The 141,557-nt window shown below is 47.0% G+C and overlaps 10 protein-coding genes and 1 long non-coding RNA gene across 17 annotated transcripts; 6 read left to right on the top strand and 5 right to left on the bottom strand.

Annotated features, from left to right (window-relative positions):
• Positions 1-16,343: 16,343 nt before the first annotated feature.
• LOC120660419 lies at positions 16,344-17,461 on the bottom strand. Its single transcript, XM_039938951.1, has one exon. The coding sequence runs from the start codon at positions 17,411-17,413 to the stop codon at positions 16,742-16,744; it is 672 nt and encodes a 223-aa protein (XP_039794885.1). The 5' UTR covers positions 17,414-17,461; the 3' UTR covers positions 16,344-16,741.
• Positions 17,462-23,798: 6,337 nt separating this feature from the next.
• Positions 23,799-25,422, top strand: LOC120662599 (mitogen-activated protein kinase kinase 9-like). The gene is made up of 2 exons (XM_039941715.1): positions 23,799-24,104; positions 24,641-25,422. The coding sequence occupies exons 1-2, from the start codon at positions 23,830-23,832 to the stop codon at positions 25,257-25,259; spliced, it is 894 nt and encodes a 297-aa protein (XP_039797649.1). The 5' UTR covers positions 23,799-23,829; the 3' UTR covers positions 25,260-25,422.
• Positions 25,423-26,606: 1,184 nt separating this feature from the next.
• Positions 26,607-53,838, top strand: LOC120660418 (uncharacterized protein At1g32220, chloroplastic-like). The gene is made up of 10 exons (XM_039938950.1): positions 26,607-26,866; positions 27,860-27,995; positions 28,565-28,653; positions 30,149-30,204; positions 30,287-30,342; positions 33,553-33,646; positions 39,959-40,038; positions 51,724-51,766; positions 52,225-52,316; positions 53,473-53,838. Exons 1-10 carry the CDS (start codon positions 26,811-26,813, stop codon positions 53,644-53,646), a joined length of 876 nt encoding a protein of 291 aa, XP_039794884.1. The 5' UTR covers positions 26,607-26,810; the 3' UTR covers positions 53,647-53,838.
• A 2,315-nt stretch (positions 53,839-56,153) lies between these two features.
• On the top strand, positions 56,154-58,593 carry LOC120660417 (probable kinase CHARK). Its single transcript, XM_039938949.1, has 2 exons — positions 56,154-57,272; positions 57,543-58,593. The coding sequence occupies exons 1-2, from the start codon at positions 56,332-56,334 to the stop codon at positions 58,240-58,242; spliced, it is 1,641 nt and encodes a 546-aa protein (XP_039794883.1). The 5' UTR covers positions 56,154-56,331; the 3' UTR covers positions 58,243-58,593.
• A 4,684-nt stretch (positions 58,594-63,277) lies between these two features.
• On the top strand, positions 63,278-66,488 carry LOC120660416 (L-type lectin-domain containing receptor kinase IX.1-like). Of its 3 annotated transcripts, none has more exons than XM_039938948.1 (3): positions 63,278-63,643; positions 64,173-65,523; positions 65,660-66,488. In XM_039938948.1, the coding sequence occupies exons 2-3, from the start codon at positions 64,238-64,240 to the stop codon at positions 66,339-66,341; spliced, it is 1,968 nt and encodes a 655-aa protein (XP_039794882.1). In that variant the 5' UTR covers positions 63,278-63,643; positions 64,173-64,237; the 3' UTR covers positions 66,342-66,488. The 3 variants fall into 3 exon arrangements, with proteins under 3 accessions (XP_039794882.1, XP_039794881.1, XP_039794880.1); XM_039938947.1 differs by having other exon boundaries at positions 63,351-63,643; positions 64,159-65,523; XM_039938946.1 differs by lacking the exon at positions 63,278-63,643 and having other exon boundaries at positions 63,702-65,523.
• Positions 66,489-70,901: 4,413 nt separating this feature from the next.
• Positions 70,902-73,546, top strand: LOC120660415. 2 transcript variants are annotated; one of them, XR_005669588.1, is made up of 3 exons: positions 70,902-71,247; positions 72,024-72,306; positions 72,426-73,546. It is a non-coding gene; the product is annotated as an uncharacterized LOC120660415 (long non-coding RNA). The 2 variants fall into 2 exon arrangements; XR_005669589.1 differs by having other exon boundaries at positions 70,923-71,247; positions 72,006-72,306.
• A 1,055-nt stretch (positions 73,547-74,601) lies between these two features.
• LOC120660414 lies at positions 74,602-77,200 on the bottom strand. The gene is made up of 2 exons (XM_039938944.1): positions 76,788-77,200; positions 74,602-75,892 (listed from the first exon to the last, which is right to left on the bottom strand). The coding sequence occupies exon 2, from the start codon at positions 75,889-75,891 to the stop codon at positions 75,439-75,441; it is 453 nt and encodes a 150-aa protein (XP_039794878.1). The 5' UTR covers position 75,892; positions 76,788-77,200; the 3' UTR covers positions 74,602-75,438.
• A 1,149-nt stretch (positions 77,201-78,349) lies between these two features.
• LOC120660412 (cysteine desulfurase, mitochondrial-like) lies at positions 78,350-82,868 on the bottom strand. 4 transcript variants are annotated; one of them, XM_039938942.1, is made up of 3 exons: positions 81,304-82,868; positions 79,930-80,099; positions 79,152-79,464 (listed from the first exon to the last, which is right to left on the bottom strand). In XM_039938942.1, the coding sequence occupies exon 1, from the start codon at positions 82,717-82,719 to the stop codon at positions 81,367-81,369; it is 1,353 nt and encodes a 450-aa protein (XP_039794876.1). In that variant the 5' UTR covers positions 82,720-82,868; the 3' UTR covers positions 79,152-79,464; positions 79,930-80,099; positions 81,304-81,366. The 4 variants fall into 4 exon arrangements, with proteins under 4 accessions (XP_039794877.1, XP_039794875.1, XP_039794874.1 ...); XM_039938943.1 differs by lacking the exons at positions 79,152-79,464; positions 79,930-80,099 and adding an exon at positions 78,350-78,368; XM_039938941.1 differs by lacking the exon at positions 79,930-80,099 and having other exon boundaries at positions 78,725-79,464.
• An 8,153-nt stretch (positions 82,869-91,021) lies between these two features.
• LOC120660411 (delta(8)-fatty-acid desaturase 2-like) lies at positions 91,022-92,962 on the top strand. Its single transcript, XM_039938939.1, has one exon. It carries the CDS (start codon positions 91,143-91,145, stop codon positions 92,520-92,522), a length of 1,380 nt encoding a protein of 459 aa, XP_039794873.1. The 5' UTR covers positions 91,022-91,142; the 3' UTR covers positions 92,523-92,962.
• Positions 92,963-123,128: 30,166 nt separating this feature from the next.
• On the bottom strand, positions 123,129-125,395 carry LOC120662598 (L-type lectin-domain containing receptor kinase IX.1-like). Its single transcript, XM_039941714.1, has 2 exons — positions 123,972-125,395; positions 123,129-123,783 (listed from the first exon to the last, which is right to left on the bottom strand). Exons 1-2 carry the CDS (start codon positions 125,393-125,395, stop codon positions 123,129-123,131), a joined length of 2,079 nt encoding a protein of 692 aa, XP_039797648.1.
• Positions 125,396-128,198: 2,803 nt separating this feature from the next.
• Positions 128,199-128,831, bottom strand: LOC120662597 (mucin-7-like). The gene has a single exon (XM_039941713.1). The coding sequence runs from the start codon at positions 128,829-128,831 to the stop codon at positions 128,199-128,201; it is 633 nt and encodes a 210-aa protein (XP_039797647.1).
• Positions 128,832-141,557: the final 12,726 nt, after the last annotated feature.

Here is a 141,557-nt window from a genome sequence, read left to right as displayed (position 1 = left end):
CCTTACCCCTCACGCCGGACCCACGTGTCGGGGCGGAGGGGTGGGAGGAGGTGCAGATCTATAGAAATTGCATATTGGAAGATGTTTGTGCCAAACAGTAAACTTTTCCTCACCGATTGCGCGTACCCACCCCTGCCCATGGCCGCCGTTTCCTTCTCCCTCCCCATCTGTTCCGCCCGGCCTCGAGCCTTGCTGCCATCTGCCGAGCAACCTTGTGCGCGTGATGCCTCCACGGCAGCACGGCTGGCGGCCGCAACCTATCCAACCGCTTTCCGCCTCGCCCAGTGTCACACCCGATTTCAGAAAAGAAACCAGATGCATCTCATATGTGCGCCAGAATCAAGTTTAAAGGAGAGGAGAATGGAAGGCTAATGCTCTGGCGCAGCAAGCATCTGGCTGTGTAGTTGTGAAAAAGTATTTTCACATTCGGAAGTTGATATGAGCAAGTGCCGAGCTACTGGTGCTGGACCAACCGGTCTGACCAGTTGCCGCAACCGGTCTGACCGACCAGATCGGTCTGACCGGTCCTAAGACAGGTCTGACCGCAATGAATGCTGGAGACAGCAATTCGGCTAAAACCCTTGATCTAGAGATTAAGGCCGAAGCTGCAGATTGGAGGGTGCCTATTATGGCGTATTTAGGGATCCTGGTCGTGGTGCAGAAAGAAATATTCGGCGTTTGGTTTTCAAATATATATTAAACGACGATGAACTCTATCGTCAGACTGCCAAAGGTTTACTTCTCAAGTGTTTAGATTTGAATCAAGCACGTGTTGCTATGGGAGAAAATCATGAAGGCATCTGTGGGACTCATCAATCGGCTCCTAAGATGAAGTGGTTACTTAGGAGAACCGGTTTTTATTGGCCAAACATGATGACAGATTGTTTTAGATATTACAAAAAAAATGTGAAGAATGTCAGTGATTTGATGATATACAGTTACTGCATGCTGCATTAATACATCCTATCATCAAGCCATGACCATTCCGAGGTTTGCGGCTAGATTTCATTGGTCAGATTAATCCTCCTTGAAATGGGCATCGCTTCGTGTTGGTTGCAATGGATTATTTCATTAAATGGACCGAAACAGTTTCTTTGAAAAATATGACACATAGGGAGGTGATTAAGTTTTATTATAGAGTATATTATTCATAGATTCGGCATTCCACAAACTTTGACTGTAGATTAAGGTTCTTCATTTATATCAAAAGAGGTGTGTGCATTTACTGAATCTTATAAGGTTAAGTTGCTCAATTCTTCTCCATATTATGCTCAAGTCAATGGTCAGATCAAGTCAAGTAACAAGATCTTGATCAAATTTATCAAGAAAAAATAGAAGAAAATTCTAAGAGGTGGCATGAGGTATTGTCCGAAGCATTATGGGCTCATCGTATATCTCGATATGGTGCTACAAAAGTCACTCCTTTTGAGCTTGTGTACGGTTAGAAGGCCGTTTTGCCCATTGAGGTAAATCTAGATGCTTACAGATTGGCTAAACAAATGACCTCTCCGCTGTTGATTACCATGATTTGATGATGGACAATATATATTGTTGAGGTGAATGACAAACGATTAAAGGCTTTAAAGGAGATTGACAAACGCCAGAGCCTACAACAAGAAGGTGAAAGATAAATCTTTTCAGGTTGGAAATCTGGTTTGTAAGACAATTTTGCCTTTTGGAATGAAAATCAATAAGTTTGGTAAATGATCACCAAGTTGGGAGGGTCCGTACAGGATTATCAAAGTTATCTTCAGAAATTCATACATGATGGAGACGCTGCAAGGTGAACATCTACCGAGAGCTATCAATGGAAAATACCAGAAGAAATATTATCCCAGTGTTTGGCAAGACGCACAAAGATGGAGATGGCCGATAATATTTATCGCCCTTAGAACTAATAAATGGCTGATGTAATTTTAATCATCGTCGTTAGACAATTTTGATCTTGAAGATTATTTTTTGGCATGCAAGCATTGCCAAAAAAATGGGGAGGGGGCATGTGTTGACGACCAAAATTGGCACGAGTCAGGTTTGCTAGGCAAATTGGGCAAACTGGTCATAGCAGTAATGTAAACCGATCAGACCGGAGTGGAGGATATTGTCAAAGTGGACCGTCCGGTGTACATGGTGGACAGTCCGCGTGTTAGGATGATTGGATGTCCGAACATTTTGGCTTGGTCCTAGCAGAGTAATGTTCAGACGTTCATCTGCTTTCATAGGCGGACAGTCCGCCGGAAGGATGTTTGGACATCCGAACGTTCTGGCCTAGTCCCAGCAAAGTAACGTTCAGATCAAATCAATCTGTTATTTATTTTTATCTCAAACCCTAGCTTTTTCAACCCCTTGTTGTTCATTGCTCGTCTCAACGGCATTCAAGGGTATTCTGGGTGGCCTGCCAACTCCAGAACAATCTTAAATCTTCGACCTCCGACAAGGTCCCTCCTGAGCTTTAGGTTTTAGGTATTATGCGATCCTATCTGAAGAACCGGTCAGACCGGTCACGCCAGGCAGTCAAACCGGTTTGGCGCAGAGAGATCGTCGGCCCTAAACAGCGTCAACAGTTAGCAAGTGGATTATTTATTTTATGCTCTGAACTATGTATATGCTCGTTCCTAGTGTATTTGTGCGTTAGATTTTCTGACATGCGTTACGTAGTCATGAGTTAGAGTACCTTTCATGGTAGCTAGACACGTTCAATTGTGGTCATAGTTTAAAGATTTCTTTGGATGAGATGCAGGATGTGCTTGCTTGTTGGTTCGTACAGCAATAAACAGACGATCGACTCGAGTTACCTTAGGTTATATAGTCGCATATGTACCTCATGATTAGGATTAATCTATTAGGTTAAATAAAATCCTCGATAGCTCGCGTTACTCCACGGATTGATAGTGCCTTGAAAGAATATTCTAAGAGAAAAGCTACAACTGACCCATGAGCTTGAGGTTCACAATTGGTGTTATTAAGTGGCATCTTCACCTTGTAGCCAATATCATCATCCCAGCAGAACTGTCAAAAGTATATTAAGAAAAATCTATTCACGTTCCTAAATCTAGAATAATGCATGGATTGCAGCGAACCACATCGTGATGCATCTGCACAAACCGGTTGGTTTTAGAATGGTCAGACTCCTTTTCGTACCCTCACCACACAAAATCTTACTAACACTTATCATATTTGTAGTGAGGTGAGGTCTTGCCTCAAGTATAATTAAGTCGAATAGTATTACAAAAATATGACAAACTTTGACTTTCAACTTGAGTTATACAGGCCAATTTTTGCCTGGCTGAGTCATAACTACTCTCTCGCCTGAACTACAAGTCGGATGTTCTACGATATGCATTTTAGTGATTTGAAGAGAGCTGTGCAATAGTAAGGTTTCACTTACATTTTGATGAACGTCACCTAAACCAGCCTGATCGGTTTCAGAATAAGGCCATGCCAATTTTTGTCGCCAACAACATTTTACAAGTTGACATGACGAAGAGCATCCATGTTTATGATATTCATCCTGACCGGGCTCCATTCCCCCACTATAGTATGCAACAAAGCTAATATGCGCACTTTTGCTGGAAAACTATGCAAGCATTGCAAACTGATGTCGTATTTCCAGAACACACATCATTGCCCAAAATTACTTATATTTAGAACCAAAGAGAGTGCCAAAAATAGTTTGAAGATATAAAGAGTGGGTTGGTAAATTTCTTGAATGGATTGAGACTTCAGTTTAGTACCAACTAAATTCAGGCAATGCTATATTAAATTATTAATGACTAGCATAGCGCCAGTGTATTGCTACGGATAATATTTATTTTACCTAGATCTACACGTGACCACCAATTTTATGCTCTTTCACACCATGTACAAGCTATGCCGTGGCCGCACGAGGTATTGATTGTCCGAGTTTCGATTAGGATTTGGATTGAGTTGTTCGGATTCCAATTAAAATTCTCATTAATTTATCCATATCGAGAACCATGCCGACGCTGTTGTACCTCTTGCCAAGGACCAAGCCTCAGCTATTTCTATGGTCGCAGACAGTGAGGCAGGCGCCTACGGTAAAATAATCAATTTCCATACCAAGCTCTTCTTGTTAGTTGCAAAATTCAAAATTCCAAATATATCCTATCGAAAGAGAATCTTACATGTATGAAGTATTAAATCTAGACGAAATGAAAAATGAATTGCATAATTTGCTTGTAAATTGCGAGACGAATCTAATGAGCCTAATTAGGCTATGATTAGATACTAAATTACTACAGTAATTACTACAGTATTTATAGGGGTGGGTGAAGTTATCGTCCGTCCCTAAAAATGCATTTTTAGTTTAGGGGCGGATGATGGCATTGGCTGGCCCCTGCAAATGGTACCATGTAAAAAAATTATAACTTTTTCATATGATGTCCGGTGAAGTTAAAGTTTATATCAAAATTGTAGAGAATGATGAGATCTAAAACTTTGTAGTTGAAATTTTTTTCATTTAAGGTCATTTAATAACTCAAAAAAATATTATAAGTTCTCTAATAGCTATAGCTATACAATATCTCATATAACTCAAGTCAGGTTTTCCACGATCTTAACTTTTATATACACTGAAATATACTAGCCATATTTTTTATTTTTGTAGTTCACAATAACCGTAGTGTACAAGTTTCACTTTTCTTGATTTTTCTTATATATGTAAAGATTTAAATAAATTTTTGAATAAAATACAAAAAAAATTTAGAGGCGGTGACGGCGTCACCCATCCTACAAATCAACTTCAGATTTAATATAAAAGAATAGCATACCATGTAGTGTTGTTGTAAGGAAGGCACACGCGAGGTTTGAGATAGGCGGTTCGAATCCCATGTAATGCAAGTGTGCATATTTCATCAAAAAAATGCAGCTCGACATTACAGGGCTTGCGGTGATGGTTGGTTGCCTGGAATACTTTTTTGTTTTGCTATTATCAATTTTTTTGATTTTTTTTATTTTCTGAACATGGATTCGTAGGGGCAGGCATGGCATGTCCCGTCCCTAAAAATTGATTTCTAGGGGCGGGTCACGCTATGTTCTGCCTAAAATAGTATTTTTAGCTATTAAAACTAGATATGGGTACTGTATAGCCCCTAAAAATGCATTTTTACCCGCCTCTAAAAATAATTTATGTAGTATTGTATTTTGATCCGGTACTAAAATAGCTTCATAGGCTTTCAAATTTGGATCCCGTGCTATAACGGTTCCGTGCCAGTTTTAGTACCAGTCCAAATTGCAGGGACTAAAGATCGTTTTTCTTGTAGTGCATGCACTTATTACGTCAATTTGGTCTTGCAATGCTAATTTTGGCATGTGCATGAGATTCCTTTCTTTCCATTCCCCCATGCATTTTTATATATCTAATGTGTTTTTTCTTTAGGCATATCTAATGTTTTACATTATGGTACCTCTAAGCGTGGAGTCAACTTGCTACTCCCTCGGCTCCCAAAGATAATGTGCAGTCAAACATAGCACAGCATCCAAAGCTAAAATTTGATTCATAACTTCTCATCTACCACATTAATTATTTTGTAGTGAGAAATAAACTGCACTGTTTATTTGTTCTCAAGATTCTTAATAAATTCAAATATATTAGAATAAAAAATAGCATCTATTTAAGTATTTGATTGTGGCTCCATACCTTTCTCTACTTCTAGTTTCTTGGTACTTGATATTGCTTTAATTAGATAAACCTTATTACAATATAATTGAACAGTCTTTGGGGATAAATTTTAAAGACTAAATGAACAGTGTTTGTGAGACGGAGGGAGTAGTTAATAGTTGATTGATTGTGTACATATTGTTGTAGACGTCCGTTCACACAATAATTAACAGTTGTCCCTAAAAATCTACTCTTCATGAAGGATCTAAGTTTTCACTTTACTTGTGCCCTCTAGCTTTCTATAGCTAACTGAAATGTGCCACTACTATACATACGCTCTATGCTAGGACGGTAGGACCTTAGAGTTGCTACAAAAAATGCCCATATATAGGGCTCATGGGTGCGCACACAATCAACGAACGAATTGTGCACTCACCATAGTGGCACTACTCCACTGCCCCAATCACCGCTGGTTCAAAATAACTATCACTGCCGGTTTTGGTGGGTATTGGATTTAACCCGACGGGGATGGAGGGAGCCATCACCGCCCATTTTAGGAAAAAAAAAACAGGGTGCATGTGCCATGCTCCTTGTGCTGTCGTTGCCCTGCTCCGCTTGCTACGCTGGCTCCACGCCACTACATCCGCTCTACGCTGCACCACTCCCACTCCGCAGCCTCACCTCGCATTGCACCAGCTCCTCAGCCAAGTGCACTGCACCCCACCCCGCTGCTCCCGTGCCGAGGAAGGAGTGAGGAAAGGGGGCGGGGGGCGTGCGTCGGCTGCGCCCACCTTCTCTCGCTGCTCCCGTGCCAAGGAAGGAGGGAGGAGAGGGGCGGCAGGAGAAGTCCCCGTGCGCTGGCCGCCGCGGTCGTGGCCACCCCCGATGCCGTCGCACCGGCATGCGGTCAAGCTCTCATGACAGATCTCCTACACCACCCACGGTTGATCTCCCGCAGTGGATCTCCCGCGCCGCTGGCGTGGAATGAAGGGAGGGGTGGACAAAGGGGGCGGCAACGTGCGTATAGAGGGCGGGGGCGGTGGCAAGTGAGCCAGCAAGGAAGGGGGAGACGTGGGAAGAAAGTAGGGGAGAGGTGACAGGAAGGGAGGTGGCATCGGGGGAGAGGACGAGCTCAGAGGCGAACAGAGGAGAAAGACCGAGAGCGAAAAATCTAAGGGAGAGGAGTGAGAGAGGAAGAGGGGAAAAAATAGGTGGTCAAAACTCATCACTGTTAGTTCGTAATACGACCCGGCGGTGATGCAAATTACGAACCAGCGGTGATGGTGTGATGTGCACCATCACAACTGGTTTAATTTGAACTGGCAGTGATGAGGCGTTTGTGATGATGGATTCTTGCCACTTTAAGGCAAAATGTGATGCAACTACTGGTGATTGGATTTTTTTTCACCGGTACTGTCAGAGGTAGCTAGGCTCATCTCGGTGAGCACATGAGGCTAGTCTCAATGGGGTTACAAGGAGAGTCTTATGGCATTAAATTCTATGCTATATCATCAATTTTGCTAATATGATGAGGAGAGAGAAGGAGATGGAATTTCATGAGATGAGAGAGGAGTTGAATTTCATCCCTATGAAACTTAGCTTGCACAGTTACCTAATTCTTAGTCTTGGTAATTGTACCATGAAACTATACACTGAGACTAGCCTACACTTTCATTCCATTTAATTGCTCATAGCAAATCATTGGTGGCTCCCAACTTCCTGTTCATGTATAAGGAACGTGATGATCTAGCTGAACTTGTTAGTTATGATCTCCAATTGGTCAAGGGGCCGATTCCTCCGCCTCCTCATGTGCCCTTATCGGGCGCATGCCAGTCATCCATTGGTTGTGGCCCCCTCTCGCGTAGTGCTATATAAAGAACAAGGGGAGTGCAACTGGGCACGCGGTCCAAGGTTCGTCATCCCACACAAACCCTAGTTCTACCTGATCTGGGGAGGTGCTGAAGTGAGGGAAACCAGCCCGCAGTGCCTCCCTCATCCTCGCCGTCACTGCAACCTCTTCCCCAACTACGCCGCCAACTCGTCACCCCCTTAACGGTGACTTAATAGAAAGCGACAAAACCTACTGGCAAGGTATTTCTCCACGGTTAAGAACTTCACCCACGACAATGAACTATGTGAGAAATGTCCCCTGGTTCATGAGAATTCTAAATAGTTTTTGAAATTATGGAGAAAAGTTTATGCCATATTTCGAGGGGGAGGATTGTGAGATCCGTTAAGGAAGATACTCTCCACTCCCATATCTTTATAAAGCGAAAGCAATGGATAGTATGCATTGATTGCAAGAATGATCTATTAACAATGATTTATGACCGTTAGGGGAGTACAACAGTCATGATATCAATACCCCTATGCAAAGAAATAGCTAAATTCCTGAAACTTTTGTGGTTCCAATAGGAAGATAGCGTAGTTGGCTAGTATTAATGCTAGATGAGCCTCAACAAAATAGAGTAGTTGAAAGACGCAACCATACTCTTTAGAGTATGGTGAGAAGTATGATAAGTTACTCCATTTTAACGATAAGGTTTTGGACGGAGGCGGTTAAAAACCCTTATTCATATTCTTAAACGAGTACCAAGTAAGTCAGTGCCCAAAACACTGTATGGGTTGTGGACAGGAAGAGAACCCCCACTTAACAATTTACATGTGTGGGGTTGTCCAACTGAGACCAAAGTGTTTAACCTGTTGGAAAGCTGGATCCCAAGACTGTTAGTTGCAATTTTACTGGCTATCCAGATAAGTCGAAAGTTTATCATTTCTACTGTCCTCACAGACATACGAAGTTTGTTAAAATGAGACACACTACCTTCTTGGAGGACGAGATGGTCTGGGGGAGCATGGCAGCACGAGAAATTAATTTTGAGGAGAGTCGGGTAAATGTACCTACTCCGAATGATTCAGGAACAATTTTTTTCTCAACACCAGTTGTTGTTGTACCGACAGTGCAGGGCACTATGGTAATAGCACCTGTTGTTTGTTATATTGTGGCAACAACAATTGAGAACGAGGAACCTATCCTTCAGGAGCCAATAGAAATAGTTGTCACACATTAGGAAGAGCTGCAATAGCCCCATATGGAAGATGTGCCAAAAGTTGAGGCCCTAGAAGGTCACAAAGAGTTAGAAAATCAGCCATCCCTTATGACTATGAAGTATATATTAGTGAAGAAATTCAAATGGGCGTGATCCCACCACATTTGAAAAAACTATGAGAAGCACTCACTCATTGAAATGTCTTCAAGCCCTGCATGATGAAATGAGATCAATGAGTACCAAATATGTTTGGGACCTAGAAAAAATTCCTAAAGGAGCCAAGGTAGTAGGCTATAAATGGGTCTACAAAACAAAATATGGCTCCAAAAGGAATGTAGAAATACATAAAGCGCAACTTGTGGTGAAAGGCTTCAAGTAAAGAGAAAGAATAGATTATAATGAGACATTTTCTCCAATCTCATGCTAAAATTCTTTTAAAATCATATAATGGCGTTAGTAGCACATTACAATTTAGAGTTGCATCAGATAGATGAGAAGACAACATTCCTCAATGGGGATTTGCAAGAAAATGTTTACATGGCAGAACCCAAAGGTTATATCGTGGTAGGAAAAAAACATATGGGATGCCGCTAGAAGAAATCCATTCATGGACTGAAACAAGTCTCTAGATAATGGGGTCAACAGGTTTATGAAACGATAAAGAAGTTTGAGTCAATGAGATGAGGAGGACAATTGCGTTTATGCAAAGTTTAGGTATGGAAAATCCGTTATCCGTATCCTTTATGTAGATGACATTATACTCGCTAGTAGTGATGATGTTTATTTGCTATTGGAGACGAAAGAAGTTTCTTTCCTCAAGTTTTGATATGAATGATCTCAGTGAAGTGTCTTTTTGTTCTAGAAATTGAAGTTCATGGAGATAAAAAAAAGGGGGTATTAGGACCATCGCAAAAGGCATACTTGGGGAAAGATTCTAAAGAAGTATAGTATGTGTGCGAGTAAACCTATGACTGCTTCAATAGTCAGGGAATCGGTGCCTCAAGAACCAATATATGATCGGTCGAAAGAAATCAGTTCTATGTGCTTCAACTTTCAAAGCTTAAAGAGTACTTGAGTAAGATCTCACCTTGACATAGTTCATATATCTAGGATGTTTTGGCAACAGTTGAGTCCATATATAGATTACTGGAATGGAGTTGAGAATGTCTTGCAATTTTTGCAAAGTATTACAAGCCTCATGCTAAGTTAGAAAGAACAAGTACTCTCAAATAGTTGTGGGTAAAAAGATAGAACTTCTGCGACATGCGTAGAGAAATCCACAGTAGTTACTAACACTCGTAGTTGGAGTTTTATTGTGGAAAAGCTTCAAGAAAACAAACAGTTGTGGTAGCATCAGTGATGCATACCTTTAGTCTAGCATGATATGAGGCCACCAAGCATGCGCTTAAAGTTAATGAAGTCATATCCGGAATAAAGTGTTTTGCTCCTATGACAACAGGTCAACTGTGCTGCCAAATACATTGACACTAAGTGATACAATGTCAAGTAGAAAATCCAGAATCATATTAAAAGTATTGAGCGTATAAGTATCAAGCAAGTGCTTGCGGATCCGCTTACCAAAACTTTACCGCCTAAGTGTTCAGAAAACACTCAGTCAACATGGATTTATGATAGAGCCTATGATTATTTCTGGATTACAAAAGGGCCTAGTGTCTATTTTGAGGTGGAATGGTATATTGTAGTCTTTGCGTCAGATGGTGTGTAAGTGGCTATCATGGTGCAGCATGCTCTATACATCGGTTCATTGAGAAGTAGACATGAAGAATAAGTAGCAAGTGTGGAAGGTGGAGATCAAAGGGGAGGAGTGCGCGGATCGCGGGGGGGGGGGGGGGCGTAGCACAAGAAGTGCTGGTTCTCTCCTAAACCCTAGCTCTACTTGATCTAGAGAGGTGCTGAAGTGAGGGAAATCAGCCCGCAGCGCCACGCCCTCATCCTCGCTGTCACTGCGACCTCTTCCCCAACTACGCCACCAACTCGTCACCACCACAATGGCCGGCGGCGCAATAGCCTGGCAAGGTATTTCTCCACGGTTAAGAACTTCACCCACTCGATCTACTCCTAGAAGATCTAGAGTTTTCTATCAAAACTCAGCTACGTTCCCCCTTCCGAAATTTTTACATGTGTACCTCCTTGCTATAATTTGCATTCATGCTGAAGAAGGCAAAAGCGTGTTGAAAGCTCATGGAGGTCAAACACTTCGAGAAGCAGCATTTCTGAAAGTTTGTTAGCTTAACTGGATAAACGGAGCGGCTTTTCATTCATTTAGTTCAACAGACAAATTAAACGCGACACTTTATTCGTTTAATTAAACAGACAAACTAGCACGACGCTCTATTCGTTTAATCAAAGAGACAAACATGACATTCTGAAGGAGTAATACAGAGTTGGTTTCCTCAAAACTGAAGTACACATGCATACATCAACATGTAGATGTGCGTGCACAATAAGCAAGCATGGGTGTTCACCATCCATTGCTTTTCTTCACGCAGGTCTTGCTGCAGTCTTTGTTGCAAGAGGCATTGCACTGCTGGCTAACCGTGTCCTCGCAAGCCTGGCATGCTGTTTTGTTGAGCTTGCAGACGTCCATGCAGCGGACCGTGAGCAGGCCGTTGACGTCGCAGGGTGCGCAAGTTACGCAGTCGCCGAAGCATCCATTGTCGCAGCAGGATACGCTGCTGTTGATCGTGGCGTTGCTGCAGCAGGCCTCGTACCCATTGTAAACCCGATCTAGGCAGCTGTAGCACTCGGGTGGGCAGCCGCAGGCGCTGCTGCAGTTCGTGGCGGTTACGGTGCCGCACTGGGTGCTGCACTGCGATGCGCAGCTGCTGCATGGTTCACCCTGGTAATGGTTTGGGGTCAAACCGGATATTATGGTTTGGTTTTTCTTTTAGGTTAATTTGGTTTGGTGATAAATGGGCTGAGAGAGCTGATGGGCTGGTTTGGTTGGGGTTAATATTTAGAATGGATCGGTTCGGCTCGGTGTCACTCACCAAGCTGTCGAGGCGCCGCCAACGAGGGTCGTGCCTGGCTATTGCGTGCTTGGCACCAGCAATCTTCCTGAGCTCCGGCAGCATCGATAGTGCCTCGTCCTTAGTGCGTTGATCAAGCCTAGAAGGCTAGAAGAGGTAGGAGAGTCACAGTGCACATCACGATTTGGATCTGTTTTGGTTTTTGCTGTCGGGCAGTTTAGTTTGGTCTGGTTTTTTATGCAAGCGGATTGGTTTGGTGGGGTTTAATTGCTAAAGGGCAACTGGAATTAGTTCGGTGCAGTTTTGGTTTGGACTTCGAACCATTAACACCTTATGCATGGTGGCCCGTCCTCGGATCGCCCTGCGAGGACAGGACCAGCATGGCGAAAACAGCAACGAAGGCTGCCACCTTAAGAGCAGCGGCTGCACTTGATGATGAAGCCATTGCTGCTTTGGATGGACGAGAGAAAGATATATGCAGAGAAAGAGAGGATAACACAACGATGAGCTATACTAAGAGGAGCAAGGTTAGTGTATATGATAGAGCAGTGGTAGATGCTATTTATAGGCTCCCAATGCAGGGACGATGACATTACTAAATTGGTATACACGCAGTGATCTAGCGTCGATTGTTGCGCCACACATCATGTTGCAAGTTGACTTGATGGGGAGTAGAGTATAGGATTTATAATCATCCTGACCGGGCTCCATTATTCGCCTCATTCATCCATTTATGATTATGCAACGATGGGGATGGATCTCATATTCTCTAACTCACATTGACACTCTCATTATTAAACTTAGATATATGTGTTAAGTCTCACGTGAAATTGTGACCACACAATTAACGAAGCCACGTCGCGCTGTCAATAATTTTGAATGGCTTGAGAGTTGAGACTTTGACTTAGTATGAATGATGAACCAAATGAAGGAAATGAGAGGCGATCAAAATGTTAACGATGTATTATTCACAGAGTAATGAAGGCATAGGACGTTTTCGAAGTTCGAACTACTGTCTGATCGAGTCGATCACGAGTTCTTGTCCCCTCAGCTACAGTGAACCACAACTATAGTACCGTATGGATCGGACTTTGTTAGCATCTGAAATACCATTCCTATTCAATATATTGGTTGCCGTGCCCAATTTAGCAGGTTTTCTTGCTTACATGTCAGGGGTATAGAAATTAGAGCCGCTTATTAGCATAGCTGTTCTTTTTTCCGAGGATATAAGCAGAGCTGCTCACCGTAGAAAAAAAAAATGTATACTATTCAACTTGTCTGAGAACTCCAAATTATACAATTGATGATCTGCACCATCGACCATCCATTCACGATCCATGTGCTGTGACTTCGAAATTGAGAAAGTATCCGAATCCAAATCAGAATTTGAACTATTAACTAACTATTCAATTAATTATTTTCTAACAATATTCGTATTCAGATTTGAATTAAAATATGGTAAAGACTGCTATTCGAATTCAATTCAATGAATTCCATGCATATTCTGTGACATGCCAGCCCAACAAGAATAAATTTAAGCCCACCAGTGACCCAAGTGTAAGTATCATAACATATGTAGGGAGTTGTCCCACCTTGCTAGTAGAGGGTGAGGCTCACCAACATATAAACTCAACCGAATTAACCTTTTTACGCGAAGCAAAAACAAAAGCATAAGTGCGTGCAGACATAGTTGTCAGAGAATTGGCCTAACCGGGCGCACACCCGGAGGAAATCCTACTGCACCCCACAACCAATGTGTCCACCAGTGACCGGCTCCACACACGAGCACATACGGGCCTCGTACCCGCAGGTCCACCACTGACCGGCCCGACACACGAGCACACACGAGCCTCACGCCCACACAGTCCACTAGGGTTCGGACCTACACCACTGTGCGCGGGCAGAAGAGATTGCGGACCCAACCTCACACATTGGTGGCTCTTAGCACTGACCGAGCCCACACCACAGTCCACCAGTGACCAGCTCCACAAACAGGCCTCTCGCCCACACAGTCCACTGGGCTTCGGGCCTACACCACTCGAGTGTGCGCGGGCACAAGAGATTGAGGACCCAGCTTTGATACCAATTGTTGGAACCACCCAGTAACACGCATTCCAGCAGCCTCCTCTCCAACTCGCCCGCTCTAGCTCTCACACTCGCCGACGGATGGAGGTTGAAGATGAACAGTAGATTTTCCGGCGAAGAACGCCTGTATCTTGACCGGACGAACGCCTATATCTTGACCTGTTATTTCAGTGGACTTGGCAACAAACACATGGGAGCCCCTCCTAACTGACACCGATCGAGCCCACAGCAGCGCTCCTGCTGGCCCGTACTCGATCCAACACACCGGAACGCGACTGAATGCACACACACACGCCATGGCCGCAACGCAACTGCAGACCACGGCCATCCTGGTAACACACGCCACACATACTTGCACACGACGCACACAGCACACACACGCTCATGTCAAGCTTAGTTCCAACATTCACCCCCTAAGCTTGACATGGAAGTCCCTGCATCGTGCCTCCGCGACGCTGCGGCCTTCTTCTTCCTCTCCGGCGACACACGCCGCTGCTCCCCGGCCTGAACAACGCCCCGCCGCACCAAGACAGGACCGACGCACGATCCACTGTCTTGCCGCAGCGCCTCGCACGGACCGACACACGGCCCGACGGCCTTCAGAGCGCTGCCGCGTACAGGCCACCGTGGGCACTCCTCCGGGCCTCGCATCGCCACCGTCTTCGCGCTCCTTGCTGCTGAGCCGAGCCACCGCTGCCTTGCCGGCCGCGCACGCCGCTGGCCGGCACGCATGCCACACCCGTGCCGAGCATCACGCGCGCCATGCCATAGCCCTCCCAACCGCCTTGCGCCGCGCCTGTGCCTGCGCCCACGCGCCGCCATCGACGACCACGCAGCACGTCGCGCCCAGCCATGGAGCCGAGCCTCCACCTCCACCTCACCACCGCGCACCTCCACAAGCCGACACACGGCCCGGAGCTTCAACGCGTCGTAGCTGCCGGTGAACTTCGGCTTGCGCCAGCCGCCGCCATGAACGCCGCCTCGTGCCGGCCACCACCAGCAACAGCTCTGGCGAGGGGAACGGACCCCCCGATGACCTAACCTTGCTCTTGATACCAATTGTCAGCCCAAAACCAGGAGAATTGGCCCAACCGGGCGCACACCCGGAGGAAGTCCTGCTGCACCCCAAAAGCTAGCCCAAGAGGTGCACTTTTAAGTTGGTTCAACCCTCCCCCAACCAATGTGGGACTAATCCCAACAATAGTAACCTCAGTTGTCATTGGCAAGGAATCCAACAGGCACGAACAATGATAGCCACAGGGGCACATGTACAATGTCCCAAGCAACCCCTGCATTTTACCATTTTGGTTTGGAACAAAGAAAATCCCTCTCAACCAACCGTCCCACGTCAAGCATCTTACATGCTTGACAATATATATCCACATGTCAGCAATCTGCTCAGAAAAAAGGAAGCGCTCTGTTTCACAGCCACATTTATAATGAAAATTCGACTTATGTGACAAGAAATTCAGTATTATCCATCCCATCTTTTATAGATTAGTAAAATAAGAATCCACTACAAACATAACAAGAATGATCTGTAGTAGTACTTATTTATAGTCAAGATGGATTAACACACAAAACTGAATGTCGTTACATGCATGAGGTCTCAAAAATGCAGAGTGAACAAAACTAATACGTAAATAGGAGATGAAGCAGACTTTGTATGTATAAAATCGACAATTTTGTATTTCTTGTGCAAACTAGTGTGTTAACTAAAAGTTCAGAGTCAATAAACATAGATCTCTTTGTCATGCATGTTCTGAAAAAAAGCTAGAAACTAATAATACTACTGTGATGGCCTGTTTTGAAGTAAAGGCTCACTCAGATCTAGTGCAGAACATATGCCAGTAGTGAACATTGATCACCAGGCTGAATGAGCCTTAATTGTTATCATTATTCCAATCTTAGCCTATTTTCAGCAGGCTTGCAAGTTATAGGTTAAGTTAATTGGCTACCATCAGTATCTCCATGTTTGGATGTGGCACATTGATCTGACACATTCATCAGTCACAAGAGTCATAGGAAGCAATAATTGATTGATGTCCCACAACTAGAACTAAGTTAGATCCAAGATGCTAAAATGCAAAACCTTTGAAGCTGTTCCACTTCCACCTCCACGAGTTACTCCGGAATTTCGGATAATCTTTTATTTTATAAGAAAGCAACCTTTTCTTTTTATTGATCCACAATTTCACTTGATTTCAGCAAGGCTATCAAGCTCACAAATTGTATAACTTTGACCAAAAAGCTTATACAAGTTCCACTGGCATTTCTTCTAGTGCACACAACAATTTGGCAAAGATATTTGCTTGTCAGCAAGCAAACATCATTTCATCAAGTTCACCTCTTGTGGAACAGCATATATTGAGTTCATAAGCGACAGTAAACTGTAGATTCTATGACTCTTCATGAGTTCAGCAAAATTTTCAGGCACTTACCCTTCCATAACAAGAAATTTCAGAAGGCACAACAATTTTAAGTTTTGAAATTAAAAGTTCAATATTTCTATTCTTAACATTAGTCCAGTAAATCTCTTTTTGCTCAGAGATAACTAAGTTTTTCCTCTTAATGAAAAACATGCCCAGATACGGTCCCAAAAAAAAGAGATAACTAAGTTTATTTGACCAGAAAAAAAAAAGTACTACACACATAATATATTGTCATTGTGCACAAGAAAGTTCTTTCAGCCAAATTATTTTGATCTGTCACGGTCGTTGGATCAGTGGTTCCATCATCATTCCATTTCAATCACCTACTCACATCAGTGTGCAAAAATAAAACAGGAGCGTAATGACCAAGAAACATCAGTAAGGCACAAACCATTAGTAGTAACTATTAAGCCAGATGCCGCTAATGCTAGGCATTTCACAAGCTCTCGTCTATTACACTCAGACAAATAACAAGCAGCTAAAGATCTGACCGCAGCTAAAAGGAAATTCGCACCTTGGCCCAAGCTATGACGCCACGCTGAGTCCAGCGGTCACCAATCGAGCTGATCAGTCGAAATCTATCACCAAGATCGGCGTCCTCTCCGCCGCCTCCTCGCCCTCCTCTCCGCCGCCTTGTGCACGGCTCGGTTCACTGATCCCTTCCCGGACCCCCTTGACGCATCCATCCTCCTCCCCAAGCTTCTCGTCCCCGCGCCGCCCTTCCCCGACCACCACGACTCCATCCTGCTCTTCCCCGCGCCCGCCGACCACCACCGCGTCCTCGCATCCGCCTCCGCGCCCTCCACCGACGACCACGACCTCATCCGCGCCGCCTTCGCCCGTGACGCCGCCGGCTCCGACAAGGGCGTCGGCGTCGGGGACGGCCCCGCGGGCGGGTCCCTCGCCATCCACGCAGCCGCCTCCGCGCGGTGCCGGGATGCGGTACTCCTCGTCTTCCTCGTCGTCGGAGAGGGGGAAGCGAGCGAGGCGGGAGGAGACGGCCGCGGCGGCGAGGGAGAAGGCCTCGGCGATGGATTCCGGCGGGAGCGCGCAGTCCTCGAGCCCCGCATCCTCCAGCGGCGGGGGGCGGATGGGCACGCCCCCGTCGGCGAGGAGCACGTCGTCTTCACCCGACATTCGATTCGCCGCCCGGTGCCCAGGCCGAGGCTTCGAGAAGATGAGCGAAGGCTCGGAACTTGCCGGCTTGCCGCCGCCTCCGTCGTCGTGCTGCTTGGACATGGAGACGGAGATCTGTGGTTCCGGGAAGTGGAGAGGACCCCACGAGTCAGTGACAACGTGTTTGGTCTGGGCTGGGTTAGGACAGGACCTTGACTGGGTAGTTAGTCCAATAGTAGCTTTGTGTATTTCTGCCCCTCGAAGCCCATTGGGCTCAGGGGATAGCAACGGGATTTCTTTCCCAATTTCTATGTGTTTCTAGTATTTGTCAATTTTACAAAAATAAGCGTTGATTTATAAAAATATAAATTGGTGCTCTGTTGTGCCAAAAAAATAGGGGTTCCAAGAGCAGAAAAGATTGTCATAATTGTTTTTTTTTCAACCAAAAGCTTGTCATTAACAAGTCATCTAAATATCTGAAGAAAAAAGCGCTCTCCAAAGCAAATACTCCATCTGTTCTAAATTATTAGTCGTTTTGACTTCTTTAGATACATTGATTTTACTATACACCTGACATGATATATATGTAGATACATTGCAAAAATTGTGCATCTAAAAAAGCCAAAATAACTAATAATTTTGGATGAAGGGAGTACAAAGCAACATGTACTACATTGTGGTTCTGTTATTCAGATTTTTTTATCGTAGATGAAAATGGATACAGAGAATGGAAAATTCAGGCTTGCAGGTGTAAGTCAAACAATTGCAGGCTAAGTGCTCTTGAGCCGAGATAATTGAAGTACATGCAGATGTATTGTTTGCTCCTGGAATCACCTCATTATTTGCCTTGGAACTAGCTCATATCAGAATGAAGCAATAGATAATTGAACCAGTTTCACTTAATATTTACTAATATTCTTTTAATCTCATGGATTTCAATGATCAAACAATATGGGGAAAACTGATCCAAAAAATATTCATCAGGTACACGATCTTTTGTCGAAAGAAATCAGCTACACGATCCTACCCTGCTAATTGAGCCTCATAGTTCATTTGGAAGTTGACTGTTTCTCCAGACCCTCTGTGTCACAACTATCTTCAAGTAAAGAAAAGACAACAAGACATCAGACCCAACTCAATGAAGCCACAAACATATCTGTTTCACAGAAGAAATAGTAATTGTGCTGCAGAACAATCTGGCGCAAAATTCATCCGCCTTTTTTTGCTTTTTAGCCCTTCGCGCGAAAGAATTTCACAAATAGACCCTTGGCGAAACATTTTCTGGCAATGGACCCTAGGGTCGGCGCCATGGGCTGTGGCACCAAGCTCTAACGTCTCGGCGCCATGTCCTGTGGTGCCGAGCTATCTGCCAGCGTGTCGTCCGCGTCGACATGGCTTATGACGTCGACCTAGACCTCGGCGCCAAGGTCGGTGGCGCCGAGCGTAAATATTTATACACCCCTCCCTTTCTTCCCCCGAGATTCCATCCATTCTTTCACCATCTTCTCGGTTAGTTTCTCAACTCCCACTCGCCAAACCATCTGAATCGAGAAATTGGGCATTGGAAACTCCGATTGGAACCGCGTATTTGCAAGAGCAAGGTATCCTCTATCCCCTCCTATATTTTCACGCATCGATTTGGTATACGATAGGTGCATTATTGAAATCATTGTTCGTCATTTGGCGCACCACACTATAGCGCCAATGTCTTTGTCAGGATCAACCTACATTCCGTGGAGCAAGTGTGAAGCCACCGTATCCGAAGGAATTGATGTGACAATGTGCTTCTGCGGTTCGTTATGCAAGTTCATGCAATCTGAGATTTTAGGAGATGACTACAGCATGAGGTTTTTTATGTGTGAGAACTACGAATATGATCCACCTAAGCGATACGGCAAAGACCGGGCCAAAGTAGCAGGACAACAGACGCTATTTTTCTTTGTGACCTAACATTGAGTTATGATTCTAACTTTTGTTGGACAAAGTCTCCTCCGCCTCTTTGTGATTTAATGCAGTGATTCGACACCGTGCAGTCGCAGCAGGCAAAGGACTTTGTGGAACAACAAGCAAGGTGGGCTGTAGAATGTTGGCGCCGAATGAAGCACGAGGAACAGCGAGAGGAGAAGCGCAAGAAAGAGCAAGAAGAGATCCACAAGAGGATGGAGGAGGTGGATCGTAAGGCGGCGGCGGAACGTGAAGCTGACAGGGAGAGAAAGCGAGAGAGGGCACACCGTGCGAAGGAAGCCGGGCCCGAAGCAATTAGGAAGGGCAAATATCCTCGGTGCACTCAGTAGAGTAGTACCATGTAATCTCGGCATTTAACATTCCATAAGGCATGGTAGGTTTAGATGCAACAAGAAATTACCTTGTCGCGTGCACATGCCACTGCAATTAGTTATTTATGTTTTTAGTTCAGAGCTTGACTCTGTGTGTTGTAACTTTTACCATTAATTTGCAGTTCTAGCCGGAAATCTATGAAACCTTTGATCTTGTTCTTAATATTTTCGGAGCTTTTCATATCACTAGAATACTAAAAAGCACACATTTAATTAATATTACGCCAACCTCCCTTCCAGGACCAATGACATATATCCGAACAAGCCGCAAGAACCATCCCCAGTTGTCTTTATTCTCCCTTTCAACCAAGGCAAAATGCTAGAGGAACCAGCGCATTGTCCGCGTCACATGCAATGGCTACCAAGAGGGTGCCCATGTACTTACCCAAAAGAAATGTACCATCAATGGACAACACTGGACGACAATGCCTTAAGGCCTCGACGCTCTGGGGGAAGCACCAGAATGCACGCCAGAAAAATTGACGTCCGTCCTGCGACCATGCATTTGGTTTTGGGATGCACTCAAAATGCATGCCTGGATTTGCTGCTTTCATTGCATTCAACAAGGCAGGTAATTTCTCAAATCCCTCCTCCCAATCACCATATATCATCTTCCATGCCCTTTGCTTTGCCCGCCATGCCTTCCCATATTTTATCCTATATCCAAACATGTCCTGAACATAGTTTATAATCGTCCGAACCGACAAATTCGGCTGATCCTTCAATGTGTGGCACAACTTGTTGGCTATGAGGGTCGAGGTCAGCTATCGATGCTTAAGCTGCAATTCATTTTCCGCACATGTGTGTGGACCAACAATTTTGGTGATCTTGAACTTTTCTGTGAGTTTCTATTTCCGAGCACATACCTGCCAATTGCAATCAGCCTTCTCACAAACAACTGTGTAACGTCGGTTCACATAAGAATGCACAACTTTGAATGGCCTTTTACGTTTCACAGAGTACTCTTGTAACCATTTACGAATAGAAGCCAAGTCTTTGAATAGAAGACCCTTTGCAAGTTCCGAATGGTCCCCAGGCTCATGAGGCTCTAGCAACTCATCCTCTCTTCCTTCAGCAAATGCACCTTGGCAATGTCTGAGATCGCTGAATTCAGGCACTATTGGATCACGATCAGGACATAATCATCTGAGGAGCTCGCTTTCTTCTTCAGTCAATGGTGCTGTACCAACATAGTGGTCATCATCAGAATCAACAACTCTTGCCGTTTCATAAGGCTCCTCATCATCCTCAATTTGAACTTCCACACTGTTAGAAGCCCGGCCGGTACTGGTTGCTGGAGGAACAGGAGGAACAGCAATATTATATGCAATGTCTCCTGCATTGACGCCAGAAAGAAGTAGGGTATTGGCTAAGTGAGTTAAAAACATTCGGATCATAGTGGAAGCATCAATTGGAATGAACATTGCCAAAGAGCACTGCACTTACTTGGATGATTCTGGCTCAAAGGAATCTCCTGAGCGGTCGTTACATCATCATGATTATGACATTGTGCGGCAGAATCATGAGATATGCCATCGAAATTAGGGCCGGATTCTGCATCAGGGACCACAACCGTATGTTGCACATTTCCAGAACGGTTTGCTATTGGAGGATCGGGAGGTGCAGGAAACTCTTTTTCAGGCGATAACTCGCGAGGAGGTGAATAGCAATTATTCCCGGAAGGAGAATGCATATGAGGGCTTGAATCATGTGACAACTTGCTCACAAGCAAATCAATTAATGGAATTTCATTCTTCATGACACCATTTACGTAATTCTCCCAATCATCCTGGCATGCTATTGGGAGCAGACGTCTATGATAAGTTAAGCCTGATTTACCATAGTGAAGTACCCCCTCAACTTTGATTTCACCATCATTTGAATTGCAATGAATCAGATCACTAGCCCTTGCAAGCACCTCTGCAAACAACGGTCGCCCAACAAACAACATAGGGGTCCTTTGCATTCCAACAAATCTAATATTTCCAAAATCATCTTCCTCGACACTTCCCCCGTGATAAACGGTTACTACATTGTCCATCTAGTTGTATGCACAAGACGACAATAATTACGTGTGCAATGTAAAAAAATGAAATTGTTAAAGTTATGGAGACTTGCTAATTATCTCAAATTACAGAAGCTAGCAAATAAATTTGAAATTTATGTCAAACAAAATTCATTGGTGAATTCAATTCAAAAGTACCAACAACTCATTCCCACCTAAATAGTTGATGAATTCAATTCAAACAAAATTCATTGCCAAATTCAAACAAAAGTTGATCATCAATAGCAGTACTATTTAAGATCCTAAATGCTATAGTCCCTGAACCCAACATCAAAGCAGAAACTAGCATCTAAACTAGGGAATTTACTCTACCGAATTTACTTTACTACCGAATTTACTCTATTTGAAGCTAATTAATTACTTGCGAATTTGTAACATCTAAACTAAACTAGCATATTCGCTAAATAATTACTTGTGAGTTTGTAACACCTAAACTAAAGATGCATATTTAAATTGCCGTTGCCGTCTAACCTTGACGATCTGCGGATCGCGGGGCAGGGCAATGGAGAGTAGGCCGCCGCCGCCACGGCCGGCCCCCAAGCCGGCGAGCAGGGCCGGGCCTTAGGCGCCCCGCTCGGGCCGGCCTTGGCCGCCGCAGCAGGCGCGCAGGGGGCGGACCCGGCCTCGCGGGTGGGGGCGACGCGCCTGGGGCCTTGCGGATGGCGCTGCTGGCCGGGGACGGCGGCCGCGGATGGCCGGCCCCCACGCCGCCGAGCAAAGGCGGTCGTCCACCGCCCCGCGGATGGCCACCACACCGGCGAGCAGAGGCGGGCCTCCGCCGTGGCCGGCCCCCATGCGGCGGCGGGCGCGCAGGGCCGCGTAGGAGGGCGTCCCGCGGGCGGGGGGGGGGGGACGCCACGTGCGAGCCTCGGCTGGGCGGGCGCAGTGGACGCCGAGGGCGGGCGGCGGCTGAGGAGGCGCGGCAGGGGAGCGACGCGAGAGAGAGAAGAGAGATGGAGCGGCGCGGCTGAGGAAGGAACGACTGCCCTAGTATAGCGGACCTCGGCGCCAAGATCTATGGCGCCGAGGTCGGCCACGTCGGCTGCCAGCGCGGTGCTGGGGTGGATTTGGTGTGCTCACCTTGGCGCCATGGGCTGTGGCGCCGACCCCTTGGGTCCAGAAACGGAAAACGTTTCCCCAGGGGTCTATTTGTGAAATTCTTTCGCGCGAAGGGCCAAAAAGCAAAAAAGGCATTCATATTACTTTGAGCTAGAGTACTTAAGGCTACAATCTGTAGCAGCTGCAGTTACACTTTGGGGTAGCCTGAAGATTCAGAACTGAATACAGAGAATGGGAAATTCAGAGACAAACCGCGACCTTTACTACATTGTGGTTCTGTCATTCAGATTTTTATCCTAGATGAACATGTATACGGAGAATGGAAATTCAGGCTTGCAGGCGTAAGTAAAACTACTAGTAACTGAATGAGATGAAATGCAAAAAAAGAAAAACCAGTTTCAGGCTTTCAGCCAGCATGCTAGTCAAAAAAATAACTTCTGCGGGGGTTATACCGCCTCCACGGCATTGTATTAAGGAGGACTTCTCACACAGGTCAAGAAAATCTCCGAACCCCCATCCCCATCCTTACACAAGGGTCCGTTGTCTTGTGAGTTAGGCCGGTCCATCACTATGCTTTGGAAATAGGGCCAGGCGAGGAGATTTTTTTGGTGCCCGCCGGGGGTCGAACCCCCGAGCTCGTGCTGCCCGCCAGGGCCTTACACCAGCCGGGCTAAGCCCGAACTTTGTTCTAGTGCGCGTCGCGAAGGCCGAACGAGGAGCAGGAAGGTGAGTCGGAGCCACAGCGCCCAGCTGTACTGCGCGACGCTGAAAGGGAGACGCGCATCTGCTGGTATGGTGTCCGAGACTCCGAGTCCGACCATCGTTCTCCAGCTGTTCTCTGCTGCTCAATCGGACTCCCTTCCCGCCGTCCATTCCAGACTCCGCATCGAGTTCGATTTGGTTCGAACGAGACGTGTGTTCCAATCCATCCCGCGCCATAAAATCCCAGCACCTCCACTGCTTCCCTCCCATCTTGCGCGTCTGCAGCCCTCGCCCTCCCCCTGTCGCTTCTCGCATCTCGCCGCCGTCGCCTCCCAGGCTCCCACGATCCCACCCACCAGCACCGCGCCGCGCGTCCGATGGCTTGCTCCGTCATCCCGACCGCGCCCCACCGGGTCGGCTTCCTCCCGCACCAGATGATGATGAGGGTCCCGGCGGCTCCGCCACCAACGCCGGCGCCAGAGGAGCTGCGGCTGTCGGACCTCGACTCGGTCGGCGACCTCGGCGCGGGCGGCTTCGCCAGGGTCAGCAAGGCGCGCCACCGCCGCACCGGCGCCGTGTTCGCGCTCAAGATGTCGTACGACGCGGACCCCGACGTGGAGGAGGAGGCCGAGGTGCTCCGCCGCGCCGCCGGGTCGCCGCACGTCGCCCGCGTTTGCGCTCGAGTTCATGGACGCCGGCTCGCTCGGCCGCGTCCTGTGCAGGGTTTTCCTTACCATTAAGGAAAAAAAACTGGAGGTCAGCGAGAAACGCGTTTATCGGATTTCTCGAAAAATTATCGGATTTGTCATTTTGATTTCGGATGAAATTTAGAAAAAAATTCTCAATTTATGCAGGAAGTAACCTAGATTATTTCCAAACAATCTAATAGTATAAACAAGATACAACAATGCATATAAATATGACTTTCTTGCCACAATAAACAGTCTGTTTAATATGGTCATCGCTATCGCCATGGCTTCCTATGAAGTCGTGGAGGGACCGAGAGAGATGGGGAATGGAATATGAATAAGATTTAGTGTTAGGAGGCAGCGGGTGGCCTGATATTTGGCTGCACCAATTTGGTTTCGGCGGATATTCAAAAGGACCGAAAATTTCGGGCGATAAGTAAAAAAACCGGACCCCGCCGAGAAACAGGATTTTCGGTTTTCTCGGAAAATTCTCGCCGAGAAATTTTTCCTTGGTCCTGTGCCGGCGTCGGGGAGGAGTCCCCGAGCCGGCGCTCGCCGAGGCGGCCGCGCACTGCGTCGTGGGGCTGGCCCAGCTCCACTCGCGCGGCGTCGCGCACCTGGACGTCAAGCCGGACAACTTCCTCGCCAGCTCCCGCGGCGAGATCAAGATCAGCGACTTCAACACGTCGAGGATCCTCTACGGCGGCGCCGGCGAGCGCCTCCAGGTGCCCATCACCGCCGGCACCCGCGCCTACTTCAGCCCCGAGCGGTTCGCGCCGAGAGCCCGCGCCGGGCCGCACGGCGCCATGGCCGCCGACGTCTGGGGCCTCGGGGTCACCGTCCTGGAGCTCTTCCTCGGCCGCTTTGCCGTCGTGCCGGACGTGGACAAGGCCTCTGCGGCGGAGCTGGAGCTGGCCATCTGCCACGGGGAGCCCCTGCGCGTGCCGGAAGAAGCAGAGGCATCGCCGGAGCTGCGCGGGTTCGTGGCCGCGTGCCTGCAGTGGGAGCCGGCGCGGCGCGCCACGGTGCCGCAGCTGCTCGGGCACCCGTTCCTCACCCGCCGCGACGTCGAGGCGTCAAGGCGCGCGCTGCGGGACCTCATCGTCCAGACGCTGTAGCGGGCAGGAGATTACGTCGTCGTCGAGGAGTGGACGCGATCTGTGCAGATGGATTCTTCAGATTAAACTGTGTGTTTCTTTCGCTGATTAACCTATTGGATAGGTAACTTGTGTACTCGGTGATGTATGTGATAACTTATGTTTATCCAATTTGCATTGGATCTTCTGCGCAGCAGCAAAATTGTTTCTTTGATGCATGCTTGCCCCTTAGCTTTTTTGCGCATTTAGTTTTCTTACTTGCTTGTTACCCTCCTTGATGAGAATTTGGTACATGGTCATGGCACGATTGTTTCTCTTATTAAGTAATAATCACAAGGTGCATTCTGGTGTGATTTGAGTATTTCTGGTGCCGGTGTGCGCGAGCACTAGAGGCACCACAAGCTTTGGTGTGATCGGAAAAACCGTGCTAGGATTAGGGCACCCGATGCCTAGAAAAAATCGGACGCCCTGATCCAACTTGTTTTTATTGCGGTGGAAATTTTTGTTACGGTAGGCGTGCCTGGGAAACACACCTAAGACTTCTGAGTTTTTATTTTTCATGCAGATATATATTTGATGAAAACATATGATCCGGGTAGATTTCTGAGTTTTTATTTCAATATTTTTCATGCAGAAAAACTTATATTTAGCTAAAACAAATTTTATTCATACCAAACGAATGCTTTGTGTCAAAGAGCTTGTACTACTAAACTAATCCTGCAAGCTTGTGAAACAAAAGTTGATCTGTAACAAAACTTTATGGATATACAGCCTATGTTATTTTATATTAGTCAAAACTACTTACAATGTCACATATACAACAGTGGAACAAAAAAAAATTTATAGCATGAACAGCATAATAATGTTTTTCACAAATTGAATAATTAAAAAATAACATGAAACAAAAGAAAGCTAACATGCGAAAGAGCATGTAGGCTAGTGGATACAAGGGCTTTGGTAGTTTCTCAGGTCCTGAATTTGACTCCCCGTGAGAGTGAATATTCTAGAATTTAACGGCGTTGAGCCTTTAGTGGTTGTCGATGTTTCCATTAATAGTGAGACGTTTGCGGTCACTTTGTTAATCTCGAGAATTTTATCGATTTAGTCTTCAGAAGATGCTCATAGGGTAGGATTTGGGTACGGGTGTTCATGGAGACGTGTGGATGCGTTGTGAAATCGAAGTTGTACCGTGTAATTAGAAAAAGCTAACACTATTATATAACGATTCAAAAACCATCAAAATAATTGAATTGTATTAGTATTAGCAAAGAAATAAATTTTAACTAACCCGTTAAACCACCTTGAATCCCCCCAAACGCATGTGCGCTATCTAGCTGATTCGGCCGCTTTGGCACCAACGCTAGCCCCGGACGTGGCGCGCCCCCTGGCGGCGGCACTTGCCAACGCTTCCACAAGCGCCACGCCGCCATCAGATCCTGGAGGCTTTGAAGACTTGAACCCTTCCCCTCTCCTCTCCTCCCCTCCTCTCCCCCTCGCGCGGCCCGCACGCGATTCCCCCACCTCCTTCCCCGCTTTGCCCTCGCCAAGACCGTGAGTACAGGTGCCGCGCAGATGAGGTCGGCCGTGGCCCGTTTGATCCGCTCCTCCTCCTCCGCCTCCCGTCTCAGGTGAGCGATCCCCTCACGTCATGCGGTAATATTTAGCATTGCGGTCGATGGGTTCTCTTGGGTCATGCGGCAATTTTGTAGGCCAAGGGGATGGGCGAATTGATTGGAGAATGAGCCGCGGTTTGTTTGGTAGGCCTGGGGCGAAATAGAAAGAGGAAGGCCCTTATATTAGATATATGCATTTCCCCCTTGATTTTGCATTCTCCATTTATTACAAAATGTGCTGTGTAGACTGTGTTTCCAAAGTACAACTACGTATTGATATTACTCTAGTGTCAAGATTTTAGGACGTTTGCAGCTGATATATAGATTTACTTATGGATACTCACTCTGATACTCACTGAAATAATATCGTAAGTGTTCTTGTATAATAACACAATAAAACCGATTGCTTTCTTGTAGGCCTCTATATTCCCTATGCTATCTTAAGGTGTTTTAGTACATGGCTAGTTGTTTTACCTGATTTGAAGTGTAAATGGAGATATCAATATGTCCCAGATAGCAGAACCCTCGTGTGAGAATATGAGAGGATTTGGCCAAATGTATTGCCTTTTCAATCTCTTACGGCATTAGCTTTAATTGTTATCATTGCATATAGAACCCAAGAACCACCAAAATGCTTGTTGCAGAGTGAAAAAGCAAAAAAAAAGAGGAGAAATTAGTGAAAACACTGGTGAGTACATTGACCCTCAATTAATAGTCCTGGCCGCGTCGGTATGTCACCACCCAGGGAACAAACAGATGGCCACCTATCAGTGCTCCATGTCATTACTTGACCTCGAGCAGTAAGGGCGCTTTAGCTGCATTTATAGGCTTGCAAGACAGGGTTACTCCCAGACCATGGGGATCCTGAGTGATCGCCTTGTTTGCCCTGCCCCAGGGCTGGGCCTGTTTCCGGCATATTATTGATTGCTACATTGCTTCTGGGCAGTGGGGCTGCTATTTGCCTTTTTGTGACATTGCTAATTCTCCTGTGTGTTGGGGTTCTGACAGCTCATCGCCGGTTTTGCTGGAAACTGGGAAAGCATTCTCCAGCAATGCCACACCCAGTGATCCGAAGCACATCGAGGAGCCTTTTAAGGTGGAGGAGGCAGAAACTGTGAAGGTGAAACCACCTTCTCCAGAAAAGGTAATGTTGTTGTGGAAGATGAGATTAGTTTGCCTCTTGTGTAGTTGAAATGTATTTTCATGTAGCATCTGGATCTTGTTCGTGGAGATTATTTTGTTGAAGTCTGTAAAGCTTTCTACGTTTACACTGTTCCTATCCATGTGCTCCATGTTTCTATGTTTTATCTGTCCTATCTGTCAGTGAATCATGTTTTTGAACAATCGTTATGTAATGACCTTAATTGTGAATTTGGTGGTAAACCAATTATCCATGCTTGCCCATGAGAAAACAAAGGGTTTTTATTAGTGCTGGGGGTGACAATTTAGGTCAAGGTCACTTACCTGGACTCGTAGCCCAAATAGGTGCTCTGGTCATTTAAATAATTTGTGAGTGGCGTGCATGTAACTGATTTATATGGATCCTTATGACCCCTTATTTGTATTTTATTTTCTCTAATTAATGAAATGAAATGCAGCTCTCCTGTGTTTTGTAGGAAACAAAGATGTGCTTCCAGTCATTGTTTTCTTAATTTGTTGAAATTATAGTTTATGAAGATTACTGAGCTGCTTCTGACATCTGTGTTGGTATAGCTGCTAGTGCTAGGAGGAAGTGGTTTTGTTGGATCACATGTTTGCAAAGAGGCTTTGGACAAAGGATTTGTTGTCTCTAGTCTTAATCGGTAACTCCATAAGCTAGTTCTCTTATTTCATACTACACTATTTGTTCTGACTTTCTGTTTTATGAGGATAATAAGATATGCTAAGTTTTTCATGTAATGTGTGAAAACCATTACAAAATAGGCTAGAAACATCCAAATGATAATAAAATTTCTACTTGCCTAGGGTGTCAACTTAAAACATAACTCTGTTCGGATATCATACATGGAAAACTTCAACTGACAATAATCCTCAAATAAATGATAATTCGCTAAGTTTCTGTTGATTCCTTTTGTGGACTTAGCATTGATGATGATAATATCTTATTCTCCTGTCTTCAGTTGTGCTGTTCTAGCCATCAATTTACTGCTGTGAGGGCTGTTTGTTATATGGATCAGGCTAGAGAAATTCATGTCCATGACCTTTTTTCCAGCTTTCTGGTTAAAAGAGCAAAATTGGTGGTAAAAGTATGAAGTATGAACAGCAGCAGTCAGCTCAAAACCAGAGTCCAGAACTAGGATTATTTTTCTACTTGCCTAGTATAGAATTGGAAAGGAGAATCAGATTGATTCAACACAAACTAAAGATGTGTCAATTTAATATCATTAAAGAGATTTTCTTTGTACAAATTAAGAATGTATAAGCAGTTCCAAAATAAATTAGAGTCAATATCTATGGTAATGTAGTAGACTTGATTGGCCTACAGGTCAGTCACAGTACACAGTATCTCGTAGTTAACTCTGAGTACTTCTACATGCTTATACAAGGAAAAAAGGACTACCCTGAATGATCCACTTTGTTTGATTCCCTATAAAAGTATTAATTCGATTTATTGCCACAAATTATGCAAATTGGTTGTCATCCCCTGCTGAAATTTATCTTTTCTGTTTCTCCCCATAGTTGTATTCAGGTTCAAATTTTGTGAGATGACACATGAGTTGTATTTTATGCTCTTCTTCCTCTTTATGCAATGATGAGCAGCTGTCTGGTGTATTCGAGAAAAAAACACATCAGTACCTATGTTAGAAAAATACATTGATAATCCGGTGGTTATTTTTCTTGTGCTTTCATATCTTGATGGTTAAAGTAATATCAAATGTTCCCAACCAATGAAAATAATCTCAAAAAGATCTGAATCATTCTTGTCACATAAGGTATAGTGTCAGCTATCACCACACAAAATTTGAACCCAAGACACAACTTGTATGAGAAGGGAGTCAAGGGACAAAAAAAAAGCCATTTCATCGCAGGGTGATTTGATCCTGCTGTTGTGAGGTTAATGAAATGAGCAGAGTATCCAAAACTGTAGCTAGAGCAGCTATCTCTATAGCTGCCAGTAAAATGCCCATGCAAAGTCAATTTCTTCGATTAGGGGGGAGTAAATCGGGTCAGCGTTTGTTATGAGGTTTTAAATGAATAGTTAATGGTAGTAAAATGGACTTTTTCATACTTAAAATTCATCTTCTTAATGCGTTCTGTAGTTTCTTATTCTTACCAATGCTTTTTTTTTTGTCTTAGATCTGGAAAGCCATCTGTAAGTGAATCATGGGCTGACAAAGTTATATGGAACCAAGGTTGCTTGCTACTGAGCTTAACTTTGTTCTATCAATGGTAACGACGTAACGTATTTAATATCTACCTTCTTCTATCGGACAGGCAACCTCCTGGAACCAGCTTCATTGAAGGATGCTATGGATGATGTTTCTGCAGTGGTAAGCCTCCCATCCCCATCCCCAGAACCACTTCTTTTCTTATAGTTGATTTTGTTGTTATTTGCTTCGTTTTCGCATATCAATAGATGCAGAGTAGTTTATAGGGTGGCAATATAATACTAATAATCTCTGATGATGACAGTGTCTGCCCCTGCGCTGGCCTGCCCATGCATGGCCTTCTCCTGTCTCATCCTAGCTTGTCCCTGGCGCTGCCTCTGCTGTCCCTGCAAGCTGCCTCTCTGTACCTCCCTGTGCGTGGTGCGCTGTCTCTGCCGTCCCTGTGTCCCTTCTCATCGCCTTTGCCTTATGGTACCTGTGCCTAAGCTCTGCGTGACAGCATGGTCATCCTGCAACATCCATGCCCGAGCGACACGCCATGTGCACAGCAGCGTCATGCCTAAGCACCACACCTCCTGCCAGCCTGCTGTTACCAGAGCACCCACCCCCTGAAGCTCTCCTCCTGACTGCTTGCACCTGAGCCCAACCTTCTGCTCTTTTCCTTCCCGCAGCCGATGTGCCACCATCCGAGCTCCTTCTCCCGTCTGCTTGATGCGCCCCATGCTCCGTTGCTGCAGACGCGCTGCTGCCTACCGAGCAGATAGGAGGGAGGAGAGGATAAGTTTAGGGGCACATCAGGCAAGAGTTTAAGCTCATGGGTAGTTCTGTTTCCCCCTCCCTGTTCTTCCTTTCACTGGTTTTCTTCTTTTTTCCTACTAACGTTGTGTGAAAACAGGAGCAAATGGCAGACTCAGATTAAAAAATATGGGCAAACAAGCAAAGTTAAAAAAAAGAAGGGCAAATCAGTAGTTATTGTTCAAAGTGAGGGAGACCATACAATTAGCCCTGGGCATTCGGGAGGAACCAAACCTCGGTTCTCATAGAAGTTCGGTTCTTTTCATAATTAGGAACCGAGCAAATTCGGTTTCGGTTACTTCGGTTCGGCTTCGGTTCTCACCGAAGGAACCGAGTTTTATCCCCTCAACAGATTCACAAAATAATAAAAAAAAACGTCGTCGCCTACCGGCTCCCCATTGCCTGGGCGGGCGCCGCCACAGAGCCGCGGACGTGTTGGCCGCCGCCCGCTGGAGTGGTGGCCGCCGTCGTGCACGCGTTGGCCGCCAGTGTGGTCGAGCCGTGCACGTGCTAGCCGCCGGGTGGCCGCCGCGGCCCACACCCGCCGGATCCGCGCGGCAGAGGCAGACACGGAGCGACAGTGCACGCCAGGGAGGGGAGGGGAGGAGAGGATGGCGCTACCAGTGCCGAGGGCGGGGGGCGACAGCGCTCGGCAGGGTCCGATGAGTTTGTGGGCGCAGGCCGGGGGCGGGGGGCGGACTCCTGGAGGGCGCGGGCCGCTAGGGACGCCGACGGCGGCAGGGGCCGTGCCACCGTGGGGCACGGCCACGCGGGGCTAAGCCGCGTAGGTCGGGAACGCCGGTGGGGTCAAGGTGGCCTGGGGAGTGGGGTGGGTGGCGACCGGCGGGTGTGGGGGTGATTGGGAGTCTGGGTGAGGGGGTCACGAGTGGGAGCTGGGATAGGATAGCTAGGGTTTTAGTTGGGCCGTCTGGGCCTGCTGGGCCAAATTTGCTGTGTTCGATTCTTCGGTTAACCGAGGCTAAGAACTGAAAGAACAGAGTAAATTCGGTTCCTCAGAACTAGGAACCGATGTAGAACCGAATTTTCTCGGTTCCGGTTCTTTTGGTTCCGGTTCTCGGTTTTTTGTTTGGTTCTCTGTTATTTGCCCACGCTACATACAATTGCTTCTAGTTTGTTTTGGTCAATTGATAAAATCTAGACACAGGGCATGGATGCCGCAACTTTTTTGTAATCAATCTTGACAATGCCTTAATAACCGAGACAATGTCACAGTTATGAGTTGAGCATGGAAACTCATGGTACTGTACCATGGTACTGTACCAATACCAGCCATAATTTTTGCTTCTGTTCCGTCTACCATCAGTAGGTATGTTGGAAATGGAAAATCATAGGTTCATTGGAACTTGAAGCTGTTATGTTGGGCAGGACAAATTCAATGCCACAAGCAACTGCACAAGGATCACATGAAGTGGGCTGCTTAGTTGCTTGCCTGTTGCTTTTGCATTATGCTGAACCACTATATGAGATTGGCTTGTAAGGATAAGAGATTTGATTTGTTGCAGTGGGCCATACCATTGTAAGGAGAGGTAGCTGCTAGAGTTAAGCAGAAGTTAATATCCTCTCTCCTCTCCTCTCCTCTTCTCTCTTCCTCCTTCCTAGCGCCTTCCTGTTGCACTGTTCCTCCACCATGGCTCCATGGAGATGCAGCTACAAGCCTCGCCCTGCCATTGAGTGTCCCTGCAATCCCAGGAACAACCCACACTCCCGGCCATAACAGAAAGATCTTGGATAAAGTGATCTCATGTGCACAATCCTAAACCTTTGTTAATGTTTGTTTTGTTTATACCAACTCTTTTTTGTAAATCTTTCATAGCTACATAACTTATTTGGGTCATGCAGGTCTTAATATCAGACTTTCTAAAAAAAAATTAGTAGTTCCGAAACGTGATACCAGAGGTCCAGCGCTGTAGGACCTCAACAGTACACAAATTTTGAGCAACACTCAAATAGGCACCACTGGACGGTGCTTGCATGGATCTGACGATGTAGGTGATGCTGGCAGTGTTGGCCTGCCCTTTCATTTTTACATGACATTTGGTGCTGCAGCACCTGTTTATGCCCATTCTAATATAACCATGTACAAGTGCTACTTGGTTAGAACTTGCACCAAACAATTGGCACCAATACCCTCGAGGCCCAGACTTCTGATATTAACTTAGTGGCATAAAGCTGCTTGCCCTTGTTTAACTTGTATGACTAGGTTAATGGAATATTCATGGACTTTGCTAGTCATTTTTATTATTCCTATTGTATAGTAACAGTGATACAACCACTATTATCCCTGTTCTATGGATAGTATCTGAGGTTCCTTTTATTTCTACCCAATATGTAGCTGTAGATAAACTAGAGTTGTATTCACCATCAGTTCTGGTTCTAGGAATGCTAGAATAGTAAGAAGCGTGTATGACTTGATACCTGAATTCCTGACATATCAGGTACTTTTCAACTATGTACTGGGACTTGAATAAGTCATAACTCATAATGTAACTATTACATGAACTATCCAAGCATGCACTGGTTTGATGTACCACTAACAGATGAGAAAATTTATTGCAGATATCTTGTGTTGGAGGTTTTGGGTCAAGTTCATTCATGTACAAGATTAATGGGACTGCAAACATCAATGCCATTAGGGCTGCAGCTGAGAAAGGTATATTACTATTGATGTCATCATTGTGAAAAATTATGTCTTTTCACGGTTATGATTGCAGTTTCTGTGATCAAAACTCCTCTGTTTCCCTTGCTTCATTGCTTGGTTTACTGATTACTGTGTGTAATTATTTTTTAGTGAATTCTGTTAAGAATGGAAGAGGGGAAGGAGAGACTGAACTATCAGTTATATTGAGATATGCCCAAAGGGCTATATATACAAGAGGAGACCCCAAACCCTAGGTTAAGGATATAAGGGTATAACGGTAAATGTACTAGTAGTCTAGGGTTTGGGTGCCTCTTCTCTTGTATTCTATATATTGCCCAAAGGGCCTAACTCAATACATACCTACAGTTCAGTCTCTCATTCCCCTCTTCCATTCGTGACATGGTATCACAGCTCCAGGCTTGAGATCCGTCCGCCACCCTTCATCGTCGTCGCTGCGCTGCCCCTGGGAGCTTCGTCTTGCTCCCGGGGGCGGCATCTCCAAGCCCCAAACCCATTCTCTTTTGTAGATCGAGTCGCAGCAGCAGAGAGCAGCAGTAGTACCTTTTTTTCCCCTTCCGGTGCCTCGTCCTGGCCGTCGCGGTCCTCCTGACCTCCTCCGTCCGCCGGCCGCCGTCGCGGCCTCCTCAGATCCGCCCGTCGAGGATCCATCGTCGCTCCGCTGGCCTCCTCTCCCGCCGCCGTCACGGCGGGGCTGCTCTTTCCGCACTGCCGCCCGTCGTCGCGGCCGTCCTCGTCCTCGACCGCGCCAGATCCGCGGCGGGAGCGGCCCGCTGCCGCCCGACGTCGTCGATTCGCGGCCGCCCGTCATGGATCCGCCCGTTGCGGGTCCACCGGCCGCCTATCGTCGTCGCCGTCGCAGCTCTCCATCCGCGGCCCGTCGCTGCCGCTGTCTGCTCCTACCCGCCGCCGCCCGTCGTCGTCCATTTGCAGCGGCCCGCCGTCCCGTCGCCGCCCCGCCTGCTCCGCCGTCCCGTTGGCGCGGCCCGTCATCACCCCGCCGGCTCCTCTCCGTCCGTGCGGTGCGGCCTCCACCCGTCGGCCCGTCGCTGCCGCCGTCGATTCGTCCGCGGGAGGGGGAATCCGCCGCCGCCGCCGCGGGCCCTTGGCGCCACCCGTCGCGGAGCCGCTGTCCCCGCCCATCGCCTGCCGCCCGTGGCAGCACGTCCTCTGCAGCGCTCGCCCATCCGCCGCCCGTCGTGGACCCCCTGCGCGGCCTCTTCTCCAGCTGCTGCGCCTCGCTCCTCTGCTGCGGTTCCTCTGCTACTGCCAGTCCTGCTGTGGACGTGCTGCTGTTCTGCTGTTCCGGCCCGTCCGTCCGCCCGTGGTGGCACGTCCGTGAGAGTGCTCACTTTTCGTTCTCAGCCACATATGGGCCTGCATCTATATTTTGGGCTAGTAATCCTTGATGTGCGATCCCATTTCATGCTAGCCATATTTTGTCGCTGCTGTCTGTCTGCTTGCTAATATCTACTATATTGTGTCATTTTTTTTCCATCCGTGTCCATCCATATCATCTGCTAGTAGTTTTGCTTGCTGCTTAAATTGTTTTGCTGTTTCATATCCTAGCTGCATGCTTCTGCTAGCATCTCAGTCTATCACATTGCATTAGTGTCAATCCAAGTCCAATTACACATCTTCAGTTCGTCGATGCCATGCGTGTCCACATATTCAAGTTGTCAGTCAGCCATCTTCTTTTTACAGTTAGCTGAGTCCCGTCGATTTAGCTAATCTCATTATCATCATTGTGGTGCGGCAATGCCCTCTTGGTCCCTTTCGGAGCCGTTTTGCTCCACGTCATGATCAATGGCCGTCTATTTGTCGTCATCACCTTCCTGTCTCGCCACTTGCCGTCTTGCAGTGGTGCTTTCTATCTTTGGTTGGTTTGACACATCTCACTATTCTTGTCGAGTTCAAGTCTCCAAAGCAAGGCTCGTGTTTGAGGAGTCGACATACTGGTTTGTGAAGACTCGAGGTATTTGCTCAAGTACTGGTTTGTGAAGGCAATACCCTCTTGTGGAGGAGATTATCTACATCGACATGTTCAAGAATTGCACGCTTCGACGACATCTTTCATTTTGGACTTTGGATGTATCACTTTCTTTTTGTTGAGTCTAATGCTTAGTATCAACTCTCCTAATGCAACGTCATTGCATTCACGTTGCATTTGAGAGGGGGTGTTAAGGATATAAGGGTATAATAGTAAATGTACTAGTAGTCTAGGGTTTGGGTGCCTCTTCTCTTGTATTCTATATATTGCCCAAAGGGCCTAACTCAATACATACCTACAGTTCAGTCTCTCCTTGTCACGAATGGAAGAGGGGAAGGAGAGACTGAACTATCAGTTATATTGAGATATGCCCAAAGGGCTATATATACAAGAGGAGACCCCAAACCCTAGAATATGTGAAGTGACTAAACTACCCTTGACACATATATATACTCAACACCCCTTCTCAAATGCAACGTGAATACAATGTCGTTGCATTTGGAGAGTTGATACTAAGCACTAGACTCAACAAAAAGAAAATGATACATCCAAAGTCCAAAATGAAAAGATGTCATCAAAGCGTGCAACTCTTGAACTTGTCGACGTAGATAATCTCCTCCACAAGAGGGTACCGCCTTCACAACCATACTTCAGCAAATACCTCAAGTCTTCACAAACCAGTACTTCAACTCCTCAAACATGAGCCTTGCTTTGGAGACTTGAACTTGACAATATGTGTCAAACCAGCCAAACGGAGAGGAGAGAGTTCACTGCTGCAAGACGGCAGGCAGCGAGATGACATGATGATGACGACAAATAAATGGCCATTGGTCATGATGTGGAGCAAAACGGCTCCGAAAGGGACCAAGAGGGCATTGCCGCACCAACGATAATGATGTGATTAGCTAAATCGACGGGACTCAGCTAACCATAAAACAAAGAAGAAGAAATTGGCTGACTGACAATGAATTTGTGGACACGCACGGCTTGGACGAACTGAATATGAGCAATTGGACTTGGATTAACACCGATGCAATTGGCAATGACTGACAAATTGAATGAAATGGTGGACATGATGTGGATCGACGTTGATGCAAATGCAGCAAGGCAAATGACACTAATACTAGCAGCAGACTTGGATGGACTCAACAGAAACAACAAGCAAGGGTACTAGCAGCAGGCAGCAGCAATAGCAACAGGCAAAAGATGACAGTGGATAGGAGCAGCCCAAAGTATAGATGCAGGCTGATTTGCAAGGATGGCCAAGCAAGCTGAAATGGAAGGAAGGTCCAGCACCATGATGCACCAGCGAGCACTAGCAAAAGCAGAGGGCACATGCCCAAAAGGATATGTTTGCTTGCTGAAGATGCAGAGAACAGCTCAAGCTGGTGAAGCAACAGAGGGCGCTGGAGGCCGGACAGCAGCTGGAGTCGAGGACGTCGGCAAGCTGGAGCAGATCCGGCTGCGCGCCGGGACAGGGGAGGTGCCACTCGCGGGGATTGCAGCGGCGGCCTGCAGCGAGCCGCGCAGAGAAAGCGGAGCCCCGGCGCGGCGCGGACGGCGGACGGGCGCGCGGACGGGAGGTGGACGGCGGCGCTGGACGGCCTCCGCGACGGGCGGAGATGAGGACGGGCCGCCGCGCGCTTCGCAACGGGCGGATCCGCGACAGCAGAGGCCGCCGCGACGGCCGAACGGGCAGGTGGCCGCGGCAGCGTCCGCAACGCGCGGACGGCCGCGCAGACGACGCGAGGATGAAGACAGCCGGCGGAGGAGGCGGGGATGACCGGATCTGCGAGGCTGGATGGCAGCGGGATGGCGGGGACGGCCGGATCCTCGACGGGCGGACGGCGGCCGCGCGACGGCGCGGATGGATCCGCCGAGATGGGCGGCGGACAGAGGACGGCGGCGCCGGATCCATGAGGGGGAGGGGCTGCTGATCCCCTCCCGCAAGCGGATCGACGACGGCGGGGTAGAGCCGCGATGGCGGCACCCGACGGGGAAAGAAATTGGGTAAGTGCTGCTGCTGTGACTCAATAGCTAAGAGAAAAAAAAATGGGTTTGGGGATGAGGATGCTGCCCCCAGGAGCAAGATGAAGCTCCCAGGGGCAGCGCAGCGACGAGGATGAAGGGTGGCGGACGGATCTCACTGGAGCTGTGATACCATGTTAAGAATGGAAGAGGGGAAGGAGAGACTGAACTATCAGTTATATTGAGATATGCCCAAAGGGCTATATATACAAGAGGAGACCCTAAACCCTAGAATATGTGAAGTGACTAAACTACCCTTGACACATATATATACTCTAACAAATTCATCTTTTCTGTATGATTATAATGTTGTTTTTCTTGCTTATTTCTGTCATTAAAGAATTAAAGTGGTCCCTTGGTCTACAATGATGGTAGAAATAGCAGTTGGGTTTTTAGACAGCAGCTTGCTTACACTGAAATGATATTTGTATGCCTTCACCATCATTTCAATTTTTTTTCCTTTCTCTTTTTGATAAAATAGGGCACATGTTTCCCTTTTCAGTTTTTTCTCACAGGATGAGAACCAAACAATAGCTCACTTTTAGAGCATCTAGTTTAGGAGCCACCCAGGTTATTGCAGGTCTTGTGGCTTGTCAGTATGTTCATAAAGAGTTTAGTGCTCCCTTCTCTTCAGGCAAAGCCAGGGGGATGCTTCTCGCCATGGTTCAGTGTTTTGTACTCACAGGGTGGCTCTATGGGCTAAGCTACAAACAATTGGCTGATAGAAGTGTTCTGCTTTGTATGTATGTTTGCCTTTCTTGATTCAACTTTATCTGACTAGTTCCAAACCGTAGCTACTTGATACAATATCGAAGTCTTTTATCCCAAGAAAGTGGGGTAGGGTAGTCATCAACCCCTCCGAGAACCAAGAAAGAGGTAAAAAAAAATTATAAAATAGAAAATAATATCACGAAGAGTGTTATACCATAGTTCGTTAGCAGCATATTAGTAGTGGTGCTGTTGGCCTATGTGGCCCTATGGTGTCGTTGTAGTAGTGTGGTTAGGTGGGTGAGGGCCAGCTTATAATCCTTGTTCCAAATATAGGACCTCCTTGTTAACTCTTTTACATGAAGCGAGGATGACTATGCGAGCTGCTATGCATATACAGACCTTTTCCACTTGGGAGCTAGGTTATAAGCAGATTTTAGACCTGTGGTGTTACATATGAGCATGATCCCTCGCTGCATGTGCATGTTTGCTTGTCGCTAGGCATGTGGCACGGCCCGACGGCCGTGTACTGAGGGGTGGTTCTGGGCGCTAAAAGGGGTGGGGACTATGAAATACCCTGGCCTGTCAGCATCATGTTAGTAGCGGTGGTGTTGGTCCATGTGGGCACTGGTGCCTGTGGTGGTGTGCTCTACTGCCACCTTGGAAGTTTAGGTGGGTGGGAGCCTTCTTACTTTTCTCGAAGCTGAGGGTGGGAGCCTCTGCTTATAACCTGGTTATTCCTAACATATCACCTTTGGATCAACCCTTTTTCACGAAGCAATGATGAAAGTGTAAGATAGGGCGGTCCCATTCTATATGGGAGATGTGCCATAAGCTGATTTTAGACGTGGTATCTTACAAAGAGGATATGATTTGCAGATATTTTTTTTCTCGAACAATGCATGAGAGTTGCATATCATTTCACTAAATCAAAGGATTGCAAATATATGATGCTTTGTTGACACTTCATACTGTTACACCTGAGGCAGATATGGGGGTTTGGACGTGATAGATAAACAGATATTCGTTGAATATGATATATATGTAGTATGATGGAATTAGTTTAATAACACTAGACATACTTCAAGATAATAGGCATTGTGAACACACGATTTGGGGGAGAAAAATGAATAGAGGAAAGAGGGAGAAGGGTTAAGACAAAAGCATGTGGAGTCTGGTTCTGACACTTGTGTTCGTATTTGAATAACAAGTCTCGTGACCATATTTTTTTTGCTGAATATGACATGCCATGTTTGAGTTGGATTTTGACATGGAATTCTATGTCTAAACATTTTTCATGCCCAAAGTTTCTCTTCGCAATGAGCGAGCTGAAACCAATTTGAGTTTTGACACTTATCATTATCCAAAAAGTATTGGGCACAATCTATTACTTATGCTTGTAGATATGATTCGGTTAATATATTCGCATTAGGCTGGTCTACAACTGTTGAATTTGATTTAATTTTCCAATCTGTTCTTAAAATTCCATTGCTTGCTATTTTAGCAGACAAAAATGGCAACAGAATTTATTTGAGAAGCATCTTCTTTTGCTTTTTCATTTATTTGTTTTCCACCTGCAGGTGTAAAGAGATTTGTATATGTGTCGGCTGCAGACTTCGGTTTAGTGAATTACTTACTGAAAGGTTATTACGATGGCAAGGTAACTTCTCAATATATTGAAATGCCATGCATGTTTGGAAATTAACTTTTGCTCCATCTGATCCCAAAAATTAAGTCATTTATGCATCTCCAGGGTCTCCTATATGCCACTTGGCCTAGAAATTTGTTTGAAAATATGTTCATGCAGCTAAAGTTAATTATATAATATTGTTGGAGAGAATAATTGATATGTATTCCTCCAAACCCTAGAAGGGTGGGATATATAGTTCCTATACATGGGCCTCTAGACGGGCCTCTATACATAGGCTCAATATACACCAACACCCCCCCGCAGTCTGAACTACCGGCGCAGCGGTGTTCAAGACTGGACAACAAGAAAGCTAACACCCCCCGCAGTCTGAGCAACCGACACAGCGGTATTCAAGACTGGACAAGAAGGTACAAAGGGCAAATACCCTCCGCAGCCACAACTAGCCACCTGCTACATTGAGGCTGGAGCGAAACTCCGAGAAGGTCGAGGAGGGTAGTCCCTTAGTGAAGATGTCAGCAAACTGGGAGGTGGTCGGGACATGATGTACCCGAACATCACCGATTGCAACCCTGTCGCGCACGAAGTGCAAGTCAATCTCCACGTGCTTCGTCCGCTGATGCTGGACGGGGTTGGTGGAGAGATACACGGCGCTGACGTTGTCGTAGTAGACGAGCGTGCTCTTGGCGAGCGGGCTGTGGAGCTCCGCCAAGAGCTGTTGTAGCCAGGACGCCTCCGCCACGCCGTTAGCGACAGCACGGTACTCCGCCTCGGCACTGGAGCGGGAGACAACCGGCTGCCGCTTGGACGACCAGGAGACCAGGTTGCCGCCGAGGAAGACGGCGTAGCCGGAAGTGGATCGACGAGTGTCCGGATGGCCAGCCCAGTCAGCGTCGGTGTAGACAACCAGCTTAGCAGAGGACGAGCGGTGAAGAACCAGACCGAGGTCCACAGTGCCACGGACGTAGCGGAGGAGACGCTTCAGCGCAGCAAGGTGTGACTCCCGGGGATCATGCATATGGAGGCAGACCTGCTGAACCGCGTAGGTGAGGTCCGGCCTGGTGAAGGTGAGGTACTGCAAAGCGCTGGCCAGACTTCGGTAGGCAGTAGGATCAGCCACCGGATCATCCAGATCAGCAGACAGCTTAGCCTGAGTGTCGACAGGAGTGGAGCAGGGCTTGCAATCAGTCATCCCAGCCCGATCCAGAATATCGTGCGTATTGCCGCTGGTGAAGGAGAAGACCAGACGGGCGAGGCTCAACAGTGACGCCCAACAAGTGGTGGAGCTGACCCAGATCCTTCATAGCAAACTCCTGCTGCAGAGAGGAGATGACACTCTGAAGCAATCGCTGACTGGAGGCTGTGAGCACAATGTCATCGACATATAGCAGCAGATAGGCAGTCTCATCCCCACGGCGGTAGATGAAGAGAGACGTGTCAGACTTGGCCTCGGTGAACCCAATGTCAGCAAGAATGTGGCGAACCGAGGGTACCAAGCCCGAGGAGCATGCTTCAGACCATAGAGAGACTTGTTTAGCCGGCAGACCATATCCGGACGACTCGAGTCCACAAATCCCGCGGGCTGAGAGCAGTAGACTGTCTCTGACAGAGTGCCGTGAAGAAATGCATTTTCCACGTCCAGCTGATGCACAGGCCAAGAGCGCGAGAGCGCAAGCGAGAGGACCGTGCCCACCGTAGCGGGCTTCACGACTGGACTGAAGGTCTCGTCATAGTCCATCCCAGGCTGCTGTGTGAACCCCCGGAGAACCCAGCGAGCCTTGTATCGCTCCACTGTGGCATCAGCACGACGCTTATGCGTCCAGATCCACTTGACAGTCACCACATTGCAACCAGACAAACGCGGCACGAGGTCCCACGTCTGGTTGGCAAGAAGAGCTGCGTACTCTTCCATCGCACGACGCCAGTGAGGATCCGCCAAGGCGTCGCGGACAGAGGAGGGTACCGGAGAGACCCGCGGCTCGCCCTCTGTGGCGGAGAGAGTCGCGGCCTGAGACGCCATCCGCCGAGTCACCATGGGATGGATATGCCGAGAATCCCGATGGATGACTGGCGGGTGGTACACCGCCAGCTCAGCTCGAGAGGGAGCCGGTGGTGGCGGCGGCGGCTCCGGTGTAGGTGTCGCAGGAGCCTCCGGAGCTGGAGGCTGCGCCGGTGTCGGCGCCGAGTGACGCTGGTACACCTGCACCGGCTGAGCGTACCGCGCAGGTGCAGGGGGATGCACCGGGGCCGCGCGTGACGCAGCAGGGGACCCCGGGGCCGCGCACGGCACGACAGGTCCGGGGGCCGCGCGTGGCGCGACTGCAGGCATCGGGGCCGCGCGTGGCGCAGCAGGGGTCTCCGGAAGCGGTGCCGGTGCATCGGGAAAACCTGCAGGGAAAGGGCAGACAGGTAACGGTGGCTGAACCACCAGGTCGGTCGGAAACAGGGACAACAACTCGGGGTCAGTGTTAGCAGCTCAATTTTCACTCTCATTGAGCTGAGAGGATGACACTCAAGTTGGGGATGTTTTCTAGGTTTTTCTTCATTCACACTCACAATGCCATGCCATCCCAAGGGGGGGGCTGGGGATACATTTATATAAGGGGCTGCAAGGCAGCCAAGCTAGATGCTAAGGACACTAGTCCCAGATGCTAACTGCTAGTCCTAACTGCTGTCCTAGATGCCAACTGAAAGGTAGTCAAGATGATGTCCTTGCTGTCCTCTAGGGGCAGCAAAGCACAATGTGCTGCAGCAAGAGCATCTCCTCTTGTGCAGCCCCACAAAGACCAAGTACACAGACTTATCCATCATTCTCCCCCTAAGTCTTGTGCGTCGTCTTGTGGGAAGATTAAACCATCCCGGTCCTGGAGCAGAGTTCAAGGAACTTGATCCTCCCAAGGGGCTTGGTGAGCAGGTCCGCAAGCTGATCCTTGGTGTTGATGTAGCTCGCCTTGATGCTTCCTTCCTCCAAGCAGCCTCGGATGAAGTGATACCTCACCCGGATGTGCTTGCTCCGTTCGTGGAAAACGGGGTTCTTCGCCAAGGCCAGAGCGGACTTGCTGTCCACCCTGAGCTCCACTGCTCCAGTGTCTCTGCCGAGTAGATCACCAAGCAGTCGAGCGAGCCAGAGCGCCTGAGTCGACGCGGTGGAGGCCGCTATGTACTCGGCCTCGCAGCTGGACAAGGCCACCACCTGCTGCTTGACCGACTGCCAGCTAATGAGGCACTTGCCGAGGAAGAAGAGGATCCCGCTCGTGCTCTTGCTGGTGTCGATGTCGCCGGCGTGGTCGCTGTCGCTGTACCCGACGAAGTGTGCCGCTCCAGGGCACCTCGGGTAGTGGAGACCGTGGTCGAGAGTCCCCGCAACATAGCGGATGATCCTCTTCACGGCCTGCTGGTGCTCCGTCGTCGGTCGCTGCATGAACCGACTAATGTAGTCGACGGAGAACGCCAAGTCCGGCCGTGTGAGGGCGAGGTAGCGGAGGCTCCCCACAAGGCGCCGGTACTGAGTAGCGTCCACCTCCTCTGCTGTGCTGTCACGGCTCAGCTTCAGCCTCTCCTCCATCGGAGTGAGAGCTGGGTTGCAGTCGGTGAGCCCAGCGAGCTCGACGATGCGCTTGGCGTAGGCGGTCTGTCGAAGTGTGATCCCGGAGTCGTCCTGGTGCACGTCGATCCCCAGGTAGAAGGAGAGAGGCCCCAGGTCGCTCATCTGGAAGGTGGCCTTCATCTCCTCCTTGAACGCCACCACCTCCGCATCCTTGGTGCCGGTGATCACCAAGTCGTCGACGTAGACACCCACCAGCAGGGCATTTCCGCCATTGCCCCGCCGGTAGATGGCCGCCTCGTGCGGGCTTTGCTCGAAGCCCATCCCCTTGAGTGTGGAGTCCAGCTTGGCGTTCCACGGCCTCGGGGCCTGCCGCAAGCCATAGAGGGCCTTACGCAGGCGTAGCACCTTGCCCTCCTTGCCGGGGATCGCAAACCCCGGCGGCTGGTGCACGTAGACCTCCTCCCTCAAGTCGCCGTTGAGAAACGCCGCTTTGACGTCCATGTGATGGACGCGCCAGCCCTCCTGGGCAGCCTGCGCAAGGAGAAGTCGTACGGACTCCATCCGTGCCACGTGAGCGAAGGCATCGTCGAAGTCGACCCCCTCCTGCTGCACGAAACCTCGTGCCACCAGGCGAGCCTTGTGCTTGACGACGGTGCCGGCTTCATCCCTCTTCAGCTTGAACACCCACTTAAGGGTGATTGCGCGGTGACCACGAGGGTGGTCAGCAAGCTCCCAAGTGCGGTTCTTCTCAACCGCGTCCATCTCTGACTGCATCGCGGCACGCCATGCCGCGTCCCTCGGCCTCTTCGAAAGACCGAGGCTCGCCGTTGTCTCACGCGAGGTGCAACTGCGCCTCTAGGTCGTGAGGCACCAGTCCTGGCACCGGCTGATCACCGAGAAGGTCCTCCATCGTACGGTACCGCAACGGCTCGCCGTCGTGATACGCGTCGACGCGCTCCTCGTCGTGAGAGAGCGGAGTAGCGAACTCCACCGGACTGTGATCAGCACGAGCAGGTGTCGAAGTAGACGTGCCCGGAGGAGTGGCTATCGGTACTGGAGTGCGCGGTGTCGACGGCTGTGGTGGTGCAGCCGAGGAACTCGGCGCAGCCGGAGTCGTAGCTGAAGGGCGTGGTGCCGCCGGTGTGGCGGGCGCCGGAGTCGGTGGAGGCTCGGGGACCGGGGTAGGTACGCTCGGCGAAGAAGAGCTGCCTACTCCCCCAGCTACCTCGAAGTGGACGTACTCGACGGTGAAGTCGTCGTACGTCGGAGCCGAGCCGTCGTCCACCGCCTTGTCCCACGCCCATCCTCGCCCTTCGTCGAACACAACGTCGCGCGCCGCGCGCACACGCTGTGTCTCCGGGTCGAGAATGCGGTAGGCCTTCGAACCCTCCGCGTAGCCGATGAACACTCCCGGAGTGCTCCTGTCGTCGAGCTTGCCGATGTGGCCAAGCTCCTTGGCGAACGCGAGGCAGCCAAAGACCCGCAGGTGGGAGAACGCCGGCTTACGCCCATGCCAAGCCTCATATGGCGTCATGCCGTCGAGTGCCTTGGTGGGCGAGCGGTTGAGGATGTAGACGGCCGTCACCACCGCCTCTCCCCAGAAAACAGCCGGCATCCCCCTCTGCTTAAGGAGGGCCCGGGCCATCCCCACAACCGTCTGGTTGCGCCGCTCGACGACGCCGTTCTGTTGCGGGCTGTACGGCGCGGAGTAGTGGCGCTGGATGCCTTCATCCGCGCAGTACGCCGTGAACTCGGCCGCCATGAACTTGCCGCCGTTGTCGGTGCGCAGCACGCGCAACTTGCGGCCGCTCTCCGCCTCCGCAGCAGCCTGAGCACGCCTGATGGCGTCCGCAGCCTTTCCCTTGCTGCCGAGGATCATCACCCACATGAAGCGGGAGAGGTCGTCGACGAGCAGCAGGAAGTAGCGCCGTCCTCCTGGTGTGACCGGTGTCACCGGGCCACACAAGTCCCCGTGTACGAGCTCGAGCCGCTCCTTGGCTCGGAAGCTCGCCTGCTGGGGGAAGGAGTGCCGCTTCTGCTTCGTCAGCACGCAGACGTCGCAGAGCTGCTCCACGTGGTCGAGGCATGGGAGGCCTCGCACCATCTCCTTGGCGCCGAGCCGCTTCAGGGCCTCAAAGTGGAGGTGCCCAAAGCGCTCGTGCCACTGCCATGCCTCGTCGTCCCTGCGAGCTGCAAGACAAAGAGGCTGGGCCACCCCGACGTAGAGGATGTAGAGGCGGTTCTTCCCTCGAACCACACTGGCGAGAAGCTGGCGACGGTAGTCCCAGATGCGGAGGACCCCGCCGTCGATCACCATGCGGGAGCCACTCTCATCGAGCTGCCCAAGGCTGATGATAGAGTTCCGCAGCGCCGGGATGTAGTAGACTCCGGTGAGCATCCGGTGCTCTCCGGACTTGGCGGTGAAGATCACGGAGCCCACGCCCTTGATCTCCACGGCGGAGGAGTCCCCGAACGTGACGGAGCCACCAACGTCGACGTCCAGGTCGGAGAAGAACTCCCGCCGCCCGCTCATGTGGTGCGTGGCGCCGGAGTCGAGGTACCAGCCATCGACCCTGTCGTCGTCGGAGCCGTTGCCGCGGAGGACTCGGGCACGCGGTTCGTCGAGGTGGAGTAGGGCGGTGGCAGGCGGCGCCGCCGGATGCGGCTCCATGTCCCCGTGGAGTAAGAACAGAGCCAGCTCGTCATCTGGCTGGGCCTCCGCGATGTGGGCTTGGCCCCCACGCCTCCGCTGCGGGCAGTCCCTGGCCTAGTGGCCGGGCCTGCCACAGTTGTGGCAGGCGTCGTCTCGTGCCGCCTTGGGCCTATCGGCGGCGACGCCCTGAGCATCTCCGCGGGCGCCACCCTCGGCGCGCCCTCATGCCCTGGCTTGGGCACCTCCGCGCCCCTTTCGCGGCTTGCCGCGCTTGCGGCCACCAATCGAGGAAGAGGGCTCCACCTCCTCCTGTCACCGCGCCGGGCCTCCCACTGCTCCTGAGTAAGGTGGAGCTTCCCACCGATGGAGATGCCTCCCGAGGGAGGTTGTGGCTCGTCGCTGTCGACGACCTTGAGGAGACCTATCGCCTCCTCGATCGTCATGGTGGAGAGGTCCAACAGAGACTCGATCGAGCGAGCGGTCTGCCTGTACCTCTCGGGGACGCAGCGGAAGAGCTTCTCGACGGCTCTCTCCTCGTCGTAGGTGTCGTCGCCGAACTGCACCACCTTCTGCAACAGAGTGTTGAGACGGAGGGCGAAGTCATCAACATCCTCACCTGGCTTGAAGGCCAGGTTCTCCCACTCCTTGCGAAGTGCCTGGACAGTGGTCTTGCGGGCGCGGTCGCTGCCGATACGTGCCGCAGCGATGGAGTCCCAGGCCTCCTTGGCAGTTCAGTTCTTGGAAAGCGTGAACTGCATCTCGGGCGGGGCTGCTGCGATGAGAGCATCCAACGCCCGTCGATCCTCATCGTAGTCGACGTTGCCGTACCGGACTGCCTCTCACATATGCCGCACCTGGAGCTTCACCTCCATGACTGCGGCCCACTCGACGTAGTTGGTCTTGGTGAGGGTGGGCCACCCACCGCCGGGACCGACGTCCCTGACCACCGCCAAGAGGCCGTGGTAGCCGGGGGCGCCGCCACCGCCCTGCGCGCCGCCGCCAGGGGCGCGGCCTCCGCCGCCGGGTGCGCGGCCCCCTGGTCCGTCGCCGGGCGCGCTGCCCTCCAGGCCGCCGTCGGGTGCGCCGCCCTCCAGGCCACCGCCGGGCGCGCCGCCCGCCGCCGCCGGGGTGGGCTGCTGCCGACCGCGCGGTCCGCTCCCGCGCTCTCTCCCTCTCCAACTCCTCAAGTCCCCGTCGGCGGTGGTGTCGCCGGCGATGGAGCCGCTGAGGCTGCCGCGCAAGGTCTCAACCTCGACCTCCGCCGCACGCGCTGCATCCTCTGCCGCCTCTGCTTCCACATCCGCCCTGGCCGCCCTCGCCGCTGCTGCAGCGGCTTGTGCCGTCGCTCGCCTACGCTCCTCTGCCGCGGCGAGCTCGGCATCTCGCTGACGCCGTGCGCTCGAGGCGATCGAGCGCTGAGACGGTGCGTCGGACATGGCGCGCCTCCAAGGGGCTGCTGCGTGGAGAAGACGTCTGCTCGGGTGAGGAATGTGGAAGAGGGGCTGCTGCAGGTGCTGCTGCGCTAACTGCTGCTGCTGCTGCGCTAACTGCTGCTGCGCTAGCTGCTACTAGTGCTGCAGCTGCTACTGCTGCTTGGGAGGGAGAAGAACAGGAGATATCCAGTCTACAGGAAAGTACGGCTCTGATACCAGATGTTAGCAGCTCAATTTTCACTCTCATTGAGCTGAGAGTATGACACTCAAGTTGGGGAAGTTTTCTGGGTTTTTTCTTCATTCACACTCACAATGCCATGCCATCCCAAGGGGGGCTGGGGATACATTTATACAAGGGGCTGCAGGGCAGCCAAGCTAGATGCTAAGGACACTAGTCCAAGATGCTAACTGCTAGTCCTAACTGCTGTCCTAGATGCCAACTGAAAGGTAGTCAAGATGCTGTCCTTGCTGTCCTCTAGGGGCAGCAAAGCACAACGTGCTGCAGCAAGAGCATCTCCTCTTATGCAGCCCCACAAAGACCAAGTACACAGACTTATCCATCAGTCAGGAGAAGGTGTGGAGGAGGTGGAGTAGGGGAAATCCGACTCGTCAAAGACGACGTGTCGGGAGGTCAGGACGCGGCGAGAGGTGAGGTCAAAGCATCGGTACCCCTTGTGGTCAGGGGAGTACCCAAGGAACACAACGAGTCGAGCGAGGCGCCAGCTTGTGAGAAGCGGTGGCGGAGGTGTTAGGGTAACACGCACACCCAAAGATCCGAAGGTGGTCGTAGCGAGGAGGGGTACCGAAGAGGGCGTGGTGTGGAGTGGGAGCAGGAGAAGCAGTGGACGGAAGACGGTTAAGCAAGTAGGTGGCGGTGTGGAGGCTCTCAGCCCTAAGCGCGGGGGTAGAGGCATGGATCAGAAGGGTGCGCACGATGTCGTTCGTCGTGCGAATCATCCGCTCAGCCTTGCCGTTCTGAGGAGAGGTATACGGACAAGACATACGCAGCTGAACACCCCGAGAGAGGAAGAAAGAACGGGAGGTGGAGTTATCAAACTCACGACCATTGTCACACTGGACGGCCTTAATGGTGAGGCCGAACTGAGTGGACACCCAGGCAAAGAAGTGGAGGAGGGTGGGGAAGGTCTCAGACTTGGCGCGTAAAGGAAAAGTCCAAGAGTAGTGTGAGAAATCATCGGCCACCACCAGATAGTATTTGTAGCCAGAGAGGCTAAGAACAGGAGAAGTCCACAGGTCACAGTGAACAAGATCGAAGGCATGCGTCGCATGCGAAGAAGAAGAAGAAAGGAAGCCGAACATGACGACCGAGCTGGCACGCATGGCAGAGGTGCTCAGCAGGAGCCCTAGTACCAGGAACATCGGTACTACGACTGAGCTGAGCTAGAACGTCGCGGCTAGGGTGACCAAGACGGCGGTGCCAGGTGGTGGAAGACGGTGTCGCGGCAAAAGCGGCAGACCAAGACGGCCAGGGCGAAGAAGAAGGCGAGAGTGGTGCAACGGAAGAAGGAAGGCGAAGGGTGTAAAGGGGCCCCGTGCTGTCACACCGGAGTAGCGGATGCCGGGAGGCCAAATCCTTTACAGTGAGGCCAGAAGAATCAAACTCGATGGAACAAGAATTGTCAGCTGTAAACTGACGAATGGAAAGAAGGTTATGAACCATCTGAGGAGCAACAAGGACATTGGAAAGACGAAAGGAGCCAGGAGCAGAACCCATGGCGGTGACAGGAAGGCAAAACCCGTCACCAACCATGATGGAAGAAGGACAAGAGGGGTGTGGGGGTCAGACAGAAGAGAGGATACCGGCATGTGGGGTGGTGTGGAAGGAGACACCCGAGTCGGTGATCCACTCGGTGCTGACCGGCGGTGTCCGCCCCATGGCGCTGAAGGACTGCGTCAGTGCGGCCTGGTCCCACCCCCAGGCCAGGTCGGCTGCTGGCTGGGCTGAGCGGGCGGGTTCCAGAACAGCGCGAACAGGGGAGCAGCAGCGGCGAGCATGGCCGCCGGCTGGGGCTGAGGACGAGGGCCTCCCTTGATCCTGAAACGGCCACATCGGGATGCGTCCTGACCATGGGGCGCTAAAGGATGCTCAGGGCGAACCTCTTGGGGCAGGAGCAGGAGTGGGAGCCGGAGTCGGGTCCGGAGTGACCCGACGGCCTCCACCAACACAACCCGGAGCCGGAGTAGTGCCGTCAGCACCACTACCACGCCCCCCCCCCCCCCCCCCGCCGACGACGCCCGCGGCCTCCCCCACCCCCGGTCTGGCCGGTGAGAGGAGCACCGAGGAGGGGGTCGGGTGGGTCGATCCGGATTCCAGATCCAGAGGGCGGAGTCTGGTGGTAGGACGAAGCGCCGTGCTCGGGGAAGAGGACGACAGGTTGCTTGCCGGAGGAGACAAGGAGGTAGTGTTCCGCCTCGGCGACCCGACGAGTGAGAGCGTCGGCCGTGGAGCGCTCGCGCTCCCAAGCGAGGGCCGCCGCACGGACCCGCTCCTGAGCCGCCGAAAACTCGGACCTGGCGGCGAGGAGGGCCGAGGCGTCGGCGGCGGTGCCCTCGGCGCGTGAGGCGCGCGCGGCGCTCGCTCCTGGGCCGCCCGCGCCCCCGTCCAGGGCAGCGGCGGCGGCGGCAGCAGCCGCGCCCTGCACATCCTGGGTGGCTACGGCGGCAGCGTAGGGTTCGCGGCGGCCGGCGCACGCGGCCAAGGCCGGTAGCGGCACGCAGCCAGGCCGGCTGTAGGGCTCGTCCTGCCCCCTCCCAGGGCGACGGCGGCGCGCGGGGCCACCAGGAGGCAGCGCCAACGCTGCGCCGCGTGCAGGAGGGTGGAGGCTGCAGTGCTACGCGCGCAGGGGCACACGCGGGATAGGGGCGGCGAGGCTTGAGCAGCGGCGTACGGGGCCGCGCCCGTGCCTGGGCCGGCGGTGGCGGCAGCGGGGTTGGCCCCGCGCCTGGGGCGGCGCCGGCAGGGCGGGCGGCGGCGGCGGCCCAGCCGCCAAGATCCGCCTGCGCGGGAGCAGAGGAGGAGGGGAGGGGAGGGAAGGAAAAGAGAGGGGGGCGGCGCCGGTGGCCGGCCTGCCATGGCGGCACCGGCGGCGGTAGCGGCGGCGGCGGGTAGGGCCGCCGGCGGCTGCTAGAGGGAGGGAGGGGAGGGAAGAAGGCTGGATACTATGTTGGAGAGAATAATTGCCATGTATTACTCCAAACCCTAGAAGGGTGGGATATATAGTTCCTATACATGGGCCTTTATGCATGGGCTCAATATACACCAACAATTATGAAAGTATTTTCCATGAGAAATCTAGTGGTATCATTTTATATTTAAATCAGCATCTTTTTTTATATATTAATGATAAAAACATAAAAGTTTGATCAAGAAGTGTCCTGAAACAACTTACACTTTATACCAGGGGCAGTATATGATTCGTCTTAATAGTGTGCATTTTTTATTGTCACTAGTGTTTTTTTGAGAAAAAAGACATTGATATCGTCTTCTAAATGCTTGTATGATTCATTCATTTTATCATTTATATTTGTGCCAGTGCATACCTTAAATTAGATATCAGCATATCTTTAAAAATTGAATACTACTAAATAATTTTTCTAAATCTTCTTATATGTTTATTTTTCCAATAAATGTTTCTTTTCCTGTGAACAGATTAAACAATAGATATATGGAAAAAATATTTGTATTAGGTTTTGTGATGCATTCATGATTGCATTTATTTCTCGTGTTCTCTGTCTTATATAAGACGTTGCACCTTTTTCAAAAATTCCATAGTGCTTTTCTTCAGTATCCTTGGTACTTTTCCTTTTTCCATGAACAGTTAAGAAATAGGTATATACATATGCTCCACACCATCTTGTTAGGCCACCATTTCTGTTGCTTCATTGAAAGCTAATTTCCTAGTTATGTGTGAGCTAGTTAGAAGTTCTTAGTACTAGGAAGCTGAGGGAGTAAGCCTGACATCGTTGTTCCATTGCATTGCATTGCAGTTCTTAGTATTATTGGCACCTATTGACGTATATATGCATTTTTTTTTTTGGTTCAGAGAGCTGCAGAAGCTGAATTGCTGTCAAAATTCACATATGGAGGTAAGTTATATTTGATTGTTGGCCAATTTCATTTGGTTAATATAATGCCCCAGCATGTTAGTAGTGGTGTTGGCCCATGTGGTCTTATGGTGATGGTTTAGCGTCACCTTGGAAGTTTAGGTGGGTTGAGCCCTGTGTATAAGCCTCCATGTTCTAAGTTAACCTTTTTACATGAAGCAAGGATGAAAGCGCGGTACAATATGTATGGAGGCTAATTCCAGCTGATGAGTTGAGTGTTGGTTCGTAAGTAGATTTTGGATGCAGGGCAAAACCCTCGCTACATGTGTGTGCGTGCGTGCGGATAGGCCTGCAGCATGGCAGAGACCAAACTGCTGCCCCTCAGGCGGAGGCCAAACTGCTGCCCCTCTCTCTCATTTTGTAGTTACCATCCTCTTGAGTCTGACACTTGCTGACTTGCATGATGGTTTCATATTATTTTTGCTGTTTGTTTTCTTTAGGAGTGATACTGAGGCCTGGTTTTATTCATGGAACTCGTCGAGTGGGCAGTGTAAAGATACCTCTTAGTGTTGTTGGTGCCCCTATGGAAATGGTGAGGTTTCTCTTTCCTCACTTGTTTCAGTTCATGTAATGATAGGTGGAGCTCCATTATTGTGTGATGTGCATATTTGGCATTATCATATTTTTGTTTTCAGCTATCAGGAATAGACTAATTGGAAGTACTACTCTGCCCCCCAAAAAGGATGCAATTCTGGGTAAGCACCTGACAATTCTGGGTAAGCACCTGGACGTCACATTGTCCAGATACATAGCCAGAATTGCATTCTTTGTTGGGATGGAGCATGCTTCTAAAATTAGTTGTGTTAGGTTCTTTCCCATGGATTTGTGCTTGTAATTCATGTATAATCCTGTGGCAAATGAAACTGAATTGGAATACTTTCAGTGCCAAACTTGGATGGCACATCTTCAATTAGGGATCGGTGGTGGCAATAATGCCAAATTCGGATATGCACAATATGCGTAGAGCATCTGCCGACAGCAGCTAAATGCTATTTTAAAACTAGTTAGCACTGAACCTGCAAGTAAATGAAAAATATATTTTTGTAGAAGTTACCTTTTTGAGAAGCCACTGCATGCCTAATGGCAAATGCAGCCAGTGTAAGGTGGCTGAACAAACTAGATGTGTTTCTCTTTTGATAGGACAGCAAACTAAATGTTTCTACGACCTGTCCTTGTCCGCTCTTGGCAATGAAGGGTTTTATTTGGATTAGTTCCTGACAAATTCATTGACCCAAACCCCTCTCTTTCCATATTCCCAAAAGATTAAGGGTGGATTTTGTTGGAGATGAGGTTTTCCAAAGCAGTCAACGTACAGGATCTTTGATTTACTGATATACAGAAATGCATCTTTCATGCCTTGTACAGTAAAGAGAATTGGTGGCAACTGTTGTGCCTTTTTCTATTCCTTTGTCCGAACTATTATATATACCATTTATCGTGTATTAATGATGGCGTCGAACCCAACTACGGTCCTTGATTTACTGGCAGAAACTGTGGTGGTTATTATTTCGTAGTGCTCAATGCAAATTATTATTTGCCTAGTGATTTGCATGATTTATTTCATTATGAATTGCTTCGCATTGTGGCTTCACTAAATGTGAAAGTGCTAGTGATTTGCATGATTTATTTCATTATGAATTGCTTCGCATTGTGGCTTCACTAAATGTGAAAGTGATCTATCTCTGCAGGTGCTCCAAAACGCAAAGCCATTGACCAGACTACCAGTTGTTGGCCCGCTGTTGACACCTCCAGTGAGTGTTACCTCGGTGGCGAAGGTTGCGGTGAGAGCAGCGACAGATCCGGTGTTCCCCCCTGGCATCGTTGATGTCCATGGGATCATGCGATACAGCGAGCAAAAGTAAACAGTCGCATGTACAGGATGATGTATACATGTGCCCGTGCTTACCAGATCTACCTGGCGCTTGTATCTTCTCGAAATGAATAATTGGAAAGCCAACATGTGACCTTTTTACAGCCGTTTATTGGTTAGTTCTATACGTAGTGGTATCCCTTGTTTAACTGATATACTGAAGATGAAAAACTTCGGCATCGTATCTTGACTGCACCGTACAAAATAAAGAGGAAGTAGGACACTTAAAAAAAAGTGATTGGCTCTAAGATAACAATTTCTGAAACTGCTCTATGTTTATCAAGGTGTCAATCGCGAGTGTCAATCGCTCAACAGGCTCGCGACCTATAGTTCTATCTAAAGCCCAAACAATAATTGCTCTAGGAAAGCAAGTAGGCGAGCTAGGCCGACGAGCCTCGCGATGCCGAAGTCACCGAGCTAGGCGCGGCGCGCGCGAGGAGTCGAGCATCACGTTGCTCGGTGTGATGTCGCTGTGCACGGACGACGCACTGCTCGCACTCCGCGTGGAGGTCGAGTATCCCAAATCCAGCGCGATCAGAGTTGTCGTGGCGCACGGACGCCGAGGACAAATAGAAAGCACTTTTTTTTAACGTAACAAATAGAAAGCACTGGCGGCGATATATATCAGGATCCAGTCGCAGATCGGCGGGGGCCAGTTCATGTGACCAATGCACAATCTCCACACACCGCATCCACGGTAGAAAAGCAGGCCCGTTGAATGCGCGGTGCAAATGGAGGGACCGCACTGGTCCTCCAAAATTTAGGCCCCCCAAAAACTCACATGCAAAGGTCCTAGTTTTAGCTCTATACTCCCTCCGTATTGTAAAGAAAGTCGTTTCAGACATTGACACGGTCTCCAAAAATAACTTTGAACACTAACTTTTTACTAAAAAATTTTATAAAATATAGTCAACATATACTTTTATGAAATTACATTTCAAGATGAATCTACTTATATTGCTTTTATATTTTCAAACCCAACTCAAAAGAATTTATTAATTAAAGTTTGAAATGTTTGACTTAAGACAAACTCAAAACGACTTCATTTACAATATGGAGGGAGTACACGAATGCTTGTGCTTGACTATTAATTTTCTTTCAAATGCATGCAAGCACGTATAATCTTTCCTTTTTTTTCACATGTCCGCAAAATCTATGAATGCTTGCTTGCTTCTCTCTAGCTTCTTTCTTTTTTTTTCATCACGAATAAACTCCAGCATGCAATCTGCTGCTATTTCTAACTTCACTTTTTTTTTTAAGAAATAACTTCATTTTGATCTAGCTAGTTTCTGTTACTGTAAACTGAATTAAAGTTGAAATTCAGCCAAATAAATCACTTGATTACGTTATCAGCCTACCAGGTCATGTTTGAGCCATTAAAGTTGTCAAATTAAATTTTGCTACCAACAGCTAATCCAAAAAAACAAAGGCAACTAGTCCAATTTGCTGCCGTTTTCTTTCATGTATAATGATCTCCATTGTCCATACCACAAGATGGATGATTGCTTTTGATAGCCGTGGCTGCTTCTTCTCAAACAAAGCAAGGTGACTCCATGTCTTCATGAAATGGGTTTATTAATTTGGTTGTTTTTCCTCTAATAATATTAATCCTCCTTGTAGGTATTCTGCGATTGTTAATTTTTCTCTCCTGCACTTCCATATGTCCCGCCAATCAGGATAGCATGCACTCAATTATGGTGCATTATAAAATCAAATCAAAATATATTCCACCTACTTATATTTTCTAAATGTAGGGCTCCATTTTGTATTATCACACTGGGCCTCGGAATCTTAGGTACAGCTCTTGTAGAATGTTTGGCGGCCCGAGCTGGTACCCCCGGTTTACTAATTCCCGAGGGGCACTGGCGGAGGGTCGCTGGGGCCATAGAGGCCAGGGCCCTCCTGCCATGCGAAATTTCCATTAGTTAAACAGTAATTTTAACACTGTTTATTAGTTTAGCAGCTCAATTAACAGAGGCAGGCTCTGCCGAGGGGCAGGCAAGTACTCCCTCCGTCCCACAATGTTAGCATTTGTAGCATTCAAATGGAAGAAGTAGGAGAGTAGTAAAATTCGCATGTGGCCTTGAGTTAAAGTGATATGGTCTCGGCAACCGCACATGTATGTAGTACTAAAATATTATCTTCCAGCACATTCCAGCAGAAAAGTACACCCCCTCGATGGATCAGCTCAGCAGTTTTTTTTTACTCGATGGATCAGCTCGACCGGGAAACAGCCAGTGGAACCTATGTCTAGGAGTGCTTATATTGTGGCACAAATTTTGAACGCTACAAATGCTAATATTGTGGGACGGAGGGAGTAGCTCCCTCGAAAGACAACATGGAAAAACAACATGATGGCGAAATGGTGAGGGACTGAACCTTGACTGGGTTTTCAACTGACCGTTCCGATGCTTCTGCGTACCTTCGCCACTGACTTCTTGAGCAGGGGAGAAGTCCTTAATAGCACGGCGATAAACGTAGCCAGTACACTCTGTTGCCTTGGGAATTCCTTCAGCACGCCAAACTGATCCCTTCTTCTCCGCCCGTCGGCAGTTGCAGTTTCAGTGGCTCCGGCGTCGTCCTCAAGGTCAACACCACTGGTTCATTGCTGCTTCTGCTGTGGTCTCGCTTCCCGGCAAAGGCAACCAATCGGCGTGCGTGCCATCCGGCAAGCTCCATGGACGGGGATAGCATGATTCCTTGGCCACCGCTGCCGCTGGAGCCGGGGATCTACGGCGGCGGAGAGTTAGTTTCCTCTTACTCATTTGGTACAAACAAATCCCTTGATGCTGGTTTCTTTAGTTATGGAAGTAGCCTGATGCTCCCCAACATTCAAGAACCCCGTACCAACGACCATCCGGTGAGATCACATTTCTATCAGAGCTGGGCATATAACGATACTGGCGTATTCTTCAGAAGGGTGCATGACAATCACAGTTCCAGGAGGGAATCATTTCGTAGCCGTAGCAATAGGAGAACTCGGAGGCACAAAAGACCACACCGTGTCATCTTTCGTGGGCACAGAAAATTGCTGCGCGACCATGGAAGCTCTACGACGAAGCAAACCCCGGTTCGTCACCGTCGCCGACGGGTCCTGCTTGTCGTGGACGGAACGGCGGCCACGACAAGAATTGCGGTTGGTCTGGCTCTGTTTGGCCTGCTTTGCACGGTTGCAGGGCTCGTGCTCTGGTGCTTGCGTAAGAATTCGGAAGATGAGGAGGAGGCCATCATCCAGCAGACTGAACTCTGCCCCTCGTCGGGGCCTAGACGGTACAGCTACCGTGAGCTAGCCGCCGCGACGGGCAGGTTCGCGGAGGAGGAAAGGATTGGCAGAGGAGGGTTCGGGCCCGTGTACCGTGGCTTCCTGGCTGACCAGGACCGCCGCGTGGCCATCAAGGTGATGATGATGTCGCAGGGGTCGCCTGCGCAGGCGCAGGGGATGAGGGAGTTCCAGGCCGAGGTGACGGTCATGACGAGGCTGAGGCACCGGAACATTGTCCAGCTGCTCGGCTGGTGCGATGGTCCGAAAGCCCTCATGCTTGTCTACGAGTTCCTGCCCAACGGCAGCCTCGACAAGCACCTCCACGACCCAGAGAGCCTACTAACTTGGTCGGACAGGTACTGCTTCCTCTGTTCTTTATTTACACATCGTATTAAGTTTATCTTAAATCAAACTTGACTAGCTTTGATAGAACCTATAAAAAAATATAGCAACAATTATACTATCCAACATATGCACTGTCAGTGTATACTTCATGATGAATTTAATGAAATAAATTTTGTATTGTAAATATTATTATTTCTTTTCTATAAATTTAGTTAAAGTTTGCCAAGTTTGATATAAAATAAACCTAATAAATAAAAATGGAGTGACTACTCTGCTTACAGGTACAATATTGCTCTCGGTGTGGGCTCGGCCTTACTGTACCTCCACACGGAGTGCGAGCAGTGCGTCCTGCACGGGGACATCAAGCCCGCCTACATCTTGCTGGACGCTTCCCGCAACGCCAAGCTCGGGGACTTCGGCTTGGCGAGGCTCGTCGACCACGGAGCTGACTCGCGCACAACCCAGGTCGTCGCCGGAACGCCCGGCTACATTGATCCGGAGCTCGTCGGCAGTCAAAGGCCGTGCTTGCAGTCCGACATCTTCAGCTTCGGTGTCGTCCTTCTGGAGATCGCCTGCGGCCGGCGGCCGGCCACACGATCGAACGGAGCTCCTCCGCCGCTGCTGAATTGGGTCCGTCACATGCACAACAGGGATTCCATTCTCGCAGCGGCAGATCGGCGGCTGGATGGCGAGTTCGACGGCCAGCAGATGAGGCGAGTGCTCGTCGCGGGCCTCTGGTGCGCGCATCACGACCAGAGCCAGCGACCGTCGATCGCGCAGGCCATGGATCTCCTGCGACGTGAAGATGCCGAGCTACCGGTCCTTGATCCAGTGATGCATACTAGTCCGGAAGCAGTTCGCTGCCTGGAAGAAATAGCTTACGGTGACTTGTCATCAGCAGAGGACTCTGCTTTTCAGAATTCTTCTACTACTCACACTGCATACCACACTTCCACGGATTCCAGTTGTCTTCTAGAGTGAAAAATAAAAGAAGTTCATGCAGAGGGCAGAGGGATTAGGCAGGGTGTCTTCCCTTTAGCGGTATTGATGTGGTACTTTTGGCTCAGCAAATATACAGCCTTTGTGTTGTGCTGTATTGTACATACAGTAGTCGTTTAGCACACCAGTAATATTTTACTTCCTTCTCACACGAGTTACGCGCTTGTTCCAACTGTCCCCGCTCACTATCCCTTAGGCCAGTCTCAGTGGGAGTGTCATCGACACAGTTATCTAGACTGGAATCTTAAGAATTATGCCAGTGAAGTGTCATGGTGATGACACTCCTCTCACATTTCATGACACTCATATTTTCTCTCTCCTCATACTATTAGCACATGTTAGTAAATTTAATGTCTATGACACTCTTATGACACTCCCACTGAGATTGGCCTTAGTGGACGTGTTTCGGTAGTTGTACTTGTATATAAGGTTACAATTGTTGACTGTAAGGAATTTTTCTATTGCCTGTAAATACTATGGGAGTGAGCAGGCCATCCCCGTAGGTGTTTACTTAAGCCCTCTAATTTCGTATTCCATCTTTGAATAGAATTTTGCCCTCTTACTGGTTTATTCCAGACTTCCTGCACACGTTTATAGAAATCTTCACGAGCGAACCAGCTAAATTCCATTTTGAACTGCTTAGTGATTCCCGTGTATGAAGGTGCACCAGTTTCCAATAGTAATTGTGTCTGGTCTGAGACACCTCTGTCTAAGGCCTGCATCGACACTAATACCCTAAACTCCCACTCAGTCGACATTAGGACCCTGTCCAGTTTCTCATATTTAGGTTGAGGCAGCGAGTTGGTCTAGGTTAACTGTCCACCTGTTAAGTCAATTTCCTTAACATCAAAGCTGTTAATGACTGCATTAAATAGAAAAGGCCATCTATTGTTAAATATATTATTATTTTTTCACTTTATTATTCCTCATAATATTGAAGTCCCCACCTATAAAAGTAGGAAGCGGGTTCTGCCTACATACACAAACTAGTTCGGCCAGAAAAGGTGATTTGAAATCCTCTAATGGTGGACTATATACTGCCACTAAAATCGCTTTTATTGCAAAGATGAAATTTTATATAAAATTCCCCTTCCACAATTAGCGGTAAATCATACTCTCTTGCATTAACCACGAGCAGAATGCCACCGGACCGTCCTCTTCGAGGAAGAAAATGCCAAATAAAATATCCCCCCTCCCCCCGAGGCGGTTGAGATTTGTTCCAGACATAATCTTGTTTTTCAGTTTCCATGACAGCAACAAAATTAAGGGAATTTTGTTTTATGGCCTTCCAGATGTAATGATATTTAGCCAAGTCTGAAAGATCTATGCTATTCTAAAAGAAACCTTTCATAGAGTAACCATTTTTTTTATATACCTTCGCTCTTCCAATCTTTAGATTATTTAGAAGATGACTTGGATTTTTGACTGAATGCCCTAAGGTCAAAGATTCTCATGGCCAGGTCCAAGTTATCTAGATCAACTTCTGTCATCTCTCTCGTACTAAGTGAGTAAGAAGATTACTTTCATCTTCACTTTCCTCACTGTCACTAAGCACAAAAGGACATTTTTTTAAAAAAAAAATTATGCATGTGTATATATAGTACCAACTCAACTGATGGCTCGTACCATCGTGCAGAAACTTGGAACTGGCTGGGAGCACGTCGTCTGCATAGGCACATATATATGTATTATTTTTGCCAGTTGCAAGTCAACTGTAAGTTGAGTTTCATGCACCAACAGTACAGAATAATGAATAACCAACTGATGGCTCATAACACTGCAGAAAACTTGGAACGAGCTGGCCTCTGTTGTACTGGAGCATGTCTGCCTGGGCGCATATGCATTTGCTTCCCCCATGCATTGTGTGATTGTGTCCCCCGTTGGGTTGCAGAGTAATGCAATTGTTGATCTGTGTGCTCGGCCGTCGACCGCATGCATATTCTATTTCTACGGCTGGAGCGCTCTTCTGATCTTCCTCCGTTGTTGGCTGATGATATGATTAAGTTCATCAGTGCGCTTGCAAAGAATATTTTTTTCGTTATTACCATATTAAGGGTCAGTAATTGAAAACAATAATTGAATGCACTGTTGCTCCTGAAGATGGCCAATAATTCTCGAGGAAACGACAAAGAATTAATGGTTGGTTAATTGTCATTTCACACATCAGTGGGTAATGCACTGTTGCTCCTGAAGCGCTTGTCCATAATTTGTTAGAGCCCGTGGTCTGTTGGCTGCAGTCATTCGTCTATAAATAATCAATACAAGAACTATTCCTTAATTAAAAAATGCGTTGTTGCTGGGCGAGTTAACTGCTGCCTGGCCGTCACGACGTCACTGTGCGCGTATTGGACGGGTAGGGCAGGTTGATGCCTACAGGTTTCGGGGAAAAAAAGAAGGTTGATGTCTACAGTACTGCAGGACTTGACCGGGTGAAGTCGCCGGTCTTCTACAAGGACGTCCCTACGCGTTGATTGCGCCTAATTCCAACTTTGTACGTCAAGGAAGAAGCACTTTTACATGGACATGGGCAGAGTTTATCGGCCGTCAGCCAATCCCTTGCTGGACGGGGAGCGTGGAAGAAGAATGCAAGCGCACAACGTAATCCTAGCATTAGCCCTATCTATATCTCTCATCTATCTTTTTTTTGAAACACAGTATAGACGCAGACGCTCCCAAACACGCACACGCACACTCATCTCTATGAATACACGTAAGCAATCCTACACCTATGAGCACCTTAAAGAGACTAAGCTAGCAAATTCTCGAGATTGACTAAGTCACCACAGGTGCTTCACTGTCGATGGAAGCATCTCCTACCACTGAAAGCACAAATGCTGTTAAATCCTAAAAAATTCGCTCCCCACAAGGAGTCGAACCCAAGACCTCAGATGCTACTGAGGCTCTTGTAACCACTAGGCTACAAGCTCTTTCACATATCTCTCATCGGAAAGAGTCCTTTTTAGTTCCCTTAACTTTAGGGCGAGTTTGCGTTACCTCCCTAGAGTCAAAAACCGGATACGTTTGTACCCTGGACTACGAATACCAGGCATGACACCTCCCACAGGCCATTTTTGGGCGGATTTGTCTGACGTGGAGCCAGGTCGACAGGTCAATGTGTCCCACGCCTTGACGACGTGGCTTCGGGCCCACCTACCATTGAGCCAGGCTGTGGGGCGGGTTAAGAGGAGGTGCCGCTGTCCTCCTCTCTCAATCGCCATCCATTCCCCCGATCCCTAACCCTAGCCCGCTCCGACCGAGTGAGCGGCGGTGGCGGGCCCAAAACCTAGCGAGCTCGTGGCCTGCTTGAGTGGGTGAGATGTCGAGTTCGCTGAGCTCAAGCAATGCTCGTGTCCCGTGGAACAGCGATGGCTGGCGGCAGACCTCACCCATCCCGTACTGCAGAGGCCCTTTCGACTATGAGCCAGCCGTTCTGCGACACTGCGGCACGAAGGTGGCACTATGGATCTCCTGGAGTGATGACAATCCTGGACGGAGGTACTTCAAGTGCTATAATGCTCGGATAAGTCCATAGAGCTTAGTGGATTTAGTGTGCATGGTATAATGTTGGTTTAAATTCGATGGATTGGTACACATTGCAGCATGGAGGGCGCGAGCTCGCTATGGTTGGGCCTGCCGCCGCCGCCGCTACCGCTCACTCGGCTGGAGCAGGCTAGGGTTAGGGATGGAGGGAATGGATGGGGATTGGGAGAGGAGGACGGCGGCACGTCCACTTAACCCGCCTTGCAGCCTGGCTAAATAACAGGGGGGCCGAAGCCATGTCGTCAAGGCGCGGGACACATCGGCCTGTCGACCTGGCTCCATGTCGGAGAAAACTGCCCAGAAATGGCCTCCGGGAGGTGTCGTGTCTGGTATTCGTAGTCCAAGGTGCAAACGTATCTGGTTTTCGACTCTAGAGAGGTAACGCAAGCTCGATCTAAAGTTCAGGGAGGTAATAATAAAACTTTTTTAGATAAGAGATAAGCGAAAGAGACTGTAGCCTAGTGGTTTCCTCTCGGAAAAAGTCTTTTTTGCCTTCCTGAACTTTGGACCGAGTCTGTTTTTCCTCCTTGAACTTTAAAACCGGACGACCAACCTCCTCGGACTCCCAAAACCGGTTGCAGGACCTCCTTGAGTGGGTTTGATGGTGATTTTACTATTTTTCTTTTATGTTTATTTTAACTGAATCTTTAAAAAATCATAGTAAATCACAAAAAAAATCATAAAATAGAAAATCTAATTTTGTTGGACTCCACATGAGTAGATATACGCAATGAACATATTATATGGCATACTTTAGTACAATTTTTTTATATCTTTAGATATATAATTTTCTGTAATTAATTTATAGCTATAGTTTTTGTCGTCCAACTATAGTGAAATTTTTATGGCAGACTAATCATTATATAATTGAGATGTTGTAAAAAATTTATAATTATTGGATAATGTTTGATCGATCTATAGATTTATCTATATAAACTAGATAAATCTATAAAAAAATCTAGACGAATCTATAGATAAACCTAGATAAATCTATAACTTAGTTATACATGATTCAATAATCATAAACTTTTTACTACAATTCAATCATATAATAATTAGCCCACCATAAAAATTTCACAATAATTGAATGACGAAAACTGTAGCTATAAATTAATTACAGAAAAGTATATATCTAAAGATTAACAAAAAATGTGTACTATAGTACACCATATAATATGTTCACTGCGTATATCTATTCATGTGGAGTCCAACAAAATTGGATTTTCTATTTTATGGTTTTTTTGTAATTTATTATGATTTTTTAAAGATTCACTCAAAATAAACATAAAAGAAAAATAGTAAAACCGTCCTCAAACCCGCTCAAGGAGATTCTGTGACCGGTTTCGAGAGTCCGAGGTGGCTGGTCGTCCGGTTTCAAAATTCAGGAAGGAAAAGTGGACTCGGCCCAACGTTAGGAGGCAAAAAGAATTTTTTTTCTTTCCTCTCTCGTTTGTGTCACCACCTGCTGCTCCCCACCAGACGGCCCACACACGGACCATTGGCCTCGGACCAGCCGAGCGTTCCGGCTCCCCACGAGGCCACGACCCACCGATCCCCTTGTCCTTCCGATTCAGGCAGGAACCCTAGGCGGCGGCGTCCCGCAGCCCGGCGAGGCAGCGACGGCCGACGAGCGCTAGCCGCTAGACGCCCGGGCCGGCCGCCTCCCGCGGCTCGCGCGCCGCGCAGGGGCTCCGCAGCGGCACTGCGGCAGACGCGTGGCTCCGCCATGCGCCGGCGCAAGCGCTGGCAGCGCGGCAGCGGGCTCGGCTGGCTGCGGCACCGGCATCCGAGCAGCAAGACAGCAAGCAATCGCCAATCGAGCCAGTGATATTGAACATCCAAGGTGAGGATTAAGGAATTTCTCCATGTTTTGTCAGATGATACACTAAAACAGCTTTAGGCTGTTAAAAAAAAGTTACCTTTAAAATTTTTGAATATCCATATCATAAACCCTGGGCCTGCCCTTGCAACCAACCCGCAAGACACGGGTCGACTGAAGAATACAAACACCGGAGACTTTGACTTAGGGTGAACCTGTCAAGCACTCAAGCGACAACATCTGGCCCATCTAGTTTTTCTTTTTAGATAAAGATATAATTTTTTTAGAAGAAAGGTTCACCAAGCTTTATAGATAGAAAGCATACGAGAGTATCACATCTGGCCCATATAGTTCAGAGTAGGTAGCTACACTTGCGTCGCCATGCCAATATAATTGATCTTGTCCTCCTTCCCCATTAAGCATTCTTTGCTAGCTCCAACAATGGCTGCCACAACCTCTGGCCTCCTGGCTTTCCTCTGCCTCTACTGCTTTTTCGTGCTTTGCATTCACGCACCTTGTGCCTCCTCAACTTCCTTCAGCTTCAACTTTTCAGATACCAGCAAGGACCCCTTCGCCAACGGTCTCAAGCACGCGGGGGACGCAAAGTTCACTGGCTCCATGATCGATCTAACAAGAAACGACCGTGCTCTTCCAAGCAACAGCAGCCTTGGTCGGGTGTGGTACGGGAACCCAGTGCTGCTCTGGGACGCCGCCACCGGTGAGCTAGCAAGCTTCAACACCGTCTTCTCCTTTATGATCTTTCAGGATACTCAATATAAGAAGAATCCGGATGGGACTTTCAACGCTGGCGATGGGATGGCCTTCTTCCTCGCGAGCTACTCGGACAGCAGCGTCCTGGGCAACAGCGGCGGCGGGGGTGGGAACCTCGGCCTCTTCAATGACACCAACCACTTCAACGCCACCGGTGACAGTCGGGTCGTTGCCGTCGAGTTCGATACGTTCCTTAATCCGCAATGGGATAATAGCTCTCAGCACGTTGGCATCGACATCAACTCCATCATGTCGGTGGCGTCCGAATACACGGATCCCTATGATTCGCCCGGACACAAGAACCTCACGTCAGATCTCTGGCTGACCGCCACGGTCAAATACGATAACAAGACGAAGCTGTTAACCGTCGATCTGGATATCGAAGGTTACCTATACCACGTCAACCATACCGCTGACCTGAAGTTGTTCTTGCCGGAGCAGGTGGCTGTCGGCTTCTCTGCGGCAACCGGCGCATCAGGCGAGCTGCACCGGGTACAGGCATGGTCGTTCAATTCCACACTTGAAAAGAAGGTCACTCCGATAGGTAGTACTAGTATGTCACCTGCACCTTCATCCCGACCACTTGTAGCACCAGAAATTACATCGGAGCCGTCGCCAAAGTTGGTACTCAAGGTGCTGGTTCCTGTACTTGCTGTCTCAGTCTGTGGAATTATGGGTCTTCTCCTGTGGCAGAAGCGCAGAAGAAACGAAGCCACCAGCGACAGCTGCGAGTCCGACGAGCAGCACGGCGAGGCTGACTTCGAGAGAGGGGTAGCTGGACCGAGACGGTACCACTACCGTGAACTCGCTGCGGCCACAGGCGACTTCGCAGAGGAGAATATGCTCGGGCGAGGAGGTTTTGGTAGGGTGTACAAGGGGTGCCTTCCAAGTGACGTCGATGACAGCGGCCGGACGGTGGCCATCAAGAAGTTCTGCTCGGAATCATCGCAGAGTAGGAAGGAATTCGAGGCAGAGGTGAAGATCATAGGCCGGCTAAGGCATCGCAACCTTGTGCAGCTGTTAGGTTGGTGCGACAGCCCCAAGGGTCTCTTGCTTGTCTACGAGCTCATGCCAGAAGGCAGCCTTGATAGACACATCTACAACACCGAGAGTGTGTTAACTTGGGCCCAGAGGTATGGCTGCTAACAAAGTCTGATTTAAATTTCAACAATTCTCACTTGCGGCTGTAGTTTGCGTTCATTACTAGTACGACAATTGTCTCATGATTTTTACGGTGGCATGCTAATTTTGTGTACCCAAATTTGATAGGTACAACATCATTGTGGGATTAGGATCAGCACTGCGCTACCTACACCGAGACTGGGAGCAATGCGTAGTGCACGGTGACATCAAGCCAAGCAACATAATGCTCGACGCATCCTACAACTGTAAGCTTGGAGACTTCGGGCTCGCCCGCCTCGGTGACCATGGGGCGGGCCCCAAGACCACGGTGGTCAAAGGCACCAGGGGGTACATAGATCCAGAGTTCGTCAACACAAGCCGGCGGTGCACCCAGTCGGATGTCTACAGCTTCGGCATCGTCCTGCTTGAGATTGCCTCCGGCCGACCACCCTTGGACAGGTGGGATCCGTCCTTCATGCTGATGAAGTGGGTTTGGAGTCTGTATATCGAGGGCAACATCCTTGATGCGGCGGACGCGCGGCTGAGGACGGGCGACGAGGCCGTGGAGCGGCATATGGAGCGTGCTCTGGTCGTGGGGCTCTGGTGCACGCTCCGCGAGCCAGAGCACCGGCCATCGGTTGCGGACGCCTTGCACATCCTGCAGTCCGAGGACAAGCTGCCAGACCTTCCCCTGCAGATGTACAAGATGGCAGCAGCGCCGAGCTTTGCTGTGGGCGAGCGCGGAGTCTCTGGCAGCTCCTACTCCAGCGGCGGCCGCTCTTCGGCTACCACCGGCGCGACTGGATCTTCCGAATCGTCTGCCAATTGATTGGATTTACCCCCCATTCCATGGTTATCGTTGTGCCTGGTGACCATGGTTTTTTACTGTGTACGTTAGAATATCACTGTAATTTGTGATGACTTTAAGCTAAACGGAGTTAATGCCTTATTCCCATATCCACTGAATCTCTATTTACATCAACCGACTAGAGGATTATGGATTAACAAATGACAACTAATATACTCCCTCTTTCCCAAAATATAAGCATTTCTAGATTTGGTCAAATCATATTTGTTCAACTTTGACCATCAATATTCTTATGAATGATTTTTAAATATAAACACTTATATATTATGATAATTGCTTTAGTAATATTATTTTTATCTTATAGATCTTTATAAATTATTTATTATTTATAGTCGAAATTGAACAAATTTAACTTTGATCAAACCTAGAAATGTTTATTTTCCAGGATGGAAGGAGTACAAGACTATGTTCCGATCCTACTTTATTTGGAAACAGCAGAATGCGGGGGCATTTATTTGACTACTTCGGTCATTTAGTTGATAGTGATCTTACTGCGTCTATGGTTTACATGGAATGGTATTATTCCGTTCAAAAGAAAAGGAGAGTAGCAGGGCCTATTATAGGACCCTGCCAGTGATGGCTTAGGTAGTTATCCGTGACATCTGCCCTGAGCAATTTATCTTCCATGGAATGGGAAACACTGGTATCGCACAGAGCCCACCACGGCTGCCAAGAGGATCGCAGCAGCAGTGCTGTATCGCCTTGCGTACAAGACTAGGGAAGCTAGGCAAAGGCAACTGCTACAATTTGCATGTCGCGTGGTGGCACACTGGCAGGCAAGTTTCTCTTCTTTTTGTTTTTCTCTTCTAGCTGTGTCGATAATTGGTCGTTTCTACTAAACTACTATAGTAAATATTTTAACATACTAGTTTCAACATTTATTCAAACTAAGTACAACATTTTTAATAAATTAGTTCACTTTTTTGTATTAAAAATGTTAAAATCGTACGTATTCATCCAGATGTTGCAAGTGTATATTTTAAATGTTGTCATTTTTCAAAAAGAAACATGCATGTGAGATCTTGTTTTGCTGCATAAATTCTAAATAGCGCTATAGTTCAAATGAAATTCAAAATGTATTTACGTTTTGGATGTAAAATGAGATGAAAGTTTTGAACCTAATCTTCTCTATATACGATTTGTGCACCAAAAGAGAGCAAATCAGCGTGGCCACGTCATTGGTAATTTCCGACTGTCGGATCGGCCGGGCGTACGGCTTAGATTGTACGTTTTCTGTTCATTTTTGTAAAAACACACATGGACTTTAGATAAATCAATTTGCGGTCCGACCTCCCCTCTCAAAATTTTTGCAAAAAAAGCTCTCATTTTTTCTCGAAATCAACCCGTAGTCCAATAATCCATGTTCAAAAAAATTTGCAAAAAAAACCTTATGTTCTTATAAAATTTAGGAAAAATTGCAAAGAAAATCTTAAGTTCTTATAAAATTAACCTACCATCAGCGGTCCTCAAACTTGACACCCTGATTTTAATTAAAGAGTTAAATACATCAGCGGTCCTCAAACCTGTTCCCATGTGCCACTTAGATCCACGAACTCGCAAAATCAAAATCTGACACCCTAAACTTTATAAATTGTGTCACTTAGGTCCATAACTCTTCAAGTGGTATGAATATATGCAAAATTCCTTGAGTTTTATCATCTTCTGTATCTACATCCTCCTCGTCTCTTTCACCTCTCTCACTGCCGGCAGCCACTCCGGCCTCGCATCCACAGCTGCCCGCCTAGGAGGTCGCCGACGCGCACCTCCACCATGCTTCAGGAATAGCCGGCGGCAAGTAGTGCACGACGTGGGGTGAGGTGCAGCGCCGACCAGGAACGGCGCCCCGATCCGCCCTGTTGTGTCAGCGTCGCCGCGTCCGCTGCCCGGCCATTGCCATAGAGCCGAGGCGCGAGGTCGAGCTCCCCGCCGGGCTCGAGGTCGAGGCCCAAGATCCCTCCACCACCATGCCCCTGTAAAATAAACAAGCCAAAACTTAGATCCGCGAGGGAGGGAGTGAGGGCGGAGGGGCAGAGGAGCAGTGGCCGGCGTGGGAGGAGTAGTGGCCCTCTTCTTCCCCGGTGACTACGTGGCGGCCGCGGCTGCCTACGCCTCCTCATGCTCGCCCATGGCCATATCCTCCTCATCCGGCTCCTCGGGCGGCTTGGCCTGCTTGGGCGGCGGCTTCTCCCGAGCCGGCCATGGATGTGTCGCCGCCACCATCTCTTCTCGCTATGCCGATGGGGGTAGGGCCCCTGCTTCGCCGTGCCGCCGGCTCGAGATCGAGTGGAGGGAGCGGTGAGCCAGGGGCGGCGTGCCGCGGAGGCTGCGAACTCTAGGGGCGGTGATGAGCGCGGAGTCCGCGAGCTCCAGGGGCAGCGGCGGCCACAAGCTCCAGTGGAAGGTGAGGAGGCAGGGGGCGGCGGCGAGCTCCACTCACTAGCGGAGGCAGGGGAGCCGTGGGGAGAGTGAAAGAGAGAGAATGGGAGGGAGGGGGTGAAGGTAGAAGATAGCAGCTTTGAGATTTTTTTTTCATATATTCATGCCACGTGGTGCCATATCAAGGGGTATGGACTTCAGTTGCACAACTTAACAAGTTCAGGGTGCCAGATTTTGATTTTGCGAGCTTGTGGATCTAAGTGGCATCTGGAGATAAATTTAAGGGCCGCTAGTGTATTTAACTCTTAATTAAATCAAACCACAACCTGTTCCATCCATTACTTCTACACGATCAACATTATACATACAATTTGAGTACCAAAACGCGTTGGAATCAAAAGTTGCTCAACATATAATTTATTCAAGAAATCAAAAACTACAATTTATTATAGAGTACATTTTAAAATTCAAAATACTTTCGCAATCCGTTTGAGCAAAGGCTTGCATGCAATCCGTCGTACCTACAATTTGGACACCAAACATCTTCAAATCAAAACATGATGAACACAAAAGTTGCCTAAAATTTCAAAATCTACAACTTTACTATATAGCAAAGTTTTGTAAATTCAAATCATTTTCGTAATTTGTTCAACATAACATCTTATTTTTGCTAAACATAAAATATCGTATCGCCGTTCTTCATGCTACCATCACAATAATGTATCATATTTTAAAATAACCATTATTTCCTTTGAAATAATACAACTATTAACTGCAGCATGATTTTGCTAATACATTAATTTTTTGACTAATTATGCTCCACCCTCACCAATAAATTATTTTACCCCTTCTTTCACCACAATAAATACAACGACAAATGTCATAGCTCCATTTTGATACCCAAATTAATATACTACCTAAACAATAGCGCATAGTAATATAATGCTCAAAATATATACCAAGTACAACGGTGGGCTGCAGATCATGACACATATGCTAAAATAACGAACGGATGGATGTATCTTAACTACGTTGCTTAAAAAAACTACTACATGCATCAACTAATAAAGGTTCGCATCAACAACGATACTATGACGCATGATGGGGCCCACGCCGCAACGTCGCGAGCCTTTCTAGTATCTATATCTATCCATGCCCAGCAGCCACCCACGTGGTGAGAACTGTGCCTGCTCTACTCCAAAGCCGTGCATGCGCTGAGCACTGGTCTCCACCCCAGGGTTTAACTTCCCGTCGGGAAGTAATTTCCCGGTGAAGTCCGGGAACGGGAAACCGGGCGGTTTCCGGCGTTTCTGACCAGTTTCCGGCGTTTCCCGATCGGTCTCTCGTTTTTGAGTCGGGACGAGAAACGGGAACCGCGGAAACCGCGACGGCTCCCGTCCGGGAAGTTGAACCCTGCTCCACCCGCTCAGGTCTCGTCCGTTGTATATAGTCTGCAGGAATCTCAAACAGTCAAACAGTGAAAGATAAGTTCGATAATTTCCCGTGGAAGATGCAAATCCCAGTGAGTAATGCATGTAGCCGATGTCATGTGAAGTGGAAACCATTGGGGGCGGATGGGCTGGGTAGCGTACCCGTACATGCTAACCAGAAGGATAAATGTGATTGTCACGACGAGTCGATGTGTTTGTGATATCTCCAAATGGTTGACAACAATCCATTGCTAAAAAAAATACTCAACTGATCATGGATCATGATCTTAACACAGAAATCGAATGGATGGAAGAACGTTACCTTTAACAGTGACAAAACGATGGGGGACGCCGGTGGTCACCAAATCGACGGGCGCTGGTGGCCAGAACAAAAACGGGCGCCGGTGGCCTAGCCGGCCTCGATGCCGGTGGACAGGGGGCGCCGGTGGAGAGGCCTGAACGCCGATGTATAGGGGCGCAGTAGGCCGTCAGTTTTGGCCTCCTCCGAAATCTCGATTATAACTAAGGCTGTTTGTAGCGGTAGACTCTAAAATTCACCCTCTAAAACAATATTTAAAGGCTCGTTTAAAAAATTTCACCCTCCAAATAACATTCTAGTACAACAAAATTCCACCCTCCAAATAACATTCTACTACAACAATGACCTCTAAATTTCCACACCAAAAAGAATATTCCACTCCTCCCACCCATCCCCGCGGCCGCACCCTGAAATTTTCCATCCCGTGCCGCCGCCGCCCGGGCCCTCGCACTGCACCTGCGCTCGCCCACGTCCTCGGCTCGTCGCCGTGCACCTCCGCTCCCCCTGCACTGCAACACGCGCCGGTTGCCCCGCCGAGCCGCCTCCGTCATCGACGCGCCGGGCCGCCGCCGCCACATCGCCGAGCGCCGGAAGCCTGTCGGCCCCTCCTCCCCCACGCCGGCGCGCGCGGTGGAAGACGAAGCAGTTGGAGAAGGACTACGACGCGCTCCGCCGCCAGCTCGATGCCGCCCGCACCGAGAACGACGCCCTCCTCGCCCACAACAAGAAGCTCCACGCCGAGGTAAGAAGAGACGCCTGCAGCCGCCAGGCGCCATTGCCAATTTGCCATGCCCATGCGGCGGCACAAGTCTAGTAAATCATCTGACACACACAATTAAGCACCGGGATCTACATCTACTACAGTACTACTAGTAGCCATTATTGTTGATATAGTTCTGAATCATATATCTTCTTCTTGCTAGCTCATCTTGGATCTTGATCAGCAGCTAGCAGTCATGATTCATTAAGTTTAAGCTTGGCCTACTGATTGTTTAAACTAATCAGTTGGCTACAATTTTCATCTTGCTCTTTCTATATGGAGACAAACAGTAGCATAAATCAATTTCTGTACCACTAATTTAAGCTTGGTTTTAGCTGAAGGTTACATAGCGAATATGAACTCTGAAATATAAGATTTGGAATGGATAGAAATAAACATTCAGCTGACATCTTTTGAACTCTGAAATATAAGATTTGGAATGGATAGGAATAAACATTCAGTTGACATCTTGTCTGGCCTCTAATATCCTCATGGTTCAATCAGACACAGTTACTCTCAAACAATGTCAGATCACACATGTGAAAAACGGTGGTCAGTTAGATTTCTTCCTATCTGAATTCTGAAACCAGTTGATATCTCATCTCCCAATATGCTTGACCCTGAAGTGAATGTGTAATATATAATATCATTCTATCTACCTCAAGTATTTTTTGCCTTTACCTTTCATTTTAAACTATTCTTTGCTTCTAGCCAATATAGTCTCCATATATTTATTGCAGATTTATTTTAAATTGCAGAAGCTGAACTGAGCATGATGAATCTATATAGCCAAACAATGGAGGATGAAGATTGTACCCTTGTTCGTTACTTGATTGCTGAGGATAACCCAAATTATGAGTTTCTCGATGATGACGACGACATACACACTCTGGTGTCAGCCATCGATGCAGAGAGCTCCTACCACGGTTCAATACATGTGAGACGACTTGTCCCCAGAGAACATGTTGATGGAGAGGCAAGGATCATACGCCAATACTTTGCTGCCAATCCTATTTACACCCCCGAAAAGTTTCGTGAAGGGTATAGAACATGGCATGTCAAATTATTGTTTTTTCTCTCAATATGTGCATGTTGCTTATATTTTCTTTCTTGCAAGTTCCGTATGAAGCGTCACGTGTTCATCCGCATTCTTAATGCAGTTCAGTCTGTGGACAGCTACTTCCAACAACGCGAGGATTGTACTGGGCTTTTAGGATTGAGTACTTTGCAGAAGGTGGTAGCCGCAATGCGCATACTGGCGTATGGTTTGCCGTTAGATGCCGTTGATGAGTATGTGCAAATTGGCACGTCAACCGCTCGTGAGACTCTTAACCATTTCTGCAGTGCTGTTATAGCTGCCTTTGGGGAGGAATACCTGCGTTCTCCAACCCCTGTCGATGTGGCTCGTCTACTGCAAGAGGGTGAGAGACAAGGTTTCCCAGGTATGCTTGGTAGAATAGATTGTATGTACTACGAATGGCGGAACTGCCCTACTGCTTGGAAGGGCATGTTCACTGGACGCGGGAAGCACCCATCCATGATCTTGGAGGCTGTAGCATCTTATGACCTTTGGATATGGCATGCCTACTTTGGCCTTCCAGGCAGCTGCAATGATATCAATGTACTGCAGAGGTCGCCTATTTTCTCAACATATATTTGAGGAGTCACCTCCTGTTCACTTCACTGTCAACGGACGGACATATGACATGGGGTACTACCTTGCAGATGGTATATACCCTGATTGGCCAGCATTTGTCAAGAGCGTTTGCCATACTATGGAGAGGAAGACACAACGTTTTGCTGCTGTGTAAGAGGGTGCGCGCAAGGATATTGAGAGAGCTTTTGGAGTTCTTCAAGCTAGGTGGGCAGTAATCCGTGGGCCGGCTTATGGATGGGACAGGGAGCAGCTTTCTGATATTATGACCGCTTGTATTATCATGCATAACATGATTGTCGAGGATGAGAAGTCTGAGGCCATCAATACCAACTTCGACAACATTGGCAGACAAGTCAATCCTTCAGGTGGAAATGTAGTGGAACGGGAAGCATTTGTAGCAGCACATCACAAGTTGCGTGACCAAGCTTGCCATATCCAACTTCAGAAGGATCTCATCGAGCACAACTGGATGCAATATGGTTCAACCTAGTTTTTTTTTTTGTAATGTGTTTACTGTATGAATGTAATTAATTTATCTGAATTCTGGAATGATTTTCTTAATGATTGTTAACTCTGAAATTTGCTTGTGACATGCCATGTAATCTTGCTGGTATCTTGTTGACATGATCTTGCTGTGAAAATAATCTCTGTGCATATGCAGTACTTTACTGTGCTAGGGTGTGGAGTTCAGACTTCAGAGGGCTCCCATTCAGACAAAAGATTCCTTATATCATCCCTCCATTCAGAGCAATGCAGATAGTTTAACCAACAATTATAGTTTTGCCTAGCTTCTACTAGTTTATAGCTGTCGGCTAATGTTGAGAAAAAATTTCTGCTAATATGTCTCTCTCTTGTATGGGGTTAACTATAGCTACTCACTGGATCATGCCAGACTTGTATGGGGCATGTTTCAGTCTTTCAGAGAAGGTGTGGTTGCCAGGTATATACACTTGTTGAATCTTATTACTGTACCAGTATAGATGTGACACTTGATTGCCGACATCCAACACAGAGCGAGTCCAGTGGCAACATATGGCAAATAAAGTTTGCTTGCAGGAAAGAACCATGCTAGTGACATGAACCTTCCACCCAATGCTTCCATTCAAGATGAATTATTTTACAGGTTTCAGCATCTCTCCCCCTGCCCTCTTGCCGAGCAAGTGATGTTCCTTTTTTTTCCTTGGGTGGAAAATAGAGAACGTGTAACATTACCACGAGGCAGTCAGGCAGCTAGCTTAAATTAAAATAAAAGGAAGTCCAAGACGCAATTAGCAACTTGCCGTATAGAATCAAGTGCCATCATGTGTGTGTGTATTCCTTTCAGATTCAACGTACGACTACTGAATCTCAGGGCTTTGCCCAATGGCCGTCGATTGCTTTGTCAACCACGCGCAGCTGCCGCCTGAAAAGTTCAAGATTCCTATGCTCGAACAAGGTTCGTTCAAGAACATCAAGAGTTCAGAAATGCAAATGAAGAAAAAAAGTGGCCAAGAAAGAGAACAACTGCTGCCAGGAAAGGACAAGAACATCAAGAGTTCAGAAATGCATTCTGATAGCAGCATGATTCAGGTATGATTCAGCATGATTCAACGCTGAATTATTCAGAAATGCATGATTCAGCATTTCAGTGGCAAAGCATGATTCAGAAATATATATAATGAGAAATGCTCCTATAATCTTATACACTGCATATACAGAATGCAACATTTGTGAAGTTTGGCCCAAAAGCATATAAGTTGATAAAAATACAGTTGATCACAGAAATTATAATTCCATCATCTGAACCAGTCCAATATATAGTTCCAGATATTGTCATCAAATACAACCAACATTTCAGTTTCTTGTTCAAGCCTGAAGATACAAATCTTATTACACTGCATATACTATTCAATTTTATTTAGAAGATCCCATATTCACAGCACACCAACATGATTTCCCACCAACTTCCTCACTGAGTTGGTCCACGACGTTGAGACATCAACTTCTGAATGATTTCTTGTAGCGCTTGATAGTACATGCGTTGCATCGGTAGACATTGATCAAGGTTAATGACCAAAATGCGCTCGTCCTCTTTCTTCTCTTTCTTTTCAGCCTCCTTGTGAAACCTTTGCTTATCCAGAGCCAACCTTTCCCTCTCTATGTCCAGCATCTTCTTGCGGTACTCGCGAGCTTTCTCTACCTTCACTTTCTCTAGAGTAACAATTTCATCGAGCCGGGCCTTGCGCTCACCCTCTGTTTCCTTGAATAACTCAATCTTCTGAACAGATAGGTCATGCATCTTGGACACGCACTCAGAGGACGCTGAAGCAGCTTTCTTCTTAGCCTGTTTTGATGTGTCCCTCCCCATGGGACGTTTTCTTGATGTGCTAGTTGATGAGGACTTTTCGGGGTGAAGATCGAAAATGTCTCGCTGCACACTGGGGGGGGGGGGGGATGTTTTCCCTGGAACCACTATTTTGAGGGGTGTCCACTTTCCTTTTGAGCTCCATCCATTTGGGCTCATCCTTCAGGATTTTTCAGCAGTGCATGAGAGTGAAATTGTGCTTCTCCACACTAGCAAAATCAGCAGCAGCAGCCACTGATTTATCTGCATCTGACATGCCACTAGGATTGGAACGGATCATCTCAGCCATGTATCCAGAGAACTTGCTTACTTCAGCCTTGATGTGATCCCAACGACTCATAATGGATTTTTGGGTCCTCGTCGGATAGCTGCCGCATTTGGAATTGTATCTATTGAGCACACGAATCCAAAAGGCTTCCTTCCTCTGGCCGGTGTTTACAACAAGATCACAGCTAATTTCCAGCCACGATTTGCAGAGCATGTTGTCTTCATACGCCGAGAAGTTGGTCTGCTTGTTCCTTGTTGCCCCCACCTTGGAAGCAGAACCACTCATGGAAGATTCAGAAACTTCTCCAACACCAACACCCTGTGCTTCATTGTTGAGATCGATAAAGAAATCATCCATCCTACATTGTTCAAAGAAAATTGCAGTCAACATATATAGTAATTTTCTTAATGGTTTGAAATACTATGGGGCAATCAAACAAAATGTGCTGGTAGGGTTCAAGGAAACCAAATGTGCTGGCAGGTTCAGACATTGGACAAAAAACCAAATGTGTATATCAGCATGTAGTAATGGAGTACTTGAATATTCAGATGTCTTGGATATACAAATTAGTTCACTACAACAAGCATATGAATGCAGCAAGCATATTTACCAGGTTCTATCAAGCATGTAGTCAGAGGATCATGATAAGAGACAAATTCAGTCAAGTATATTCCATGAACCTTGAAGAAAGGTGTCTGGGTCTGGGTTCAGGTGGTCCATGAACTGGGCAATTAGCTACTGAAAAAAGCTCCCAATTCATAACCATCAGTGTGCTACGGCAATAACAAGAATTTCTAGGAACTGGGCAACTGGCTACTGAAAAAAAAAACTCCCAACTCATCATAAGCAATCAGCATACAAATGATGTAATATTTCAATCCATGACTGAAACCTGAGACTTGCCAAAACTATGCACAGAGGCAGAGTTCCAGTGGGCAAATGGTGTAACCAAGATTTTTCAGTTCCAGACTTTCAGCATACATTTACTGAAAAATAGAACACTAAAGAAAACAGATTCACATTGAACCAACAAATTCAACTGGGGAGGCATCACTCTGCTGCCATAGTGCCATCTACAATTGAACTGGGGATACAGTACACACCATGAACCAACAAATTCCTAGCAAGTTTCACAATGGCAGCACCAAAACCTAGATCAACACAGAGGCAAGTTCAACACAGGCAGCACCATTCCACGCAGGATTCAATTCAAGTTCAACACAGGCAAGTTCAAGGCGAGGAAAAATACTCACTTCGGAGGCGATTGGGTCGATCCGTTGCTCTCCAGGGACGCCGCCGTGGTGGGTGCTGCGTCGTTGCCGGGGACGGGCGCGGCGGACGGTGTTGCTGGGCCGTGGATGGAGCGGATCGACGCGGGGCGTTGCTGGGCCGGCGCGGGTGGAGGACTTGGGGAGGCGGCGACGGCGAGAGGGAAGTGGAGAGGAGGGGGAGGCGGCGACGGCGAGAGGGAAGTGGAGAGGAGGGGGAGGCGGCGACGGCACGAGGGAGGTGGCGAGGAGGGGGAGGCGACGGCGAAGGGCAATTTGGGGGACGCGGCTCGCGCCTGGAGATTTGGGGGAGCCGGCGCCGGCCCTGGACAACCGAGGACGGGATCCAGGGTACCACTGCAGCTGGTTTTTTGGGAGACAACCAGAATAATACAGGTTCAGGGCGGTTTACAGGACCCCTTGCAAATAGCCTAACACCGCCGCTGCCGCCGACCCATCATCGCTGACGCCTACTCGACGAGTCATCCATCTCCAATGACGAAGACCAGCGTGCCCACGGCTCCGGCGGTGCGGCGCCGTCGGATACTCCTGCTGGCGAAGCACCACTGCTAGCTGGTGGGCTCAGTCGCGGCGAGCCTGCTGTCCTGGTTTTACTTCGCGCACGGCGGGCAGAAACGGTGGGTTGCCACGCTGGTGCAGTCGGCGGGATTCCAAATTCATTCCAGACAAAAGATAGAACGTGTGCGATGTTTCCTAGCTCTGCAAGGCAGGCAATCACGTATCAATGAAGCCAAGCAAACAAAAGGAAACAAGCACCGCACAAAAAGAAACAAGCACCGCACGCCTGGCCGCACGCACAGACTAACATTGGAAAGTAATACGCGCCAGTAAGTTAATTAATTCCTTGCAAATAGCACATGTAACATTGGAAAGTAATGTGCGGTGGATCAATTTCCTCCCATCAAACGTGCGTGATGGCGTGTTAAAATGGTGGGTACACCGGGTGGGTATGTAGAAGGCTTTGATGAAAAAAGTTAGAGTTTTTCGGTAGAAATATCACAACTGACTTTCGTCAGACCTTCAGACGTGACAAGTAAAGCCTTCACTAGAAACATAGGCACGGCATTGCCGCGCCCACCCATGCTATCTCGTGATGAAGTTAGCCATTTCGCAATCAATGTTGACAACATGTTGGTAAATTTACATTTCATTTTGTGTTTATAATTTATTTTTCGGTAGAAATATCACAACTGTCTTTCGTCAAACCTTCAGACGTAACAAGTAGAGCCTTCATGAAGGGTATGGAGGACTTAAACTTGGTAACAAAGGATTTCAATTATTTTAAAATTTTGAAAAAAATTGGATCTATACCACTAAAAAATTCCAAAATTAGATATGTATATCATCGTGACCCACGTATCATTGATTCATGTGAGCCAATATACATAGATAACTAAAGTGCGCCAAAAATATTTGCACCGGCGGGGGTGGGAGGTGAGGGGGGCTGCTAATTCAGACCAAGGTCCAGCCCATATCATACGGATGACCTCCGGCCATCATGGGGCAAGGCAGTCTTGTTTCCTACTTAGCAGTCCACGCTCCTTTCTATCAAAGAAAAAACATCGCATGATTTAATAATATTAGGATAAATTTGAAAGCTTTTCTATTCTATCAGTGTTAGCTGATGCATCAAAGTCAAATCGTTGATCTGCTCAACTAAGGGTGGTGATTTTGACAAGAATCAAGGATAAAATCTAAAAATAGCTATATTCTGAGTTACAGGTAGTATCATATTAATGTGAAGCACGTGTGTGGCCCAGGTTACTAGTATTTCTAGCACACACGAGCCACCTTGCTAGTATTTCGGGGAAAAAGGCAATATTTTCTTGGTCCATCAATCGGAATTCTAATTGGAGTTCTAAAAATCAATCTGAATCCTGATCGGAACCTGAACAAATCAATTTGAAATGCAATTGGAACATGAACTGTCAATGTCTCGCACAATCACGGTGAATAAATACAAAGTTGATGGTATTACATAGGTCTATTATTGCCTGTAGCACCGCACGAGCACTATGCTAGTAACATCAATTTATTTAATCAGCACCAAGAGATATTCACAGCACTGCCACTGCTAGCTACTTTAAACTTTTATTCCAGATGATACATTATCGAGTATTTGAAGTATCTTTATTTAGTGTCAAGATACTCTACCATAAAAAGCATAGCTAATCCTCCAGAATACATCTTAGCGTCCCATCCAAGAGCCGAACAATGGGAAGTTCCAGTATAAGATGATGTGAATCATGTTGTAATCTGACTATTTGAGTATCGAAATCATTCCACCCAATGGAATGTCTTCACAGTACCAGACACGAAGCCTGAAAGAGTTCCAAAATGAGGTACCAATTTTGAATAGAGATTACTCCTGGTACTAAAAAAATGTACTGACATCAATATCCATGATACAAGATGATCCATAACAACTACGAATTGGCCAAATCAAGATTTATAAATTGGGAATCTTGCCTTTCCTTCATAATTTTGTAGATTATTATGGTACGAACTAGGAGAATATAGCTAATGACTTCATATGGTCTTTCAGAGAACAATAGTCACCAAGAAGCTCTCAGACGCAGAATAAGAACAGACCCCGAAAGGATTATGTAGAGTGGCACACAAAGATAGCCACAAAGAGACGCTGCCAAATAAATGTTGTAAGCTAAATTCTGGTTGTGGCAGAAATATCCCAAATGAAACTACAAACATAATCCCTACAAAACAAATCTTTGACTTGTCCTGCCAACACTTAATACCAGTATCTTTGAATGATTAGATTAGACATGTGAAAATGATGTGGGGTAAAGCCCTCCAACCCAGTGCTATCCAGATGAGGACACAGATGACAAACAACAGACTGATCAAACACAACAAACTAACTTTTTATTGCAATAAATTAATACAGTTCCTATCCCTTGATATTTCCAAAAGGGAAAAAAACCTGGCCATATGGAACATATGAAATGTTTAAGTTTAGCCAACCGGTTAACAGTTGGGTCCAATACCAGGTAGGCTCTATGTTCAACACTACAACTTCAGAGAAGCAGACAGTGCCAAGATCTGGCCACATGGCTAGACATTGCAATTTTAATCCATGAATCCATACCTGGGCTGCATGTTTAACCTGTCCTCTTGTTTAGCAGAGTCCACCAGCTCCCACAAACACTCACTGAATCCCACTAAAGGAATTCTAAGGCAGCCAGTAGCAAAGATCTTAGACGGAGCAAACATGGTCTACCGTATCCGATTTCATCTTGCTCTGAATTTTTCTTGTCACTTAATGGAACAATACTCAATTAGGTTCAGTACTCTAGATGGTCTCTAAATTGATCATTAGTAGCAATTTCATCAGAAAAAAAATATTACATGAACATTTGCTCAGATGAGATAACTAATTGAATATTGCAAATATTACCATATGTTCAAAAATGTCACTGCCTCACTGGAAATATAAACTCGATTAGGACATCGGGTTCAGCTAATATGGTATATCCATATATGTGGGTAAGGTCATGCAATTCAGTGTTATTTAGATGACAACAGATTAATCAGGAAGTCATGCAATTCAGTGTTATTTAGATGACAACAGACTAATCAGAGAACCAATTACATCGCAAAAGGCTAATATAGTTCCTCACTCTTGACCCCTCATGAAAGCAATAACAAAATGTAACATATGAAATGTTTAAGTAACCCAGTGGTAAACAATTGGATCAGATATCAACTAGAACTACTTAAACACTGCAATTTCAGTGAGCAGCAAACAAAAAGGTCAGATCTCTTGTCAGTGCCTTGTCTATTGTCTTTAGTGTTATATCCTGAAACCAAGACAGTATCTTGTCTATTTTTTTGATGTGCATAGGCACGTGCGAAGTCACATCTATATATAATAGAAGTATTTCGTGGATCTTAGATTGAGCAAACATGTTAAGGTGCACTTCCTCTTGTTCTAAAGGCCTGTTTGTTTGTGCTTTCTGGCAGCTTCTCAGTGTGAAAAGCCAGAAGCTCAAACAAACAGCAAACTTCTCATGAAGCTTTTGGAAAGCTAGAAGCCCGGTAAAGCTAAGTTTATATGGAAAGCTGGAAAACTCAGTTTTATGAGCTTTTCCTAGCTTCTTGGGCTCAAAAAGCTAAACACATCTTCTAAAAGCTAGTGTTGGATTTTCAGAACTTAAAAGCCAGCAGCAGCTTTTCAGAAAAGCTCAAAAGCTGCAGCTCAACAAACAGGCCCTAAATATTGCATTAGTAGGAAAAAAATATCATCTTAATAGGTTGATTCAGCACCCAAGAAGATATTACAGGTTACAGGGGGGAATGTATGCTCAAAATAAATCACCAAGAAAATACTGCACATATTGTCACGCAGTCAAAATGTTATCAAGGATATACTGAACAGGTGCAAGATTACTTTATCACACAACATCTTCCCTTATGAAAGAAACAGGATATATCAAAGAGTAAGCAGCTAAGAGCAATATACCTAATTAAGCGATCCGTGTACATCAAAAGCACTTTCAAGTGACGGATTGTCATGAAAGTCACCTCAGTGTTGCGACCACTCAATGCTCTTGAGGTCAATACCAGCCTTGGCCATCTCGTAGAGTGGGCTCATGTCACGGAGCTTCTTCACCTGATGCACAGTGAGCTCAATTGCTCTGTCAACCTCTTCCTCGGTGGTAAAGCGGCCAATACCAAAGCGAATAGAGGTGTGCGCCATGTCCTCCTCCACCCCGAGCGCCCGCAGCACATATGAGGGCTCCAAGCTGGCACTAGTGCAAGCACTACCACTCGATACAGCCACCTCCTTCAGCCCCATCAGCAAGCTCTCCCCCTCCACATATGCAAATGACAAGTTAAGGTTGCCTGGGTAACGATGCTCCATGCTTCCATTGATGACAACCTCATCAACCTGCGCTCGGATGCCATCGAGCAGCCTTTGCTGCAGGGCACTGACACGCCTATGGTCATAATCCATCTCCTGAGCCGCAATCTCACAGGCAGCACCAAATCCAACGACGAGCGGTGTGGGTACCGTGCCACTGCGGATGCCACGCTCCTGCCCACCACCGCTCATCTGCGGCTCCACCCTGATACGCGGCCGCCTGCGAAGGTAGAGCGCCCCCACGCCCTTGGGGCCATAAATCTTGTGCCCGGAGAGGGACATGAGCCCGATCCCCATCCTGTTCACATCAATCGGGATCTTCCCCAGCGCCTGCGCGGCATCAGTGTGGAACGGCACGCCTTTCTCCTTGCAGATACGCCCAATCTCCTCGAGCGGCTGCACGACGCCGATCTCGTTGTTGACGGCCATGACGGAGACGAGCCCGGTGTCTGGGCGGATGGCGTCCTCGAGCTGCGCGAGGTCGACCAGGCCGTCGCCGCGCACGGGGAGGTAGGTGACCTCGAATCCTTCCTGCTGCAGGTAGCGGCAGGAGTCGAGGACGCACTTGTGCTCGGTCTGCGTGGTGACGACGTGGCGGCGGCGGTCGCGGTAGAAGCGCATGACGCCCTTAACGGCGATGTTGTTGCACTCGGTGGCGCCGGATGTGAAGAAGATCTCGCGCGGGTCGGCGCCGACGAGGGCGGCGACGCGGGCGCGCGCGGCCTCGACGGCGGCGTCGGACTCCCAGCCGTAGAGGTGGGTGCGGGAGTGCGGGTTCCCGTAGCGGGAGAGGTAGAAGGGGAGCATGGCGTCGAGGACGCGCGGGTCCACGGGGGTCGTGGCCTGCATGTCCATGTAGAGCGGGCGGCCCGAGATGCGGACGCCCTTGACGGTGACGGACTGCTCGTCCTCCCCCTCCGAGGCGGACGCCGCCGCGGCAGCCGTGGAGAGGTGCGCGCGGGCGCCGGCGCCGCGGCGGAGGAAGAGCGGGAGGAGGCGGCGGGAGAGGGCCATGGCGTGGGGAGCGTTCAGGGAGGGGGGGGGGGGGGCGCCGCCGCGGAGGAGCAGCTCCCGTTTCGGCGGAGGGGCGATCTGGGAATTGCTGGGGAGACGGAGGTGTGGTTTGCGGCGGGAGGAGCGAGGAGGATAGGCACCGCACGACGCGGCGCTGGCGCAGCGGTGGAAATGGAATTGGATTAAGGAAAGGGAAGTGGGCCACGCAACGGCGACTCGCATTTGGGCCGAGCCTACGGGCTACGTACGGGTTGTTTGAGAGCGGCAGTTCGGCCCAGTCGGGAAGGGAAGGTGGTGGCGTGCACTACAGCTCTTTGCTATGTGGATCACTCACTCGATTTTTAGTTTCTCCAATTCAATTGATGATGTTACTTTCTCTGGTTCTTCTCTTCTTCCATTTTTTTTAGTATTTTTTCGGAGCCATTGGTCCTTTCCGGATCGAGAGGGCTTTCTGGTTAGGCTAAAACGAGAGCCCCCTCATTTTAAATTTTCCAATATAGCTGTAGTGACCGAAGATTACCTATTTTCCAATATGATTTTAGTAACTAAGGATTACCTACGCGGGATTCGTCATTTAGTCGATTTCCGGGCTTAGGAGGAGGGACGACGCAAGGAGCAAACCAGTTAGCAGAGCAAGCGGCCACTGGTGAGTGGCACAGCAAGTGAGATATTGTTTTTTTTTTGAAGTTAACAAGTGAGATATTGTTGGTCGCATATGTAGAGAAGATAGTTAATTACCAGCAAAAAAAGAGAGAAGATAATTAAATAGCCACAAACTATTTCGTACATAGGCCATGATCAAAATAAACATGGTAAGTTCATATCATGTTGCGATAGTGCAACGATGTGTCCAACCTTCTTCTTCGTTCATAGGAACTAATTGACTTTTCTAGAATGTTCATTACATTTTTTATGTGCGTGCACAATATGGATATGGGCAAATGCAGGGGCGGATTCAGCGGCGGGTATGGAGGGGCTCGAGTCCCTTCTACGGCTGGAAATTCCATGAAGCCCCTCTTAAACCCCTCCTACAAATTTGTGGAAGAAGAACGAGGGAAAAAGAGGTTGGAGAAGAAAGAAGAGGAGGAGAGCCCCTGGTGAACTCAATCCTACCTCAGCCCCTGGGCATATGGCTGCAATGTCCGAGTCATATCACATGAAATTTCTCACAGTTGGCTTTATGACGTCTATTTCTCGTTAATATTGTTTCTAGCAATATTATATTATTATATGCTTCTTCGGCCTATATAATCATGGTGTGGCAAAAAAAAATTACACGTATAGCCAGGCCCTCGTCTGGCTTTATTTCCATGTTGTTTTCGTCTCGTGAGCGTATCCAAAAGTATCACATAAAGCTTTGAAAGACCATGTAACAGATGAGAGGGTGTGACACCAAAATTGGCAGGTGCCAGGACCGATCGGTCCACCGGTCAGACCGATCTTGTTAGTTGTAATTCGAGTAGGTTTAGATTTGTTTTGGAAATACTCATGTAAACTGACTTGGAAGGGGTATGTCTTCCCCAAACTATATATATGAAGGCTAAAACCGATTGAGGGTAATCCCAATCGATTCAATACAATTTACATCTACTTTTTGTCTCTCAAATTCTAGCTCTTTTCCAACCCTAATTTGTTGTTCTTCTTGTGTACCAGCAGCGTTTGAAAGTGTTCTAAGTGGTCTGACCGATCTCAGAGAAACTCTAGTTCCTTGAGCTCCCACGGGGTCTCTCCCGAGCTCGACGTGGTAGGTCAACGCGAGGTTCTGCATAACCGGTCTGACTGGTTGGCACAGGATCCTGCTGGTGTTGATCGTTTTGATAATCTTTCGTATGTTCTAGTTCATCCGAGTATGTTTGGCCAAATTTCGTGTTAATAGAGTGGAGAGAGAAGGTGGTGGTGGTGGATCTTGACATAAGGTGACATGCAAGTTAAGCCCCCACCTTTTATATATGTTCAATAGAGACACATGTATCTTATATTTGCCAACATACTTTTTGTAATGTTGCACAGGTCCCTAGTTGAAATTTGAAAAAATATAACCAAACACATTCAATGTATGATTATAAAAATGAAACTTTGCATTTTCCCTCAAAAACAAGAAAGTTTGCATTATAGTTAGCTTTCATTTTTTTTCACTTACAAAACTATCTTTATTATTGTATATGCAATGTGCATTCGAGGTTCCACAATAAAACAGATCATACCATATACAAAGTTATAGGAAAAACCCAATAGAAATGCACAAGCTCTCTTTGTTCTTGATATGTAGACAATTTATGTATGTACCACACATGTAGGCATCATGTAGAATACTAAAAATTTCCCATGAGACACATAAGTTGAAGTACATATCTTATACATTAATAAAATAACAAATATAAATTCTAGGTGTAAAATATTATTCTACACTCACCATCTATTACTAGCAAACATAATCATCAAAATACTGAACTCAATTTTCCAAATTACTAAACAATGTTTAGTAATAGCTCGTCGATTACTAAACTACTGAAAACTTGTTCAGTAATTCTACTCATTTTAGCTATTGTTGTATAATAAACTGATATAGCAAAAGTGTACAATAGCGAATGGGTATATACATATACATTTATTTAGATAAAGAAATATCTCAGCCTCAATCCCTCACATGTGAGAGTCTATAGCCAAAAAATCACAAAGTGCAGTACACATACTGCTTAGCACATAGCTTAATGAAATGAAAACTCGAACCACATCAAACCATCTATCGATTATAGCAGTTACCCCTGCAACCTTTGCATTGAAGTCCAGCATCACACATTCAAGAAGCTGGCAGTTCTTCTTTATAAGTTTATGCGCTTCCTCTTCAAATAGCATTGACCAATGTCATGCCCAGAATGTCCCTCTGAAGATAACTTGCAAGTACAAGTTAGGCAAAGTTCGGCTAAATACCATATCTTTTCTTGTAAGCCAAATGGCCCAACACAAAGCTACAACACCAACTAACATTGGTTTTCTAAGCTTAAGAGAGAAACCCGCCAGCCAGGAACCCAATATATTTGTGACACTAACTGGTGGTTGGATCCCAAAGGTAAAAAACATTGCAGACCAAACAAATTTGGCCACATGGCAATCAAAGAAAAGATGTTGAATAGTTTCTGCAGAGTTACAAAAACAACATCTACTGTCACTCTTCCAATTTCTTTTCAACAGATTGTCCTTAGTAAGAGTCACCTATTTTGAGATACCACAAGAAGACTTTAATCTTCAGTGGCAATCTCAACTTCCAAATAGGATAGACTATAGGTAAATTTTCAGCTATCATCATATCATTGTACACCCCCTTGACAGAAAAGCTAAGTTTATACCTAGCTTCCAGTCCCATTTATCTTCAGCATCTGACATATTCACATTGACTAGCAAAGTCACTAGTTCTAACTACATTCTTAGTTTATCCCCTACCAATGCTCTTCTAAAGGAAATGTTTAGTGGGATGGTGCTTAACACACTTGACATAGTCTGATTTTTCTTTCTAACTATGTTAAACAAAGGTGGAAATTGTTTCATCAACGGTTCATTGCCCAGCCACCAATTCTCCCAAAACCATATTTGCTCCCCATTATTCACCCTGGATTCCCCTCGAGGGAGGAAATATTCTTTGGCCTCCATTAGCCCTGACAAAAAATGGGAATCACCTGGCTTCTTAACTACCTGGGCTAAAGTTGTGTTTGTTAAGTACTTTCTCCTAAGCAACTAATGCCAAATGCGATCCTCATTAAGGAGTTTGAACAGCCACCTTCTTAGGAGGCAAACATTCTGAGTATCCAAGTTTGTAATTCTTAGACCTCCAACACTCTTGGGAGTGCACAAAATACTCCATTTCGCCAACCTATATTTCATTTTGTGTCCACCACTTTGCCAAAAAAAAATCTAGACCTGTAATAGTCTAATTTCTTAAGAACCCTTTTAGGGATTCTAAAGAAAAATAACATAAACATTGGCAAACTGGTCAAAATGGAATTAATCAACACTAGCCTCCCACTCACAGACAACAACTTTCCTTTCCAACTACTCGACTATTTTGAAATCTTTCCTCAATTTGGCCCCAGTCTTTATTGGTAATTTTCTGTTGGTTGATTGGTATTCCCAAGTACATGAAAGGAAATGATTCCTCTTTACATCCAAAAATTTGTCTATAGCAATCAACTCTTGAACTAACGTCTCCCAAGCAAAAGATCTCACTCTTACGAAAATTTATCTTTAATCCTGAGAGTTTTTCAAACACACACAAGATCAGCTTCAGATTCTTGGCCTGTTCAACATCATCTTCTATGAACAAAATGGTGTCATTTACATATTGCAGAATAGACAACCAATCGTCCAACAAATGTGGCACCAATCCACTGATCATATTATTGTTTCTGGCCCTTGACACAAGTATGGCTAGCATGTCACCCACTACATTGAAAAGAATAGGGGACAGAGGATCCCCTGTCTTAACCTTTTCTTGGTTTGAAAAACCTACCCATATCACTGTTTACCTTGACCCCGACACTTCCTCCACACATGATACACTCGATCCACTTGCACCATTGGGGTGAGAAACCTCTCATCCTTAGAACTTGCTGAAGGAAACTCCAACTCACTTTATCATAAGCCTTCTTAAAATCCAATTTCAAAATGACTCCTTTTTGTTTTGTCTTCTTAATTTCATGGATTGTTTCAAGTAGCACCACTACACCTTCTAGAATATACCTTCTGGGTAAGAAAGAAGATTGTGAAGGCCTAGTAATCCTATTAGAAACTGAGGTGAATCTATTAGCCAAGATTTTTGTAAAAATCTTGAAACTAACATTCAACATGCAAATCGGTCTATATTGTTGGATTTGGTTAGCCTCTTGTAGCTTAAGAAGTAATGGTATTACTCCAAAATTTAAGCAAAATAAAGGCAAATGCCCTTTATGAAAGTACTCAAACATAGCCATTAAGTCTTCCTTGATCAAACTCCAAAAAACTTGATAAAAAGCCATCAGGTCCAGGAGCTTTATTGTGTTTCATCTGAAAATGGCTTCACTAACTTCCTGTTCACTGAACTTACCTATCAAAATCTCATTTTCCTCAGCAGTCACTTGAATTAAGTCTTCTGTCTTTGATTCATCCAGTGACAAGCTACCAGCTTCAACTTTGCCAAATAGTTGTACTTCTTTAAATTTTCCTCCCCCTATATTATTCCTTCTTCCTGTTCTAGTTTGTGAATTCTTGTCTTTCTTCTTTTTTCATTGGCCACCATCTAAAAATATTTTGTGTTATCGTCACCCTCAAGCAATTCCTTAGTCTCGACCCTCTGGAACTATTTGACTTCTTCTTCTTAGCAACTAGGCCAATCTCTCCTTAACACTTTGTTTGAGATCTAGTTCTTGCTGAGAGGGCAGCTTTGTTTCAGTCCGTTTATCAAACTCATCCTCTTCTCTCAAAAGTTCCCGTTTTTCTTTCTTATAAGCTTCATTCACATTTACTGCCCACCCTCTTAAAAATTGCCTTAACCTTCTTATCTTATTTTGCCACCTCTACATAGAATTTCTCTCTCTTTTTTCTTTCAGCCAGACCTCTGAAACTACCTAAAAAACCATATATTAGTAACCAACCCAGTTCAAACTTGAACATTTGCTGCTTATTAGCAGATCCACTGTCCCTTGTGTCTAGCAGCAAAGGAGTGTGATCAGAAATTTCTCTGCTCAAAGATGTTACAATAGCTAGAGGAAAGTGTTGTTCCCGGTCTGTACTGACCAAAACTCTATCCAGCCTTTCATAAGTTGGCTTAGGTAAGGAATTGGCCCAAGTAAACCTTCTTCCTGGTAGGTCCAACTCTCTTAGGTCTAGACTATCTATTATAGCATTAAACAGGAAGGGCCACCTTGTCTCAAACTTATCATTGCTCTTTTCGCTTGGATTTTTATAATGTTAAAATACCCCCCAATTAAAATTGGCAAGTGTTCTTTGCCGCACCTTGTCTCAAACAATTGGTCTGCATGGGGTCAGGGTTGGGACGGTGAGGTGCGTTGTGATGTGGGGAACTCATTCAAGAGGTTGGTGGAGGCAACGTTTGGCCGGAGGAGGAGCTCGACATGGAGGGTGGAGGTCACGGCAATGGAGGTGGGTAGGGGAGGCTCAGCGCGAGCAGCCTGGGTGAAGGAAGCCCGCAACATTAGGCGGCCGGCAGGATAGGCGCGCGCCGGTCGTAGTGTCGTCGCGATGTACTGGTGGGTAAGGTTGAAAACGGATGGAAACGGGCGGGAAAACCCCTCACCCATTTCTGTTGCCGTATTTTTTCACCGGAAACGGGATCGGGATGGGAACAGCGGGAAACGGGATGGGAACCGGAATAAACGGGTATACAGAAACGAACAAATATGGACGGGGATACAACGGAAACAAATGGAAACCAAAAACTTACACCGGGATAACACATTACAACTTATGCCTACTCCGTTACACATTCGAAGCGCAAACTTGTGTCCTACTCGAAGCACAAAGTGCTGACGAAGATGCTGGCGCGCAAGGAGGGAGCAAAGTAGGCAAGCAGCGACTCATGAGCGGCGGTGGCCGCGCATGGAGGCTGGAGGCAGCATCGCAGGCTCACAGCGAGTGAGCAGCGGCCACCAGGGATTCATGGGCGAAGGGATGAGTCGTGAGGGCTGAGGGGGTAGGAGTTTGGGTTGAATGGACATGTAGTATAACGTGGATGAAACTTGGGCCTGCTGGAGTGATGGGCTGGCTAGTAGGCAAAGTTATTTGGCCCATCCCGTATAAATAGAAAACAGGATGAATACGAGTTTATCCTGGTCAAAAAGGGATCCCGGCAATACGGGCGGGATAGACCCTCTCTCGTATCCCGTCCCATTCCCGATTACCTCTGTCCCGTTTTCCGTCCCATTTCCGAAACTTGCCATCCCGTTTCTGTTTAACTATAAATATAGAACAAATGTAGAAATACGGATGGACGGAAGCGGGATTTTTTCCGTCCGTTTTCATCCTTGCTAGTGGGAATGGGAGGCCGTGTGGTGGCAGTGCAATGGGTGAGCGGGATCGTGGCCAGGGCAAGGGAAGAACACGCGCAACGAAGTTGGACAAGCGGCTGCTGCAGCCTGCAGCTGCCTTGCGGGGAGGGCGCTGCTAGTATTGGAGCCAAGCAATCCATGCTGCGACCATCTATAGGGTATGCGCGGGCCAGGTGAGGAAGAAATTACTTATATATATAATATAAAAATAAAAAAGGTTTGGTGAGAAAGAAATTACTTATATGTATAATATAAAGATAAAAATTAATTGAAAATATTTCTCACCCAAATCGGATCCACCTTACTCCTCACACTCGACATGCTTGTCAAAGTCAAAGGAGGTGGGACAAATGGTAGACCTATAGAAATCACATATTTACTTAAGGCGAAGATAGACCCATAGAAATTGTATGTGCGACCCTAACAAGCAGGTCCTGCACGAGCCAAGCAATCGACGAGGCGATTTGTGTGCAGGCCCCAGAGCCGCACGGCCCGACACCAGGCCGAGATAGGTTGGGCTAGCCAAACTGGACCATTAGAAGTTTATAACCCAATAGTTGCAGCTATAAAAATTCGTTAGAAACATTAAAAACTTTTTACTTATCAAGGCTGTCTTCAACTATAGTCGAAGTTCGTTCGGATAGCTCTCCGTAACTATTATTTGGTTCATTTTACCCCCACCCCCACCTATGTTTTTTGGTTTAAATTACACCCTAATACAATTTATCCTTTTATTTCATCATGCATAAGTGGAGTTTTAAGTAGAAATTTTACAAGATGATATACACATCATAACACATGTTAAAAAAACTATACCATAATTATTTATCATTATTTTGATAGGTTAGAATATTTAATAATATATTAATCATTGGAGTTCAAAATTATATGAAAAATTATAATAAATATTTTTAAATTATGCATTTGATGTCCACTACTACCCTTCAAATTTTGAAATTAAAATTCAACTTATTTATGTAAAAACAAAAATATTAATTATATTATAAGATAAAATAAACTTAATGGCATAGTTTAGAGGATAAATTAAAACAAATTATAGTTTAGAGGATTATTTAGACTTGGCTATACTTAAAGGAGAAATTAAAGTTTTTCTTATCAAAACAGCAAGAAATTCAGAGTATTTTTTTTGATAAAAGAAATTCAGAGTAGACATCGAGAAGACAGACCTTCACCGCTTCACGCGCACGCACGGATATTCCCTTTTCTTTTTCTTGGACCTTGGCACGCCACCTCGTCCTCACCTTAAGAGGGAGGGGAAGGGAAGATCCGATCTCCCATTCTCCCCCCTCCGCGTTTCTCCCCGCCTCTCCTCCTCCTCCCCCCAAATCCACACCACCGCCGGCCCATCCGGGCCACGTCCGCCCAATGCCGCTCTCCGCCGACGCAATGCCGCCCCCCGGGGACGCCGCCGGCGTGCGCATGATCTCCTCCAAGGAGCTCCGCGCGCACGCGTCCCCCGACGACCTCTGGATCTCCATCTCCGGCGACGTCTACGACGTCACGCCATGGCTGCCCCACCACCCCGGCGGGGACCTCCCGCTCATCACCCTCGCGGGGCAGGACGCCACCGACGCCTTCGCCGCCTACCACCCGCCCTCCGCGCGCCCACTCCTACGCCGCTTCCTCGTCGGCCGCCTCTCCGACTACACCGTCTCCCCGGCATCCGCCGACTACCGCCGCCTCCTCGCGCAGTTCTCCTCCGCGGGCCTCTTCGAACGCGTCGGCCCCACACCCAAGGTCCTGCTCGCCATCATGGTCACGCTCTTCAGCGCCGCGCTCTACCTCATCCTCGCCTGCGCCACCGCCTCCGCGCACCTCCTCGCCGGCGGCCTCATCGGCTTCATCTGGATCCAGTCCGGCTGGATGGGCCACGACTCGGGCCACCACCGCATCACGGGCTACCCGCTCCTCAACCGCGTCCTCCAGATCCTCTCCGGCAACTGCCTCACCGGCCTCAGCATCGCCTGGTGGAAATGCAACCACAACACGCACCACATCGCCTGCAACAGCCTCGACCACGACCCGGACCTCCAGCACATGCCGCTCTTCGCCGTCTCCCCCAAGCTCTTTGCCAACATCTGGTCCTACTTCTACCGCCGCACCATGGCCTTCGATGCCGCCTCCAAATTCCTCATCAGCTACCAGCACTGGACCTTCTACCCCGTCATGTGCGTCGCCAGGATAAATCTTCTCACCCAGTCCGCCCTCTTCGTCCTCACCGAGAAGAGGGTGCCGCAGCGGTTTCTTGAGATCGCCGGGGTTGCCGCATTCTGGGCCTGGTACCCGTTGCTGGTGTCCTGCCTGCCCAATTGGTGGGAGAGGGTAGCGTTCGTGCTTTCCAGCTTCACAATCTGCGGGATTCAGCACGTCCAATTCTGCCTGAACCATTTCTCGTCGGAGGTGTATGTCGGGCCGCCAAAGGGGAATGACTGGTTCGAGAAGCAGACGGCGGGCACGCTCGACATCTTGTGCTCCCCGTGGATGGATTGGTTCCATGGCGGCCTGCAATTTCAGATTGAGCACCATCTCTTCCCCCGTCTACCTCGGTGCCACCTTCGGAAGGTCGCGCCCTACGTGCGTGATCTTTGCAAGAAGCATGGGCTGCCATATTCTGCAGCCTCATTCTGGGATGCAAATGTGCTTACATGGAAGACACTGAGGGCTGCTGCATTGCAGGCTAGGAATGCCACAAGTGGTGCGGCGCCGAAGAATTTGGTCTGGGAGGCTGTGAACACCCATGGATAAGTGGGAGAAGGATTGAAGTTTCAGGCAACTGGTGGTGTTGACCCTTGTATGCATGCAAGTATCTGATTATTTCTCAGTTGTTTCGAGAGATTGATCATTACCCGCTGGAGTCGGGTTCGAATTTTTCGTGTTGGCCAGTGACTGTCTATGCAGTGGAAGGGTGAGTTCATCCTTCAATTGTCTGGTTGTTCACCAGTTGTTCTGCTCTCCCTATCATGGTAACTATATTATATTCCTTGCATTAGATTATGATGCTCTTTTTAAGATCATGCCCATTTGATTTTGCTTGCACTGTCAAGATTGTGGGTGTTTGATGTTCGTGAATCTGTAAGCTTATTGAATGGCGGGTAAAATTGTGTGGTACTCCTGTATTTTCTCGGTTGCTATGGCAGCTTGAAACTAGTATGTATATGGAAAAAATCGATTCATCCATATTCCTACAGGCTACAGCATTCCTATGTACTACTGTATTTGCATATGATTTTGCCTATAGGATGGTAGTCTGAAGTAACTGGTAGTAATAATACCACTTTCTGTATTTTTTTTAACGTTACACTTTCTGTAAATTTGTTGGGCGCTTCTTGCCAGAATCAGTTTCTCAGATCAATGAACGCACAATCTTTCTATATGCATAAACAAGACACTATATAAGATTGTTGATCAGAGTATACTCAAGTAACCACTCAAATCTTTCTATATGCATAAACAAGCCACTATAGTTTCAGCATTTCCAGCCACTTCTATGGTGGCTACCATTACACTTAGACATAATCATAACCTGGACATGAACTACAGATCTACCATTGCCTGGCAACCTGCATTTGCTTCTTAACCATGCACCTGTCCTGTGTCCGGACCAGCTTGCAGTGCATTGCTCTGTGTTGTTTTGTCTGGTTCCCAGGATAGGCACCCTGGGCTTCTGGGTCTTGGACAATCCCCCGTCTGTCCTTTTGATTCTTCAATTCTCAATTGTGGTTCAGGGCTGCGGCACATGTGAGATGTCCTGGCGTGCTCGCGGCCCCTGTCTTTTTGCGTAACAGAAATAGCTGTCTGACATGTACGTCGGGGGGTCCATGTCTGGCTGTCAAAGCTAAAATTAGTCCTTTGCCAGACAGGCATACGATATGTATGAGACATCTTTCAGAATTGCGCCGACAACGTGCCCTAACAGGCGAGCTAAGAAATGGAAGATCTTTCTTTTCAAAAAAGAAAAAAAAAGAAATGGAAGATCTTCTTGGACTGAATGGTAGTGGCCAATGCTTAACCTGGTGAGGAATCATTGCTCAGGGTTCCATCAAACATGAGTAGGGGAATGCATGATTATGTTCATCAGTGATGATATGATAGATATGCCACACTCTATGTTGTTGCACGTCGCAATCCGCAAATCTGCATTCCTTTTTTGTTACACACATAACAAAATGGTTTGTTAGCATACATCATGATATGGTACACACATTTTGAACACAAGTCATTAGAATACTGTTAGTGTGAACAGGTCTCTGCTTTTTTTTTTTGCCTCTATACCATGGATCACCAGCAGCAAGTTGAAGCCAGGAACCATCGGGTTGATTCGTGCAGATGCCAAGACCAAGAGCATCCGCACAATCGTTTGTCGAAGGCCTCTGCGCATGAAGTTTGCGGCTGCGAAGAGGAATCCATTCCTAGCATTATTCTGATGCGCCCGGATGCCCAAAATATCTTGTCGCCGGAGACGGGGAGGATGCCACGAGCTTGAGAACCAATCTTGGGACGATCACGTCCACTAACTTGCTCCCTCTCCTATTCTTTGCGAGAATCTTTCGTCCTTTTCCTCGTGCCCTTGCAGTAGTAGGCATCCTATCCGGCCCCCAACGAGCTAGTGGCTGGACTTGCAAGATTCCCTGGTGACTCAAGCTCCGCTCGTGATGTACTACTACTGAATTTCTAATTCTGGTTTCCCAAATTGTGATATGATCTGATCTGATCAACCAGCATCTTTTCTCGTCCCCTTGTTGACCATAGTCTTCTTGTGTATAAAAATTATAAGAAAGAAGTCCAGATTAACTCCCTCATCTCTTGTTAGGGTCTTAAATACAACTCACATCTACAAACCCGTCTAAATAATCCCCCTTATCTCTAGAAACCAGACACGCCACCCCCCGTGCCCACTGTGGTTTTTAGCCATGCTAGCAGCCACGTGGAACTGACGCCCCCAGCCATATTGTTTTTAGCCCACCTTCAGCTAAATTGAAAAGTAGGCATTACCCATTCATTATCATAACATTTTACATTGCTGGAAATATTTTGGATAATACAGACAGCATGCTGAACCAAGCTACATTTGCCACTAGACCTACCACTTAATCATCATGCCAAGAACAAGACAACCACAACCAACTAATGCTGATAGAATAGTCTTTCTTTCTCAAATTTCTTGACTTTTTATCACTAAGTGAAACGACTTGGTCCTCTTTCTCTGCTAGTGTTCTCCTCCAATCACTTTCCTCTAATCTCGGAACAAGCATCTGCTCCAAATGAGCTCTCTGGGCAAGCTGTTGGCCAATTTGTACCCTCGCCTCAGAAAATGAACGTGATGCCTCAGAAATTCTAAGAGAGCAAGTTAGGGGCGTCAGTTCCACGCTAGTGTCTAGTTTCTAGAGATCAGGAGGGTCATTTAGACCAGTTTGTAGATGGGGGGTTGTATTTTAGTCCGCGGCAAGAGATGAGGGGGTAACCGTCCAAATTCTAAAATCCTTTGGTAAATGAAAAAGACGAAGCAAAGCAGATAAAATGCCGTACTCCTTTGATAGTTTGGACTAGGTATGCCTCGAAAAGAAGGGCCGTACCATAGGTGTGCCGCTCAGTTTCAACCGGTCTGTACTCTCCCCACGTGAAGACACCAACCAACAGTGAACCGTGAGTACATAAGAAGAGCCCAAAAAACTACAAATACCATCTTTCATTTTGCGAGACCCTGAAGTGAAGGAAATGAGGCCTCCGGTTTTTGCACATCACACGTTCCGCTGGGCTTTTGTCGGGTCCTGGCAGGATTCTATATAATCTAGTTCCATATTTTGTAAAGAATAATATTATAAAAATATATCATCCTGGCTGCCTGCATGACATCGGTATGCTGCTCTACTAAAGCACTTTCGAAAGTTTGTAAATCAAGTTGCATCGGACAAACATTTTAACAACTACACCGTCCTAGTATATTAATGGACTAGTTTTATTTTTGAGGGCTACAGTAATGGGCTATGGCATAGGCCTTAGTGGTGGGCGGAAGCGAGGTATCTCTCCGGCCCGTCACCTGAAAGCGGCCCAAAACAGCTAAAGGATGGTGGGTGGAAATGGCCCAGTACAGCAGCCCAGCATAGTTGAGTAGAGAGGTAGAGCAGCCCACGGAGCAAGAGCACACGAGCGGACTTTTTTCTTTTTTATATTTAAAAAAAATTAAAATTTTAAAAATATATGTCTGTTTTGAAATATTTCAAAAATACCCCCGGTCGCCCTATAGGGGGCGACATGGGTCCTGTCGCCCAAGCCACGGGCGACAGGACCCTAATGTAATTTTTTTTGATTTTGCAAAGAGGTCCCTGGCCCGAGGAGGGGGCCTGTCGCCCCCCAGAGGCGACAGGGTTCTCCAGCCCTATATAAGCCCTGGCCGCCATTCCCTTCTCAACTGAGCCTAAAAATTCAAAAAAAAAGGGGTGAGAAGAAGAAAAGCGGCGAAGCTCCGCCGAATTCCGCACTTGTGATCTACCGGTAACTTCCGTATGAATCCGTTGATATTGTATAACAATTTAATTTAATTAGCGGATTAGCTGAATTGGATTTGGTGCTTTAGAACACTCGTTTAGTATTACAATTTGAGTACTATTACAGACATGTTTTTAAATTAATTATGAATTAGAATAGAATTATGACAGTACCTTATTGATATTGCAGCATAAGACAATAGAATTATGATAGTACCTATATTTTCACGCATCGATTTGGTATACGCTATGTGCATTATTGAAATCATTATTCGTCATTTGGCGCACCACACTATAGCGCCAATGTCTTCGTCAGGATCAACCTACATTCCGTGGAGCAAGTGTGAAGCCACCGTACCTAAAGGAATTGATGTGCCAATGTGCTTCTGCGGTTCGTTATGCAAGTTCATGCAATCTGAGGTTTTAGGAGATGACTATGGCATGATGTTCTTTATGTGTGAGAACTACGAATATGATCCACCTAAACGATACGGCAAAGACCGGGCCAAGGTAGCAGGACAACAGACGCTATTTTTCTTTGTGACCTAACATTGAGTTATGATTCTAACTTTTGTTGGACAAAGTCTCCTCCGCCTCTTTGTGATTTTATGCAGTGGTTCGACACCGTGCAGTCGCAGCAGGCAAAGGATTTTGTGGAACAACAAGCAAGGTGGGCTGCAGAACGTTGGCGCCGAATGAAGCACGAGGAACAGCAAGAGGAGAAGCGCAAGAAAGAGCAAGAAGAGATCCGCAAGAGGATGGAGGAGGTGGATCGTAAGGCGGCGGCCGAACGTGAAGCTGACAGGGAGAGAAAGCGAGAGAGGGCACGCCGTGCGAAGGAAGCCGGGCCCGAAGCAATTAGGAAGGGCAAATATCCTCGGTGCACTCAGTAGAGTAGTACCATGTAATCCTGGCATTTTACATTCCATAAGGCATCGTAGGTCTAGATGCAACAAGAAATTACCTTGTTGCGTGCACATGCCACTGCAATTAGTTGTTTATGTTTTCAGTTGAGAGCTTGACTCTGTGTGTTGTAACTTTTACCATTAATTTGCAGTTGTAGCCGAGAATCTATGAAATCTTTGAACTTGTCCTTAATATTTTCGGAGCTTTTCATGTCACTAGAATACTAAAAAGCACACATTTAATTAATATAACGATAAAAAATAAGAACTAAGAAATGCATTACATAATGTGAACCATCAAGTTTACATCATAATACAACGGTAATGAAACACACATCACACATGCAGTGGCATGGCAGAACCCGTTGCAAACTACGATAAACAGATTCTGGACTAACCTAATATGCCTTAGGTAATTTAAAAAAAAACACAACAAACACAACGATGCAGCATGTCACTAGCACTAGGGTAGTTCTAGTAGCCGTACCCCCACGTAGCAAACTGCGTTGAGCCTTCTCCGTAGTATCCATCCATTGCAGGTGGTGCAGGCGGTGGTGCAGGAGGCGCAAGGCCCTCCTTCTTGTGACAAGGGCAGTTGCAGTAAGGAATAGTGCATGGTTTATCCTGTGAACCGGCAGCATTGCTGGTATCATCATCTTCGTCGTCTTTATTACCCTCGCTCACTTCCTCATAATGGTTCACCTTGCATTCCAGATTAAAGATCTTTATCTGGAGGTACTCGATGAACTCCTGAACAGAATCAATTGGTGCAGGATCGACCCACCAAGTAAAACCACAGTTTTCTGAAGCATTGGAAGACTGCAAAACAAATTTCATGTAAGGTGTCTCATTGAAGATAAAGAAATGAAACAACCGAGTATTACCCATGCGTTTTCTGGAGCATCTGAGGACACTTCTTGTAGTTGTAACCCAATGCTCCACATTGGCTACAACGCTTTTGTGCCTTGCTTGCTTCGGACTCGTCCATACCATTCCGAATACGACGTGTCTAACGGCGGCCTTTGCCTTTCTTAGTGGCTGGATCAGGAATAAACATCTTATTCTCATTATCTTGAATGAAAGGCCCCACTATTCCAATCCCGTATACCTCATGCCCCCAGGTGGATACAACTTCTTCCTTGCTGAAGTAAGGTGAAACAAGTACTCCTGGCTGCAACCCAGACTCTGCACATGTCGCAATGAGATGCGAGCATGGCAAATGCAATAACTTAGACTTCATGCAGGAGCAGAAGGCTTTGCCATCTACTGTAATCAAACTCTCATATACCACCCTATCTCTACGGATACCATGACCAGTTCTATCCTTGCATAGAACCTCAAATCTATGCTCCATTGTACTTGTCGATATGACGCGGTGCAGTTTGGCCTTTTCAATTTTCTCTTGCATATATTGTGTCACTCTTGTGCAAAACTGAATTTTGGAGTTGCTGATGTTTATGCTTGCAGCCATGTAATGCTCTCTGAAATACTTCATGCACCCATACATGATTAACTCAACAATTCCCACAAGAGTAAAGGCACGACAAAGACGCATAACCATATTGAAACACTCTGCATGGTTCGTTGTCTGAATACCATACCGTATTCCGTTGGTATCATAAAGGAATGACCATTTCTCCTTAGGTGCACCTCGAATCCAGTGTGAAAATGGCTTCTCAATTGAATCCCTAGCCTCTGCAGCCTGACTCGTGCCTGTTCCTGATGCCCTTACCTTCACTAGCTCTGCAGTCAACTGATCAAGCATCTGCCATAATGCATTGAATTTTCTCGGTTGATTTTGGGTGCACAACCTCTTAAACATGTTCTTAAGATCCTTGTTCTTGAAGTGGTCATAGAAGTTTGCAGACATATGCCTAATGCACCACCTGTTTTGGACATCGAGCCACAATGGAGGCGTTGTCGCAGTTCCACGTTGCAATTTCAGTATTGATTGCAGTAGACCTGCATGCCTATCACTAATAAGGCACACATCTGGACGTGCAGCAACAACATAAACCTTCACTCGTTCAAGGAATCAATACCAACTGTCTAAGTTCTCATTCTCAATAAATGCAAATGCGAGCGGAACTATTTGGTTGTTGCAATCTACCCCGATTGCGGTGAGTATCTGACCTTTATACCTTCCAGTCAGAAATGTGCCATCAATGCAGATCACCGAAAGACAACACTGAAATGCTCTAACACAAGCACCTATGCAAAAGAAGGCTCTTTGCAGAATTCTTTGCCCCCTAGTCACGGCTGGTACGAGGTATGCATCATAAAAGCTTCCAGGATTTCTAGCAGTAACCTGGGATAACATACGAGGTAGGTTATCATATGATGCCTCGTATGTGCCGAACCGCATCTCAAACACCCTTTGTTTAGCCCGCCATGCCTTCAAATAACTAATGGTGTACTGGTAAGTCTGCTCAATGTGTCGTACAATCATTTTTGGCTCATAATTTAGGTTGTCCATAATCAACCCATATATTTGCTTTGCAATAAAGTCGCATGATATATTGCGATGCGAGGGAAGAACTTCTGACAGCAAACAAGTGTGCTCTGTCACAATGGAACATTTCCAGTTCGACTTCCATTTTCCCTTGAATGCATGTACTCGCCATGGACATCCATCATTCACACACTTCACCTCATATTCTTTACTGCCAGACTTTACGACTCTAAATTCTCGTTTCAATGATATTGCCCATAGTCTCACAACATCTTTTACGGCTTTGTTATCGCCATAAATTAATAGGGTTAATTAATGGGCCGCGAGTGAGTTGGGCTTAATGAAGAGATTGAAGAAGGCTTACGAATCGGCTCCTGCGTGAGCATTTGGGCCCTGTGGGCCATGTATCTTTAGATTCAGTTTAGATTGAGTTAGAGATAGAGTCCGATATGGACACATTAGTTTAGATTATTTCCCAAGTCTCCGGACTATAAATATGTACCCTATGATATTCGTAAAGAAGAGAACGTCATCACGTTTTGCAACAACACCTTGGCGCAACACCGCCCCTAATTCTAGGGTTTCATCCAAATAAGCGCCATGCTGCCCTGATCGTCTTCTTGCGATCAGGGCATCATTGTTCTTGCCTTTACCTTGGTATTACTCGTACTGAAGCGTTTTTGTTGGCGAGTAGTGCTAGATATCTTGATGTTCGTAGCATGTCTATTAGTAGATCTATCATGCTCTTATTGTTTACCATCTACGAATATCATGTTTTCTCTATGTGTTCATGCTTGATCTTAAGCTAGTTCTCATCGTAGAGGATTAGTTGCATAGAGTTAACACCTTGCTTCTTTTTTATCTAGTAGATCCAATCTATTACGGTTTGTTCTTATTTTATAAGAATTAGCTCAATATCTGCTAGGTTAGGCCCTGCAAACGGATTGGATGTTCCGGCGATGTAATAGATGTTTTATCTTAGCCTTCATAGGGATTATTCCGGGAATCGGTTCTTGCTAGTTTTTGGGCCTCTGTTTTTTTGTTATGGTTTAGTTATCTATTGTGTTTGCTAGGCCTAGTTACGTGTAGGATGTTCCGATCTAGCGGTGAAGCTTTTACTGTCGTGGATCGGATTAGCTAGGTTTAATTGAAGCAAGTTTTCCATAATTATTCCCTTTATTCATCGATATTCGGATAAATGCAGATCCAATCTGACACCGGGACTCGATCGACTCTTTGAAAGCCGATGCAAGAGTCGTCCCGGGGAGCCGACCATGGCTCGGACTAATGTTTACACGTGTTTGTGCATGCAGGCAAATCGTTTAAAGCACGTTCGCACCTTCCTAATCGGGTATAGGTCAGGTGGCACGCCTTACATTCTCAGGAATCTTCGGCGTGTACCGGATTGCGGGCCGTTGTCCAAGGAAGCAGTGCCTGCCAGCGCCCTAGCGACCTCTCAGCTCTTCGTGTTGCCTGTCGCTACTCGCCGGTGGGTTTTGACCGACAACACATTCTGGCACGCCCGGTGGGACCTTCATCAACAACAACGCCCGTCACAGAGATGACTGGACCTCAAGACCAAGTTCCTGTTCCGCCGGTCACCAAACCTGTCACGTATGAAGAGCTTACTCCAGAACATAAACAAAAATACGATGAGGTCAAAGCTTAGTTCGAAGCCGATCTCATCGGCTCTTTTGAGAGGACCCGCACCCACGGCATCAGGTGGAAGGGGTTCTCACCAGAGGGCGCTCTCGACAACGTTGATCTGTCCGTGCCGTCAGAGGAGCGAACCAAGGCCCTACGCTAGGAGATGAACTATATGGTGGCTCATACGCTCCATCGGCACTCAAAAAGCCTGGTGAACGAGCTTGAGCGCGTGGCACATCGCGTTGTCCAGGAGGTGATCAAGAACCAGTACTCCCCATCGGAACCAGTCCTGGGGAGTCACAGGGGGGAAGCTGCATTGCCATCTAGGCCGCCGGTGTCCTACTCGCTCGCGGCAGCAGGACAGCAGAGTTCGCCGATCTATGTCGTCCACAAGATCGGCTGTGACCCCGGGGAAGGATAGTTCCTGAGCGAACAGCCCAAGTGTAGGGTCGAGATGGCGGACTAGAGGGGGGGGGGGTTGAATAGTCCTTTCTAAAACTAATTGCGCTGGCTAACCAAAACTTATGCGGAATTGAAACTATTCGCTTAGCCAAGATTTCACCCCTCTAACTATGACTCTAAGGCACCTCCAAAAAGGTCCTACACAAAGCAAATGGAGTGCCAAGCTAGTAAGAGCTCTCCTAACAATTCTAATGCCAAGTCATACAAGCCTAAGCACTAGTACTTCACAAACCGGGGGAGCTCCTACACAATTCTAATGAGCAAAAGCACAAAGCCAAACCTAAGCTCACTAGATGCTCAAGGACAAGGATACACAATCCAAATCCAAGAGCTCAACTTGCTTAGCTAAACAATCTAAGCAAGAGCAACTAATTAAGCTATACAAGCTAACTAGTTACACTAGGAGCAACTACACAAACACAAGATATAGATGAATGTAAACACAATACTTGTGATTTGGAGAATGCAAACCACCGAGAAGAGTAGACAAGATTGACACGGTGATTTTTATCCCGAGGTTCACTTGGTTGCCACCAAGCTAATCCCCGTTGAGACAAGCTCCAAGGTTGCCGCCGATCCTCTTGCTAGTGGTGACTCTCAAGTCACACTCTCCCACGTGGAGTGCTCACACCGAGCTCTAGCACATGATCGGCCGAACCACTTGTTGCTCTTCACATCTCGCTCAACTAGAGTTGCTCTTCGCGGCTCCCGCGGGGTGAGCACAATACCCCTCACAATCTCTTCTCCGGAGCACCGCACAATCTTCTTGCAGGCTTCAACGGAGTCTCTTGCCACCAAGCCGTCTAGGAGGTGGCAACCTCCAAGAGTAACAAGCACACCGGCTTGCAATACGATCACCTAGTGCCACTCGATGCAATCTCTCAAAGCAATCGCACTAAAATCGCTCTCTCACTCGATCGGATGATTACTATCAAGTTAGAGAGAGTAGAGGGCCCTCAAGCACTCTCACACATGGACACCAAGTCCCCAAGGTGCTCAGCCACCTCAAATGGCCGGCCACACCCTCTATTTATAGAGGGAGGCCCCAAACTAGCCGTTACACTCAAAACCCGTGAAAACAGAGTTTTCGCGGACTGTCCGCCTCACAAAAACCGGACTGTCCGCCATTCAAAACCAACGGTTAGAACTGCAATGATTATGTGTCAGAGTCGACCGTTAGAGCCCCGGGCGGACTGTCCGCACCCCTGGGGCGGACTGTCCGCGGTTCAAAACTTCGAACCAACCGATTTGCAAACGTCTCTGACTAAATCTGGAAGTGACCGGCAGACTGTCCGCTCCCCAGGGGCGGACTGTCCGCTGTTCAAAATGTGAGCACACACAAAAACCGCAGTGTTTCTATCCCAGAATTTTTAGTAGGAGGCGGACCGTCCGCCCCCAAGGACCGGACGGTCCGCAGTTCATTTTGGACCCCCAAGACAGAACTACCAAGTTTCTGCGCCCGTTTCAGCTTTTAAAGGCGGACCGTCCGCCCCCATGGACCGGACGGTCCGCAGTTCATTTTGGACCACCAACAGAGCCAAAAACGGTTCTGTTCGAGCTCATCCGAGATAACGGCGGACCGTCCGCCCCCCTTGAGCGGACCGTCCGCAGGTATATTTCCAGCAGAAATGTACCTCGGTAAAACGGCCATAACTCTTAGCTCCGATGTCCAAATTAGGTGATCTTGGACTCTATGGAAAGCTAATTCAGAGGGCTACACAACCCAACTAAATACTTGATCCAAAACACAATGGATCAAAGCAGCCACTCCAAGAGACCACCTAATTTCCGGAGAAAACCGAAAAAACCTTTCTTGCTTCCCAAAGTTGATCAACATCAACTCCAACTCTTTCTCCTTTGCAAATGTGCCAACACCACCACGTGAACAACACCATGTGCATGTGTGTTAGCATTTCACAATCATTTTCAAAGGATTTTCACTTGATCTCACCACGCCACTCGATCCTAGCAACATCGCAATGTTAGATCGCTCAAGTGGCACTAGATGACCGATATGCAAACAAGTTTGCCCCTCTTGATAGTACGGCCATCTATCCTAAATCCGATCATGCACTTCTCTACAAAACCTTTGACCGGTGAAATGAAATGCCCTACAAGTCATACCTTTGTCTTGCACATTTCATTTCATCTTCCCAAATGTTGATGCCACACAAGCACCAAACTCCATCAAGCCTTTTGATCATCGTGAGTCAATACTTGGCTTGATCTTTCTTAAATGATATGATCCACTCCATATCATCACATGACTTCTTTGGTCCATCGATCTTGACCATGCTCGCTCTTCACCGTTGCCTCGGTCCATCGGCGCCAAATCTTGCCCAAGCTTCACCGCCTCGCGGTCCCTCGCTTCAAAGCCTTGACTTTCCCTTCTCCATTGCAACCGGTCCATCAAGCAAAGCCTTGTCTTGATCTTCTCCACTTTGGTCACATAACTCCATGTCATGTCTCATATGCAATGAGCTCCTCGATCACACTATATGAGCATAGCATCAACACTTAGCCATTTCTTCTCCATGGCACATGTTGCTCATACTAGTGTATTTGTGTGGACTAATCTCCTGTGTATCTCAACATAAACACTTATTAGTCCATATAAGTTGTCACTCAATTACCAAAACCAAACAAGGGCCTTTCACCAAGGAGATCCCACACGGCTACACGTGCGTGTACATGCCCGACAATATCAGTGCAACGCGCGCGGGATAGCTGGTGGGTGCTGGAGCCTCAGGAGCAGATGCAGAGAAACATGCATGGCTGGCAAAGTACGCTACCGGGCCGAGTGCTGAGCCCTCGGCCACAGGAGTTCTTAGTGTGGAGCAGGTCAGTGCAATACTAAGGGACCAGTTTGGCATCCTGCCCAAGAGAAAGGCGATCGGCTATTCCAAGCCGTATCCAAGTGATTACGATTTGATCCCGTTGCCACCCAATTATCGGCTTCCGGAGTTCACCAAATTCAGTGGATCAGAAGGGGCCAGCTCCATTGAGCACGTGAGCCGATACCTAACGCAGCTTGGGATGATCTCAGTATCGGATCCTCTGAGGGTCCGTTTCTTCTCCCAGTCTCTCACGGGTTCAGCTTTTGGATGGTACACATCACTGCCTCCAGATTCGATCCGGACTTGGAGGCAGCTGGAAGATCAGTTTCACACGCAGTATCATTCAAAGGCTGCTGAAGCTGGGATTGCCGACCTCGCTCAAGTCAGGCAGAAGTGAGGGGAAAGTGTTTCAGAGTACGTGCAGCGCTTCCGAGAGGTCAAGAACCGATGCTACATGTCGCGCATAACAGAAAAGGAAGTGGTTGATTTGGCAGTTCTGGGACTCGCTAAGCCGATCAAGGATCTGGCTTTTTAGTTGGAATTCACCTCTCTGGCACACATGGTGCAGAAGCTTACAACATATGAACACTACCACCCTGATCTGTACCAAGAAAAGTTCAAGCGCCATGTCAATATGGCCCAAGCTGGTGATTCCAATGACTCTGGCGTGGAACAAGAAGTGGCTGTAGCAGAGTGGACCCGGGGGGAAACCTCATCCCGTGCAAATGGGTCAAACAGAAGGGGCTTGTGAAGGGCTTTGACTTTGATGTGGCCAAGGCAGAGCAGATATTCGATCTACTGCTCAAGGAAAAGCAGTTGAAGCTCCCAGAGAGTCACAAGCTACCAACGGCACAAGAGCTGCAGGGGAGACTGTACTGCAAGTGGCACCACTTGTTCACCCATGCCACAAACGACTGCAAGGAGCTGCGTCGGCAAATCCAATCGGCTATCGAGCAGGGCTGATTAATTCTGGCCCAGCACACGATGAAAGTGGACAGTCAACCGTTCTCACAAGCTAACGTGGTGGAGCTATCAGATTTCGGATCCGAGGGCCAGAATTTGGCATTCCAAATCAACATGGCGGGACCCATGCGCCGCCGTGACGAGTAGAGGAGAGAGGCCGCTTCTGGCAAATGGCCCTAGGATGAAGACAAGCCATAGCAGCAACATGTCACTGAAGAACAAGTACGTCACATCCGCAACCAGCTCCCTGCTTCCAATCGGCTTTTGGAAAAATACCAGTACCAGTACAAGTTGCGCTGCCGATATGAATCGGAGGAGGAGTACGAGCACCGCACAGGGAGGACACTGGGGAGGCGCCAGGCTATACGCGATCACTGGCATTGCCCATTCTTCAGGTAATGTTGGAACTCCGGCATGAGCCGATTGCCTACTATAGATGATTGCTTGGAGTGCGGGCCTCGGGAACGCCAGCAAGGCGAGACATCGGTGTTCCAGCGCTTGGGGCCCAGAACACGTCGCGATGACCATGTGAGGTGGCCATCCAGGGATGATCTCGAGCTAGAAGAAGAAGATAAGTATCATCATCCACGATGGTGTCCTGACGGGCTCAGCCAATCACAGAAGCGCAGAGTGCAGCGCCTGCGCAATCTCGAAGAGGCGGAGGCAAGGTACCTCGACGTGCTGAGGAAAGCGCGTCCGGATCTCGCGGAGCAAGTCAGCCGACCATGAAGGGAGGAGAGGCGTCCTCCGAGGAGGGAGTGGCGCCCCAAGCAGCCAAGAGCCGATGAGAAGCCATCGGCTGATGTGAACATGGTGTTCGTGCTCCCGTCGGAGTTTCGGGCACCCCAACCGGAAGAATTGGCCATCGCGCAGCTGGATCTCGGCCCACAGCCGATCATCTTGGAAAAGCCCAAGGAGAAAAGCTACAAGCACCTGAAGGGATTGTATCTCAAGGGCTTCATAGATGGCAAACCTGTGAACAGAATGTTGGTTGACACTGGCACCGCGGTCAACCTGATGCCGTACTCAGTGCTGCGCTGGCTGGGTCGTTCCACTGCTGATCTTATCAAGACCAATGTGATGCTCAATGATTTTAACGGTCAGCCATCGGAGGCACAGGGTGTCCTAAATGTGGAGTTGACAGTCGGCCGCAAGACTGTTCCAACATCATTTTTCATCGTCAACAGTAAGAGTACATACACAGTGCTGCTTGGGAGGGATTGGATTCACGCGAATTGTTGTGTTCCTTCCACGATGCACCAGTGTTTGGTCCAGTGGGACGGCGATGAAGTGGAGGTTGTCCGTGCAGATGATTCCAGCGAGGTTTCGCTTGCAGACATGAATGCCTGGGATGCGGAGGGGCAAGAGCCGATCTCAGGGATCGCGCTAGAGGACTGTGATCGGATTGAAGAGACAAAAAATGGACTGAGGCTAGTCTTATCCACTGGCCTCACAGAGTAGACACATCCTGGCAAGCTACGGAATCCAGCAAGGTTAGAGAGGCCAGTTCCCAGCGACCGGCCCCAAAAAATGAGTAATATGTACTTGGGGTCTCAATTGTTACATTATGTACAAACAATGGCATTTGCTGAGCATTCAATTCTGAATAATAACGGAGATATGGGAATGGCCAGCCCGTGCGGTTGGCCGAAATTTTTTTCTTGTTATCTCCCTGTGTTTGCTGTCGATGTCGATCTTTCAGACGGCGGCAAGTTAGGGTGCGAGTTTACGTCTGCTGACGATTTGGAGGAAGTCGATATCGGTCCCGGGGATAAGCCGCGACCGACATTTATCAGCAAAAAGTTAGACCCGATTCTTGCGTGAACAAATGATAGCACTGTTGAAGGAGTACCGGGACTGCTTTGCATAGGATTATACTGAGATGCCCGGCCTGGATAGAAACATCGTTGAGCATCGACTCCCACTTAAGAAAGGGTATCGGCCGTTTCAGCAACCAGCACGGCAGATGAAGGCCGAAGTCCTAGAGGAGGTTAAGAAAGAGGTGCAAAAGATGATGGATGCAGGGTTTATCAGGCCATGTCGGTATGCGGAGTGGATCTCCAGCGTGGTCCCTGTACAAAAGAAAGATGGCCGATGGCGAGTCTGCGTGGATTTCAGAGACCTCAATAGAGCAACGCCAAAAGATGAATATCCAATGCCTGTTGCAGAAACATTGATCAACGCAGCAGCTAGTCATAAGATGATGAGTTTTATGGATGGTAATGCCGGCTACAATCAGATTTTTATGGCCCCAGAGGATGTACACAAGACCACGTTCAGAGTACCAGGTGCGGTCGGGTTGTTCGAGTACTTGGCCATGACCTTTGGATTGAAAAATGCCGGTGCAACGTATCAACGTGCCATGAATTACATTTTTCATGATCTCATCGGCAAGTTGGTGGAAATCTACATTGATGATGTCGTGGTCAAGTCCACATCGGCTGGGGGACACCTGGAAGATTTACGTTAGGTCCTGGAGCGGACTCGGAAGTTTGGGCTCAAAATGAACCCAAAGAAATGTGCCTTTGGTGTATCAGCCGGTCAGTTCTTAGGATTCCTGGTGCACGAGAGGGGAATCAAGATCGGCTTGAAAAGTCAAGAAGCCGTAAGGACGATGAGACCGCCTACTACGAAGAAGGAGTTACAAAAGCTCATCGGCAAAATCAACTTTGTCAGACGATTTATCTCCAATCTGTTTGGGCGCATCGAGCCGTTCATGGGTCTGGTGAAAATCAAGTCCGATGCTAAGTTTCGCTGGGGGCAGAGCAACAGAAAGCTTTTGATGAAATCAGGGAATATCTATCGAAGCCTCCAGTGTTGGTTCCACCCCAGCAAGATAGGCCTTTCTACGTGTACCTGTCCGTGGGTGACACTTCCATTGCTTCAGTATTGGTTCAGAAGCACGATGGCTAGGAGAGGGTGGGTTTTCTACCTCAGAAGGTGCATGTTAGACGCCGAGACCAGGTACCTTGAGATCGAGAAGCTTTGCCTCTGTTTATTCTTTACATGTACAAAGCTTCGTCATATTTTGCTCTCGGTGGAAACGATTGTCATCTGCAAATCGAACGTCATAAAGTATATGCTGTCGGCTCCAGTTCTGAAAGGCCGGCTCGGGAAGTGGATGTTTGCATTATCAGAGTTCGATATCCGATATCAGCCTGCGAAGGCAGTCAAAGGACAGGCACTGGCGGATCTTGTGGCAGACAGGGTCAGCACCGATATAGCTGCACTGTTTATACGTGCCTGGGCCATGTTTTTTACGGATCGGCATGTGATGATGGATGCGGCGTGGGAATTCTGTTGGTATTACCGCAAGGGTGAATTATTCTTTTTCCATCAGAATGACTGCTCCATGCACCAATAATTTAGTAGAATATGAAGCTGTGCGCAGAGGGATGGAATTACTCTTGGAAGCTGGTGCAGAGGCAGTGGAAATATTTGGGGATTCGAAATTGGTGATTTCTCAGCTCATGGAAGAATATAAATGTGAGAGCGAGGCTCTTTTCCCAATATGGATGCAATGCTGTGAGTTGATGTCACAATTCAGGTACATTAATTTCCACTGGATATGTAGAACTCTGAACAATGAAGCCAATGATTTGGCACAGATGGCTTCTGGTTACAAGGAAACAGCCGATGGAGTCGATGTAGAGGTTCAGTTTCTAGAACCCGGAGACTGGAGAGCCGATATCTTCAATTATTTGAAGGATTCGGCTCGGGGGGCACCCAGAAGGATAAGACTCAAGTCCATGAAGTATGTTCTGATTGGGGATGACATGTTCTACAGGACTTTGGAAGGGCTGCTGCTTAAATGTCTGGGACCTGCAGAGTCGAATCGGCTTTTGCATGAGATTCATGAAGGAGTCTGTGGCACTCATCAATCAGCTCATAAGATGAAATGGCTGATTAGGCGATCGGGATATTACTGGCCTACCATGCTTGAAGATTGCTTCAAATATTACAAGGGATGTTAGGCATGTCAGAGATTCGGCAAGATTCAGATAGTGCCGGCGTCAGTAATGAATCCTATTATTAAGCTGTGTCCGTTCAGGGGTTGGGCCATGGATATGATTGGCCAGATTAACCCGCCGTCTAGCAAAGGTCACCAATGGGTTTTAGCTGTCACGGATTATTTCACAAAATGGGTGGAAGCGGTACCCATGAGATCGGTAGCATCAAAAGATGTGATCAGTTTCGTCAAAGAGCACATTATTCATAGGTTTGGGATCCCTCAGACCATCACGACCGATGGAGGATCAGTCTTTATATCGGAGGAATTTAGGAAATTCGCTGATGATATGGGGATTAAGCTGATCAGATCATCTCCATATTATGCCCAGGCTAATGGACATGCTGAAGCATCCAACCAAAGCCTTATCAAGCTGATCAAGAGAAAGATCAATGAATATCCTAGGCGCTGGCATGAGGTGTTGTCAGAAGCTTTGTGGGCATATCGTATCTCATGTCATGGATCCATCAAGACGTCACCGTACCACTTGGTCTACGGCCAAGATGCTCTGTTACCATGGGAGATTACGGCCGGATCAAGGCGTGTTCAGTTTCAGAATGATCTATCGGCTGAAGAGTATGCAGCCTTGATGAGCGACAACATCGAAGATCTTACAGAGCTGAGCCTTTGGTCACTGGAGAAGATTAAGGAAAGCAAGGCTAAATTTGCTCGTGCATACAACAAAAAGGTCAGGCCGAAAGAATTCCAGGTTGGAGACCTAGTCTGGGAGGCAGTGTTACCATTGGGAAGCAAAGATAGAAAATATGGCAAGTGGTCTCCAACTTGGCACGGGCCGTACAAGGTTGATCAGGTTTTGCCTGAAAATGCCTACATGCTTGAGGAGTTGGATGGTGTCAAGTTTCCTATGGCTGTCAATGGTCAACACCTTAAGAAATATTGCCCGAGCATGTGGGAGGGCGAATGACAAAAGCCGATGAAATCCATCCGGTTGTATCATGAGAGGCCAACATGTTGAGTTGGCCAGTAAAAAAAAAGAGAAAAGGCCAACACGTTGAGTTGGCCAGTAAAAATAAAATAAAATCATGAGAGGCCAACACGTTGAGTTGGCCAGTAAAAAAGAAAAGAGATAATATATGAGGAGCGAGACAACCGATGTGTGACCATCGACTTAAGATGTTTTAAACAGTTACAAGTTCCTGGTTAACAGGCAATACTAAATGTTTCTTGAGCCTATGTATTAGTTCAGGAATTCTTCAATGACATGGATGGCTTATGTACGGATGGCGTCTGCTCGTGCTATGATTGCTTCGTCATCCTTGTCATCGCCTGTTACTATCTGCTGACTCAAGGTGCTTATCTCTGCAAACTCTGCTTGTATCTGCTCGACTATTTCCTGGGTTTCTTGTTTGGAGTTTGCAATAGAAGCTTCCTCGGCCTAGATGAGCTTCTTGGTGGTGCGGACCTTTTCTTCGAGTTCTGCCAATTCTTTCTTCAGGAGGTCGAGTCGGTTCATGTTGGCAGACACGTCAGCTTTGACAACTAGAGTTGCCTTTTTCTGGTTGAGGGCCTTGCATTTTTGAGCAATGTCAACTTTCAGAGAAGCTTGAGAATGATGTGCTTCTATTCTTTGTTGTGCTCTATTCACTTCTATCCGGAAGAATGGAAGATTGCTGGCTGGCCAGAGCTTGATTTGTAATGGCTCCGGGAGTTGGGATTCTATTTGCTCGAAGATGTTCTTTATTTCACTGGAATCACCGACTAGAGCAGTAATTGGAGCAGAGAGCAGACGCTTGATATTCTAAAGCTGATTTGTAATTGTAATCGGCTGCTGTGGTGACTGCACCTCTGCATTCGGTGCATTCAGTCCCATTGATGCGGGGTGAAAGGAGAGCATGTCTGAAATATTGAAGCCCTGCCGATATGATAAAGATTAGTTGAGCAAAGTACATTAATGGAGTGATCAGCTGATTTAAATCGGCTCGTAGAGTTACCTGTTCTGAACAAGGAGTGATGATCGGTTCAAGTGTGGCCGATCCAGTTGGATTAGAGGTGACAACATGGGCTTCGATTATGTCAGCCTGTTCATCATGCACATCCGTCAGAGCATTGGGAGTTTCAGTTGCTCCAGTATCAGCTTCGTGAATGATGGCTTCGTGTTGTACTGAGCTACTAGTATTAAGGTTGTCTTCAGTTGCGTTCTGGAAATAAAATTACAATCAACCAGAGTATATATGTATGCAATAAGGGAGAGGTTTTGGTAAGATGGATTACCTGGTTGGTGTTAGACTCTGATGGACTCGGGGAAGCTTGTGTTGATTTCTTGATGACTCGCCTCGTGATCATCTTCCTTTTCTTAGTTGGCACCGGGGGGCAGCACTTACCGAAGTTTGTCTTCGTTTAGAAGCCGACTGGAGTAAGTCTGGCTGAACAGCCATTATTACTTTCTTCATTGATGGTGATCCCTTGCAAAAGAGGACATCAGGAGCAGTTGGAAGAAAGTGGAATGGTTCCCCGTTACTGGTCACAGGTGCTGGACCATCTTGTTGCTGTAAGAGAGGTGAGCAAGGATTAGACAAGTAAAAGGATAGAGGACTCAGAAGGGATAAAGTGCATAGATTCAGTACCTCTTCCTTGGGGGCTACATACTCAGGATCAATTTGCTGCAGTCGAGGACCTAAAGCTTTTATGAAGATATGAGTTTTCCACATTCCCCACCATGTGCAGAAGTCGATTGATGAGGAAGTGAAGGACAGATCGGCTGGTATCAGAATGTGAAGGTTGTCAAACAAGCTGTAGCATCTTGAACTGGTGAGGCCGTCAGGCAGATCGGCTCTACTCTCCACCAAGTGGTGAATATGGAAGTGGGGAGAGACTTGTCCTAAGCCAAATTGCCGAGCTGCTACGACTGGTTGATAGGTTTCATAGTCTGGTTTGATAATTCTATTGGAAGTACTCATACCAACAGGAAGGAAGCCAGGTCGAATCATCAGGGAGTATAGATGCCGAGTGCTGTTGTCATCGGCAAAACTATCCAGTCTGAAGGCAGTTGGGTTCTCAAAAGCTTCAGATTCAGTGAATGGGAAATAAAGGGGATTCTCTAAGCCTTTATAGAAAACTCTGAACCAGTTTGCTGCGTCTGTTGGATTCAGTTTGCTGCCAGGAAGGCTGAATAAGGCTTGGCCATAGCTAGTGCATCTAATTGGCTTGCCGTTTTCGACGGGAAAGGAGTTCTTGGTTAGGCTTTGAAGGTTTGAGATCTGATGCTGAAAGTAAAGTTGTGCCCATAACTGAATGAACCACCAAGGGCCTCCAGTTCTGAGTTTCCTTTGGTTGAGTAAATTGGTTGTCATCAGGTGGAGACATTTGTATGTTTCTCCAAGGAAAAGTTTGCCTAGGCCGGTGCGATTGCCATGAGCCAGGTGATAGGCCAAAGGGAGGTAATTCTTAGTTGGAGCTAAAGAAGGACCACAGAAGACGAAATGTTCTAACCAAAGATTTAAGAAGGCTGTGTGTTCCTTTTCAGTCACTGGACCTTTTGTTTTCATGTGCTGGTTCATGTAAGTGCCCCAGTTTGTGCAATTTGCCTTGGATGAAAGTTTAAAGGGGACTTCTGCCTTTTTATGGGCAGCTGGATTAGGAGATCCAATGTCTAGGCCAGTGATCATGGTGACATCTAGCAGAGTAGGGGTCATGGGACTGCGGCCAAAGAAGAAACAGTTCAGGGCATCAGACCAAAAATAGCCGATGGTTTTCAGAAGATTTTCATCTTTGTCAAGTGGTGATAATGATAAGCTAAGTGCATCGGCTATGTTCAATTCCTGCCACAAGGGCATATATGCTTTTGCTACTCTGCTGTACCATGTAATCCAGCTCTCAGGGGGGTTAGGCCAGGCTCTTAAGCAGTCGGCCCAGAGGTTCAAATCAATGTTTTGACTTACGAAAGGGATCCTATTTGCTTCACAAGAGATCAAATCTATGGGATATTCGTAAGCTCGTGGGCCAAGACAGAAAGATTTTGGATTGGAAAGATGTGGTAGAAGGATGTCTGACACCTGAGGTTCAGAGATTCAGAAATTTACATATGGTGTCATGTTTCACAGTTTAATTTGTTTAGAGGCTTAATAAGCTGAAGAAAGTTAAAAGGATTGGGCTGGATGTTACCTTCAGGCCGCATATTGCCGCATTATCGATTGCAGAGTTTGTTGTCTGAGCTGCAGAGTCTGCCATGGTTCAGATCCGTTGACTTAGGGTTTGGTTGCTGTGGGCTCTGATTCGAATTCCGGATGCTTAGAGAGTTCTTGCTCGAATTTGTAGGGCAGGATTTTCGAATTACGCTCGGATTTGGAAGTTTATTTCGAGTTGGGTTCGAAGTGGAAGTGATGTTCTACTCTTATGCGGGTTGCTTCCAGTTTGAATTTCGTCGGCTCTTAGATATTAATGGAAGCCAGATGCGTTGCCATCGGCTTTTTGGGGGATAATCCAAACACATAGAATTGAAAGACAATGAGCTTCATTAAAAGATGATTTTTTTACAGAGGAAAGCCGATTTGACAAAGGAATAATCCTTCAGCTTTACAATCCTACTCCTACAGTACTACGTCTACTGCTCGTAGGTACTTAGTACCTACGGCGTTTGGGGCTCCGGGCCGGCGCATCTCCGCCGTCGCTGCTGTCGTCGTCGTCGTCGAAGGCGCTGCTACCGCCCTCGGACTCGAAGTAGCTGCTCCGACCGCCGCCGTCGCCGCTCTCTTCCTCGCTGTTCTCCTCGGAGGACCCGAGGAATCGGAAGGGATTCCCTCCCATTGGGTCATCGCCGGAGGAGGAGTCGATTTCCTCTTCTGAGGAGGAATCGACTCCGTCCCAGGAGAACTTGTCGTCGCTGTTGCTCTCCAGTTCTACAGAGGAACTGGAGGTCTTCCCCCTCGGTCTCGGGCTCGTCCTCCTCGGAGACGGTCCCAAAGTCGAACTCCTCTGCATCCCAATGCAGAGGAGTGAGCGCCTCGTACGCCGCTATCGGATCGTACTCCGATGTCGGCTCTCGGCTCTCGGGGATAGAGTCAAGGGAGGAGGCAGAGAGGGTTGAAGAAGAAGAGGAGGAAGAGTCATCATTGGAGTTGGAGCCAGAGGAGGAAGAGATCACCATGGCTACAGGAGATTGTGGTTTTTTCTGTGCTACTTGGCTTTGGGAGGAAGATGAGCTAGCTATGAAGAGAGCCGATTCGGGATGAGATTAAATAGTAAAAAGATGGAAGATGGATCGGTAGTTTCACGTTCTACGAGGAACCAGTTGCAGAGACGTTGCGTCTTCCTTGGTGGTTGCCGTGTGTTTTAATGAGCATTAACGGGTAGATGAAGCAACGGAGTGGTTTTGGAATTATCATTGCCAAAACCAGGGGGGCATGTGTTATCGCCATAAATTAATAAGGTTAATTAATGGGCCGCGAGTGAGTTGGGCTTAATGAAGAGATTGAAGAAGGCTTACGAATCGGCTCCTGCGTGAGCATTTGGGCCCTATGGGCCATGTATCTTTAGATTCAGTTTAGATTGAGTTAGAGATAGAGTCCGATATGGACACATTAGTTTAGATTGTTTCCCAAGTCTCCGGACTATAAATATGTACCCTATGATATTCGTAAAGAAGAGAACGTCATCATGTTTTGCAACAACACCTTGGCGCAACGCCGCCCCTAATTCTAGGGTTTCATCCAAGTAAGCGCCATGCTGCCCTGATCGTTTTCTTGCGATCAGGGCAGCATTATTCTTGCCTTTATCTTGGTATTACTCGTACTGAAGCATTTTTGATGGCAAGTAGTGCTAGATATCTTGATGTTCGTAGCATGTCTATTAGTAGATCTATCATGCTCTTATTGTTTACCATCTACGAATATCATGTTTTCTCTATGTGTTCATGCTTGATCTTAAGCTAGTTCTCATCGTAGAGGATTAGTTGCATAGAGTTAACACATTGCTCTTTTTTATCTAGTAGATCCAATCTGTTACGGTTTGTTCTTATTTTATAAGAATTAGCTCAATATCTGTTAGGTTAGGCCCTGCAAACGGATTGGATGTTCCGGCGATGTAATAGATGCTTTATCTTAGCCTTGATAGGGATTGTTCCGGGAATCGGCTCTTGCTAGTTCTTAGGCCTCTGTTTTTTATTATGGTTTAGTTATCTGTTGTGTTTGCTAGGCCTAGTTACGTGTAGGATGTTCCGATCTAGCGGTGAAGCTTTTACTGTCGTGGGTCGGATTAGCTAGGTTTAATTGAAGCATGTTTTCCATAATTATTCGCTTTATTCGTCGATATCCGGATAAATGCAGATCCAATCTGACACCGGGACTCGATCGGCTCTTTGAAAGCCGATGCAAGAGTCGTCCCGGGGAGCCGACCACAGCTCGGACTAATGTTTACACGTGTTTGTGCATGCAGGCAAATCGTTTAAAGCACGTTCACACCTTCCTGATCGGGTATAGGTCAGGTGGCACGCCTTACATTCTCCGGAATCTTCGGCGTGTGCCGGATTGTGGGCCGTTATCCGAGGAAGCAGTGCCTGCCAGCACCCTAGCGACCTCCCGGCTCTTCGTGTTGCCTGTCGCTACTCGCCGGTGGGTTTTGACCGACAACAGGCTTCAATGTTTGGATATGTTGCACCTTGCACTACCTCATTCCCTCTGTACTCCCACTCCAGATTTCGTACGTCTTCTGCGACATGACTGCCAAAACCATGCTCCTTCCACTCTTTTGGCAATGAGTACTGCTCGTCATCAGATGAGCCCTCATATTCTTCCATCTCTATTGCGGTTTGGTCTTCTGCCTCTATCTCGTCCACAATGCTATGTATCCTCTCTTTCTTATCAGCAAGGCCCTGTGGTCCCATGTTTTGGTTCTCTATCTCTTCTGACTTATCTTGCTCAACATAGTTGGTCTCTCTTCGATTACTCGGAGTTGCTTGATCTGCACCATGTTGGATTTCATTTTGTGTCTTCTCCCGGATTTGAACAAGAATGGCCAGAGGCCACCCACGCTCTAGAGCTGCTTGCATGTACTTCTGCCAGTCATCAGTGCTGTGTATCATCATTAATTCCAATAAATCACTTTCTACCTCCCAATTAACAAGAGACTGGACGGTCATCACATGTGTCAACGGATAAACACGGAACCCACGCTGCAGCCACTTACTTATGGAACCAAAACTCTTTTCTAGAGGTTTATCTATGGCGCTAGATGTGCACTTAAATGCAGAAAGGTCTACTCCATTTGGCCCATACAAAACATTGTAGTCACCATAAAATACTTGAAACTACATCTTGCTCGACATATCTATATATCACAGAATACTTATCAAGTTATACTCTTTACTTCACTACCTTATTCAATAATCCGTAAAAACTAAGTATGGAATTCAACTACAATATATAAGTATTCATAACTACGTGATGACACTCAAATTCTATACAGCATATGCCAAATTCTATTCTAAATCGTAATTAATTTATAAACACGTCTCTAATACTACTGCAATTGTAATAATAAATGCGTAGTACTAATTTTCTAAACTAATTTACTACTACGTAACTAAAGTATCATTAAACTCCTACTTAAATGATTCTACTATAGCACTAATTAAATTAAATTACTCTACAATACCAATGAAAAAATACATAAACTAAATGTACTAACATGCAGATCACAAGTGCGGAATCCGGTAGGGCTTCGCCGCTTCCCTTCTCCTCATCCCTCTTTTTTTTCTAGATTTTTGGTGAAATTTTTGGGCTCAAATGAGGAGGAAATGAGGGTAGAATGCTTATATAGGGGAGCAAGCCCCGGTCGCCCGAGGGGGGCGACAGGCCCCCCCTGTCGCCCGTTGGGGGGGCGACAGCCCCCCCTTCACGCGCGCGCCCCCGGTCAGGGACCTCGTTACAAATTTGAAGAAAAAAAATTATATTTAGGGCTTGTCGTCCCCCATAGGGCGACCGGGGTATATTTTTGAAAATTTTCAAAACAGACATATATTTTTGAAATTTTGATTTTTTAAATATAAAAAAGAAAAAAGCGCCACACGAGCGGGCCATGAACTAAGGAGCCTGTGAATGTCAATGGTCCAATAAGAATATATAGTTTTCATCTAACTTTGTACATGAACATGCAAATGATATTTATGTAATTAAAGTAGCATATGCCAGCATAAAATATTATTTACATGAAAATCGACAATAATTTTTACATCGTGGACAAAATTGTATACAAAATGATATTTTAAAAAAAATTACGAACAAATTAATCTTCAAAGTGATCATAATAGTGCACATGCGAATAAATTTTTCTACACAAAAAGTAAATATGTAAGAATCACGGCCAAATTGTTCTTATTAGAAAAAATTTATCCTACAATGAAAATAACTAATTTATTATTACAAAAATGTTAATATACAAAAGACTCCACATACGAACAAATTATTCAATACAAGGAACAAATGTATTCACATCACGAATAAATTATGTCCACGGCATGAACCAGTTAGCTCAAAAACTAAATAAATCTATTTAATTCAAAAGCTAGTAAAAAATATATACAAAAATAAAACTGCCAGAATAAAAAGGAAAATTGGTAAGAGAAGAGAAATATTAAGGAAAAAAAGAAGAAAATGAATAGACAATAATATCTAGAAAAGGAGTATGAATAAAATAAGATGAAAATAGAAACAAAATTAATTGAAAATAAAAATAAAAATAAAAGAAAAAATAGGGAAAAGAAAAAACATGCACACCTCATTCTTTACTATTGTCATGCATGAGCAGCACTAGCAACAACGAACAACAACCAGCCCGCTTCTCATGGGCCAGCCCACTTGCATGGGCCGAAATCATCCTGGTAGTCTATGCAATTCCCTTCAAGGGAAGGGACGCGATTAGACATCACTTTCAGGTGATGTTACAGCAACCATTAACAATATGATTTAATTTCCAGCGAGGTGTGCGGTAACTTTGGGCCATATATGAGGCCCGTTAGAACGCATGTTACCAGCTAAATAGAAAAAAGACTCTGCATTGCACAAGTAGACAACAATACTGACATCCCACATGCATAAAAATTCAATACTAAAAGTAATTATTAAACTGAGCATTCAGCTTAATTTTGGATTTCACCATTTTTTCCCTATGAAAAGATCTTCAAAACAAGACTACACTTGCCTATGTTTGCTCGATTTTTTAAAAATATTTTTTAATATTAAATAATTAGCTTCTGATCCTAGAACAAATAATTTAACAACATGAACAAATAATTATTTTAATAATAAAATATTAAATATATCAAAAACTAATAATGTACAACGAATAAAATATTAAACCCTAGTTATTAGGACCGGACCAGACCGCCGGTCCGACCGAAAAAACCGTGAACTAGAGACAACGGTCCGGTTCACTTAAAAGACCATCTCTGCAATCGAACTGGTAAAAACCGGTTGAACCGCCTGGTTTTTCAAGAAACCGGTGAACCGGACGGTTCCATGTGAATCGGAGCGTTTTTGATTTGGACCAAAGTTATCCCTCTATTTATTCTGTGTAACCTTATCCATCTAAGGGTATAAATGGAAGAATAATATTGTCTCACATTCAGCATAACGTGGGTGGGGATGTTTCGGTTTTTCATTCTTTCTTGTCACGGCGGCGTATCGCTGGATCTAGACTGGAGGCGAACAGGCTAGCCGCTCCAACTCGTCGCCTCTCCCTAGCTCCCTGTTGCTCTTCGTCGGCTCGTCCGCGGAGCGGCCCCTCCGTCTCTCTGCCTTGATGTCTGGTCGTCCCCTGCAGGCGGCGCTGCAGCTACCTATGTCCGCCAGCATGCATGGCTGTGGGCTTCGCAAGTGCGGCCCTCGTGGCCGGCGATTGGTGGCCGGCCTACCCCTGCAAGTTGTGCCTGCCTGTCTCCTACATCGAGAAGACGAGCTACATAGAGAAGACATGGCTAATGCCTGACGATTAGCAACTCAAAATACAAATAGATTTGTATAGTGTTCATATTGACTGATTTGAAGACTCAAACTTGATTGCAAGTTGCAGCTCACAAATTGTTGTTGGAAATAGCAAATTTGCAGTCACTATGTCAGAGCTCATTAGACTACTGAATACTTGTAATTTTTCATCGTACATGGTTGCTTGCTTCTGCACAAATTCAATTTATATTTATGCTCTATATGTTGAACTTGCAATCCTATATAATTATGTTATCTATGAGCTTATTTTCCTATGATCAACTATGTAGTATTTACTATTAATTACTAGTATATAGTACCGGTTCATAGTATTCATGGCCGGTTCAGTTGAACGGTCCAAAACTTTCGAACCAGCGGTTCAACCGGTTCATAACGGTTGAACCAGTGAACCATTGAACTGTTAATTCTATAGGATAAGTAATAGATAATGAATATTGTGAGAAAAATGAGTCAATATCATCGAACACTATAATCCACAAAAGGAACAAATAATTTGACATCATAAATAATTTTACACGAAGAACAAACACATTCACGACACAAAATATATTACTTTTTAGCAAACAGAATATGGAAAGCTGTTGAATAAGTTAGTATGTAAATAAAGTAAATTATTTCTCACACTAAATAATCAATCACAATACAAACAAATTAGCATAGAACATGATAAAAACTTTCAATTTGAAGTATAAACATCCACATGAGATTTAAAATAAACAAAGAAAGAAATGGAAATAAAATAGAAATATACATCAAATAATTATAAGAAAAGAAAAAAGGTAAAATAGAAAAGATAAGAATAGAAAAGTAAAACTGAAAATAAAAAAGATAAAAAATGAATATTACTAACAAGTAAAACAAACAAAAAACAACCAGCCTAGTTAAGGCAAGAAAAGTAAATAACAAGAAGAGAGAAGGTAATAAATAAATAGAAAATAATAAGTAAACACAAAGAGAGAAGGTAATAAACAAATAAATTAACATACATTGAATTAGAGGGGAAGAAAGGAAAATGGAAGTTGAAAGAAAAAAGAAATAGAAATGAATATAAACACGAATAAAGAGAGAAAAAAAGTAATGGACAAGAAAAAATAAACAAATAAATGGAGAAGAAAAGATAAAGAATAAGAAAAAACAGTACTATTTTTTGCTTTGTCAGGCACAAATAGCACTTAGCTGCTAGAAGAAAAAAAAGATAAAGAAAAAGGAAAAAAAATAGCTCCTGGTGCTCAGTATCGATGGTTATAGGCTAAATTATCTGCTGTTGGCTTAGATAGCTATTGCGCTGCTTGAAAGAGCATCTAGGCCCCTAGTGGGTTTTGGAGCATTGATTGACAACACGATTAAAGGACTAACTTGTTTGCATGAGATTATGAGCAGATATTTAATTAAATAATAGGTACTAAATGAGATAGCTCATGTATTGCAAGCAATTGTGTATGTCTCATTGGCAATCATTGTATGTGACAAGCTAGAATGAGAAAGAAAATTGAGAGAAAATGATTCATGATTGATATAAAGGCTCCAATATCTATGAAGACTTATTCGACTTATAATGGGATTCAAAGTGACAAGTAAAGGTTTTGTGAATGAGATGTGATATGCTTATGTATAGTCTCAAATATAGAAGATCTTGTCACTTGTGATAAATGGTTGTTAACAAAAGAAGCAAGCAAGCAAGGCAAAAGAGAATGAGACATGAGTTGATGCATATATGATGTCTCAAATTGGAAAGCTTGCATATGAAATTGAATTGAGAATTCAAATTGATAAGAAGATTTTCATGCATGACACAAATCAATATGAGTTCAAGATGGACGGCTAGGATAAAGGTAGAGGACCGAGAGGCGTGTTTCAAGAGGCTACGCAAGCGACGGCTTGAGGGAGAGCAAAGAAACCGATACGGGTCAAAGGCCGGAGATCCTAGAGTCATAGAGAGCTCTATGTTGAAGAGTGTCATTATTCAAGTGAAGAAGATGACTTGTGAATGAAGTTAGATTTCTTTCATATGCAAATTGAAGATTCAAAGTCACTAGCTCAAAGCGGGTATGCTCAAAGAATGAAGATGTTGATGCCCTCACAGTATTGATCGAAGAAATGACGGCATGATCATAGTGCGAAGTTCAAGTTGTGATTGTGGTAATTGTATATTTCATTTCTGCACTTGAGTATAGGTATGCCGTACTATTAAGAGGGATCCAACATCAGTAGGTTTAGACAACACCAAAAGTACTCAAAACAGTCCCTAGAGAGTTTAGCCTAATAGGAGAGAGCTAACTGCAAAAATCAGTGAGGGACCGGTCTGACCGGTCTGGGCAGAGAAAACCTCCAACGGCTAGTTTTCAAAAGAGACTGGTCTGAGGAACCGGTCTGACCGGTCCAATACAGATAGGGGCAACGGCTAGTTTTTGAAAGAGGGGTATTTATACCCCATGACTTCACCCATTCGTGGGTGCTGATGCCTTAACTTCTAGAACATATTTGAGTCTTGTGAGCACTTGGAGAGTCCTCCCCAATCTCTTTTTGTGAGAGTTGCTTGATTCAAGTTGAATCCTTGAGTTGGGTTGAGTGAATCCATTCCTATAGAGCCATTTGAGCAAGAAGAGAGAAACATCCAAGCTTTGAGCACTTGAGGTTGCGTCGGCCAACTTGATTGAAGCATTTGTTACTCTTGGAGCATCGCCTCCTAGACGGCTAGGCGTCACCGGCTAGCTCCCAAGCTTGTGGTGAGCAGCGACAAGTTTGTTGCGGCTTCGATTGTGTGCCAAGAGGGCGCATGATCATATAGTGGAGAAGAGAAAATGGCTTGACCTTGCGGTCACTACGAGCTTCCTCAACGGAGAGTAAGATTCACACGTGGGTGCACGGGGTGAATCCGAACTTCGGTCAAATAAACCATCGTGTCTCCTTGCATCATCTTCATTTCGGTTTGTTTTACATTCTTTGCAATTATAGTTTTGAGTTTGAATTGTGCTTCCACTCGATCTACTTGGGTGTGCTCTACTTGTGCGTAGGGACCTGTTTATATTGATAGAAATACTCTGCAAAATACATATCCTAAGTTTCATATAGATTCAAGCTCGAGAGGGGACTCGTTCCTGCTGACTGGGCTGTCTGCCTGCATAGACCGGTCTGACCGGTCCAGGCAGTCCCAGCAGGAATTAAGTGCTAAATTTTAAAGAAAAGTCTATTCACCCCCTCTAGGCTACAACATCGTGTAATCAAGATTCCTTTCACTGCTCCCCCCACCAAAGAAGCTGATTGTCTCTAGCGATCGATTCATCGGTTGTAGCATATACGATATACAGTCTGATTCAGGTGATGCTCATGTAATTGTCGTGCACGTGACATATAGTCACAGAGCCAAGTGGTGACAGGCAAGCACTCGTTGTTAGAAAAATAGCTTTATGTCGTCCTACGAAGCGGCCGTGAGGACACGAGGAGCGAGTAAGACCCAACAACCCATGGACCCACATATAATGCTCTGACGTAAGTGACAGGAAAGGTATATCTCATGTTTAATTTCTACAATAACAAATTAAATTGTGCTGGAAGAGTAAAGCGGCGCCCTATTTCCATTAAGGCAGGGTTTTTATGAAGAACTCTATTATAAGCCCGATAGATGGACGCGCTAGCTATGCCCGGCTGGTAGCCGAGGATACAACGCTGTCTGAGGTCTCACATGACATGTCATCAACAACAAGATTTAATGGACCAGCCACAAACCCTGGCGGTGGTAAATGAGGGATCACCACATCCCCCGACTCCAAGGTCCTCATGGCCTCTTTGATGGACGGCCGCTGCGTCGGTTCGGTGTGCGCGCACCAGAACGCGACCTGTAGCACACGCTCCATCTGACCTTGCTGACCACTCGTGGACTCGTGTCGGAGCCTTGGATCCGCTGCTTCTAGGATCGTACTGCTGCGCTGAATGCTCCATGCCCACTTCAGCAAGGGGGACACAAGGTCTCCAGCAGCAGCAGCAGGGCTTCGGCCAGTCACTGTCTCCAGAAGAACAATGCCGAAGCCGTAGACATCCGACTCCCTGCTCCGCTTCCCGGTGTTCACAAAATCCGGGTCGACGTAGCCTGGCGTTCCAGCCAAGTTGCAGGTCGTTTCCAGCTCCATGGCATGGTCCATCAACCTTGCCAACCCGAAGTCTGCCAATTTAGCTCCATGCCTTGCATCGAGCAGTATGTTAGATGCCGATATGTCACCATGCAAGACGCACTCCGTGCACTCTCCATGAAGATACCGGAGGGCACACCCTAGATCGAGGATAATTTGATACCTATGTAACAATAAGAAAAAAAGCACAGGTAAATAGAAGTACTCGAACAGGATAGGACGACTGGATGGAGAATAAAGGTTTTGTTTTGGTATGAATTTAAAGTAGTATAAAAAAGATGGGGATTTTCTTTTCTTTTTTTTGAGAACAAGATGGGGATTTTCTGATGCATAGCAAAACTACATAAATACCTGCTGGGCCATGACAACCAACTCCTTCCCTTGTGCAAATTTTCATGGAGGCTGCCTTCTGACACAAACTCGTAAACAAGTGAGACGATATCCTTTTCTTCATCAATGCACCAGCCCACTAACTCAACCAGGTGCCTTTGCCTGACTTTAATGATAACCTTCATTTCATCCTCGAACGCCTTCCTCCTTTCAGCAGCAGATTGTCTTACGAGTTTGAAGTTTTTTATGGCGACGAGTCGGCTTGGATTCTTCAGTTGGCCCTTGTAAACGACGGCATAACCCCCTTCCCCGAGCTTATTTTGCACTGTAAAGTTGTTTGTTGCCTTGGACAGCTCACGGTAGCTGAAAGTTCTCGGGACGTTGGCAGGAGCCTCTCCCGAAGCTGGTTCTTGACTCTCACTTCCCCTGTCATCCGTGTCATCCGGAGCTAAACTCTTCTTTCTCTTTCCTGCCCATGGCTTCAACAGACACAACAAGAAACCTCCCAAGGCAGCTACAAGTACCACAACTCCGACTATTGGTCCAGCTATCTTCCATGGGACTTTTGAGAAGAAATTACCTCCACCACGATGTCCATTATCAGATGAAGCTGATGATGGAGGTGGCTGTGTAGGTGAAATCGGCGGTGCAGTTGGAGGGGGCCTATCGATTGTGGAGTTAAATGACCATGCCAGAACCCGGTGCCGCTCGAAGGCGGCGCCAGTAGCCCCTGAGAAGCCGATTGCCACCACGCTCGGTAAGAGCAAGCTCAGGTCAGCACTAGTGCCAACTTTGTAAGTAACGTCGCCAATATGGAGGTCAGCAGCGAGGCTCTTCGTGCTGTTGACGTAGGTGACCTGGCAGGTCATCACGAGACCGGAGGTCAGGTTCTTTCCAGGCACGCTGGTGTTGGTGTACGCCGTTGAGATGATGGAGTTGATGTCAATTCCCATGTGGTTGTCACTGGTTTCGTCATAGTTTGTGTTCAAGAATGTATCGAATTCAACCGCCACGAGCCGATTGTCTCCCATCGCGTAAGTGCTGTTTTTACCCTCGCTGAAGAGGCCGAGGTTGCCACCCCCGCTAACACTAGGGATCCTCGAAAGGTAATGCCCGAGGAAGAAAGCCATACCGTCGCCGGCGGTGTGATTGTTTATGCTGTCCGGCAGGATTTGGATGGAGAACGTGGTGGTGAAACTTGCAAGCTCGCCGGTCACCTCGTCCCAGAGCTGCACAGGCTGAGCGTACGACGCCCGGCCCACGCTGTTGTCCAAGCCTGGGTTCCCGTCACTCTTTGTCAGCTCGATCACCTGGGACTGGAGGTTGTAGTGTGTATCGCCATCGAAGCTGAAGTTTGCAGCGTTAAAGCCACCCGGTTGGGAGAAATCAAAGTTGAAGGAAAGTGAGGTAGAAAGAGGCAAGAACAGTGCCGACGACAGGAGCATGTAGCAAACCCAAAAAGACAGCATAAAAATAAGACAGAGAGAGTCGACTGCAAACATTGTTGGGAGGAATTGCTATGTGTGTTTTGGAGCTGAATAACACGTCCATGAGCTATATATATACAAGAAATGAAGTTACACCGTGATTTAATGTTATTTTAGTTAGTCAGCTAGACTGTGTCTAGCAAATAATAGGCATCATCTGCAGTTCTGCCTTGGTAACTCAAACTACTTTGCTATTTTTTTCGTTTTTTATATGTTTTCTCCTCTCTTTTTTAACCGAAGAAATATGCCAGCGAAGCTAAATACGATGGATACATGTCGCCAACAATTTTCCAGCAACGGATTTGTCATTTTTTTTGTAAGAAACCAGCCAATCAATTGGAGCTACTTAGGCTAAATTAAGACAAGATGCCAAGTCGCCAACACATATATCCATTTGCTACCTTCCAAGTTAATATAATCTTTCCTGATTTTACTAGGAGATGATGATCGAAGGAGTTATAATCCATATCAAAGGAAGCTAAAATTTGTACATCCTGTGGTCAGACCATTTGCATCCAATCGTACTCCTTCACAGCTTAGCTTCGATGTCTCCGGTGATAGATTTGGATTTTGGACAAGTTGAAAGCATCGCCACTCCCTCCCAATTTTGCATTGGCACTACGGAACAAAATTCCCCCGGAGATATCGCAGCGTTCGGCCTGAACCTCATGGTTTGAGTGGACGAGGGGTGGCGGACGTTTTCTCCTTCAGCATCTCCAAGGTGCTGTTTGGTTGAGCCCCGCAAGCAGTAACGGTAATGAAATTAGCAGTGAAGAGCTGAAAGGATCGACTCCCGAGAAGGGGAAGTTGAATTGGGATTTTTTCGAATTTCTATCGAGTCCTTAATCTGGACTAGTGTTGCCCAATCTACAAAGGTTGATCCTATCAACTAGAGCACACTAGCATCATCATTCTAGGTAGGATAACACACTAACATGTTCATTTTTCTTAGGATTAATCACACTAATAATTGTGCAACCTAGTCAATAGAAACAAACTAGCATGATAAACTTCTAGACAAAAGCAACCAAGCAAGAGTTTAAACAAGCACAAGATATAAGAAATGCTAGTAAAGTAAATAAGAGGGACACGGGACAACCGGATTTTTTCCCGTGGTATCGAGGAGTTGACGCTCCCCTTAATCCACGTTGGAGCACCCACTAAGGGTATCGCTCCTTGCATCACCAAGAAGCAAGTCTTGACTAAGAATGCTCTTTCTCCATCTCCAGAATGGCTAGTTTCACATCATATACAATCTCCTTTTTTGGGGGCTCCCACAATCTCCAAGAGCTCACCAAGAACCTCCCGATCACCAAGATCGTCTAGGTGCCGTCAAACACCAAGAGTAACAAGCTCTCAAGGCTTCACTTGACCCTCACTGAGATGGCCCTAAGCACTAGCAGACTTGCTACTCAAGGAATGGTTGAATTCTTCAAGTTTGGATCACTTGCAAGCACTAGATTTTCATTCAATGGCTCCAAACACTTCTCTTCTCTTCTCTAGGGTGGCCTCAGGTATTCAATGCGTCAAAGACATCATAAATGAGTCAGGGGGTCGACTTATATAGAGTGGAGAAGCACCCCTAGACGTTGGGAACAAACTGCCCAAAAAGTCGCATATGTAGCACCGGTGTAACCAGTCACTCTGAATCCAAATAGTAGCCATTGACAATCTGACACAGTGCCAGTATGACAGAATTGCACCGGTGCTTGCTCCTGTGAGGCACCGGTGTAACCGGTGCTGAAGAGTATTTGAGCTTCAGTCAAACAGAGCCTATCATCATTACTATAGTGAATACACCAGTGCTTCCATTTCATTCCACCGGTGCAACCGGTGCTGAAGAAAACTTTTCACACCAAAATACATGCTCTCTGAAGGATGCCATGGTGATTAGACCGGTGCTAGTTCATATGGCACCTGTGTAACCAGTGATACTGTGTTTTCCTTCACTCGACTCCAGCAGCACTGTTCGGATGAAACGGAGCTCAAGCACCGGTGTAACCGGTGCAACTGATTTTCTCTGATCTCAACTGAGTTGATTTGGAATTGTTTCTATCTTCGAGCTTTTATTCTTCCAAGTGTTTTCTTGAGTTCTTTTGAGCTGTCTTGGACTGAGTCGAGCAAGTGTGCATCGTTTCTAAGGCCAAATTGATTCGAGTCAAGCTACTAACCCGAGAACCCCTCTTAATAGTACGATCACAAACTAAAATATATAAAACTCAAACTACAACAAGTGTTCTTCATCTTCTTGTGACACTTGAATCTAGAATGGTCCTTTCCTTGAAAATTGAGTTCGTGAAAGTTTGATCATGAATTTTGAGGGGCCTCCTTTCACATTTCATATGAGACTTAACTTGTAAATAATATTTTCTTCAAAATACACGTTAGTCGCATACGGTTGTCATTAATCACCGAAACTTACCGATTGTATCTATGGGCCTAGACGCGCTTCAATCTCCCCCTTTTTGGTGATTGATGACAACACAAAGTAGAGATAGCATAATATGAAATTGAAAGCACTACAACACATGCAAGGTACAAGATAAAGAAGAAACTAAACAAGCATGTATTAACTGAAATGAAACACATGTAGGGACATGTCAACACAAGATCAAGCACAATATCCAAATAACATGTCCATACACAAAAGCCATGAAGTCCAAAACACAAACGTACTACTGCCAAGCTCCCCCTATTTCTACTCCCCCTATCTATCTCCCCCTTTGGCACCAATGCACCAAAAAGGAATGCAAAGCTACTCCTAGGGTGGGGAAGTCGGAGTCGTCTGGTTGGGTGCGGCGATGAAGCGGTCGGGGTCGTCGTCAGAGTCGTCGGTGGAGGCGGTAGGCGTGACGGGAGAAGTCGTCGGAGCAGTAGAAGTTGGCTGAGCTGAAGACGTGACTTCCTCCGTGACGACACTCGTGGCCTCCATCAAAGGTGCTGACGAGACGGGAACAGAGTCCACCGAGGAAGGACGAACAGCTGTCGGACTGATCGGCTCGAACGTGAGTATAGTGACTAGCAGAGACTGAGCAGACGGGTGTTGTAGGTCGTGAAGGAACTGCTGCTGTGACTGAAAGAGAGCCCGCTGCTCCTCGGTCATCCCAAACTGCTGTGCTGGAGCTGGAGCTGGAGAAGGCATCGCAAACACCCCGGTCTGAAGTAGTGGAGACATCGGGTACGAGGCTAGGGGTGTCTGCACAAACCCGCCGATCGGAGGAGAAGGACCAGAAGGGTCATACTGGAGCTGCTGAGAAGTGGGAAACTGGGGCTCCGACAGACCCTGGTGGCGGTAGAGGGTCCCAAAACAGCCTGAAAAGAACGTGAACATCTGCTGATGCTGCTGGGACTGAATAAGGAGTTGCTGCCTCATGGTCTCCTGCTGTTGCCTCATCTCCTGGAAGAGGAGTGTCTAAGCCTCCGCCTGGTGAGCCTGCTCAGCTAGTAACCGGTTCTGCATCTCTCTCTATGAGCGCTGCTCCTCTGCAAGTGTCTGGAGAATAGCTGCAAGAGAGTCGGGCTGAGACACCTGTGCGGCTATAACTGGTGGTGGCACTGAAGCCGGACCACGTGAAGAACCTGCCTCGTCGTCGTGAGCGCCTCAGGGGACGGAGATGGTCGGAATGTAATCCTCGCCGTCCTTCAAATCTTCTGTATCCTCAGCAAAGAACCCTGGCAACTGTGCCTCTGCCTCGTCTAAAGCAGCTTCCTCTGCGGCCCTATCCTAATCTCGAACTCCGCCCTCGGCCAACGCACGCTCGTCAAGAGTCCTTTGTGCTAGGCGCTGGCCCCTTGGGCCACATCTGCCGTCTCGAGGTGCATGAGGTGAGTACTCCTTGAAGCTCAACCTTGAGTGTTGTAGCTCATCAATATGGGCGTTCTGCTCGAGCTGAGCCAGGATCCAGCTGATCCAGTGCGCGGACGGCTGTTGATGGTGAGCTGTCATCCCGTCAAAGATCACCTCCTAACTCACAGATACAAAGATCTACTATATCGAACTGTCTGCCAGTCAAGATGTGAACCAGAAGCCACTGCTGCAATGCTGTGAGTCCCTCATTGTACCCCTGCCTATAGAGCAGACTCTGCCGAAGAGCTAGGTGAATAGTCTTGATAAGCAGCGCGAGTTTGTCTGGGTTCCTCGGTGTCCCGGGCAGAAACAGCTGAATGAACAGAATGCTGGCCTCCTCATCTGGAGGTGGGTACGGCTGGTGAGGGTGATGGGTGTCGGTGTTTACCGCCAAGTCTGCTCAGAGATGTCCTTAGCAGTAGGGTTTGTAGGTAGGGATCGACGGCTCTAGAACTCGATGGTGCAAGGAACACAAAGATTTAGATAGGTTCGGGCCGCGAGTTGCGTAATACCCTACGTCCTTTGTGGTGGTTTGTATTGCCTTAGGTTTTGATGTGTTTTGAGGGGGTACCTGCCCGCCCTTATATATCCGGGGGGACATGTTTACATGGAAAGTCCTAACTGAGTACAGTTGGAATCCTACTACAGCACGATCGGGTAGTTTCCTTTGTATTGCAGCTAGTCCTACGCCTATTCGGGTAGTTACAAGAGAGGTAAGGTACATCCATGAGCTATCCCTTACTCTAGAACATCCTATGTCTATAAGCAGTCCCGCTGCCCCGGGTCTGACAAGCCCCCGAGCTCTTCATAGCCGAGTCCTGCAAACATCGAGTACTTGGCTGGTCGTCCTCGAGTACTTCAAGTAGCCAGAACATTCTCCGGGTCTTCCTTCAGAAATGTCGAGTAGTCCCCCAAGTACTTCTGGTTATCTCGAGGCTGTGAGGTGCTCAAACCCCTAAATCTTTATCATATATGGTGCAAGAAGTACTCGCGCTCCATATGGAGTAGCCCCCGAGCCCTAGGTTGAATCGCAGAATCAGGCTGAGGGTCACTTCAGTCTTTTTCCTTCTTTATTTTCGAAAAAAATTGGAAAATAAATTTTTGATGCACATATCCCGCAGCCACTGAGTCTTTAATTTAAATTTCCATATTTAGATTTAAGAATCAAAGCAAACTCGTGACAAAAGAAGCAATGAAGGCTTCCCTAAAAAAGAAAGAATCTGTTGATATCCCAAATATTTACGAAATTGCCACCGGAGACCATATAAATCCGTCTGGAATCTTGTGAGGGTTTTACCCCTTGAACTCCTGGCTGCCGTCAAACTCAGATTTCACACTTTTCCTCTCTCAGTGAGATCCACAGCCCCTCTCGTAGTCCCCGAGCCTAAACTCGTGACTTTTAGATGGCCCCAAGAAGGACAAATCCAAGGTTGAAGAGGATGCGGTCGACAATATGTCAACAGGTTGGCGCAAAAGCAAAATGTCTGAAGTAGCAGTGCAAGAATTGGAGAATTTGGGTCTTCTCCAATCTCAGGGTGTGATCCAATGGTGTGCAGGAGAAGGTGAAGATTACCCCATGGAAGGTACCCTTGAGACCGTTGTATTCCGTGATTTCGTGGAACGTGGTCTTGCACTTCCCGTATCGGAATTTTTCTTTGCCCTTCTGCAGTTTTTGGGAATCCAACTGCATCATTTGACTCCTCAATCCATTTTGTATCTTTCCATTTTCACTCATTTCTGCGAAGCATTCCTTGGTATTCTTCCCCACTTTCACCTTTTTCAACATTTTTCACTCTTGTCTCCGTTTCAAATTCTGCCAAACCCGCCGTTGTCGGGGGTTGTGAATTAGTACTCTGTCCTGAGACCCGAGACAAGTACTTGGCTTATGATCCAGTGGGTAAAGGAGTCGAGTGGAAAAAATTCTGGTTTCATGTCATGAACTTTGAATCACCACTTCCAGAAAGAATTCCTGGTGCCCCCGAAGTCCAAGAAAGTTGGTCGAGTAATGGACCTAGTGGCCAGCAAGTTGACTGCATCCTGAGAGCCATTGCTCAGATGAAAAATAAAGGAGTTACTGGTGATCACGTAGTCTTTTCCTTTGTAAGCCGTCGGGTCTAGCCTCTCCAGCCTCTTCAGATATGAAGGCACACAAGATCCTACCAGGATGTCTCCAGAACCAATGGCTCAGTCTGAAGTAGTCAAAAGATGCTGCAAAGTACTCGACAACTTCAACAAGTCTCTGAAGCTTCCAACGCTTTTCTAGGCACAAAATCCTCCCGAGAATGCATGGGTATGTGTTTTGAGAAACAGTGTCGAGTACTTGTAACTAAAATCTTTGATATTCTGACAAATTCTATGCTTCTTTTGCAGAAGAATTGTAAGTCTTGGTATTGTATGCCTCCGACTTCAGCAGATGCTGCTTCTGATGGTAGCAAGAAACAGAAAACACCTCTTGGATCTCTGTTGCAGAGAATGATTCCTCGTATTGATGCTGGCCAGTAAGAATCCGATATTGTTTTGATTTCATCCTATTTGCCTCAGCTTTCTTATTTCAACTCTTGCTTGGCTTAGGATCCAATATCTACCAGCTCATGAGAAAGATCAAATCCAAGACTTCTGTAACTGGGCGCAAAATAGTTCAGAAGGAACTAGTCGATCAGCCCCCCGAGTCAACAGTAATTGGGTTGATTGAGAACCCATCCGCCAGTTTGCCAAATGCAGACACGACTGGGATATCAACTGAGCCAAATCCTCAAGCTCCCGAACATACTCCTGTAGTTGCTGAGGGTGCTTCCAATGCTGATGGAACCGGCAATAGTGGAGCTCAAGGATCGAGAGGTCCTATTGTTCGATTGGTGCCTTTTCAATCTATGCCACAGTCAACTTAGCATGAGTTGGGAAAGGAACTGTTTGATGATCCTTTGTTGTCCATAGACAACGTGAAGAAGCTTACTGACTATATGCAATGGAGCTTCAAATATACCAAGGTGAGTCTGCTGCTGCTATTTGTCTCCTTCGAGTAGTTGGCGATGTCTGACCAATCTTGCCTTATATGTTACAGGACGTTGCCAATCGGTCTTTCCTGAAGTCTCCAGTTTTGTATAAGACTGTGGATAATCGAAAAATCTTGGAGCAACAGAATGCCATGATTGCCAAACGACTGGATGAATCTCTTGCTTCTCTGAACAAGCTATATGAAGCAAACCGACAACATCATCTAGAACTTTGCGATATGAAGCAGCAGATTAAGAACCTTGAAGAAGAAAGATCAAAGCTCCAAGAAAAGAATACAAAGGTTCAAGAGCAGTTACAGATTGCTCGAGCTTGCGAGTATTCGATCTTTTATCTTGATATTGCTTTGTCAATAATAATTACTGAAATATCCTTCCGTCAGGTTCTCCATATGATCATAGTCGACTAGTAGCAGCAGTTCAAGTCCTTGTGGATATGGTTGATTCTGTAGAGGGGTCGACGAATAGCAAGTCCTTGGTAGAGCGCTTAGAAGAGGCTCCCAAGAAGATCTTTGATGTCATGACGGCGACCTCCAAGAATTATCTGACCCACATGATAGGAGTTGTCAAGTCTTACTTGCCTCAGTTCAACTTAGCTCCCATAGCTAAAGGAATAGCTCCCAATTGTTTTGATGAAAAATTTTGGGACCATTGTTGAGAATCGGAGGTTATTGCTGAGGAAATTCTGAAGAACTTAGCAGAGTAAACTGCTTGTAACAACTCTTGTAATCTTCAGTGGAATTTTGTCGTTGTTCGTAGCTTGTATCCTGTTGGTGTATCTTCAGAAGCATAATCTGATACCGTAGGATAAGTGCAAGCTACTCGATCAATCAAGTAGAATGCTCATATGGAGTAATCTTTAAAGTTGATCAGTTAGGGTGAGTCTCGTCGGACTACCCAAGTAGAAAAAGATGTAAAGATATCCATAAACTACTCGAGCAAGCGAATAGGGTGTCCTGACCAGGGACTGGAGTAATTTTTAAGATAGATCTGTTAGGATGAACTCCATCGAGTTATCCAAGATGAAACCATCTTAAAGATATCCAATACCAATTCGAGCTTGCGAATAGGGTGTCTATCTTGTAGACTGGAGTAACTACTAAGATTGACATATTAGGATGAACCCTGTCGGGTTACCCAAGATGGACAAAATGTAGTAGTATCCATAACATACTCGAGCGAGCGAGTTGTTTTGCCTTTAAGGCAAGGCTGGAGTTCCTTGTAGTTGACCTGTTAGGATGAACAACGTCGTGTTACCCAAGATTGAAAACTAGTGCAGGTATCCATATACCTTCTCGAGCTAGGCGAGTTGGTTGTGCCCTTATATTAAGGACAAGGATGTGGCTTGTGTAGTTATCCTGATGGAAAACCGTGTAAGCTATCCTGAACAGGTGATGCTGTCAGATTGAAAAACTACCATTAATGTAGTCAATGAGATGATAAAAAACCCTTGCTTTATTAAAGAAATCAACTGACATCACCATGTTGCTTGGATCAAGGATAGAACTTGCGCAAGTGCTCAATATTCTAGGAATTCGGTACCTCATTGCCATCTGCATCTATGATTCTGTATGATCCTAGTCTTGTAACCTTGGTAACGATGAAAGGACCTTCCCATCTGGAATTTAACTTGTGCAGTCCCGTCTCATCTTGGATCCTTCATAGTACTAGATCTCCAACGTTGAAAGATATTTGCTGAACATTACGATCATGATAGCGCCTGACTCCTTGAAGATATCTAGTCGATTGAGTTAAAGCATTGACTCTGGCCTCTTCGACTGAATCTAACTCAAGTTGTCGAGCTTCATCTGCTTCTCCTTCTTGATAGGCTTCTACTCTTGGAGATCCCCACATGATATCTGCAAGTAGTATAGCCTCTGACCCGTAAGTGAGGAAAAAAGGAGATTATGTAGTTGCTTTGCTAGGCTGCATTCGCAGCCCCCCAGACCACATGGGGTAATTCTTGAATCCACTTGCCACCTTTTTCGGTGTTGGCGTCGTAGAGTCTTTTCTTCAAGCCGTCGAGTATTAAACTATTGATGCGCTCTACTTGACCATTTGCCCGAGGATGAGCTACTGAAGCATATTTGATCTCGATACAGGAGTTGTCACAGAAATCCCAAAAAGATTGTGACGTGAAATTAGAGCCAAGATCCGTAATAATGGTGTGAGGAAAGCCAAATCGGTGGATAATGTCAGAGATGAAATCCACTGCTCTATCAGATGAGATCTTGACAATGGGTTTGTACTCGATCCACTTGGTGAACTTGTCGACTACTACCGGCACATGATTGAATCCTCCTGGAGCTACGGTTAATGGTCCAATCATGTCCAGACTCCAACAGGCAAATGTCCATGATGGAGGGATTGTTATCAAATTGTGTGCTGAGACGTGAGTCTTTTTGCTGAAGAATTGGCAGCTAGGGCATCGTCTGACAAGGTCTTTTGCGTCTAACACGGCTGTTGGCCAGAAAAATCCTGACCTATAGGCCTTGCCGACTAATGTCCTTGATGCGGCGTGGTTGCCACAAACTCCATCGTGTATCTCTCTAAGGATGTCTTTGCCTTCTTCAAGGGTAACACACTTCATGAGGATGCCAGAAGCATAGCGCTTGTATAGGTTGTCGCCGACTAGGACGAAACCCTTGCTATGCCTGATGATGCGGGCAGCTTCAGTGCTTTTAGGATCAACATGTGGTGGATGCTTGAACTCCTTGATGAAGTCGATAAAATGAGTCCGCCAATCTTCTTCAATCATCATTACTTCTCTGACTGTGGCCGAGGCCTCCGTGTCAGTGGCTTGTTGGCTTTGTACCTTGACTGATGGGTGATGAAGTTCATGGACGAAAACTCCTGGTGGAACAGCTGCTCGAGTAGATCCAAGTTTGGAGAGGACATCGGCTTCCACGTAGTTGTCACGGTCTACGTAGTGGATTTCCAGCCCTGAGAACTTATTTTCGAGCTTTCTGATTTCTTCGACGTATGTGTCCATTGTATCTTTGTTGATGTCCCATTCTTTATTGACTTGCTGGACGACGAGTAGAGAATCGCCGTAAACAAGTAGTCACTTGATGCCGAGAGAAACTGCTAGTCGTAGGCGGTGTCGCAGTGCCTCATATTCAGCTTTGTTGTTGGAGACCTTGAACAAGATTTGGAACACATACTTCAATTGCTCTCCCTTGGGGGAGATGAACAAAACTCCCGCACCGCCTCCGTCGAGCTTGAGTGAGCCATCAAAGTATATTACCCAATGCTCTGGAACGTTATGAGGTGCTAGAATTTGATTTTCCTGCCATTCAGCTAAGAAGTCGACTAGTGTCTGTGACTTGATTGCTGTTCTTGGCTTGAAGTTGATTTCCAAGGCTCCCAATTCAACTGCCCACCTTAAGATTCATCCAATGGCATCCCGATTGTGGAGTATATCCCCCAATGGCAAGTCAGTTATTACTGAGATCTTGTACTCATCGAAGTAATGTCGAAGCTTTCTAGAGGTGATTAGAATTCCGTACAGAAGTTTCTAAATTGATGGATATCTAACCTTGGATTCAGAGAGTACTTCACTGATGAAGTAGACTGGTCTCTGAATGCCGTAAGCGTGGCCTTCCTCTGAGCGTTCGACTACTATTGCCATGCTGACTACATGAGTAGTCGCTGTGATGTAGAGGAGCAGTTCCTCGCTAGGTAGTGGAGTTGTTAGAATTGGTGGTGACTGGAGATGATGCTTGAGGTTCTCGAGTGCTTCCGCGGCGTCTGTAGTCCACTCGAATTTATCCTGTCGCTTTAGGAGCTTGAAGAAGGGTAAGCCCCGTTCGCCAAGCCGAGACAAGATTCGATTCAGAGCTGCCATGCAACCTGTAAGCTTCTGGACGTCCTTGATAGTGGCTGGGGCATCCATGACCATGATGGCGTTGATCTTCTCTGGGTTGGCCTCGATTCCTCGATTGCTGACAATGAATCCGAGTAGTTTACCAGAGGGTACGCCAAAAACGCACTTGGTTGGGTTGAGTTTCCAACAAAATTTTCAGAGGTTGTTGAAGGTCTCTTCCAGGTCAGTAATGAATTGATCCTGGGTCTTGGTTTTGACAACGACGTCGTCAACATAGGCTTCAACATTGCGATGTAGCTGGTCAGCGAAGCACTTCTGTATCGCACGCTGGTAGGTAGCGCCAGCGTTCTTCAACCCGAAGGACATGGTCTTGTAGGCGTATGCCCCGTAAGGGGTGATGAAGGCTGTCTTGATTTGGTCTTCTTCTTTCAGGGCAATATGATGATACCCTGAGTAGCAATCGAGGAAGGATAACAGGACGCATCCTTTGGGCAATGTTTGTTTAGATCGGTGTAGTCGACGCACATCCTCCACTCGTTGTTGTTTTTCTTCTGGACGAGCACAGGGTTAGCCAACCATTCAGGATGGTAGACTTCCTTAATAAACCCTGCTGCGAGTAGTTTCTCCAGCTCTTTCTTGATGGCTTCTCGTTTGTCCGGTGAAAAACCGCCGCAACCATTGCTTTTTTGGTGTAGCTTTAGGGTTGACCTTCAAGGCGTGCTCGATCAACTCCTTGGGCACCCCTGTAATATCCGCTGGCTTCCACGCGAATATGTCTCGGTTGGCCCTAAGGAAATTGATGAGCTTGAGTTCCTATTTGTCGCCCAGACCTGCTCCGATGATGGCGGTTTTGGAGTCGTCTCCCTCTTGTAGCTGGATAGTCTTGGTGCCTATGTCACCAGTTGCTTTAACCGATGACTGGCTAGGCTTCTTGGAAGGCATCGACTCCTTGAGTGAGAGTTCCTTAGCAGCAGCAAGTATTTTGCTAACAGAACTAGGGACCCGGATTGTGGCCGCATGGTCTATTGCTTCCTTGTCGTATTCGAAGGACTTGAGGAGGTCTCCACGTAATGAAAGTACTCCTATGTTGCCTGGCATCTTGAGGGGTAGGTAGACATAATGTGGTACTGCCATGAACTTAGCTAGTGTATGTCTTCCTAAGATAGCGTGGTAGGAAGATTCGAAGTCGGCTACTTCGAATTTGATGTACTATGTTCAGGTTCGGAGAAGTTGGTCCATTGGTCTTCCCTGGAGAAGGTAATAGGGACCTCGTTGTATTTCAGTGGCCTCTGAATTGCTAGCTCGACTGAGAGGATCTCTCTAAGTAGGAGCTTCTGGGCTCGCTTGGAGAAGCTGGGATCTCCTCCAAATATGACATTGACGACATTTTGTTGCTGTTGGAAACCATTATGGTCTTTCTTGTCGTCTTCGTCATCTTTGTCTTGTTCTTTCTTAGGAGCGACTGCAGGTGCCGACTGGAAGAATTTGCGCAGGATCGTGCACTCCCACATCGAGTGGTTGCTCTTGGGATGGATTGGACATCTCTTGTTGTGAAGAATCTTGTCAAACTGGTCCTGCGGCTTGTCGCCCTTCTTACCACGCAGGGTGCGATCCATAGTGCCGACGGTGTCGTCAGGCTTGCACTTTCGCGCAGGATCCCGCTGGTTGCTGGGCCCTCCACTGTCGTTGTGGCGCTTCCCATTGTTGTCATTGTTGCGGCGCGGGATGCGACTGCGTTCTTGTTCTTCTTCATCTGCCCAGCGCTGCATCATGTCTCGTAGATCCACTACCATTTTAGGGCGGTTACGCCCGAAGTTGTGGTACAGAGACTGGATGGTGATGCCGTGCTGGAAGTAGTCGATGATGTCGTCGGCAGCGACATTGGGGATGGTGGCCCTTGTGTCGAAGAAGCGATTGACGTAGGATTTGATCGACTCGCCTTGCTCCTGCTTGCACATGGATAGGGCGTGTCGACTAGCTACTCGATGTAGCGACCCTTGGAAGTTGTCGATGAAGGTCTTCTTGAGGTCACCCCTTGTGTGTATGGACTTGCGCGCCAAGCTTTCGAGCCATGTGAGGGGTGCGGGCTCCATGGCCATCGGGAAGTAGAGGACCTTGGTGTTGGTGTCTCCCCCTACAACACTAACAACGGTCGAGTATAAACATAACCATTAGGCAGGGTCTTGCTTACCATCGTACTTTTGGATGTTCGTGGGCTTGAAATCCTTCGGGTACTCGGCGTTGTCGAAGACTCTGCTAAGGGCTTGGAAGTGGTCGGAGTTGTCTGCAAGCTGCGATCTGCGTCTTGCATTGATAATGTCCCGTGCATCCACTATGGAATCGGCTACTTCCTCCTTGTTGTGGCCATGGTTGTCGTTGTTGTGATTTGGCTGAGGCCTAGGAGCTTGGTTTGCCGGTGGTTGGCCACCCCTGGGTCGATGGTTACTTGCAACTTCCTGATCCTCCTGGTTTCTTTGATTTTGCTGCTCCAACTATTGTTGGCGATGATGGCCTCCAGGAGTGCGACTTGCTTGAGGTATGACTATAGCGGTGGCCCTCGACCGTGTGCCATGGAGTGAGGACAACGGGTTTTGTCTCTCGAGTTGTTCAACAGCGTTCTTGGCAAGGTGTATGACACGCTCCATCTCCGGGTTTTGAGGCATCTGTATGAGTCGCAGGGTTGCTTCTGTCATCGCGGCGATTGGCGTTCTGAAGACAGGGTCCGCGACATTGTTGAATTCATTGTTGAGGTTGCGCGGAGGAAGACGGGCACGTTCGGCCGCATGAACCCTGCGCTCCTCTTTACGTCGATTTCTTGCCCTGCGGGCTGTGCGAGTAGCTTCATCTTCATCTTATGGAGCGTCTTGGGTCAGATTGTCTGCTGAAATCTATTCCTAGGCTTCATTTAGATCATGCTGACTAGCTTCAGGTTGTTGGATGATCACTGGAACCAAACGTTTGGGAGAGAAGCTTTCCAGGTCTGAGTCATAATCAGCTAGGACGGTCTCTCCAGACCCAGTTTCCTTCTCGGTTGCGAGGTGATGAGAACTAGGCTCGATCTTCCGAGAGGTAGAGGTAGATTCGATTGGTGGAGTGTGTGACATTGGCAATCCGGCTTCTAATCAGCACGATTCGAAGTCAAGCAATCGTTACACCACTGCTCCGTTGGTTATCAACCAAGCACAACCTTATTGACCTCGCCGAGAAGGCTTTTCCTGCAAGCGAATCGAAGAATACAAGCAAGAAGATGTAAACACGCAATCTGATATTGCAAATATGAATGAAGCGAATCAAAGAGGGGTTCGAGAACTCGATTCCAAAGGACTAATTGACACAGTGGAGGAGATCAAGAACGGGGACCCTGGATCACTGTAAAAGGACTTGTCGCCACAGTTACAACGAATCAATCTCTGTTTCACGAAGGAAAACACAAGAACTAAAAAAACTCAAGTCTAAACGGCGGTGGCTACTGAGTTTAAAGGAGAAGAGGGTGTCCTAGGGTTGGGGGCGACCAGGGGGGCACCCACAACTTGGGCTTAAGGCCCGACACGATACAAAGCCTGAAAAAAGGCCAAAACAGGTGTCGCAGCACCTTCCCATGGTCACACAGAATTATCCACGAGGCTTCTGGAGCTGGGACCAGAACCAAAAGAAGCGTCTCATCGTCACGATTCCAACGCATCCAAGATCACCTTATTCCGACTCCGTATGAGGAAGATATCGCCGAAACCGTGCAGGGGTGTTGGCTGAATCCGAGATGAACGTGAAAACCGAGTTGGAGTCGACTTGTAACTTGGAGATGAGGCCGGTTCATGCATGTCCAACGTGGCGATGTCGTCATCATCCTCCCCTTCTTGAATTGGATTCCTCATCGACTCCATCCCAGCATCAAATCCCAGTGTTGGACCTGAAAGAATGTTGGACAATACGGCGTCCCTGTACTTCCCGTTCTGCCTTAAGAGCAAGATGGTACAATTGGGAAAAACGAGTCCACTCTTTATAATCAAGAATATCCTGTATATCACGATTTAAACCACCAAAGAACCTAGCACTAGTATCATCATCATCCTCACGAATACCACAACGTGCTAGACCAATAAGCAATTCCTGATAATATTCCTCTACTCCTTTATCCCCTTGTTTTAAATTTTGCAATTTTAAACGTAGATCGCGCTGGTAATAAGGAGGAACAAAACGAGACTTCATGCGTTGTTTCAAAACAGGCCAAGTTTGAGGCACAGCAGCAACATTATCAGCATTGCAAAGATCATTCCACCAAAACAAAGCAAAGCTAGTAAATTCACTAGTAGCAAGTCTAACTCTATGCTCAGCAGGAACCAAATGAGAATTAAACTTTTGTTCAACAGCGAGTTCCCAATCTAAATAAGCCTCAGGATTAGTAGTACCACCAAAAGGAATCATGGTAAATTTAGTTTTAGCAAAAGAATCATTGTTACCACGATTATGATTACCTCCCATACTTTGACGATTGCGCCGAAGACGGTACGCACCACGAGCCTCATCATCATCAAGGACGGCATCCTCATCCTCGTCCTCATCACCATCAGGAGGGTGGCGTCGGTGTCGCCGTCGAGGGGGATGTTGTTCAATATGCTCAAGGCGTGTGACAACTCCATTGATACTGCGCATCATCTCATTGAAATTCCCGTCGATGTAGGTGCGCTGGTCATCAACAAGTTTCTTAAGTTCATCCTTGGAGACGCATTCATTGAAGTCCGTAGGGGACTCCCCTCCTTTACCTGACCCTGTCATGGTTAGAAGACAGCAAAAGACAACACTAAAGTATTATCCCTATCAACTAACAAGTACTAGGTGATGGTGAAAGTGGAGAGCAAAATCTCAAGCGGCTTACTACCGTCTTGCAAGTGTTCTTACCAAAGCCAAATAGGATGGTACAATCTGTTGTTGAGCTAGGTGTAACAGTTGCAAGATGAACCTGTACTGATCGAAGTATATGTGGAGCTGTGGGACAGACACAATATGTAGCAAGGGGTAGCAAATAACGAATGCAGATTAGCAAAGTTCAATAAGTATCCAAAGTACAAGTCACAATTGCTGACTAAGACGTGTCCTAGGCGTAGCACAACAAGTTGGAATAAAGAACGGTGGATAAAGCTCAAAGAACAAGCAAAACATCACTCTATGCACTTGTTTTTAATCTTTTCCCCGAAAAACCACCAGGACTAGTAGGAATCAAGATTTTTTATTTTTTCAACTATTTTTTTATATTTTTCTCTGAACAGATGTAACACAAGCTCCAACCACAAAAATTTGGACCTTAAACAGAGGTGGGATGTGGCCTACAGAAAATTAGGAGCGTTTCTGAAAAACTAGAAAATCACTTGGAAGCCACAAAACTCTTTCTTCCCGATTTTTTTTGAAGTTTTTGAGATCGGCTTCAAACGGCAAAGCAAT

Source organism: Panicum virgatum, chromosome 2N (assembly GCF_016808335.1).
Source record: "Panicum virgatum strain AP13 chromosome 2N, P.virgatum_v5, whole genome shotgun sequence".
Classification (NCBI taxonomy): Eukaryota; Viridiplantae; Streptophyta; class Magnoliopsida; order Poales; family Poaceae; genus Panicum; species Panicum virgatum.
The sequence above is the reverse complement of the archived record's forward strand: the minus strand, read 5'-3'. Positions and strand labels throughout refer to the sequence as shown.

Bases quoted from the DNA above. Each gene is read 5' to 3' on its own strand.
- LOC120660414 (XM_039938944.1), bottom strand. From the start codon at position 75,891: ATGGATGATTTCTTTATCGATCTCAACAATGAAGCACAGGGTGTTGGT.
- LOC120662599 (XM_039941715.1), top strand. From the start codon at position 23,830: ATGGCTTGCTCCGTCATCCCGACCGCGCCCCACCGGGTCGGCTTCCTC. The intron at 24,105-24,640 runs GTCGCCGCACGT...ATTCTCGCCGAG, and splicing joins GTGCTCCGCCGCGCCGCCGG to AAATTTTTCCTTGGTCCTGT.
- LOC120662597 (XM_039941713.1), bottom strand. From the start codon at position 128,831: ATGAGGCAACAGCAGGAGACCATGAGGCAGCAACTCCTTATTCAGTCC.
- LOC120660416 (XM_039938946.1), top strand. From the start codon at position 64,061: ATGGCTGCCACAACCTCTGGCCTCCTGGCTTTCCTCTGCCTCTACTGC. The intron at 65,524-65,659 runs GTATGGCTGCTA...CAAATTTGATAG, and splicing joins GTGTTAACTTGGGCCCAGAG to GTACAACATCATTGTGGGAT.
- LOC120660411 (XM_039938939.1), top strand. From the start codon at position 91,143: ATGCCGCTCTCCGCCGACGCAATGCCGCCCCCCGGGGACGCCGCCGGC.
- LOC120662598 (XM_039941714.1), bottom strand. From the start codon at position 125,395: ATGCTCCTGTCGTCGGCACTGTTCTTGCCTCTTTCTACCTCACTTTCC. The intron at 123,784-123,971 runs GTATTTATGTAG...ATTGTTACATAG, and splicing joins TGGTTGTCATGGCCCAGCAG to GTATCAAATTATCCTCGATC.
- LOC120660417 (XM_039938949.1), top strand. From the start codon at position 56,332: ATGGACGGGGATAGCATGATTCCTTGGCCACCGCTGCCGCTGGAGCCG. The intron at 57,273-57,542 runs GTACTGCTTCCT...CTCTGCTTACAG, and splicing joins CTACTAACTTGGTCGGACAG to GTACAATATTGCTCTCGGTG.
- LOC120660418 (XM_039938950.1), top strand. From the start codon at position 26,811: ATGAGGTCGGCCGTGGCCCGTTTGATCCGCTCCTCCTCCTCCGCCTCC. The intron at 30,343-33,552 runs GTAAGCCTCCCA...AATTTATTGCAG, and splicing joins TGGATGATGTTTCTGCAGTG to ATATCTTGTGTTGGAGGTTT. The intron at 51,767-52,224 runs GTAAGTTATATT...TGTTTTCTTTAG, and splicing joins GTCAAAATTCACATATGGAG to GAGTGATACTGAGGCCTGGT.
- LOC120660419 (XM_039938951.1), bottom strand. From the start codon at position 17,413: ATGTCCAAGCAGCACGACGACGGAGGCGGCGGCAAGCCGGCAAGTTCC.
- LOC120660412 (XM_039938943.1), bottom strand. From the start codon at position 82,719: ATGGCCCTCTCCCGCCGCCTCCTCCCGCTCTTCCTCCGCCGCGGCGCC.